The sequence below is a fragment of the Amblyomma americanum genome, chromosome 5 (assembly GCF_052857255.1).
Source record: "Amblyomma americanum isolate KBUSLIRL-KWMA chromosome 5, ASM5285725v1, whole genome shotgun sequence".
NCBI lineage: Eukaryota > Metazoa > Arthropoda > Arachnida > Ixodida > Ixodidae > Amblyomma > Amblyomma americanum.
Window position 1 is genome coordinate 27,323,806 of NC_135501.1, and position 144,179 is coordinate 27,467,984.

The following is a 144,179-nucleotide window of genomic DNA, read 5'->3' on the forward strand; positions in this document are numbered from 1 at the left end:
CGTCTTTCAAGGAGCGCGCGCTGTTGACGGGAACGTGGTGCCAGATGGCGCCACCGCCCTGTGATCCTCCACAAGCTGACGATGCGCACTGCCTGCTTTATGTGAAATGAACGCACCGTTCCATGGGACCGAAACGAACGCTTATAGAGTGCAATGGCTCGATCGGATCGATTCCGCAAAGCCGCTCTCAGATGCATAGAGAGTAGCCATAAGTGCTTCGTGCTAGGTCGTAGGATGTTTACAGAGAGGCGCTAAGTCGTTCAGTGCAAAAGGTAGCCAGTGCCTCTGGTGGCTTGTTTTTCTTTTAGGTGATTTACAGTGCTTTTATCCAGGGCAAGCAAGTTGGTTTTGTTAATTTAATATAAAACACAAAAACGACAAAACGTATCTAGTTTTTAATGCAATTTGCAGTATATTTACTCTTTGTCCAATAATAAAGCTCACCCTCAGTGATGTCATATCCGCTGCTATAAACCACCACTGTATGGTGACACCGTCAGCACCACGAATTTGTTTTTGCGAGTTAATTGAAATATTTAAAAACGCAGTATCTGCGGTACGACCGATGCTAATTGCATCACTATAACTCATTCTATGCAAAAAACAGGTAAAACAATGCACTGAAATTGTGTTTAGAAGCCCCTTTAAAGAAACTATTGAAACAGACCTAAGAAATGAAATTCGCAAGTTGAAGTTAGAACAGCGAAACAGGATATCACAGACCTGAAAGAAAAGCTAAATGCTGAAGTGCTCAAGAATCAAATAATTGAAAAAGAAAATGGGGCGCTGCAAGAAAAGTGCCTGAGGCTGGAAAAGAAAAATAGGGGCCTTGAGGGGCGCATGACACAGGCAGAACAATATTCCAGGAATAGAAACATTGAAATTCGAGGAGTAATTGTGCAAGAAAAGGAAAACGTTCTTGACATTGTCAGACAGATCGGCAGTGCCTTGAAAGAACCCATCTCAGAGGATGACAATGAGATATGCCACAAAGTGCCGACACGAAATGACGCTGAAAAACACATTTTGTGCAATTTAAGTCCAGAGCAAAGCGAGATGCTGTTCTGATGAAGGGAAGGAAGGCAAGACTTCTTAACTCTGACATAAATCTGGACATGTCTGATCCTATTTATGTTACGAATATCTTTGCCCTGACCAATAAATGTTGGCGCAGCTATCAGTAGGAAGCGTAAACAGGGGTGGAAATCGGTTTGGACGCTGAAAGGCAAGAATTTTGCAAGAAAGTCAGATGATGACCTGGTCATCAAAATTGAGCATGAGTCAGATTTGTGCGTTATTCTGTAAAGAAATACTGTATCGTGTGGCTGTACAGTTTCCAGAATGAAGTACCTTGAATTTATTTATCCAGCTGACCTTAAATTAGCCAGTCAATCTGACATATCTGTTTTGCACCTTAATGCACGTTCCATGCGCAACAAGCGTGACGAGATTAATGAAATTTGGAATCCTAATGAGATCTGAAGACATGGTGTAATCATGCATCTGACATCTTTCCAGTTGAAGGCTACCAACAATTCTTTCTAAGTCACCTCGGCAGGCGTGGCGGTGGCTTGGTACTTTATGTTGACACAGAATTTTATTGTGAACAAATGACCAAATTTTATGCAATAACTGCAAATTTTGAAGTGCTCACAATAAAAACCTGTAACGAAATAATCAGTGCAGTGTACCGACCTCCGTGTGGCAATGTGGAATTTTTTTTCACGTTTTTGACAACCTAATAGATTACGTTTCCCAAAATAGTTATTCTTTTACTTGTGGCGGTGATTTTAACATTGATATCATGGGCGGAAAAAACAATTACGACTTCGATGTTAGACTACTCTCAGCCGATTACAAAAATGTCATTATGACTTCAACGCGTGTTACAGCTTCCCTTTCATCAGCACTTGACCTTATCACCAATGTCAATACGGATATCCGGAGTGCAGGCACAATCGCATCCGACATAAGCGATCATTGCCCAGTTTTCATGACCTTTCCGGTCCGAACAAAAGAACATTTCGCCCGTGAGTTCACCTATCAGTCTATGTCTTAAAGTGGTTTGGAATCATTTAAGCACAATGTTACTGCGCATAACTGGAAATTTGCATTCTATCAAACAGTTGCTAACAAAACTTATTCAGCCTTTCTTGAAACTTTCCTTTTAATCTATAATAAACATTTCCCGCTTAAAACTGCAAAGCGATCCCGGAAAAGTAAGAAACCATGGGTGACCTCAGAACATAATAAACGTATCAAAGAAAATAACAGACTTTATCACACCTTTTTACGTTCTCGATGTCAAGATAAGCTAAGGGAATTTAAGAATGTGTGAAACAGACTAAATGCTACGCTTAAACAGGCAAAACATCTATACTACAAAAACTTTTCACTGATACTATAACTAAGAATCCATCTGCCGTCTGGCACATTCAAAATCATATTCTTGGCAGAAGAAGGAAGATTGCTCCTCCCAAAACGATACTTCATAATGGCGTAGAGTTGTGTTGTACAACTTGCAGATCATTTCAACCGGCAATTTGCAAGTATTGCCCAGGCAGCTATTTTAAGCCCACAAATGATAAGCACAGTAAGCCTTTGTCCCCCTCACAGTTTGTTTCTTTAGCCCACGGATACTGAGGAGGTCTACCACACATTTATTAGCATGAAAAATAGTAAATCGCTGGATCCCAATAACATTCAGATGAGGCCAGTTAAACCCATAATAGAATTTATTGCTCCTGTTATAGCCCATATTTTTAATTTAGCTCTCGAATCCAGCATTTTCCCTGATGACATGAAAAAGGCTAGAATTACTGTAGTGCACAAAGGAGGCAATATAAATGTGAATAATTATAGGCCAATATTTATTGTCTCGATTTTTTTAAAAGGACTTGAATGGGTTATATTTCAAAGATTTAATAACTTCCTCGAGAAAAACAACATAATAAATGACTCCCAATATGAATTTAGGAAAGGACGATCGACAGAAATGGCATTACTTCTACTAAAAGAACAGATAGTTCAAAATATATATTCTGGTCTTTTTACTCTTGGTCTGTCCATTGACTTCAGTAAAGCTTTCGACTCCCTCAACCACAATGTCTTGTTAGGTAAGTTATCGCAGTATGGAATACGGTGTGGACCCCTCAATGTAATTATGTCATACCTGAAAGACAGGGTCCACTGCATCCGTATACATTATGTTGAGTCGTCTCTGCTGCCCCTACAAACAGGAGTACCACAAGGTAGGGTATTAAGCCCACTATTGTTTAATTTATATATTAATGATATAGTTCTTATTAATCAGTCAGCTAAATGATTTATATATGCTGATGACAGTTGCGTTCTTTTTAAGGGTGAAGATCCAAATGATTTAGCTCTACAGTGCAACCGAACTCTTGAATCACTATCAGGGTGGTCCCACGCTAACTGCATAGTGATCAATCCCACTAAGACTAAGGTTTTACTATTTAGACCAAGAAATAAAGTTTTCGCACTGCTAAATAAGATCAATTATAAGAATAAAGACGTAACAATTGTAGATGAGCGTAAGGTTTTTGGCGTTACTTATAATTCTCACCTAAACTGGGATCACCATATTAATCACGTCCGCAAGAAGCTGTCTACTGTCGCAGGCACTCTGTCCTGCTGCAGAAAGCTCATACCCTAAAGAGTTAAACTGCAGTTGTACCAAGCGTTATTTGCACCCCACATAAATTATTGCAGTCTTGCCTGGAGCTCAACAAAAAAAAGAAATATTGATAAAATTATTGTGCTCCAGAAGAAAGTCTTGCGCTATGTGGCAAATGTTGGAACGCACACATCTACAAACAACCTATTTCCGAAGTATGAGACCGTTCGTTTTCTGCACAGTTATAAATATCAACTCTTAAACCCGCTTTATTTTTCGTCCGTTGAGTCTGCAAATTTTCTTAAATCTGTTGCAACATTACTACAGCGAACAATAGATGTATCCACTAGAAACCCCCCACACTGGCTAGTTCCCTATTTCCGCACCCAAAACAAGTTTCAGTCATTAAAGCATAATGTTCCATCACTTCTAAACAAATATCCAAAAGAATTTTTTTAATCTAAGAAAGAATGCAAAAATTATTTCTGTAACCTCACCTGAACTCTTATGCGTCACCCTGATTTGATGCATCTTGGCTTGGTTTTAAATTGACTAATTTTCCTTTGACCTTGTGTTTCCATATCATCTCATGATTTTTTTCTTTTTGTCTCACTGTTTCGTGCATGTATATACTTTTGAGACCTGCTTTATTGCCCATATATTTTCAATGTGACATTTGATGAGTGCGCTTTTCTTTCTTTCGTTGATAATCTGCGTCGCCTCCTCTCTTGTAAGTTGGCCCCTGGGCCGTCGTCAAGTTGCTTAGTGCAAATTTTAGTCAAGGGGACCGTTCAGAGTTTTTGTTTGTACCACTCTGAAAAATAAACGAATTGAATTGAACATAGCTGATGTACCTGCGGTTCGCGAGACGCGGATGCTGGGTTTCTTAACGGGGAGGGGCCTTGGGCGCGTAACCGGGAGCAGCTGGTAGAAAAACTAGAGACGAAAACGGCGTATCTCGGTCGACTGTGGTGCCCGATTAGAGCGCAAGCTACAATCATTCGGACCCTGCTGATCGCCGTAATAAGCTTCAGTACCAGCATCCTTGAGATTCCCGCAGGAGTGAAAAGGAGAGCAGAAAAGTTAATTTACCGATTTGTTTGGCAACAAGCACACGACAAGGTCAGGCGCGCGGTCGTCAATCAACCAAGACTGAAGGAAGGACTTGGGACTCCTTAACTATAGATGCCCTATAGCCAGAGCGCTGCATGTGCAGTGGACGCTCCGCGCGGTCGAGTGTGACATGCTGCTAACAAGAACACTGTCATCATTCTTTCTATCAACGCGGTTAAGTGCATTCACGCAGCTGCAGCACACCGCTCGCATTTCACAGCGCCGCGGCTGCCGACATGAACCTCATAAGAGCAGCACTCACGCAGCCCCCACGCGCGATTGCCCTCAACACGATGTTGTTCCTCCTCACCCCTGCGCCTCCCATCCATCTTCATCAGGAGCTGATGAAGGCCGAGAAACCAACGTGGAAGTACCTGGCAACGCGTTTCCTGGACGGGGAATCCTGCCGATTAAACGCCGCACCTTCGTTTCGCGAACCTCCGGACTCGTGGACGCCTGCCCCTACTGTAGAACAGCGGAAACATCGACGCATATTTTCCAGGACTGCGTGACACCAGCAGCGCTTCTCGAGCGTCGCCGCGAACTGTTTGGCCTCCCGGGAATCCCGTTTCAAACCATCCGGTACTTTAACCCGATGCCCGGCGAGGCACGAAAACAGTTCGCGCTGGCGCTCGTGGAGATCAGCTACCAAGTTTGGGTGGCCCGATGCCACGCGGCCTACAGCGGATGCATCCCCAACCTGATGGAAGTCAAGAATAAGATCAGGAAGGAGCTTTGGTTTCACCGCCAGCCAGAAAGAAGGCATCTGCGACGCAAGAAGTTCTGCGAATAATGGTAACGGCCGATGGTTATCTTCGAAGAATGCGGCGCAAGAATAAGCATAAGGTATTAGGAGACCTGCTCGCTTCGGGCTTCGATCTGTCGGTGTGGAATAAGCGCAGCGCAAGTGTACCGTCTCCCCTTGCGATGGCGACGCCCTCGACTGCTAGAGCCCCATGGCACGGAAACCGCCTGCAACCCCAAAACAAAACAGCCCTCACCCATGTGGTGTGGGGGGCCTTGCCTGAGGTTGCGCTTGAGTGAGTGATGATGGTTGGCTGAGATCTGTATTCTCAATGGGGGACGGCACCTATAGCGCTTTCTGCCCTCTCATCTGACACGGCAAGGTACCCAGGTGCTGCGTGCACGAATCTCTCCCGAAATGGCTGGAAAATTGTTTACATTTTCGACCCATTCGAAAAAGTGCCTCCTGTGCGCTGTACGGGTGAAACGTGACTAGTGGCAGGCGGCCAACACTTCCTTCACGCCTATGCAGAGTTTCATTTCTTTGCTACGTGAAATTGTTACTTGAACTGCTTTAAATTAATACTCAACGTTTGTGCAAAAAACGGCGTTAGAGTTTTTGTAGGCATTTCTATTACAAGCATTATGTTGGGTACCATCATTTATGCCAACATATACTGCGGAATCGTGCATTCCAGGATGGAAACTTCATGACGCGGAGTTGCGGTCATGAATCGCATGCTCGACTGGTAGCCCAGTGTAGCTCTCGCTACAAAACAAATAGACTTTATGTATACATAAATGACCGCGCCACCGTAGTGTCCTGTGTGGAACTTATCGCACGCGTGTCACGCCGGCCCTCTTCGATTACCCGTTTCTGGCTGCCTGCGGCCTGCCAGAGCGCGCAGCCAGCCGCCAGTCACTCGATTTTTTTCGCGCTGCTCCGGGCACTTTCGGTGGCTGCCCAGAACGTGTTCGTTGTTCTCTGGCTGGGCGGTTTCAGGACGCCAGCGAGCAGCCAGACTCGCCAGGACGATTTTGGGCTGGCAGCTCTCGGACAACTCTGAGATGAAGGGAGATAGCGGAAAGAGCGCGCGGCCATTTTTATATGAACTTGAACGACCGCGGTTTTCATACGATGTTTTGCTGGATGGAGGCGCTTGTTTTTACTTGGCCACAGTGCATATCGTATGTGTCCCCTGCAATGGCGCCTTTCGCAGTTGTTCTTGCATGATGTTTATCTATTTGTTTTAGGAATGTGTGTCTGATTGCAGTCCGATCGTCTCACCACCTCGCAAGCACAAATGCTTGCTTTATATTACGATCGCATAGTTCTCATTCACAAAACATTTCGGCTGTTAATTTCGTGCGCCCGGCTGATATTGTGATGGCGTTCGAGGCCTTTCACGAGTGCGGCCGCTGATGCTAGCTCCAAGTACGCGCTCAGATGAGCGCATATATACATGTGCTGAACGTTTTGGGGAAGTGCCAGCTGAGCTCGATACAAGAGCGTATGGTCGGGATGGTCTTCATTGCGTTCTGCAGAGTGGAAAGGCGGATATGTTTTGAGAAACGCTTTAGTGATTGATTGATTGATTGATTGATTGATTGATTGATTGATTGATTGATTGATTGATTGATTGATTGATTGATTGATTGATTGATTGATTGATTGATTGAAACATGTCCGTTGTTAAAAGCCCTCACGAGCACACAGGTCGATGCATCTCTGTTGGCATATATGTGGCCAAACAGTTCAATTACGGCAGCCGATCGAGGCTGCTGAGTCTGTCGTTGCCAACTGTCGTACTGCTTGATGCTCGAGCATTCTGCCAAAAACGCTTAAAAAACTTAGAAGAACCGCACGCTTTGCTCATCAAAGGGATACAAATAATTTCGAAGCGCGCATCATCCATGCACACGTGGAATGTGAGGCTCCGACATGCAAGGCCGTATTGTAGCGCCTTTCATCCGAGTGCCAGTCCTTGGCAGTAAGGCGGTAGCAGTAGAGATACGATACGCATCTAAATTTGTACAGTACAACCGCTTGTTCTAGATGAACGTTCAGTCAGCTGATCCCTTTTGTCGAGATTATGCGTGCGTTCCTTGCCGGCAGCAAACTCCGGCGACCGACTGACTGCAGTTCAAACGGAACTTATCCCGATTCATTTCTGATTACAGCCCTAAGGAAATCACGAACGTTAAAATTGCAACGACCACAGCAGAGTCAATCACGATGTAATGTCGATGGTGGTCATACCGCGATCTGGAGAGTTCATTCGCTCGATTAACGTGAGTGCGTCGTCTGGGTTCGTGACATAGAAAACAACACTTGCAGAGAAGACGACTAGCAGGTTTTCAATCGTCGTGTTGTTGCGTCGCTGTTTGCATACGCTGAACTAAAGGTGGGAATGGAGGAAATGGCGTAACGACCCTCAAAATACCCGCCAGTACGGTACGTAAGCATGCATACATTTTTGGTACATAGACAGCGTCGATTTATGCTCTTTTCTAATCACATCTTTGTACGCCACGAGCGGCAACGTGGTGGCGAGGAAGTGTGAACGAGGCAGCATTTCAGTGGCCGCCGAATACCCAAGGGTCACCGAACCGCACCGATGGTGTAGAAGCATCTTCAGAAGAGATGGAAGCGGCGCTGGTCTTAAGACCGTGTTGCTTTTCAGCTGCAGCTCTTTCGTGACTGTCAACACGGGCGCCTAGCTGAAGCGGAATCTGAACGTAAATATTTCCTCTGAGTACACTTCCGCAGAATTTACCGTGTCGCGAAGCGACCTAGCTGTTGGAGGATACAGGTACGTTTCATCGGACTCACATTCACAAGCGCGGTTAGAACATTGCGTGTATTCACCCGCGCAGCGATCTGTCCACGATGCCATTTTGTTTTGACTGCTCAACTGCGCTCACGCCAGGCTCGCGTCCTTGCGCCACGTCTCGCCCTCCGCGCGAGAGTGCGGAGTCATTTTTGGCAGTGATGAGGTGAAGCGCTCCTCTAGGGGCAGAAGCGTCGAAAGGACACATGAAGGCACCCACTGGCTACCTTACTCAGAGGATGAAGCGTGGACGAATTTGCTTAGGGCTCCTCAGTAAGAAAGCTTCCACATTCACAATGGGAAGGGGGAGGGGCCTTACGGCAGTGTAATCTTCCTTTCTGAGGTAAGCAAGTTTTCAGTGTTTAGGGGGTCGGCTAGGCCGGCCGCTCTTAGTACCAAATCTTCGTCACCTGTATTTACGACTTGTAAATAGTTGTACAAAGTCTTTAGTCCCCACAAGAGACTTGGGCTTCCTCTTCATCAAAGCGAACGCAGAAAAGCGCCTGCTACCACTGTGCACCTCTCGTAGATAGTTCAGAAGCGATCACATGATGTGCGCATCTGTTTCAACCTTACAAGATTTAACAATGTGAGACGAGAACGACATGTTTTGTCAGCCGTGGACGAAGTGCTAGAAAGCCTAGGTGATGCAACAGTTTTCTGGCAACGGTCGCCAGCTCTGGTTTCTACCAGATTTAACTTGCATCAGAGAGCCAGGGATATTTCAGCGCAAGTTTCGCAAAATTTTCAACATGGTCCTAACAAGGAGACACATGATAACGGCTGAAGCAGCAGACGTGGGGAACGAAGAGAAGTGGCCTATATGCTTCCCATTCCCTAATGAAGTAAGAAAAGCACTTCAATGTTTAAAATTTGTCGCTAGCTGTAAAATGGGCAGCAGAAAAGTTTGAAAAATACGTGCGAGGTTTGACCTTCACTTTTTAGACGGATCACTAACCTCTGGTGCCACTATTGTGCCCAAGTTCACTACACACTGTTATGAACGGGATGCACTCCAGCCAAAGTATATTAAGGCTCAGATTCCATTGACCGGGATGACCACAGTGGCGGCTACAGCAGCGGCAAGTTCGACGGTGGCAAGTGGCAGACGAATGCGCAAACAAAAAAATGCCTGGTTGAGAAGGAGCCTATGGAATCTTTCTACACTTGGCTCAGTGGGAATGACCTTCCCATTAACTGGTTCCCAGAGAAGGACGCCTGGGGCAGCAACCAAAGACGAACAGACAACGGGGGAATAAAAGGACGGTACATCAAGTAATAAAAGAGTTTTAGTTTCACGTATGTAGAGGCTTCACGTACGTAGAGCTCTTACGGGTGACCAGTGCGCATGCGCAGAACGCAAAGGGTATGCTTGAGTCCCACGTACGTACGTGAGATTCGGATTTTTACGTTGCGGTCTTTGTGTTGTTTGCGTACGTAGCGTTGACAAGTATGGTGACGCCCTGCCCGTCGCTTCACAGCGATAACAGCTTCGTAGCTAATCTCTCGACGCGATATCGTGTTGTAAACTGTTGTATTCGCCTTCGATTTGCCCATTCCTACCCTCACATAAAGTTTCAAGCGACATAGTTTTTGTTTTTCAGACAGAAGGGCGATTTTTCAGCTGTTAATCCTGACGAAGTAGCGTTGGTCATCGTCATAGCAACGGTCTCGCGAGATATCGAACAGAGAGCCCCAAACCAGCCAACATAGCCAAACCTGACAAAACCGCCAAACACAAATCGGCAGCCGAGACGTGGACCAAGATGAATGGGGCAGCTCCGCGCCTTCGTTTTGCTAAAAGCGACGATTTGGATCTGTTGCGCGATGTAAGGGATTGCAACCCCTCCGAGGATAACGTGCGATATGCAGGGCGATGGAATGAAATCGCTCTGCGCCTGTCAGGCAAAAAATAAAGTTTTCACCGCCCGCACTGTGCGCGACCGTACAGACCTGCTGCTTGCACGGTACGCAGACATGGACCGACGAAGCCTCCGCAGGTAAGTTACTTTGCCACTTCGCTTTAGTGCACAGTGCAATATGTCTAGAGGAAATGACAGTAAAAACGTTCCTTTTCATTGGTGTCACTTCTTAGGTCCGGAACCTAGGAGGAATACTCGGAACAGGACCAGCTCCTTGAGGAAATCCTCGCAATTGCTAAAGGGAACGGATATAAAATCAGTGTGTGTAAGAAAGCCCTAGAAAGCTCTGGCGACCGAAGTGCATCTACGGGCACGAAACGCGCAGCGGAGGCGCACACGGCAGAAAGCGTCCTCAGCATTGCCGGCTTGTGCACAGAATATAAGTCTGACATTTTTCCCTCGATGTTTTTGCATAAAACGCGCCTGCATCGGGTTTCCCGGCTTTTATTGGTACGATTCCAGCTCCTGGCGGAACCTCGGCATCCCAGGTGTTCGCCGAAATCGGAAACGGCAACAACGATCAGGACTCCGTCCCGGAGGCACCTCAGCAGTCACTGCTCGCCAGGGACGACGTTCTGGCCGAGCTCGGCGTGGATGACATTTGACCCGCGTCCAGTCCAACGCCTTCGCCTGGAAGCATTGCTCGTCAGGCAATGGAGACCGATGTCTATACGTCGCGGTCAGCTAGGAGCGAGCCGACACGCAAACCCGATAAGTCTCTTTCCCAGGTAGCCAGCTGTAACTTTTCAGCCGCACATATGCAGTGATTGTCTATCTGCACTGTAGAGCATGCTCACTTCAGAAATTTTCTCAAAGGCAAACATGAAGGCATCTTGTGAATTGGTATAGCTTAATATAACAGCACATTATGATGTAATAGTCATTGAGCACCTTGAATGCTATGTATTTTCGGTAATTGAAGGTGGCACATGTGGCCAACCATGACTTTGAACCTTATGCACAGCCATCAATCATCAACATAACTTAGAGCATCTAACTTAAGTTTATATTCACAGCACACATTTTTGATGAAGTATGCTTAAGCACAGAATGTGCCTAATTTCATCCTGCATTGCTGTTACCTTGCTTGAAGCACAAGTGTATGTAAAAAGTGGTTTATTATGCTTGTGCAGCATTGAACTTTATCTCAAGCAATGTGCCCACACTTAGTGCAGTGTGATCTCATTTCTTTTTCGCTGCATGTACGGGAAACTGAACAACAGTGCTTGTTTTTACCCTAGAAATGAATACAGCTGGCAGAAATTCGGCTTAAAGGATATCAAATGTGTGCAGCTACTTTTATGCCCCAATACTGAGCAAGCGGTTTTTTTTCTCACTGCTGCACCCTACAGGGAAAAGGACTCAAGCTGCGAAACAAGAGCAGGCAGATTATGAACTCATAGAAAAAAGAGCGTGACATGATAAATTCATTAAAGAAAGAGACTTCTTGATAGAATCCAGGCGCATTGTACTAGAAGAAGAGCGTCTCGCCTGGGAGGAGAAAACCCTAAAAGAACTGGAACTGAAGGAAAACGAAATGAAGCAAAAAGACCAAGACCAGGCAGAAGAAAGGCGCCTACGGTCAGAAGAGCGCACCGAGGAAAGGCGTGAGAGGACAGAAGAGCGCTGCATGGCTGCAGCCCAACAGACAACTTTTGTTGGCCTGATGGAAAATCTGCTGAACAAGATGGGAACACTTCAAAATATCATGAAAAAGGACAAATAAAAAGGCTGTGGATATTGACAATGCAGAAGCTCATCTGCACATTGTATACGTCTTAAAATTCACTCTTTATTGCAGCAGCTACATATACAGGGGTATGGTTGACACTGGCACCAATTAGAAAAAAAAAACTTGAAAAGAGAATGGACTAGGCGACAGATGTACCCACACAGACTCACATTTAGTATACCCTGGGTGACACAAACACTAGCACACAAAACTAACTAACAAAACAAACACAAAGTCTACCAATACACATGACCTGGGAACACCCAGTCTACTAGTGTCCGGTGTTCGTGCTCATGGTTCAGTGCTGATGAAGCGTTGCATGGGTCCAGTCAGTAGCATCCAGGTAGTCAGCGTCAAGGTGGATATCGAAGTGCTCAGGCTGGTGTCGCTGACGGTGTCGTACAAGCTACCGGTCCTAGTGCCCTTGGGAGCAATGATGGTGATGTTGGCATTCTGGGCACCACCCAGAAGGGTGGCAACTGCGCTGGAGACACCCCTGGCCGTAGTAGGTGGCTGCGTCAGCCGTTGACTCCTCGGAACAGGCTCAGGAACACCAGGAAGTCTACGGTGCGACGCAATAGAACTCGAGACCACCGGAGCAGTAGCTGGCGTTGCTCCCTTCCAGCCGAGGTGTTCCTTACCCGCCGGAACCTCCGCTTCTCTGTTCTTTTTTATGTACGTGGCGTAGAATGTCACCCGAGGTACACAAGCAGGCTAGGAGGATCAACTCCAAAGTACTGCGACACCTGACTGCCATACATGCATGTATGGAAGTTTGTAAGGATAGTGGCAGACTTATACATTTGGGCAACTTGTTGACGCAGAAGATTTTGATTTTCATTGTAGTCCAAAAACGCAAATTCAGCCAGCACCTTTCCGAAGCCCCACTCAATGGACTGGCGAACCCGACTCATGCTGTAATTGAATGCCAGCTATGTGGTTGGCAAGGAGGAGCCACTATAGGGCTTCATTAGAAGCGTTTTCAAGGGATAAGCACGGTCGCCATATATGACAGTCATGCGTCCCTCGTTCCACCAGCCTCTCCAGCTTAGCATACAGGCCGCTGCTTTTGAGTATGCCTGCAATAAAAAAGAGTTCAGTTGAGACACTTAATGAGAAAACTATGCGAGCAGTGTTAATATTTGTGGATCGATAGTGTTGCGTACATTAAATATAAGCCACTTTTCTGCAAGTGCACAATGAGTGTCTAAAATTGTTTGTTAGTTGTTTACTTTTAAAGGTACGTGGAAGACACTTTCATATACACAGAAGTAGAACCGGAGAAAAAGGTCCACCACCAGAGCTTCCTCTATTCGTGCCTTCCTTCGTAAACAATAATTGTATGTGTAGTACATTTATAATGTGATGTAAGCACTGTCTATGCCTCTCCATGACACACTACGTGTCATTGATGAGTCTGAATCATTACACCTATGATGGTTATTATGACATAATAGATCCTTTTACACCTCAGACAAAACAACCCACCTACATCATGACACCTTCCAGGGTGTGGGCCATCCAGTTGGCATACAATGCCATTCGGCCTCATGAAGGACTGATATTTCACACAGTGCTCCCCGCAGGGAGGCATCTGCAGCTGGCAGACGCTCGTGAGTGGCGACACCACGGGTTCCCGAGCATCCGCAGGGACATTCCCGCAGGGGGATGATGGTGAACAGTGCATCACAACGGACCCGAGAAACCACGCCTAGCTGTGTGTGGCATCGCCGTGTCTGGGGAAAAGGGGATCCTGGTGGTTGAGCTGATGCCGAGGGTTTGGACCTTTAAGGCCCGTCGGCGGAGGCAACACACCACTTTGGCCCCAGCTTCTTGTAGACGGCACCCCCGGCCTGACCCGACCGGGGGAAATCGGCAGTCGCCTTTTCCAGTCCTCCCCTCCGTCTTTCGCTTTCCTATGATCTATCTTAGAACTTTCCTGTCTCTTCCTCCCTTCTCGGTTTTTCACTTTTCATAGGCGGCGAGGGTTAACCTTGTGTGGCCAACCACCCTGAGTTGCGTCATATTTGGTTATAGCAGTGGTGTACAGCTGGCGTGGGCAGGGCTTGTTTTCAAGTTCCTATCCTGTCCCCTTGTTGAGCACCATGGTGGGTGGCTGGCACCATCGCCGAGGAACAAAATTTTTTATGGCTTCTTCTCTGATTACTAATTATCGCCCTCTGAAGAGGGGGCGGACCGATGTCACATCCCAGTTTTTCAACAAAAAGAAGACTTTTTCGAAGTACCACATCGTCCACAGTAAAGAAATAGAAAATCCAGCCAGACAAATATCCCCGTTCCTTCTTTGAAGAGTTCTTACAGATTCCTTGGGCCCTCAGTACAAAGTCCCAAAGTATGCTGGTGGTGACCTCCTGCTCGAACTGCTCGACATTACTCAAATATCAAAGCTTGCAAGCATTGAAACTTTTGGGGATATTCCTATCTCTGTCACACCGCACAGATGATTGATCACAGTACGTGGTGTCATCTCAGACAATGACTTTCTGCACCTAACAGAGAAAGAGATGCTCGAAGGAGTTTCTCCGCAAAATGTAACCAACGTTCATTGAATTACAATCCGCAAAGACAACAAAGAAATTCCAACAAAACAAATGGTCCTGACGTTTGCCTCTTGCACCCTACCCGAGTCAATCGAGGTAGGCTATGTAAAACGCACCGTTCGCCCATATATACCCAACCCTAGACGCTGTTTCAAATGCCAGAAGTTCGGTCACGGCTCACAAAGCTGCCGCGGTCACAACACCTGTGCTAAATGTCCCTAAATGACCACCAATCAGACGTCTGCGATGCCCCAGCACGCTGTGCAAACTGCGAAGGCTACCACGCTGCTTATTCAAGGCCTTGTCCTGCCTGGAAGAAAGAAAAGGATATAATTACAATCAAAACAAAAGATAATATCACATTTAAAGAGGCAAGAAGGCGTTAGGCGATGTCACATGACACTTTCTCCATCACTCCTCACACAATCTTCGCCAATGTGGTGCGCGGGCCTGGCGCATCACAGCGGCCTTCGGCATTTGCCCAGCTCACACTAAGTGAGATTGAGGCAGGGCCATCCGCGCCCCTGGCAGATGCAGCGAAAGCTGCTGTGCCACCCCCGCAAACGGGCCCGCCGGCCACCAAGCCGGCATCCCACAAGGCTTCTCGTGTTCGGGAGAAGTCCAGCACCCCCCTGCCCGTGGGTTCCCTGCGGAACTCCAGCGCCTCCACTGAGGCGATGGATACAACTCAGAGCTCGCCTCGGCCGCAAGAGCGGCTGGGCTCCCTTGACCAAAAAAAAAGAAAAAATCATGATAACAGGCCCTCAAAGAAAAGGGACCTGAGATTCAGAATACATCCCCTTAAAAATTTATAATGGCATTTCTTATCCGCTGAAACTGCCGTGGAATTTTAAATATCTATGGTGATGCAACAGATCTCCTACATTCTCTGTTTCCTGTGGCACTATACCTTCAGGAGATCAATTTGGGACCTTTACACAAAAATATTTTTAAAAAGTCTGAAGTCTTTCGCCATGACCATGAGCAGACAAATAGTCTTTCTGGAGGCGTTGCTGTTGTAGTTCAGAGCAGTGTTGCAACGCATGAAATCAAGCTCCAGACGAATTATGAAGCCATTTCAGTCACTGTCATTAGCTTTAAAACAATTATCATGTGCACAGTGTATCTTCAACCACACCTCACAGTAACACTCCACGACCAAGAAGCACTTTTTAATCAGTTACCGGAGCCATATCTGGTAGTTGGAGATTTTAATGCGCACTCCCCATTTTGGGGAAGTGAACAGACAGACACTAGAGGTCGGGTTTTAGAAGATTTTATTCTTTGCAACGTCTGCTTGCTCAATACAGGCAAACCCACATATTGCTCTTCATGCCCAGGTGAGATGAGTTGCATAGACTTATCTTTTAGATCTCCATCCGTTTTTACAGATTTTAAGTGGAATGTTCTTGACAACCTATACGGAAGTGATCACTTTCCAGTGATAATTAACTTTTCATCGCCACCACCAATCATTCCAACTAAACCACGCCGTCGGAAACCACTTAGCGGACTGGCCACTATTTCAAGAAAAGGCCTGTCTGGCGAAAATATTTTCGGATGATCTTACCATTGACGAAATAAATGAAATTTTTACATGTATAATGGCAGCTGCACGTCTAGTTATTCCGCATGCGTCAGGAGTAGTACGCCGAAACCACAAGGTTTTTTTATAACCAAGATTGCAGAGAAGCAAAAAGGAATCAAATCAAAGCCTGGGGAACTTTCCGAATATACCCCACACACGACAACCTCATAAATTTTAACAAGGCGAGAGCAGAAGCATGGTACATACGTCGCAATGCTGAAAAAAACTGTGTGGAAAAATTACGTATCGTCAATAAATAGTTCAGTTATATCAAAACAAATCTGGGAACAAGTCCGTAAACTTAATGGCAGCTTTTCTCTCTTCACAATTCCTTTCCTAACATCTCCGGATAGACAAACAAGCATTAGCGAACAGGCCGACAAAACTAGGGGAACACTTCGCCGCAGTTTCGAGCTCCTCACACTACACACAACGATTCTTAAAATACAAGAACACAACTGAAAAACAACGACTGCCGACCAGTGGCAGTGCAAATGAACATTGCAATAAATTAATTACATTACACGAAATGCGTACAGTACGTTCGGCTGGCAAACAGAGGGTACCAGGCCCAGGTGAAGTCCATTATGAAATGTTTGCACACCTCTCCGAAGATGCTGTAGGACCTCTTATGAAATTCTTCAATAAAATATGGCAGTCTGAAAAATGCGAGAGGCATGGAAAAACTCCGTGGTTGTGCCATTCCTGAAATCTGGAAAACCGCCAACTTCGGTTGGTAGTTACAGGCCAATAGCAATTATGAGTTGTCTCTAAAAGTTTTGAAAGTGTGCTAAACATTAGGTTAAGGTTCATCCTAGAATCACGAAAACTTCTTGATATCAAACAATGTGGATTTAAAAAAGCATGCTGTACAAACGATCATCTCGTCTGTCTTGAAAACACAGTCCGTGAAGCATTCATACACAAACAGCATTGTCTGGCAATTTTTTTGACTTGGAAAAAGCTTACGATACCACCCGGAGGTTTGGTATTCTTCGTGACCTCGCGGATCTAAGTATCCGTGGCAGGACGCTAAACTGTCTAAAAGACTTCATCTCTGACCGTTCCTTTCGTGTACGTCTAGGTTGCACGCTTTCGAAAAAATTCATCGAAGAAAATGGCGTACCGCAGGGCTGTATTCTAATTACCAAACTCTTTATTGTAAAAATGATCTCAATATGGCAAATAATTCCAAAGTCCATTATGTATTCCGTATAAGTTGACGACCTTCAAATTTCATGAACATCATTCAGTTTATCAACATGCGAAAGACAGATACAGCTTGCACTGAACAAACTAGCGACTTGGGCAGACCAAAATGGATTTAAGTTCTCTACACAAAAAACAGTTACCGTACTTTTCTCACTGAAAAGAGGCATGCAGATTGATCCCACCCTGCGCTTGAATGAAACTGTTCTACAAGTAAAACAAGGGCATAAATTTCTAGGCATAACTTTTGACAGAAAGCTAACATTCCTACCCCAAATAAACACCCTAAAAAAGAAAGCTTCCCGATCGCTAAATATACTAAGGATACTTTCACGGAAACATTGGGGTTCCGATAGTTTATGCCTTTTACAGATCTACCGCTCCGTAGTACTGTCCACTTTGGACTATGGATGCATTGTGTATTGGTCTGCAAGCCCATCATACCTCAAAAAACTGGATCCTATACAAAACCTGGGTCTCCGATAATCAACTGGTGCATACAGAACATCCCCAATAAACAGTCTACATGTAGAAACAAACGAACCATCTCGCAAACAGAAGAGCAATGTTTACCTGTGCGAATGTACTAAAAATAAGATGCTTACCAAAACACCTTTGTTACCCCATAGTTACCAAGTGCACATCTAGAAGAATATTCAATAAAACCTCAATCATTCAGACCTTTGTTATTGCGCTTTGAAGATGCATGTCATGAACTGGGCATACTAGATGCTCTACCTATGATTGTCCCAAGACACGATCCATTGCCGCCATGGCACTGCCCTCCCACCGCAGGTGACTTAACGCTTATACAGTTTCGTCAAAAACAAACACCACATAAACACCTAATACAAGAATACTTGGCTTTGTAAGAGAAAAATTCGAGCTACATGGAGTTTTATACAGACGGCTCTAAAACAGCGATGCACGTTGGAAGTGCCTTAGTACAGGGGAAATGGGAAAAGATAGTAAGATTACCAAATTATGTATCAATTTTTACTGCCGAATGCTATGCAGTATGTATGGCTGTGGACAAAGCAATACATGAGAGCATCAAAAACAGTATAATATACACCGATTCCCTGACCCTACTCACAGCGCTGAACTCAAGATATGCAATTGAACCCTTAGTGGGCAGCATCATACACAAAATAGAAAACTTCACAACACAAGGACATACGATAAGGTTCTGCTGGGTCCCGAGCCCCGTCGGCATAGAGGGTAACGAGAGAGCAGACGCAGCAGCAGTACGAGCTCAAAATGGTGAAATAAAAAATGTGGACAAACCTTTTAAAGACTGTATGAAGTTAATACATAACACTTTAAAGAACAAATGGTTGAAAGAGTGGGATAATGAACTCAACAACAAACTACACTTCATAAAGCCCATCTTGAGGGAATGCAAGTCATGCAGACACCAGCAACGTTTGACTGAAGTAATCATTTGTCGTCTTCGCATAGGACACACACACCTGACACACAACTACTTACTTACAAAAGAAGAAAAACCTCTTTGTTAAAGATGCGGAGATGAGCTCGCACTAAACCATATCTTATTCGCGTGTTCTGACCTAGAAGAACTAAGGAAAAAGTATTTTAGTCAGTTTTATAATCAATGTATTCCTTGTCACCCAGCACTACTCTTGTGCGATAATGCAATTGTTGATATTTCTTATGTTTTTAACTTTTTACGAGAAGTTGGTTGTCTTAATGAACAGTAAATGCCTCAGATTTATGCGATACACCTCAGCCACTTCCTCATTCCTGAGAAAAATGCTAAGATGTGTATTTCATTGGTTAGGGGCCTCGACATCCTTCCTCTGCAAAGGATGGCCGCTTAGGTTACCTGACCTTTTTAAAGTTTCTACCATTGGCCATTTCGAAAAATTCTGCCTTTTACCTTCACTAAATGGTGAAAAATAACATTTTAGGTCCTTTACACCACCACTTCATTTTTGTCATATAAAATCCGGCACAAGACAATTTTCTATACCTTGCGTTTGGCACATGATGACCTTAGCCGCCTATGTGCCATAAAACCCAACACAACACATTTAACACAGTGCACCCACTTGTGGCCGAAAAAGTAGTACCGTTGGTTCCTTGTAGGCCGGCATATCGGGCGTGCAGTTTCATCGATGAACGCCCAGCAGTTAGGCAGTGCTGCACCACGACTGTATGCGGCCTGCGGCACGATACAAGAAGACACGCTCCAAGCTCAGCTTTTGGTTGCCCGTAAAATAGGAGCATCATTTCCTTTTAGGTAAGCTCCGTCACATAAAACCTTGTGCTGTAGATGACACATACCCTAACACAAATACGCACATTAATAATAAGTAAAATTCATACTTTACAATGCCAACAAGAAATAATAACATAAAAATAAGTTCACATGACTACATTTATGTGAAGCTTGGTCAGGTAAAACGCTGAAATCAGAAAACAGTTTTCAAGTGTAGGGGAATTGTGCGTGACATAATACTGCTGTGTATGCCTCATGTCTCAAGTTCTAGAATTTTTCTAAGAAATGCAACACCATGCCGTGTGTTGTGTGTGGTTATTTTTTCTCTATATTTTGCCCTGGCACACTTCCACAGCAATTTGCGAGACTTGGGATTTCCGTTGCGAAGTCTTCCATTCCCATGTACCGTCGACAGCTCAGATGCCCCTCATTTAAGCAAAAACTAATTGATGCAGACAAGGTGAGATATCCTGCAGTGTAAAAAAAATTGGGCATTGCGGCTCCGTGCAGAACTGCCGCAAAAAAGATATAACAAAGTTAACTTACTTTTGCAAGCTCTCCAAGGCCAGCAGGAGACAACCAGGCATGATTGTTGCAGTTGTTAAAAAGATGCCTGAATGCATTTGCAATATGAGAAATCACCGGCGAGGCCACACTTGACATCACGGATGAGTGCCTACCGAATATGGCCTCGAGGTCGCACCATCTGTTGGGGTAAACAAGGCGCCGAAGCGTGATGCACAATGCTTCCCGACCAGGCACGGTCACGTTTTGTGCGCTCTTCACAGTCTCCGGCACGAGAAGCGCACGAAACAGTTCATCCAAGTGCACCTTCTCAAACGTAAACTGCTGCCTGAAAACTGTCGGCTCTATACTTCCAATCTAGAGCAGTCCTTGGCGCGACCGGTAGCGAAACAGCACCGACTTTCTGCTGCGCCGTAAGTGGTACGCCACGTCGCCGAGTGAGCCGTACAAAAGCTGTCGTTCCGCCCTTGTCATCAGGAGGTCGTCAATCTCCTTCCAAGACAGCGACGACAGTACATACGGAGTAGCTAATGTACTTCGAGGCATTGCGAAGCTCCGAGTGGTACACGAGCAAAATCGACGCGTGTTGCTCACTAATGCAGCCCGAATGATATTAATAGATTGTCAAAGTGCGCAAAACATCAGGCGAACCGCGTACACGAGAGAAACACGAGGACAGACCGAATGGCTTGGCTTAAAGACTTGTCTTGGATGATTTAGGCTACAACCAGTGTGTGTTTCTTAGGAGATGGCGCTGGGAGTAACGCGCAGCGTGCGTCGCGTACGTGTAACTATAAGGGTTTCAAACGACCTGCGTGCTGGCTACGTATACTTCTCACGGTTGCGTACGTGAACCCTCTACGTACGTGAAACTAAAACTCTCTATTAACCGTGTCCGACATGAGCCGGCGCTACTAGAGTCACTAAATAAAACTTCAGAGTACCCGCACTGTAGCACGGCGGTAAGCAGGGGCGGCCATTTTGATGTTTATCATTGTTGTCAGATTGCCGCTTCTGCGACCTCGACGCTAACTTTGGCCCGAGCATTTCGTAAACAACGCTGCTAGCCATCCCTAGGCTGCAGCGGGGATCGCGCGGCGTGGAACCGCTCAGATGCAAAGGGCACCGCCGTTACCATCAGTTTAGGCTTTCGTCATGGGGAGCCGCTCCTTGCATTATGAACTTCAATATTCCAGGTTATTGTTGATTATTCTGCGCAAATTTTTCTTGACTCTGCACAATCGGCGTTGCGCTGTTCGTACCCTTTATTATATATTGCGATAGGCGATCGCCTCCTCAGTAGAGGCTGTTGCTATAAAACATCATGCGTTGCCTTTTAAACTTTCTTTTATATTGTAGGAGCTAATGTGTCAACACCATGGGAGTATTGCTAATGGCCCATTGTAGGCAGCGGTCGAGTACAATGCTACTATGGGTATCGTCGCGGTTACTCCAAACTTCTCCAGCAGAAATATACGAGTGCTCCGGCTGGGCAACTGATGGTAACTAAGGCAAGGGTAACCCCGCTTGAGGTAATATACCGCTCGGCGCACTGGTGTCGGCTTCAAACAGCGGCTTAATCTGGAAGCGAGTGGGAGCGAGCCGTCTGCACGCGTATTCGCAACTTGTAGCCGGTGTAGCTCGATAGTCAGCACGCTTCAAAGAGTAAAGCAATCACTATAGTTCCGTGAAACTTTCAGGGCTCGTTACAGGCAATGGCATAATCTCGCGGTACACTAACGCAGGCATTCGATTTTCAGCGTCACTTTTCATGCACGCAGCTGCTTGCCGGCTGATTTTCGGAAAGCACACAGCGGCTTGTGCTAGTCATAACTTGAAAAAAAAATATCCTTGCCACCCGGCCGCAATTGCTTTTAAATTGGGAATAATTGCTTATTGAAAACACGGAAAGGAGCAGAGCTCAGAACGCGCTGGACCAGCCACATGCTTTGGATTTTATTTTTCAGTTGAAAGAGAGAGCGAATTTAAAGTGCATGCTTCACTGATAGTGGTTCTGGGCAGTATCCATACACGTATTCCATTCCACATTGATTAAAAAAACCTCAAGAAAATTTTGGGAAACCCTAACATCGGCAGGCTGGAAATAAAGTACGATATACTATTTCATAATAACGATGTAAGCTATGATAGGCTATTTAGTTAGAGTCTAGCTTGGATACTTTTTTTTGGTGTGTAACGCAGTGGACATGTCCAAAAACTCAAGACACTGTTCTCCGCAATTTCATTAAGCAGTTTTCATTTACTGATACTCGGCACTGTAAAAAATAACCACTATCAGGAGTCAAAAACAATTAACGCTGAAAGCAGTGCCACCAAGTCAACATCTGAACAGAATAATAATTTCATTCACGAGATACCACCTTACACGAAATACAAATTCATTCAGTGTTGAAAACAATGTGGACAAAGGACAGCTTGAACAAAGTGCAAGCCTTTTGAGAGCACTGCAGCTGCTACACCACAAATGCTTCATATGCTTCGAGACAACAGGAACTAAAATGGCAGCAGGTGAAACCAAACATTTGCATGAAAAAATAAATCAATTTTAAACTTTTGCATGCCCCGCAGGGGGGCGCCTGCAGCTTTCAGGCGTCGCGACGGTGAGTGGCGACACCGCGGGTTCCCGAGCATCCGCAGGGACATCCCCGCAAGGGGATGATGGTGAACAGTGCATCACCACGGACCCGAGCACCCACGCTTCGCCGTGCGTGCCATCGATGTGTCCGGGGAAAAGGGGATCCTGGTGATTGACCCGATGCCGAGCGTTTGGACATTTAAGGCCCCTCGGCGGAAGCAACACACCACTTTGTCCCCAGCTTCACGTAGACGGCACCTCCGGCCTGACCCGACCGGGGGAAATCGGCAGTCGCCTTTTCCTATCCTCCCCTCTGCCTTTCACATTCCTATCTCTTTCTCACAACTCTCTTATCTCCTACTCACTTAGTTTTTTCACTTTTCATAGGCAGCGAGGGTTAACCTTGTGTGGCCAACCACCCTGAGTTGTGTCGTATTTGGTTATAGCTGAGGTGTACAGCTGGCGTGGGCAGGACTTGCGTTCAAGTTCCTGTCCCGTTTCCTTGTTGGACTCCATGGTGGGTGGCTGGCACCATGACTGAAAAACTTCATTTTTTATGGCTCCCTCCCTTTCCAAACCCGATCGCTCTCTCAAGAGAGGGCGGAACGAAGCAGCAGACTTTTTTTCAAAAAAGAAACCGACATTGACATTCACCAAGTTCTATGTTATCCACAGCGAAAGCAATGAAAAACAAGCACGAATAATTTCGCCGTTCCTCGTGTCTAAATGCCTAACAGATACCCTAGGCCCTGGCTACAAGGTGTCTAAAATGGCCAGCGGAGACTTATTGTTAGAACTCCTTGACAACAACCAGAACTCGAAAATCGCAAACATTACTTCCATCGGAGAAATCCCAGTTTCCATAACAGCGCACCGATCCCTAAACTCAGTCCGTGGTGTCATCTCTGAAAACGACTTCATACACCTAAGCGAGAAAGAATTGCTGGAAGGCCTGTCTGACCAAAATGTCACAGATGTGTACAGAATCAAAATCCGGAAAGACAATAAAGAAATAGAGAAAAAACACTTGGTTCTAACATTCAATACAAGTACATTACCAGAAACCATCGATGTAGGATACTTAAAAGTAAATGTCAGGCACTACATTCCAAAACAACGAAGATGCGTCAACTGTCAAAGGTTTGGCCATGGCTCACAGAGCTGCCGCGGCCGCAAAACGTGCGCAAAATGTGCTTCCAAGGATCACGTTTCTGAGGAATGTGACGCAGCCCTGCGCTGCGCTAACTGCGAAGGAGAACATGCTGCATACTCCAGGGCCTGTCCGTCCTGGAAGAAGTAAAAAGAGATTATCACGATAAAAACCATGGAAAACATTTCATTTAGAGAAGCAAGAAGGCGATTTGCCGTTACCAACTAGTTCTCCTTCACAGCAAAATCCAGCTTTGCTGATGTGGTGCGCAGGGGCGGTGCACAACACAGCACCCCGGTGCCTGCCGACGCCACTTCCATCGAGCCAATGGCAGGGCCATTCACGCCCCAGGCGGGGTCAGCGAAAGCTGCCCTGCCAGTGTAAAAGCAGGGAGCGCGGGTCCATGCGTCGGCATCCCGCAGGACTTCCCCCTACCGGGGGAGGACAGAAACCCACAAACCCGCGGCTTCCCCGCGGTCCTCCAGCGCTTCTCGTGAGGCGATGGATATAACTGCCACTCCGCCTGCTTTGCAGCTGCGGAACAGCTCTCTTGAACGACAAAAAGACAGGCCCCTAATAACGGGCCCACTACCTAAGTAAATCCCCTTTCATTTTCTCTCAAAAACATAAATATGGCCTTTTTAATCCATAGGAATTGTAGAGGACTTATGCGGAATTACAGCGACATAACACATATCTTAGGGTCAATGTTACCCACAGCTTTATGTCTTCAGGAGACCAATCTTGGTCCACAACATGTACAGTACTCACGGATTGAAATAGTACATTCGGAGCGCGTGGCCGTCGCTTCATGGAGCGCCACCCGAAGACGCTCATGGAACCAAGGTGGTGCATTGTGGTATGGCGTGAGAGGGAGAACATCTACAAAGCAGAATTGTTCCTTCCAGTAGCCAATCAGCCGGCCTGTGGTTTACCACATGCCTGCGTGGCACTGCAAGGCTAGCGCTCCGAATGTCCTATTTCAATCCGTGAGTACTGTACATATCCTGACACATTATAAAACTTTAAGACGCGATCGAGAGCAGGCAAATCGGCTATCGAGAGGCGTCCACGATAGTCGTTCAAAGCGGCGTCCCTGCTCAAGAAATTAAACTCAAAACAAAACTTGAGGCGGTTGCAGTCAGTATCGGAAGCTACAAAACACTAACAATCTGTTCCGTATACATTCCTCCACATTTTACGTTAACACTCCATTATCTACAGCAACTGATCAGAGAACTTCCGGAGCCATATCTGTTACTTGGGGATTTTAATGCTCACTCCTCCTTGTGGGGAAGCGAACGTTGTGACGCTAGAGAACAAATAATCGAAGATTTTATCCTGACGAATAATCTATGTCTTTTAAATACGAAAAAGGCGACATACTGTTCCCCAACGTCTGGTAAAATGAGCAGTTTAGACCTGTCTTTTTGTTCACCTTCTGTTTTTAGCGATTTTAAGTGGGACGCTTTAGACAACCCGTTTGGGAGTGATCACCTACCAGTTTTTATAAGCCTATCATCCTCACCTGCAGTCATCCCAACAAAACCACGGCGATGGAAGCTACATTTAGCTGATTGGCCGTTGTTTTGAGAAAAGGCCCGATTAGAAGACATTTACTCAGAAACACTTAGCATAAATGAAAGCAATGAAATTCTCACAAAGTCTATCATCGATGCTGCACGGCTAGCTATTCCCCTGTCCACAGGCGTGGTGCGCCAGAACCACAAGGTATGGTGGACGCGAGAATGTTGGGAAGCCAAAAAACAACAGAATAAGGCGTGTGGTGTATTTCTTAGGTATCCTACTCACGAAAATCTAATAGTTTTCAAAAAGGCAAAAGCTAAGGCCCGATATATACGGCGCAACGCGGAAAAATTGTCTTGGCAAAATTATGTGTCTTCAATAAACAGCTCGGTAAAATAAAAAAAAACTGTGGGAGCAGGTCAGAAAAGTAAATGGAAGCTATTCTCCATTCACCCTTCCTCTGCTGACGGATCCTGGTATTCATACAAGTATTAAAGAACAAACAGGCATTTTGGGGCAACATTTTTTTATAGTTTCTAGTTCTTCCCACTATACACAGTCATTCGTAAAATACAAAAACACAACCGAAAAAGAAAGGCTCCCTACAGCAGGCAGCACAAACGAGCCTTACAATAATTTGATTACACTTCAAGAAATACAGAGAGTACTGTCTATAGGCAAACAAACTGAACCAGGATCCGACGAAATTCATTATGAATTGCTGTCCCATCTATCTGAGCAATCTGTAGAAGTTCTGTTAAAATTTTTTAACAAAATATGGGTAGTAGGGAAAATACCAGCTGCTTAGAAAAAAGCCGTTATTGTTCCATTTCTAAAACCAGGAAAGCCACCAACCTCCCCTAACAGTTACAGGCCTATAACCCTTACAAGCTGTCTTGCCAAACCTTTTGAGTGTTATAAATATTAGATTAATGTTTATTCTAGAGTCCAGAGAGCTTCTTGATGTCCACCAATGTGGTTTTAAAAAAACATGTTCCACAGTCGACCATTTAGTCCGCCTGGAAGACACAATCCGAGAGGCCTTTATACACAGGCAACATTGCCTTTCAGTTTTTTTTCGATATGGAGAAGGCATATAACACGACCTGGAGGTTCGGGATTCTTCGCGACCTTGCAGAGCTGGGTATCCGCGGGAGGATGGTTAAAATTTTTGAGCGACTTTTTATCCAACCGTTCTTTCCAAGTTCGTCTCGGCGCAACCCTCTCAAATAATTTTACACAGGAAAACGGCATTCCTCAGGGATGCATTTTAAGTACTACATTGTTGACAGTAAAAATGATTTCTTTAACCAGTATAATCCCAGTCCATTATGTACTCGGTCTACGTAGATGACCTTCAAATTGCATGCACATGTTCTAGCCTGGCAACTTGTGAGAGACAACTACAACTCACAATAAACAAATTAGCACTTTGGGCAGACAGACATGGATTTAGGTTTTCTCCACAGAAAACTGTTGCGGTTCTGTTCTCGCTGCAGAGAGGACTGCAGATTGATCCCACCCTCCACTTGAACGACACCACACTTCCAGTAAAACAAGAACACAATTTTTTAGGCTTAACTTTTGACAAAAAGCTAACGTTTCTACCACATACAAACACCCTAAAAACGAAAGCCACCCAATCCCTGAATATACTCAAAGTACTCTCACGGAAGCGTTGGGGATCCGATAGGAGGTGCCTATTGCACATCTATCGCTCTCTAGTACGCTCTTCGTTAGACTATGGATCCATAGTGTATGGGTCTGCGAGGCCATCATACCTTAAAAAGCTGGATCCAGTACAAAACCTCGGGCTGCGCCTTTCAACTGGTGCTTACAGAACATCACCCATAAATAGCCTTCACGTAGATGCTAATGAACCGACCCTTACCAACAGGAGAACAATGCTTACCTGTGCATACGTACTGAAAATAAGGTCGCTACCGAAACATCTTTGTTACACCATAGTTACAAAATGCCCGTCCAGAACACTGTTCACCAACAAACCTCAAGCTGTAAAACCATTGCTCCTCCGCTTTGAAGAATTATGCCAAGAAATAAACATACTAGATGCACTTCCTGACGTAGCCCAGAGACCCGATAGGTTGCCACCTTGGTACTTTTTCCTGGTGTATGCGATTTCGCACTGACACACATTCAAAAAAGACATACCCCACTGGAATATATACAGCAAGTGTTTCTTGGAGTAAGTGAAAAATTCAAGAATTGCACAGATTTCTACACAGATGGATCTAAAACAGCACTCTATGTAGGTAGCGCGATAGTTCAATGGAAATGGGAAAAAGTAGTCAGGCTGCCTCAGTGCGCTTCAATCTTTACAGCAGAATGTACGCCATTGCTCTAGCTGTAGAACAAATATTGAAGAAAAACATACAAAACAGTGTTATCTACACTGACTCCTTCAGCGTATTTACAGCAATAAACCCCAGAAATGCAACCGAACCCTTATAGGAAACATAATATATAATGTAATACGAGTTGATTCACAAGGACATACAATAAAGTTTTGCTGGGTTCCCAGTCACGTGGGCATCAGCGGAAATGAGAGGGCTGATGCATGCGCCGCACTTGCCCTTAACGCAAAAATAAAACCAGTAAACATACCGCATAAGGACTGCTTCAAGTTAGTCCAGAATAAATTGAGAGAAAAATGGCAGGCTTCTTGGGACAACGAGGTTAACAACAAGCTGCACTTTGTAAAACCTGTCCTGGGTGAATGGAAGACCTGTAGGCACCAGGAACTGTTTGTTGAAGTAATTTTATGTCGTCTCCGCATTGGACATACACACATTTCACAAAATTTCTTACTAACGAAACAAGACAAACCTCGTTGTGAAAGATATGAAGACGAACTAACAATGAACCATATTTTATTCTCTTGTGCGAAACTCGGAAAACAAAGAAATAAGAACTTTACGAAGTCTTATAATGAATACATTCCGTTACACGCAGCGCTGCTTTTAGGCGAAAATACCATTGTTACCATATCTTCCGTTTTTCGCTTTTTAAAAGAAGCAGGTGTTCTTCAGAAACTGCAAATTTTGATCCACAGGTTTGCTTTATAATATGATGCATTTCAGCCATTTTCTCACTCCATGAGAAGAGGGCTGAGGTGGTTATTTGAATGGTTGGGAGCCTCAGGATCCTTGCCCAGCCAAGGATGGCTACTGAGGTTATCTGACCTAGAGTCACTAAATAAAGATTTAGAGTACCGGCACTCTTTTCTCCTATTGTTCTGTGCCGCCGCCACGATCATTGGTCAGTTTGCATCACGTGATAGTTGTACTGCGACGGTTCATGGGGGCTGCCATTTTGTGGCTTATGCGTTTTCAGTCGGGAAACTGGTAGTCCTAGTGCTGCGACGCTGCGAGTGCTGCCGGTGACCGACTCAGTGACCAGGGATTCCGCGCCTCGCAGCATTTCAGCTGCACAAGAGCATACGAGGATGCCGTTTTGCTGCGTTGTTGGCTGTTTCAACTCGCAGAATGATGGAAAACGCTTACCGTTTGCATCTGAGCGGCTCCATGCCGTACGGCTACGATCCCCGCCGCAGCGCAGGGTGGCTAACAGCGTTGTTTACAAAATGGCCGGGCCAAAGTTAGCGGCGAGGTCGCCGAAGCAGCAATCTGGCAACAATGATAAACAACAAAATGGCCGCCCCTGCTTACCGCCGTGCTGCAGTGACGGTACTTTAAGTCTTTATTTAGTGACTCTAATCTGACCTTCTTGAAAGCGTTTATTTTTAGCCATTTATAAAATTTCTTCTTTCTCTTATTACTACCAGAACGAAAAAGCAATTTAAGTCCTCTACACAACCATGTTTCCTCCCACCTACAGAAAAGTGTTCATATACCTTGAGCCTGGCGCATGATAGCCTTAGCTGCTTATGTGCCATTAAACCCAGCACAACACAAACTTTTGCATGACAAAAGAAAAAATTCATTACCATGCGAACAGGCAACTGCTGCCTTTTTATTCCTCTGGTAACTATAGCAAGGACATCATTGCGATATGACTTGTGTGCATGTAGACAAACACTCACGCACACACACAGTGTGCAGGAGTTTGGGAGCATATCAGTACATACACTGCCAAGGTAACAAACGGAAAAATTTTGTGCGGGCACATGTACACATAAAAAGGCCATGTTACATTTGAAAATACATATGTAAACATATGGCTGAAGTCACATCATGCTGCCGATCTAGGAAACAGGCCTTTCAAGAATATGACTGCAACGAAAAAGAGGGTCATTCAACTAAAATGTAAAATCCATAAAAACTATAAGCCACAACTGCCGCGAGTCATATTGTAGGCCAGGTCAACAGAACAATTCTAGGTGGCGCATAATAAATCCTCCATTTTGTTCACAAAATATTCAGACCAGCATAAAACCTAAGAAGAAAGACTATTCCACTCCGTGACAGTTCCAGAAAAGAACTGCCTTTAAACCCGTTGGCTCATGCAAAAATCGGGGCTAATAAATTCTCGCCTTCATGTCTTTTTCTAGTACAGGCCAATTTGATACCAATTAGGAATATCTGCTTTCAAATTGCTAGAGATGTAACTGTGAAGCAGTACGAGACATCTATCGTTTCTTATTGCTAGAGGCTGCAAGTCACTCTTTTCAACTAATGCGTACCTGAATACACTAGATGAGCTGGTGCACCAACGACGCGATCCTCGCCGCCTAAAGTCAAGACTTACACACGCAAAGTGTGCACTCAGGGCATATGCTTCATACCCGCAAGGGCACCTTGAGTCTCAAGGTGATGGTGCTTGGCACCACCACGGACCCTTAGCCCCCATACCGAAGCTGTCATCCGCACCGTGGCGATAGGTTGTAAGGTGAAGGGTAGTAACCATGAACGGTGGCGGTCGGGGCCATGGTCAAGCCCCGGCCGACGGGTCAAGCCCCGTCTGTTTACCAGACGGGGGGCTCCGGGACCTCCCTGTGAATAAGACAGTGAACCACAGGCGACATTTAGGAACCGTCAGTATATCCATAGGGCATGAGTACCTATTCTTCAAAAAAACCTGATCGGTCCCTGAAAAGGAACCTCACCGATGAAACATTCACCATTACCCGACCTGACGTTGACCACTTTCCTCACTTCTTAGTGATACACTCCCTGACAGATAATGACCCCGTTTCAGCGATGTCTGTTTTTGTTATCGCTCAAACCCTTGAGAAACTAATTGGGAAAAAGTACAAAGCAAAGAAACTCTCATCTGGTGATCTTGTTGAAGTGTCCCAGAAAGACCACTGTGACATCCATCTGAGGCAAAGGCAGTTTGCTCACCTCCTGGTGACCTGACGTTGACCGGAATCTAAACAATGTGCAAGGTGCCATATGAGAACGTGATCTGATCCAAGAAACAGAAGCTGACCTGGAAGGTTTCTGAGATCAAGGTGTCATTGCCCTTCGTCGCATCACCTTAAGGCGGAATGATGAAGAGGTGGTGCCACCCCACATCGTCTTGACTTTTGAACGGTCCCGTCTTCCAGATGCTGTAAATGCAGAGTTCATCCACTCCAAAGTCCGTCCATATATCCCCAACCCGAGAAGATGTTTCAATTGCCAAAAATATGGACACGGATTAAAAACGTGCAGGGGAAAACTCTCATGTGCGAAGTGCGGTGACCATGAGCACCCAAACTTCAACGGCAGTGCCGCTCAAGTAGAGTGTCCAAACTGCCACGGGCCACATGCCGCCTACTCGCGATCATGCCAGAAATTCCAAAACGAGAAAAATTAATTCACCTGAAAGTAACAGAAAACATTACATTCTCGGAAGCGCGGAAGAAGCTCTCGCTTCTGTCTGAAAGATCCGACGCTGATGCAGCACGCCGGGGGGGCCGGGCGGCGTCTCGTCTCAGTGGGCACGCAATTCAGCATTGCTGATGCGCATCCACTACGGCCCCTCACCAAGCAGCCTCCGCCTGCACCAGACTTCCGTATCCCAGAGGTCAACTTTTCGCAAACCTCTGGGAAAACACAGACGAATGAAAGGGAGTCTCCCCATCTTGAAAACTGCACGTCTACTTCCTCGTCTCCACCGGAAGCAATGGACGTGACAGTGGGACCCTCAGCGTCGGAGGCGCTGAGGGAGGCCCCCTTGCAAAGACGGAGTCTTCTAGACCGCCTTAAACTGAAAAGACATCCGCCAGTCAAACAGCCTGATAAAGGTGGCGACATCTAAATAACTCCCACTAATCTTCGCTTCCTCATGAAGAACTGTGGCTTTAGAGGGAATTATCCAATGGAACTGCTGAGGTCTACTTAAGAACCTGGATGACACATATGAAGTACTCGCGGAGTATCAACCAAGCATACTTTGTCTACAAGAAACGCACTTGAGCACAACACGCAGAAACTTTCTAAAGAGATACATACATACATATACATACATACATACATACAAGTTTTATTCTCCACAAAGAAGTAGAAGGAGGCGGAGGGAAAAGCCGTACATTTGTGGCTTGAAAAATCCTCCGCCCCCTTACAGTGCATACAGCAGCAGAGCGGGACAATAGACAGTCACATTTTTTTTTTGTTGCAAAGAGGAAAAAAAAAATAAACAGCACTATATCGCATCACAAAATAAAATAAGCCTAAATAAGAGTTTCAATAGAACACTGGGTTTGGACTCCTGGAAAAACATTTTTTTTTGAAAAGTAAACAATGCAATGTAATTGAACATAAAGATAGACCTGTGCGTTCATTCACAAAAAAGAGTATGAGTAGCAAAATATTTGTACATATTTGGAATAGACATATTGGATACATCAGCGCCTTCTTCTTCTGCAGCATTCAGTAATCGCGGAAGGTTATACCGGAGTGTTTGTTGTCCATAGGCAGTACGACATTTTGGAACTTTCCATCGTTCTAGAGTTCTGGTGCTGTAGATGGGATAATTGGGTTTTAGTTCTGCCATTTCAGTAAAAACTGTACTCTCTCGTTGGACACTTAAACGGTACTGCCTGCATAATTTGTATTCGTAAATATTTCTTACTTTCAATAAATTAAGCGAAGCAAAGATATCTGAAGAAGGCGCCGTGTATTCAATGTTTTCAATTATTCGTACTATTTTTTTCTGTAGCCTTTCAAGCTTTAACAGATTAGTTTTTGTTGATGTTCCCCAGACTAAATGAGAGTAGTTTAGGTGGGAAACAAAGAGAGCGTTATATACAATTAGTTTAACTTTTTTTGGAAGAGTATAGCGGTTGCGATTTAAAATTCCAGTTATGCAGCTCAGTTTGCTGATTAGACTGTTTACATGATCATTCCATTGTAAAGTTGAAGTAAAATATACCCCTAACACCTTGACAGTATCTACCACATCAATGGCTGCGGATCTAAACATTACGGTTCCTTGTAACGAAATTTGTTTACTTTTTGGTCGAAAAATTACCACCTTTATTTTGTTTGCGTTAAGTTTTAATTGATTGCTGGCAATCCACGAGTCCAATTTGCGCAGAAAAATATTTGCTTTAGTAATTCCTTCAGCTTCAGAACGTGATGGCACCAAAGCACTCGTGTCGTCGGCATATATAACGAACTTGGTATCTGAGCAGATGTGTACAATATCGTTAATGTACATATTAAATAGGACAGGGCCAAAAATACTACTCTGTGGGACTCCTGAAATTATTTTTTTTCTGTGAGAAATGAAACCATTTATGTCGACATATTGAAATCTATTTGATAGGTAACTTTGGAGCAGGGCCAAAACATGTCCCCGGATACCATAATGATGCAGTTTTTCAAAAAGGATAGTATGACTAATATAATCGAAAGCTTGGCTAAAATCATCAAAAATACCGACAACAATACATTTCTCTTCAAAATGTTTTAGAATACATTCCTTATGGTCCAACAGCGCCAGCTCTGTAGACCTGTCCCTTCTAAAGCCACATTGCGAAGTAGTTATCATATTATGCTTGTTGCAGAAGCGCGATATTCGATCTAGGATGATTTTCTCGAGACCTTTCGAAAAGGCAGGAAGATACGCAGTATTCCGGGACAGGCAAGGCAGTGTGCACTCATCAGGTGGCGTTGCTATTGTGGTGCAGAATTCAATTGCCTCGCAATGTCTCCCACTGGCGACTGATTTAGATGCAGTGGCAATACGAGCCCTAACATTTGGCAGAGTAATAACCATATGTTCCCTATATCTCCCACCAGATCATCGGCTGTCGACTCATCAACTCGAAAAACTCATTGTTCAGCTTCCCGAGCCAATCTTCTTGGTTGGTGATTTTAACGCTCACCACCCAGTATCGGGAGGTAGCAGATCATATTCTCGAGGAGCGCTAATCGAAAAATTCCTGTTATCTTCTGGCTCATGCATATTCAATAGAAAAGAACCAACATATTTTAATTCAACACACAACTCATACACAGGGATAGACCTTGCTATTGGCTCTCCATTGCTCTTGGCAGCTACTGAGCGGGCTGTTATTGAAAATCTGTATTGAAGTGATCACTTTCTCATTTCTTTAAAATATACAGAAAATATCAACCCGAGGGTAAATAACCCTAGGAAGTTTAAAGAACAGATTGCTGATTGGGAGATGTTCCGGGAACTATCAGCATTGCCTTGTTCATCAATTACAGAATTAGGTATAGATGAATTTCAAACCCTGATCACACTGCATATTGTCACGAGGTGGTGACGGGAACTCCGCCGGGGTCACGTAACACTGACTCGGGTCCGGTCTTGAGGAAGGCACAGAGCAGCTCGTAAGAGAATACTTTAATAGGCTGGCTTACGCCCACTAAGAACAGCTCTGAAAACTCAGCGGCGGCGATAGCAGCGAACGTGCTCGGCGGTCGTCGACTAACAGAATGCCCGCCGCTCTTAGCCGCGCTCGATTTTAAAGGCGGCAAGGAAAGTTCCAGAACATAGTAGGCACACTTGCGCGAGGCTAGGAAAAATCGAGATAACTCTGGTCGCGTCTCGCGTCCCAGAAAATTGATAATGCGGCGTGCCTGCCGCGATAAGATGATCCCCCAAGCGAAGCAGCGCCGGGGGGTGACTGAGCCAAAAGTTCGCCCCGCGAGCGAGAGCAGCAGGTTCCAGACAAAAAACAAGCTTCGCGGCATTACTCCCCCCTTAAAGAAGCATCGACCCGATGCTTAAAAACAGGGATAACGGACATAAAGATACAGAGCATACAAAATAAATACTCATAATGTAAGCACAAAGAGTCATTAGCGCGAATAGTAAGGCTTCAGACGGGCGACGTGGACAACTTCTGAGCGTGTGCGGCGTCTCTGGGATGCTGTAACTCCGTCAGGGACGACTTGATAGTCCAGATTACCCAGTCTGCGAAGAATCCTGTACGGGCCGAAATAGCGGCGCAGAAGTTTTTCACTCAGTCCGCGGCGGCGAATCGGCGTCCAAACCCAAACTCTATCGCCTGGCTTGTATTGCACTGCGCGTCTTCGAAGATTGTAGCGTCGGGCGTCGGTGCGCTGCTGGTCTTGTATCCTCTCACGGGCAAGTCGTCGAGCTTGTTCTGCGCGCTGCAGGTAGGCGGCGACGTCGAGGTTACTTTCGTCGGTAACGTCGGGCAGCATGGCGTCGAGTGTGGTCGTGGCCTCCCTCCCGTGGACGAGACTAAATGGTGTCATTTGGGTGGTCTCTTGCACAGCGGTGTTGTAGGCGAACACCACATAGGGAAGAATGACGTCCCATGTCTTGTGTTCTGCGTCTACGTACATAGAAAGCATATCGGCGATGGTCTTGTTGAGGCGTTCTGTAAGCCCGTTTGTCTGCGGATGGTACGCAGTTGTTCTCCGGTGACTTGTATGGCTGTGCTGCAGAATGGCCTGGGTTAGCTCCGCCGTGAACGCTGTCCCCCTGTCTGTTATCAGTATTTCGGGGGCGCCGTGTCGTAAAAGAATGGATTCGACGAAGAATTTGGCGACTTCTGCTGCTGTGCCGTTCGGGAGGGCCTTTGCTTCGGCGTACCTGGTGAGATAATCGGTCGCCACAATAATCCACTTGTTGCCCGTCGTTGATGTTGGGAAGGGGCCAAGTAGGTCCATACCGACCTCCTGGAAAGGTCTTGATGGCGGTCGAATCGGCTGCAGGAACCCTGCTGGTCTTTTCGGTGGCGTTTTCCGGCGTTGGCATTCACGACAACTCTTAACGTAGTGCGCGACGTCGGAGGATAGACGAGGCCAGTAATATCTCTCTTGGATTCGGCGGAGGGTGCGAGTAAACCCGAGGTGGCCAGCCATTGGTTCGTCATGCGAAGCCTGCAGAATTTCCTCCCGAAGGCTCTTCGGGACGACGAGAAGGTAGGCGGCCTTGTTCGGTGAGAAATTCTTCTTCACGACGATTCCCTGTTGCAGACAGTAGGACGATAGTCCACGCTTGAAGAGGGCAGGAGGTGAAGGAGACTTCCCCTCAAGATACTCGTACAGGCGCTGTAGGTCAGGATCAGATTGCTGCTGTCGTGCGAAGTCGCTGGAACTTAGCAGTCCAAGGAAAGCGTCGTCGTCATCGTCTTTTGGCGGCCTGTCGACAGGGGCTCGTGACAGGCAGTCAGCGTCGGAGTGCTTTCGCCCAGACTTGTACACCACCGTGACGTCGAATTCTTGGAGGCGCAAGCTCCATCGAGCGAGACGGCCAGAGGGGTCCTTCAAGTTAGCCAGCCAGCACAATGCATGGTGGTCGCTCACAACCTTGAACGGGCGTCCATACAAGTAGGGACGGAACTTCGATGTAGCCCAGACGATCGCAAGGCACTCCTTTTCAGTGGTCGAATAGTTCGCTTTTGCTTTCGACAATGAACGACTTGCATATGCTATTACTTTTTCGACTCCTTCGCTTTTCTGGACGAGCACAGCGCCTAGACCAAAGCTGCTTGCGTCGGTATGGATTTCTGTCTCGGCGTTTTCGTCAAAGTGCCCTAGCACCGGTGGAGACTGCAGGGGACGCTGAAGTTCGTTGAAGGCTTCCGCTTGTGCCGAATTCCATGTGAATGGTACGCCTGCCTTGGAGAGCTTGGTCAGAGGTTCCGCGACGCGCGAAAAATTCCTCACAAAGCGTCTGTAATAAGCACACAATCCCAGAAATCTGCGGACCACCTTCTTGTCATGAGGCTGCGGGAAATTGGCAATGGCGGCTGTCTTCTGCGGGTCGGGGCGAACGCCGTCCTTGTTGATGATGTGGCCGAGAAACAATAGTTCGTGGTAGGCAAACCGGCACTTTTCAGGCTTCAGGGTAAGTCCGGATAACTTGATTGCGTCGAGTACTGCCTTCAGCCTCCGGAGGTGTTCCTCGAAGCTCGCTGCGAAGACTACAACGTCGTCTAGATAGACGAGACAGGTTTGCCATTTGAGGCCTGCCAACACTGTGTCCATTACCCTTTGGAAAGTTGCGGGTGCGGAGCAAAGCCCAAATGGCATGACTTTGAACTCGTACAGTCCGTCCGGTGTGATGAAGGCAGTCTTTTCCCGGTCTCTTTCGTCGACTTCAATCTGCCAATATCCACTCTTGAGATCCATCGACGAGAAATACTTGGCGTGGCAGAGCCTGTCCAGAGTGTCGTCGATCCTCGGGAGGGGGTAGACGTCTTTTTTCGTAATCTTGTTCAGTCGCCGATAATCGACGCAGAATCGAAGAGCACCGTCTTTCTTTCTCACTAGAACGACCGGTGCCGCCCATGGGCTCTTCGAAGGTTGGATGACGTCGTCGCGAAGCATTTCCTCTACTTGGTCCCGGATGGCCTGTCGTTCTCGCGGCGACACACGGTAAGGGCTTTGGCGGAGAGGTCTGGTATGTTCGTCGGTTATAATTCGATGTTTGGCTATCGTCGTTTGTCGCACCTTTGATGACGAGGCGAAACATTCGCTGTAACTTTGAAGAAGAAGGGTGATTTTCTCTTGTCGGTCCCGGGGTAATGCTGGGTTGATGGCGAACGTGGGAGCATGGTCTTGCTTTTAGGCTGTCATTTGCAGGTTCGTCGGAGATGATGAAGGTGTCCAGTAAATCAGTTGCTTCGTCCAAGAACGCAATTGTAGTGCCTCTGTTGAGGTGTCGGTATTCTTCGCTGAAGTTCGTGACCAGTACTTCGGCTTTTCCATGCCGCAAATGAGCGATGCCTCTTGCGGCGCCAAGTCGTCTGTCTAGGAGCAACTGCGTGTTTCCCTCGATGATGCCTTCTGCGTCTTCGAAATTTCTTGCACAGACGGGGACGATGACGCTGGACCGGGGTGGGATGGTTAGTTCTTCATCGAGAACACTGAGGGCCTTTGACCGCTCTGGGGTCGTTTTCGGAGGTAAAGCTTCGTCCGTCGAAAGCGTGATGGACTTGGACTTGAGGTCGATGACTGCGCGGTGCTGTGTCAAGAAGTCCATCCCCAGAATGACGTCACGGGAACATTTCTGGAGTACGACGAATACTGTCGGATATGTGTGTCCGTTGACAGTCAGTCTCGCAGTGCACCTTCCTGATGGCGTGATGAGGTGTCCGCCTGCTGTGCGTATCTGCGGGCCATCCCAAGTCGTCGTCACTTTCTTGATCCGGTCGGCGAAGAAACCACTCAGCACGGAATAGTCAGCTCCCGTGTCGATTAGAGCAGTAACGTTTCGGCCGTCGACAGTCACCTCTAGATCGGAAGTCCTTGCTCTTGCGTTGCACGTAACTTTCGGCGTCGGGTCACGGCTTGGTCGGTGATTGCGACTGCGGCTGCAGGGGCTTGTCGATGTCTGTGGCCTGGGGGTCTCTAAGTTGCGTCGTGTCGTCGTCGGTGCGGCGTCGCCGTGAGTTCTCGTCGTTGGAGGGTCTTCGTTTTTTTGCCGGGAAGCAACCTCACCTCCTAAGGTTGCTGTTTTCAGTTTCCCCTACGGGGGCTGGGGGACCTTCCTCGCACAGCCGCTGCGTAGCTGTGGCAGGGCGACGTGAAGCGCGAGGCTCGCGGCGAGGGTGTGCGGGAAAATCGGCTCGACACGTATTCGTCGCGGCGCAGGTAGTCGTCGATTTCTTGTGGATGTTGGCCGAAGCGTGGTCGTGGTGCGTCAACGGCGAATCCGCGAAGACCGATGCGTCGGAACGGGCAGTGACGCAAGACGTGACCGGCTTCACCGCAGTGGAAGCACAGCGGACGGTTGTCACGGGTTCTCCAGGTGTCGCATTTCCTTGGGCCCGAACGTTGTTCGTAGGTCGGGTGGGCGGGGCCCGGAGGGCGGCGGCCCAGCACTGCTGGCTCACGTCGAATAGGGCTTGGGGTGGCACGTCGAGGCGCGGGCTTGCGTACTGCAGCGACGTAACTCATGGCTGGAGCTTGAGGTTCAGTCGTCGCAGAAGGGGAGCCAAGCGCATGCCGCACTTCTTCACGGACGACTTCCGTCAGGCTCGCTACTTGAGGTTGTGAAGATGATGGCAGCAGCCGGCGTAGTTCTTCGCGGGCGATTTCACGGATGATCTCCCGCAAGTCGCTCGTTGTAATCGTCGTGTCCGGAAAGCTGGAGCAGACCTGCGGTGGTCGGTTGTACTGCCTTGTGCGGGCGTCCAGGGTCTTCTCAATCGTTGACGCTTCTTCGGCGAATTCGGCGACAGTCTTGGGCGGATTTCGTACGAGGCCAGCGAAAAGAGACTCCTTTACGCCCCGCATTAGATATCCGGTTTTCTTCTCCTCCGTCATATTCGGGTCAGCTCGGCGGAAAAGACGCTGCATTTCTTCGACGTACATGCTGACAGTTTCATTCCGGTGCTGCATCCGTGAGTCCAGCAGCATCTGCGCCTTTTCCTTCCGGAGAATGTTGGTAAACGCCTTCACGACTTCAGACTTGAGTAATTTCCAGGTCTTCAAGGTAGTCTCGTGGTTTTCGTACCACGTTCTTGCAGGACCGTCAAGGGAAAAGATAACATAGCGGAGCTTCATGTCATCTTCCCACCTGTTAAATGTAGCCACGCGCTCAAAGTTGTCTATCCAATCTTCCGGGTCGTCGCCAGGGTAGCCGTGGAAGGTTGGAGGCACCCGTGGCTGGTGGAGCATGACAGGGGTGGACGTCGCTGGCTCGGTCATGGTGGGCGCTGGAGCTTGTTGTCGTTGTCGAGTAGGATCCGGTAGTAATCCGTGCTGAGCTTTCAGGCCTTGAAGACGGCGGCTGTGTCGTACCTCGGGATCTTCTTGGCTCTCGTTCTCTACGGTGGATCTTCCAGGTTGGGTTGGGTGCATGTACCCCGCACCTCCACCAGATGTCACGAGGTGGTGACGGGAACTCCGCCGGGGTCACGTAACACTGACTGGGGTCCGGTCTTGAGGAAGGCACAGAGCAGCTCGTAAGAGAATACTTTAATAGGCTGGCTTACGCCCACTAAGAACAGCTCTGAAAACTCAGCGGCGGCGATAGCAGCGAACGTGCTCGGCGGTCGTCGACTAACAGAATGCCCGCCGCTCTTAGCCGTGCTCGATTTTAAAGGCGGCAAGGAAAGTTCCAGAACATAGTAGGCACACTTGCGCGAGGCTAGGAAAAATCGAGATAACTCTGGTCGCGTCTCACGTCCCAGAAAATTGATAATGCGGCGTGCCTGCCGCGATAAGATGATCCCCCAAGCGAAGCAGCGCCGGGGGGTGACTGAGCCAAAAGTTCGCCACGCGAGCGAGAACAGCAGGTTCCAGACAAAAAACAAGCTTCGCGGCAATATAATAGACGCTGCACAGAAATCCAACCCACAGGCACCCCGCAGGGGGGCATCTGCAGCTTGCAGGCGTCGGTGAGTGGCGACACCGCGGGTTCCCGAGCATCCGCAGGGACATTCCCACAAGGAATGATGGTGAACAGTGGATCACCACGAACCCGAGCCCCCGCGTCTAGCCGTGCGTGGCATTGCCGTGTCCGGGGAAAAGGGGATCCTGATGGTTGAGCCGATGCTGAGCGTTTGGACCTTTAAGGCCCCTCGGCGGAGGCAACACACGACTTTGGCCCCAGCTTCCTGTAGATGGCACCTCCGGCCTGACCCGACCGGAGGAAATCGCCAGTCGCCTTTTCCTATCCTCCCCTCTATCTTTCACTTTCCTACCCCTTTCTCACAACTCTCCTGTCTCCTACTGACTTCTAGTTTCTTACTTTTTTTCTGGCGGCGAGGGTTAACCTTGTGTGGCCAACTACTCTGAGTTGCGTCATATTGGGTTATAGTTGGGGTGTACAGCTGGCGAGGGTAGGACTTCTTTGCAAGTTCCTGTCCCGTCCCCAAGTTGGGCTCCATGGTGGGTGGCTGGCACGGTAGCCGAAAAACACACTTATCTTATGGTAAACCATCTCTCAGCAACTGTTCGCCCTCACAAGAGAGGGTGGACCGAGGTAACTCAAATTTCATGACAAAACAGAAACAAAGTTTTCCTAAGTTTCATGTGATTCATAGTGAGAAAAGTGACAAATCTTCTAGAATAATCTCCCCATTCATTGTAGAAAAATGTTTGACGGGTGCCTTGGGCTTTGGCTACAAGGTTACAAAAATGGCCAGTGGAGATCTCTTACTGGAACTCCGAGATAGCATCCAACACTCAAAACTTTCCAACATTGTGTCCATGGGTGACATCCCTGTATCCATATCTGCCCACCGATCCCTCAGTACAAAAAAGACGAACTGCGCAACAAGAACACGGACGAAAGGAAGGCAGACACACACTAACGCAGAATGAAATGTTCACAACATGCATTCTTTCTGCTGCACATGTATCAATTCCTAAATCCACAGGAGTGGTGTGCGAAAACCGCAAAATTTGGTGCACACGAGAATGCAAGGAGGCAAAAAAAATACAGAATAAAGCCTGGGGAGTCTTTCGCAGATACCCAACTCATGAGAACCTTATTTTTTTTCAAAAAGGCGAGAGCACATGCGAGGCGCATCCGGCGCAAGGCCGAAAAAACATCATGGCAAACTTATGTCTCTTCTATAAACAGTACAGCCACATCAAAAAAAAAATGTGGAAGCAAGTTCAAAAATTAAATGGCCGCTACTCACCCTTCACAATTCCTAATCTCCCAACACCCGGCACGCAAACGATTTTAGAGGAACAGGCAGACATACTGGGGGAGCACTTCGCTGTAGTTTCCGGTTCAGCACACTATACGCAGTCATTTTTTAAATACAGAAATATAGCCAAAAAACTGAGGCTCCCAACAAGTGGAGGTACTAATGAAAAATATAATACTCTTATTACACTCCAAGAAATCAACAATGTACTGTCTGCCGGTAAGAAAACTGCTCCAGGACCCGACCAAATACACTATAAAATGCTTGCCCATCTTTCCAAGCCTGCTGTAGAGGCACTTTTAAGGTTCATTAACAAAGTATGGGTATCAGGGAAAATACCCGACGCCTGGAAAAAAGCTATTATTGTACCGTTCCTTAAACCTGAAAAACCCCAAGCCTCCCTTAGTAGTTACAGACCCATAGCCCTGACTAGTTGCCTCTCAAAATATTTTGAAAGTGTCCTTAATATAAGATTAACGTTTATTCTTGAATCCTGTGAACTTCTTGATGCCCATCAGTGGGGTTTTAAAAAGGGATGCTGCACAACAGATAACATAGTTCGTATTGAAAATACTGTTCGAGAAGCTTTCATTCATAAGCAACACTGTCTCGCTGTATTTTTCCATTTAGAAAGGGCATACGAGACGGCCTGGCTGTTCGGGATTTTTCAAGACCTTGCCGAGCATGGCATCCGAGGAAAAATGTTGAACTGCCTTTAAGACTTCTTATCTAATCGTTCATTTCATGTCCGCCTGGGTAAAACCGGTTCGAGAAATTTCATTCAGGAAAACGGAGTACCTCAGGGCTGCATTTTAAGCACAACTCTCTTCGTTGTGAAAATGAACTCTATTACGAAAATAATCTCAACGTCCATTATGTACTCGGTCTATGTAGACGACCTTCAAATAGCTTGCACATCCTCCAATGTATCGACATGTGAAAGACAAACTCAATTGACAATAAATAAACTAGCAACATGGGCGGATAAAAATGGTTTCCGGTTTTCCCCACAAAAATCACTGGCAATTCTATTCTCATTAAAACGAGGATTACAGGCAGATCCGACCCTACATCTGAACGACACCGAGTTGCCCGTAAAAAATGAGCACAAATTTTTCGGTATTACATTTGACAAAAAACTCACTTTCCTGCCTCATATTAATGCATTAAAAAAGAAATTCCCGATCACTGAATATACTCAATGTCGTTTCACATAAACACGGGTTCTGACAGGGCAAGCCTCCTAAAAATCTACCGCTCTGTGGTACGATCCTGCTTAGACTATGGCAGTATAGTATGTGGTTCAGCGAGACCATTGTATTTGAAACGACTCAACCCCGTGCACAATTCAGGTTTACGCCTTTCAACTGGTGCTTACAGGACGTCACCTATAAGCAGTCTTTATGTTGAAACCAACGAGCCGTCTCTTACAGACAGAAGAGCCATGCTCACATGCTCGTACATTCTAAAAATTCGTTCACTGCACAAACATATTTGTTACCCCATCGCTACAGAGTGCCCATCCAGAGTACTCTTTAACAACAAAACGCAAGCTACCCGTCCACTGCTCTTACGATTCGAAGACATATGTCAGAACCTTGGCGTACTAGACATATTGCCAAGCATTTCTCGAAGACGAGGTTCACTTCCGCCATGGTACAACTTTCCGGAAACCTGTGATCTCACTCTGACAGACTTCAGTAAAAAACAAATTCTGCAAGAACATATCATACAAGAATTCCTCACGCTTGAACAAAAATACAGTAATTACGCAGCCTTTTATACCGACAATTCCAAAACAGACGCTTACGTTGGAAGTGCAGCGGTACACGGGAATTGGTACAAAATAGTAAGACTTCCACAGTGTGCTTCAATCTTCACTGCGGAATGTTACGCTATCTGTGTAGCCGTAGAAAAAATAGTAAATGAGAACCTCATCAACAGTATTATTTACTCAGACTCGCTAAGTGTGCTTACAGCCCTTCATTCCAGAAATGCAATAACTCCGCTACTTGGGGACCTTATACACAACATTACAACAGCCATAGCAAAAGGACAAAAGACAAAACATTACACTCTGTTGGGGTACCAAGTCATGTCGGCATAAAGGGCAATGAAATAGCAGATTTGTGTGCTGCTCAAGCTTGTGGCAAGCTAATAAAGAATGCAAATGTGCCCTATAAAGATTGCATCAAAGTACTACAATGTAAGGCAAGCAAAATTTGGCAGTCCTCCTGGGACAGCGAATTAAACAACAAGCTACACTTAATAAAACCAGTGCTAGGTGAATGGAAGTCATGTGTGCATCAGAAACGTTTCAACGAAGTCATTATCTGTCGCCTCCATATAGGCCACACATACATTACTCACAACTTCCTGCTAACAAAAGAAGACAAACCAGTTTGTACATGTGGAGACGAACTTAGTCAGTCACATTTTATTTCATGTTCTAAACTAGAAAAGTTACGGAACAAGTGCTTCTCTCCGTTTTATATCCAACGCATCCCTTTTCATCCATCACTGATTTTAGGTTAAAATGCAATTGCGGACATGTCCTGCGTTTTTAGATTTTTAACAGAAGCTGGTGTTCTAAAGATATGTAAAACATGACCCAGTACTTTGCCTGATGCACCTCAGCCACTTTTGCATTCTAGAGAAAAGGGCTGAGGTTTTTATCTTGATTGGTTGGGGGCCTCTAGTCCTTGCCCAGCCAAGGACGACTGATGAGGGTACCCAGCCTCCTTTGAAACCTTTAATATCTTGTTTTGCTCTCAATACTGTGCAGAAGGGTATTACCTTTTAGGCATTCTACACCGCCATATTTTTTGTACCTTTGTAAAATTATACAGAAAACGATTTCTTATACCTTGAGCTTGGCGCATGATAGCCTTAGTCGCTTATGCGCCATTAAACTCAATTCAACTCTTCCCACAGGCATCAGGTAAACCAGAAAACAAACGAAGACCGTGGTGGAATGCACAATGCAAGAAAGCTCGTCAGACCAAAATAATACGTGGCCAAAATTCCTCCGTTATCCTACAATTCACAACTTGATAGACTTTAAGCGAGCTAAAGCAAATGGCAGGCGTACTCGCCGTATATCTAAACGCGAAATTTGGCAATCGTTTCTCTCATGTGTAAATTCCTACACAGACACACATAAAGTGTGCAGTAGACTAAAAGCTCTTAAAGGGCATATTTCACATCTAATTCCTCTTGTTAGCACTGCTGGTGATACATTGGAGCACCAAGCAGATACACTAGGCAAACACTTCGAATACACTTTTAGCTCAGCACATTATACAGATTCCTTCTTGAGGTACAAACTAGCCGAGGAGCGCAAGCCTGTTCACAATAATAAAAGGCCATCAGTAGGAGGATACAATAGCCCATTTATTTTACAAGAGTTGAAAGTTGCTTTAGGTACTTGTGGGAACTCAACAGCAGCAGCCCATGACAGTGTTACATATGGAATGCTCAAGCACTTGCATGAAGAAACTTTTGAAACTATCCTGTGCTTGTTTAATAAGATATGGGCTGCTGGACGTCTTCCAAAAGCCTGGAAAGAAGCGATCATTATCCCGCTACTAAAGCAAGGCAAAGAAGCCACACTTGCGGCCAGTTATCGGCGAATTGCCCTAACCAGCTTCTTATGTAAGCTCTTTGAAAAAATGGTAAATCGTTGCCTTGTGCATTTTCTTGAAATCAACGGTCTTGACCAGCACCAAGCTGAATTTAGAGCTAACCGGTCAACCACTGACCAGCTCGTTGCCTTCGAATCTTACGTAAGGGACGCCTTCGTGCATAAACAGCACTGTTTATCTGTTTTCTTCGGTTTGGAGAAAGCTTACGATACGATACCACATGGCACTATGGTATCATCCGTGACCTGTTCGTCTTTGGTATCTCGGAAATATGCTGTCCGCCATTCAAAGTTATCTTTCTGAACGAACATTCAAGGTCCATGTAGGGAACCCGTTATCCAAGCAGTTTATACAAGAGAACGGTGTCGCTCAAGGCGGCGTTCTTAGCTGCACTCTTTTTATACTGAAATTTATTTCATTAAAGGGCGTACTCTTTTTATACTGAAATTTAATTCATTAAAGGGCGTTTTGCCTAGATCTATTTCCTACTGCGTTTATGTCGACGAAGTACAAATAAGTTACAAGTCATGTAATTTGGCCATATGTGAGCGGAAAATTCAACTAGGGATAACCAAAGTAGCATAATGGGCAGACCAAAACGGGTATAAACTCAATCCATCAAAGACAGTAAGCGTACTCTTCACAAAAAAGCATAGTATTGACCTAAACCCGACATTACACTTAACGGGCAGAGTATTGCTGTCCAAAAAGAGCACAAATTTCTTGGCGTCATAGTCGACAAAAAGCTTACAATCATCAAACACATTAAGCACCTTAGACTTAAATGCATAAAATCAACGAACCTTTTAAAAATCCTGTCCCACCAGTCTTGGGGTAAAGATCGAGACTGCCTGCTGAGTCTTCTAAATAGTGTAGTTCTATCACGTATAGACTGCGGCTCAGTAGTGTACGAGTCAGCATGAAAAATCCCCTTAAAAATGCTCGACGTTGTGTACCACCTTGGTCGTCGATTGGCTACTGGTGCTTTCCGCACAAGCCCAATTGCAAGTTTGTACGTTGAGGCGGACCGATGGTCACTTCAACGACGACGGAAATACACAAGTATAACGTGTGCCACGAAGGTATTATCTCATGCTCACCATCCATGCAATGCGTTTGTTGCGAAACCCATCCAGTAAACTGCTCTTTTCAAACCGACCGTCTGAAACCCCACCTTTACCCATTAGAGTCGCCACACTTGTATAAGACATGGACATACCAGTCTCCAACATTCTGTTAACTTCATCTAAGGACATAATTGCTCCCTGGCAAATGTATCGAATTGAATGCGACATCTTTTCATGAGGTTGGTAAGAATGGGCCACAAATTGGCATAAAGCAGCATTTCCTGTCCCTACAAGCAAAATATCAGTGCACAGAGTTCTACGCTGATGCCTCAAAGACATCCTCTGTTTCATGTGCAGTGCACAGTTGTAAATTTCCTGAAATAAAAACAATGAATAGACACAAGCATATTTACTGCGGAATGCCATGGTATTCTGCTTGCTGTTTGATTCATCCTGGAAAAGAAAGTCCCAAGCTCTGTTATATACTCAGATTCCTTAAGTGTGATTATGACCCTGTCTTCTGGGAAACTGTAAAAACCCTGTAATGAATTCCCTCTTGAAATGCTTTGTCTGCACACACACTAAGCCTTAAAATTACAGTATGCTGGGTACCAGGTCACTGTGGAATAGACGGAAATGAATAGGCTGATAGGCTTGTAGCATCAGGTGCCGAACTGAGTAGGATTGATATAAAACAACTTGCATACCAGGACCTCAGGCTATATATTACTACTGCGCTTCGCAAAGAGTGACACCAGGATTGGGATCAACAAACAGACAACAAACTGCACACAATAAAATGACGGATTTGGAGGTATGCCCCAGAAAACAAAATAGATCAAAGAAGTCGCTCTCTACAGACTGAGGATAGGACATACATACATCACACACTCGCATCTTTTACAGGATACTCCGGCACCACTATGCGCGAGATGTGGAGTCCACATCTCAGTTGTCCACACATTAATCATATGCTCCAGACTGGATATGGAAAGACGACAGCACTTTCATGAACTTTACACATTTAACATACCATTGCACCCTTCATTAATTTTAGGTGATCATCGCATGTTCTCATTGGATAGAGTTTTTAAATTTTTAACTGATGTAGGTTTTTTAAGAGAGATTTCATATGCAAAGTAACCTCAGCACCTCCTCATTGCTGAGGAGCGTGAAGAGCTCACCCATAGCTGCCAGACGCTTCCCTCCTCTTGCTCAAGCTAGGACTGTGGTTGAGGCTACCTGGCTTTGGCGTTCATGTATAGCCTCTTAGAGCAATTTTAGGCATTATACATCATTTGAAGCCATTCCACGCCCCGCAGGGGGGCGTCTGCAGCTTGCAGGCATTGGTGAGTGGCCACACCACGGGTTCCCGAGCATCCGCAGGGACATCCCCGCAGGGGGATGATGGTGAACGGTGCATCACCACGGACCCGAGCACCCGCGCCTCGCCATGCGTGGCATCGCCGTGTCCGGGGAAAAGGGGATCCTGGTGGTTAAGCTGATGCCGAGCGTTTGGACCTTTAAGACCCCTCGGCGGAGGCAACACACCACTTTGGCCCCAGCTTCCTGTAGACGACACCTCCGGCCTCACCCGACCGGGGGAAATCGGCAGTCGCCTTTTCCTGTCCTCCTCTCCATCTATTTCTTTCCTATCTTCTGACTACTGTCCTGTCTCCTCCTCGTTTTCCATTTTTTTCTTCCTTCATGTGCGGCTAGGGTTAACCCTTTGTGGAGTAGCTACACTCAGTTGCCCCATATTTGGTTATAGTCGCGGTGTACAGCTGGCGAGGGCAGGACTTGTTTACAAGTTCCTGTTCCGTCCCCTCGTTGGGCTTCATGGTGGGTGGCTGCCACCGCGGCCGAATAGATAAGTATTTTATGGCTACATCTTTTCTCGCAACCGATCGCCCTCTCAAACGAGGGCGCACCGAAGTCACTACACATTTTTTCAGAAAGTTTGCAAACAACTTTCCGAGGTTCCACGTGGTCCACAGTGAGCACGCGGACATAACTGCACGACTAGTGTCACCGTTTACCGCTACAAGAACCCTTACTGAAAGCATTGGACAAAACTACAAAATCAAAAAACTTGCAAATGGTGATCTCCTGTTGGAAGTTCTTTATAACCACCAGTATGAGAAGTTGTCAGGAATAACAGGCTTTGGTGACATACCAGTGACAATCAGCCAGCATCGATCATTGAACACTGTTCGCGGAGTAATTCGAGATGATGACTTGAAATTCCTAACAGAACTGCTTGAAGGACTTAAAGAACAAAACGCAACAAATGTCTACAGAATCAAAATAAGGCGCGACAACATCGAAACACCAACAAAGCACATTGTTCTCACATTTGCCTCTAGCATACTACCCGATTCGTCGAAGTAGGCTACACAAAGCTCCAACTCAGACCATACACACCAAATCCACGTTGATGCTTCAAATGCCAGAGGTACGGCCATGGTTCGCATAGCTGCCGGGGCAAACAGACCTGCGCAAAATGTGCTTCCCATGACCATCCCGCTGAAAACTATGATGTTGAACCCCACCTTTGCATAAACTCTGAGGGCAGCCATCTGGCTTACTCACGGTCTTGCCCAGCCTGGAAAAAAGAAAAAAAATTATTACACTTAAGGTCAAAGAAAATATATCATTCAGAGAAGCACGCAAAAGACTTTCATTGCAAAATCCAAGCTACTCCGCTATGGTGCAGCAGAGCACAGCATCACAGCGGCCTTCGGCACCGGCACAGCTCACACACAATGAGCCTGAAGCAGGGCCTTGCGTGCTCCTAGTGGCCACAGTTAGTTCTGCACCACCATCCACAAAACAGGCCGCGCGGACCTCCAGGTCAAGCGGCCCCAAGGCCCCTCCCCATACGGAGAGGCCCAAAACGAAGACATCCGTGCACTCAGCACATTCCTCCAGCGTATCGGAAGATACGATGGACACCAACTCCTCCCTCGCCTCCGCTGTGGCGGCGGCAAAGCTCTATCGAGTGAAAAAAAAGGAATAAGAGCCCAATAACTGGTCAAAAAGACCCACCAACTTTGGGGTTTAAACTTCTCAACTAGTCTTAACAATGGCATTTCTAGTTCACTGGAATTGTCGTGAACTTTTAAAGAACTACATTGACATCACAGATAATTTAAAATCATTCTCCCCAGTAGCAATGTGTCTCCAGGAGACTAACCTAGGACCACAGAAAAAAAACATTCTTAAAAAGTATCGTCTTTCGCTGTGATCGACAGAACTCAAGCAGGCTCTCTGGAGGTCCTGCTATTGTCCAGGGTGGTGTTGCTATGTGAAAAATTGACCTAAAATCCTCATATGAGGCAGTTGCTTTGACCGTCCTCGATTTTAAAACCATAACCATATGCTCCATATACATTGAACCTCACCTAACCGTCACACTTCACTGTTTAGAAACGCTTTTAATGCAACTACCGGAGCCGTATCTTTTAGTTGGAGATTTTATTGCTCACTCCTCCTTTTGGAGAAGTGAACATACGGATGCCAGAGGCAGAATTCTGGAATATTTTATCCTCTGCAACAATGTATGCCTGATGAACACGGGAAAACACACTTACTGTTCTCCAAGCAGTGGGAAAATGAGCTGCCTAGATTTATCTTTTTGCTCCCCTTGTGTTTTTAACGATTTTAAATGGGATGTCATTGACAGCCCATATAGCAGCGATCATCTCCCTGTTTTAATCAGTTTATTATCCCCACCGGAAATCATCCCAACAAGACCGCGTCGTTAGAAGCTTCACGTCGCCGACTGGTCACTTTTTAAAACAAGCGCCACACTAGAAAAAGAATTTTGTGAAGACCTCAACATAGACGAAATTAATGAAAAGTTTACTACATGCATAATATCGGCCGCTACACTAGCCATACCACAAACAACAGGACTCGTAGACAAAAAAATAAAGTATGTTGGACACAAGAATGCAGATTGGCAAAAAAACAATATAAAGCTTGGGGCTCTCTGCGTTGGTATCCCACAACGGAGCACTTGATTGCCTTTAAGAGGGCCAAAGCCATAGCGCGATTCGTCCGAAGAAATGCCGAGAAATCCTCGTGGCAGAAATATGTGTCCTCAATAAACAGCTCAATAACCTAAAAAAAAATGTGGGAAAAGGTTCGTAGATTCAGTAGTGACCATACCCATTTCACACTTCCTCTATGGACTACACCCGGGACATAAACACCATTAGAAGAACAGGCCAACATACTGGGTGAGCATTTTGCTGAAGTTTGCAGTTCGTCCAATTACACAAGCACGTTCCAGAAGTACAAAGCAATAGTATAAAAACAAAAATTTTCATTTGCAGCAGGTATGCACGAGAACTACAATCAAACCATCACACTCCAGGAATTGAATAGGGTAGGCATTGTTGAAATTCTTTAACAAAATATGGACAACTGGGAATATACCTGAGGAGTGGAAGAAAGAAATAATAGTACTTTTCTGAAACCCGGAAAACCACCAACTAGTTCTAACAATTACAGACCGATAGCCCTCACCAGCTGCATTGCTAAATCTTTCGAAAGCATAATATACATTATACTGACCTTCACACTTGAATCTCTTCGACTCTTAGATGTACATCACTGTGGATTTGAGAAATCATGCTCGACCACTGACCACCTTGTCTGCCTAGAAAACACCATCCGGGAGCCGTTCATCCACAAACAGCACTGTATCGGGGTCTTCTTCGAATTTGAGAAGGCCTATGATACCACGTGGAAGTTCGGCATCCCACATGACCTAGCAGAATTAGGTATCCGCGGCAGGATGCTGAATTGCTTGAACGACTTCTTGACTAACCGCACATTCATAGTCTGTCTAGGAGCAACTCTGTCAATGCTATTCCCCCAAGAGAATGGCGTACCCCAGGGATGCATTTTAAGTACAACGCTCTTCATAGTAAAAATGAATTCTTTGGCTGAAGTAATACACAAGTCCGTAATGTATTCAGTTTATCTAGATGACCTACAGATAGCATACACTTCTTCCAGCATACTGTCCTGCGAGAGACAAATACAAATCACACTGAATAAACTGGCTGCTTGGCCAGAGGAAAATGGATTCAAGTTCTCTCCTCAGAAAACAGTAGCTGTTCTGTTCTCATTACGACGAGGCCTACAGCTCGATCCCAACCAGTGCTTTAATCAAACCACACTGAAAATCAAACAAGAACATAAATTTTTAAGCGTCACTTTTGACAAGAAACATACATTTCTACCACACATTAACAACCTTAAAAAGAAAGCATCCCAAGCCCTCAATGTATTAAAGGAACTCTCGCGAAAACGTTGGGGGTCCGATAAAGCATGCCTATTGCAAATATAGCGCTCTTTCGTGTGCTCCAAGCTGGACTACGGGTGCGTGGTATTTGGTTCGGCAAGAGCATCCTACTTGAATCGACTGGACCCTGTTCATAATCTTGGTTTGCGCCTATCAACTGGAGCATATAGAATATCCCCGGTCTTTCTGTTGAAGCTAATGGGCCCACACTAGAGGATAGAAGAATCACACTTACATGCACGTACATCCTAAAACCCCGTTCTCTTCCTAAACATCTCTGCTATCCCGTTGATACCAAGTGCCCATCTAGAAGATTATTCAATAATAAACCACATTTTATCAGGCCACTAATATTGCGCTTGGAAGATAAATGTGAAGAGTTAGCAGTGCTGGACACCCTACCCAATATTGCACAATGACGAATATCTGCCACCATGGAACAGCCTCCCTTCGGTGTGTGACTTCACACTGACACAAGTAAACAAAGAGGAAATGCCACACGAGCACATACTGCAAGAGTTCTTTGCACTACAAGATAAATATGACACCTACACTAAATTTTACACTGATGGCTCAAAAACATAAAGCATGTCGGACGTGCAGTAATTCAAGGGAAAAATGATACGATTGCCACAGTATGCATTGTTATTTACTGCGGAGTGTTATGCCATCCTCGTAGCCGTAGAACAAATATTAAAACAAAACATAAAAATAACATAATTTACACCGATTCACTGAGTATGCTCAAAGCGCTGCACTCTACAAATGCTGCTGCACCCATAATAGGAAAAATCATACATAACATAGTTAAAATCACAAAGCAAAAACATAACATTATATTCTGCTGGGTCCCTAGCCATGCTGGAATTTTAGGTAATGAGAGAGCAGATGCTTGCACAGCACAAGCTCGAATTGGTCATATAAAACAAGTTAACATACCACAGAGGGATTTTTCTAAACTGCTGCATAGTAAACGCAGGAATAAGTTGCAGGATGCATGGGACGAACAAACAACAAACTACATTCTAAAAAACCCGTTTTGGGAGAGTGCAGATCATGTACACATCAGGAGCGTTTTACAGAAGTTATTTTGTGTCGACTACGCATTGGACACACACACCTTACGCACAACTTCTTACTGACAAAAAAGACAAACCTCTCTGCGAAATGTGTGGCGATGAACTGACGGTAAACCACATTTTAATTGTATGCACAAAACTGAAACAACTGAGGAAAAATTATTTCACAACATTCTACAACGAATACATCCCACTACACCCCATGTTACTTTTGGGAGATCAAGCTCTGGTTGATTTTTCAAGCATTTTTAAGTTTCTCAGAGAAGCCAAAGTTTTAAACAAACTTCAGATATAAAAAGCGTAACCTTTAACAAAAGCTCTAACCGTGTGTTTTGCGCATCATAGCCTCACTTACTTTTGCGCCATTAAAATCAATATAACTAACTAAGCCATTCCACCAGATTATTAGGCACCCTCTTCAGACTATAATCATGCACATACTCACTATTCTTAGGCCCTATACACCTGGTTTTAATGCTATCATCTGTACACATTTTAGCCAGAGTCGACCAACAACCTCGTGTTAGGCGCTCTTTGGCCTTACTTGCCCTTGCGCCATAAAAACCTACCATCATCATCAGCATGTGCTTCATCGCACTCCATTTCACAGCCAACCCCACCGGTGCTTCCTCCCATCCCTGGTGTTTTGAGCAGATAAACGACAGCAAGCCAACTGATCTACATCGGCCATCATCGAGCCGCGCGGCATCGTCGTTTCGCGAACGAATTACAGAGCAAGACGCCAATCTACCGCATGGCTTCATTGTTATGTACGTTGAAGCAAGCATCCAGGCCTGCGAAACAACAGCGGCAGTTTACTGTCTTTGCAAGCCTGCTCTGAACAAAACGTCAAGGTTTGGCCTCACAGAACCTCCTTTTGTGCGGAGATGCTTGCGGTTCAAGAGACACTTTGCTCTGTGGCCGCCGTTCCCATGCTACCCATGGCCCGCATTGTCATTCGCACCGACGCCCTTCACGTCACACGCCGACAACAACGAGTCAGTCGCACCCCAGAAATCTGCCAAGACATTCATATTCTAGCGGCACGCATCCCGCAGCAAATCCGCATTGAATGGATCCCGCGTGACCTTCTGAGCGCACAAAGCCGCGCAGATTCTGCGACCCGCCTTACGGCCCTAACCTCGTCTTTGCCTCGAGTCCTCACTCTGGATGACACCACCCTCATTTTAACAAGAAAGGAACACCTCCGGTGCAGCACACGTGCTCTAATCCCTCCATGTGCGATAACCACCCGTGGTCTTACCCGTGCAAAGGAGGTTGCGCTTCGGAGGATACGGGTCGGGGTTTCCTAACTCCAGCTGTGACACGCAAGCAGCCGCATTTCAATTATTTATATCCCCGCCCCGGGTGTCCAGTCTGCAAGATCAGAGACTGTGAAGCGGATATCTACCACTTGTTTTCGGGCTGTCCGGAGCTGAAGCCTACGAAAATTCGGCATCTGGCGGCAGTGGGTCTCTCACCGGACAATCCGGATTCCTATATTGCCTGGACACAGGGTCCATATTATCGTTCACTTCTTGATTTCATCAGATCAGCCAACCTTTTTCGTTTATTTAAGCATCTCACTCATCTCTCACTTCATAGTTTTTATACCCGGAGGCAATAAACTTCGCTTCAAGAAAAAAAAATTAATGCACTTGGAGAATCTGTCCAATATTTTTTGCTGTGTGCACTCCACTTGTGCGATGTCCTGTTTATTATGCGCATCCCATACTGCTGCCGCCTATTACAGCGGAAGCCTTGAATTGCTCATTGTCAAGGTCATCTGCTGTTAGCAGGAATTGTCACAGCTTTGCTGCCTCCTGATTGGTCTCGTCTATGTCGTGACGTCACTGCTTGAGGTGGCCTCCCGATTGGCCACTGTGTGGCCTGACCTCACTGTCGCGAGGAGTGCGTAGCGACCGTCTGCTTGGGTGTGGTGTGGCGGCGGCGGTGGCGGCAGTTTACTTTGCGGTATCGTGTGGGAACGATGCCTCGTCTCGCCAAACCTGTGTCTCCCAACAGGCGATTTGCGGCAGCCGCTTAACACAAGCAGCACTGAAGAGAGGCTGAGCGTGTACGGTCGCATGGGTCAGGGTGGGGAGGCGCGTCCGAGTTGTGTGCCTCCAGGGTGTTTCCAACGCAGCTTATTGCCACCGGCAATGATGTCAGGCTTCCGCCGTTTCACACTTTAGTCTCGACGAAGTGTCTTCCGTAATTTTTTGCCACGATCTCACACAAGTCAGGTACGCAGTGAATATGATGCTGATGGGAGAGTTTCCAAGTTTTTTAATCAACCATAATTTTCTTCATGCTGATGAGCTGAATTAAGTCATCGATATGAAAGAACCGAGTAACTTTGTTAGTGAGGGTTACTCCGAAATAATTATAACTCTCTACCTACAAAATAGGACAGTTGCGAATAGTATAACTATCAAGCCTGGGCTCTTTCTTTGTGATTTGCGCTTGTGTCTTTTTGATTTGCCTAATGTCCGTACTCCAGCGCTCACACCAGTCCGCAATTGCTGCCACGGATTTTTGTAGTCACAGAATGTCATGGTCGCTTACTTCTTTGAAAACACAATCGTCGGCAAACATCCCCACAAACATGGTCTTTTTAATAACATCGACTATGCCACCTTGCGTGACTAGGTAAACTTGTGCTTGAATCACTTAGCGATTGCTTGTATCCAGGTGCTTCAATCATGTATGTGAGTTCCGTATGACTTGTGCAAGTCGCATGCTGCACCGCGAAGTCACGTCATGGCGTTCAGCATCGTGAGACGTTCCATCCAGTTCGCGAGGGAGGCGACGCGTTCAGCCTCTCTTTCATGGTACCTTTAAAGTTGCGAATTGCAAATGCCGTGTCTCCAGACGAATGCATTTGAAGTGGATGTGTGTTCCGTACCAGTTCTTGGGTTAGTTGGCATTGCAGTTCTGCAATCACACCGAGGATGCAAGTTGCAGGATAGGGACGTATCCCTCTGTCCTTGTCTCTACATACGTGTAGTCGTGGCCTACGTGGACAGCTATTGCCGTAGCCGCCGCTTGTTGTCTTGCCGGACTCTTCAAGCCGTAGTCGTGGGACATGTTGTGTTCCATCTGTTTGATGATCTCGTCCGTGGTCTTTGCTCGCGTTCAATGCCTGCAGTAACGTGTGCAGCTGCACCCTGATTCCCTTTGTTTTTTTCGGAGGTCATCAACCGGGCTTCGTTCCACGTGCCTGGATGGCTGTGCCATGTTTAAAGATGTGAGGCCGGCAAAATGAAGCCTAGAACATTGTTTATCTGCCGAGGCTACGTGTACTTCTTCATCGCTCTCTTCTGCATGTGTGCTGCTCCAGGGCACCAGCTCACGCTCACATTCTGATGGCAGTTTAGGTAGAACTGCCGTTGTTGTTCGTACTGCCTCCACCATCAGTGCAATTGCCTTTGTGTCCAGTGAAGTTGGGAATGAGAAGAATCTATTGGCTTGGAAGTCACCAACTGGTCTGGCCAGTATCGCCGTGATGGCGTCAAAGCGCTCAGTGGTCTCAACGCCTTTGACACCTGCTCGCATTTGTGGATCAATACGGACAAACCGCATGAATATCCACTCAATGTATGAAGTCTTATCATGTATTGCCCCTTTTTCGTCCCTGACCCTCCACTTTAACATGTTCAGTCCTAGTGGATCGGCCCAACTCCAAGGGGTTATGTCACTGGGCATCTTCGCTGTTGATTGGCTCACCATTTGGTCGAGACATGGTGGCTCACCCGCGTTCGTGTCCATGACTTGGGGCAGACTTTGTGCCCAATACGCCTGACAAAGTTGTAGAGGTATGAATTGATTTTCGTCTATCTTCAACCCAGGTTGTGATTTTTCCATGAGGGTGTTTTGGCAGTTTTACCAGGTGACAGCTAGCCACCGAACCAGTTGGGCAAGGGTTCTGGTACCCATTCTACCCTCCCACTAATGAAACTCACCAATGTTTTGTAATGAAAACGAAATAAAAATCCCATCCAGGCCAATAGGTAAAAGAATGAGGTCCTCTTCATGACATTCGAGTACACTGCACCCTCGGTGACTCTGGCGGCTATTCCGCCCCACCACCGCCTGCGCACCTCCTATCGGCCACCTTCAGCTGATTACAGCCGCTCATTGAAGCTGAGCTCATTAATGCCCAATACAGTGGAGATTAAAAGTTACGCTTCTCTTTTGCCTCTTCCGCTTACACCTGCCGAGCTCCATTTGCAGCCTGCGTATATCACTCAGGCCAGGTTCTTTCACATCAGCAGAACAGCCTGGGAAGCAGGGTAAGAAGAAAGAACTAGTTTCTGTTGAGGCCACAAGGAGGAAAGTGCCAAGTTCAAGGTGAGCTTATCAATACAAATTATCCCGACTGCATCAATAAAAAAAATTAATCAGAATTACAGAACTGCTGACGCGGTAGAGAAACGCTAGCCGACGTGCGGAAGTGATTACGCACAGACAAACGGAACTCCTGGTCTGTTGAAGGGGGGTCCTCGTGCCTGACCCTGTGTCGCTGGGGCCTGCGGTCCTGTTGTTCAACAAGGAGACAGAAGATACAGTGATAGTTAAACACGCGCACAGAAGCACACGCATGCACACTGGCAGCGTAACCGGAAGTGACAACGGAACCGGTTTGCAACAGCCCACAGAGAAGGCATTTCGACGTCTCCCTTGCTCGGCGTGCATGGGATGAGAGGACAAAACAGCATCGTTCTTAATCGCCAGTATCTTCGGCACCCCGCGAGGGGGCGCCTGCAGCCTGCAGGCGTCGCGACGGTGTATCGCGAAACCGCGGGTTCCCGAGCATCCGCAATGACATCCCCGCAAGGGGATGATGGTGAACAGTGCATCACCACGGACACGACCACCCACGTTTCGACGTGCGTGGCATCGCCGGGTCCGGGGAAAAGGGGATCCTCGTGGTTGAGCCGATGCCGAGCGTTTGGACCTTTAAGGCCCCTCGGCGGAGGCATCATACCACTTTGGCCCCAGCTTCCTGTAGACGGTACCTTCGGCCTGACCCGACTGGGAGAAATCGGCAGTGGCCTTTTCCTACTTTCCACTTCATCTTTCCCTTTCCTACCCCTTTCTCACAACTCTCCTGTCTCCTACTCACTTCTTGGTTTTTTCCTTTTTCCTGGTGGCAAGGGTTAACCTTGTGTGGCTGACAAACCTTTGTTACGCCATATTTGGTTATAGTGATAGTGTACAGCTGGCGTGGACAGGGCTTTTTAAAGGCACCTGTCCCGTCCCCATGTAGGGCTTCATGGTGGGTGGCTGCCACCATTGCCGAACAAAGAACACATTCCATGTCTTCTCATTTTTTTCAACCCGATCTCCCTCGAAAAAGAGGGCGCACCGAGACATATAAATTGTTCAAAAAAAAAACGCTACAAGCTTCCCTCGATTCCACGTTGTTCACAGCGAACACGAGGAACAGACTGCTAGACAAGTGTCACCATTCATTGTTACCAGGACTTTAACAAATGACATAGGAGAAGGGTACAAGATCAAAAAACTAGCAAACGGAGACCTTTTACAAGTTTTATACAACCACCAACAAGAGAAATTGTCAGAAGTGAAGTCATTTGGAGGTATACCGGTCACAATCAGCACACGCCGATCTTTGAATACTGTTCGGGGAGTTATCTCAGATGATGACCTCAAATATGTAACTGATGAAGAACTTCTGGAAGGTTTGAAGGAGCAAAACGTGACAAACGTGCACAGGATAAAAATGAGACGAAATAATAAAGAAATCCCCACAAAGCACCTTGTCCTGACATTTGCATCTAGTATCCTCCCCAACTCCGTAGAAATAGGCTACATAAAGCTCCAACTAAGACACTACATACCAATCCCACGACGCTGCTTCAATGCCAACGTTACGGCCACAGCTCTCAGAGTTGCCGGGGCAACTCACATGTGCTAAATGCTCTTCCCATGAACACGATTCTGAAAACTGTGCAGTTGAACCGCACCTATGTATAAATTGTGAGGGCAGCCATCCTGCATACTCATGCGCATGTCCAGTTTGGAAACAAGAAAAGGAGATTGTCACAATCAGTCAAAGAAAACATAACATTTAGTGAAGCTCGCAAGAGGATAGCTTCGATACACAAACCTACTTTCTCCGATATGGTGCAAAGTATCACCGCACCACAGCTGCTTTCGGCTCCCACTCAGGTCACGCGCAATGAGCCTGTAGCGGGGCCACCCGTGTCCAAGGTGGCAGCAGCTAGCGCTGCGCCACTACCCACAAAACAGGACGCGCGGGCCTCCAGGTCCGCGGGCCCCAAGGTCCCTCCCCACACGGAGAGGCCGAACATGAAAACAAACGTGCAGCTCGCACGTTCGTCCAGCGTGTCGGAGTATGCGATGGACACAAGTCAAAGTAGTCCTATGGCGTCGACGTCGGAAGGGCGGCGGGGCTCCATAGACCGAAAAAAAAGAAAAGCCCCGAATAAGGGCGCCTGAAAACCCAACCTAGTTCCTTTCAGTACCCACATACTACAAGATGGCTTTTATACACTGGAACTGTAGGGGACTCTTACATAACCTAAGCGACATAAAATACATATTAGCCACATACTCACCTGTAGCCTTGTGTTTACAGGAGACAAATTTAGGCTCTAAACACAAAAACATTCTAAAACACTATAAGGTCTTCCGCCGTGACCGAGAGCAGGCGAGCCGGCTTTCGGGTGGCGTATCCATCATTGTTAACAGTGGAATCGCAGCCCGGGAACACAAGCTTAAAACCAAATTAGAAGCTGTGGCGGCCATCCTGCACAAATTTAAAACACTCACAGTGTGCTGCGTTTATATAGATCCACATCTTAAAATAACACTCCAAGACTTACAAGACCTTTTAGTGCAACTACCAGAACAGTTTTTGATGGTCGGAGATTTTAACGCCCACTCCAGTTTTTGGGGCAGTAACAAAACCGACAATAGAGGCCGACTGATTGAGGATTTTATACTCTCCAATAACCTTTGCCTCCTGAACACTGGCAAACAAACCTATTGTTCCCCTAGCTCAGGAAAATTAAGTTGCATAGATTTGTCTTTTAGTTCGTCCTCGATTTTTACAGATTTTAATTGGGATGTCTTAGATAACCCATATAAAAGTGATCATCTACCCATACAAATTAGCTTAGCACATTCACCCGAAGTAATCCCAACTAAACCACAACGATGGAAACTGCACTAAGCTGACTGGGTATTGTTCCGTGAAAAAGCCAGCCTAGATAGAATAGTTTCTGACGACGTGAGTGTACACGAACTAAACGAATTTCTCACAAACTGTATTATTGCCGCTGCACGCCAAGCTATTCCTCAATACTCTGGAATAGTAAAACAAAATCACAAATACTGGTACACAAAAGAATGTAAAGAAGCAAAAAAAGAAACAAACCAAAGCCTGGGGCATTTTTCGCAGCTACCCTACACAAAAAAATTTTATAAAAATTTAAAAAGGCGAGAGCAAAAGCTCGTTATATCCGTCGTAGTGCCGAAAAATCTTGGAAAAATTACGTGTTGTCGACAAACAACTCAACCACATCAAAACAAATGTGGGAGGTCAAAAAGCTGAAAAGGCAACTACTCTCCGTTCACAGTCCCCCTTCTTACCGCTCCCGGTGTACAGACTAGTCTAGAACAACAGGCAGATATTTTAGGCGAATATTTTTCCGAAGTTTCCAGCTCATCCCACTACAGCGATTCATTTTTAAAATGCAAAAAGACAGCAGAGAAACAAGGACTGCCGACAAGTTGCGCTACAAAAGAACCGTACAATAGTTTAATTACAATACAAAAAATCCAAACAGTACTTTCTGCCGGTAAATATACTGCCCCCGGCCCAGACCAAATATATTACCAAATGCTAGCCCATCTTTCTGAACCTGCCGTATAGGCACTTCTAAAGTTTTTTAACAAAGTGCGGGTATCAGGAAAAATACCCAAAGCTTGGAAAGAAGCTATTATTGTGCCGTTTCTTAAACCCGGGAAGCCACCAACCTCTCCGAACAGTTATAGACCCGTAGCCCTTACCAGTTGCCTCGCCAAGTCCTTTGAAAGTGTCCTAAACATAAGATTAACTTTTGTCCTACAATCCCGTGAACTTCTCGACAGCCATCAATGTGGTTTTAAAAAAGGATGCTGCACCGCAGATCACCTAGTCCGCCTTGAAAATACTGTCAGAGGTGTGTTTATTCACAGACAACACTGTCTTAGAGTCTTTTTTGACTTAGAAAAGGCATACGACACAACCTGGAGGTTTGGGATTCTGCAATACCTTGCTGAGCTTGGCGTCCGCGGCAGGATGTTAAATTGCATAAAAGACTTTTTATCCAATCGCTCATTCCATGTGCGCCTAGGCTCGACCCTTTCAAAGAATTTTATTCAGAAAAATGGGGTACCCCAAGGATGTATTTTAAGTACAACTCTCTTTGTCGTAAAAATGAATTCTATTAGGAAAATAATCCCAAGGTCCACTGTGTATTCTGCCGATGTTGACGATCTTCAGATAGCATGTACATCCTCAACCATGTCCAGTTGCGAAAGACAAATACAGCTAACAATAAATAAACTGGCAACATGGGCAGACAGGAATGGCTTCCAGTTCTCTCCACAGAAAACAGTGGCCTTACTTTTTTCACCGAAACGGGGTCTACAGACAGATCTCACATTACACCTAAACGAAACCCAGTTACCTTTAAAAACTGAACACAAATTCCTAGGCATAACATTTGACCGAAAACTAACTTTTCTACCTCACATAAATGCGTTGAAAAAGAAAGATTCTCGATCGCTGAATATACTCAAAGTGCTTTCACACAAACACTGGGGTTCTGACAGGGCAAGCCTTCTACACATCTATCGCTCTGTGGTACGGTCCTGCTTAGACTATGGTTGCCTAGTGTATGGTTCTGCACGGCCATCCTACTTGAAACGACTAGATCCAGTGCATAATCTGGGGTTGCGTCTTTCCACTGGCGCTTACAGGACGTCGCCCATAAACAGTCTTTATGTCGAAACAAACGAACCATCACTTACAGATAGAAGAAGCATGCTTACGTGCTCATACGTCCTAAACATCCATTCCCTTCCAAAAGACATCTGTTATGAAATAGTTACAAAGTGTCCATCCAGAAAAATCTTTAACAACAAGCCGCAAACCACCAGGCCACTGCTCTTACGCTTTGAAGAGATCTGCCAGAATCTCGGCGTACTGAACACATTACGCAGCACTGCGCAAAGACGAGGTCTACTGCCTCCATGGTACGATTTTTATACATTGTGCGATTTCACTCTCACACAGTTCCGCAAAGAGCAAACTCCACAAAACCAAATAGTACAAGAATTTCTGGCACTTGAGGAAAAATACAATGGTTTCACAGCCTTTTATACTGACAGTTCGAAAACGGATACTTATGTAGTAAGTGCAGTGGTGCGAGGGAATTCGGAGACAACAATACGACTTCCATAGTGCGCATCCATCTTCACTGCTGAATGTTACGCAGTATATGTGACCGTACAAAAAATACTCGGCGAGAACCTCAAAAACGCTATTTTTACACAGACTCTTTAAGTATACTTACAGCCTTCCACTCAAGAAACGCAATCACTCCTATACTTGGTGACATTATACACAACATAGTAACAGCCACAGCTAGAAGACAAAACATTAAACTCTGCTGGGTCCCGAGTTATGTTGGCATAAAAAGCAATGAGCGAGCAGATTTCTGTGCTGCTCAAGCTCGTGGCAAGGAAATAAAAAAAGTAAATATACTCTTGAATGACTGCATGAAATTAGTACAAAGGAAGTTAAGGAAAAAATGGCAATCGGCTTGGAACAGCAAATTGAATAATAAACTACACTTAGTAAAGCCGATTTTAGGTGAATTTAAGTCATGTGTGCACCAAGAACGTTTTAAAGAAGTGATTTTATGCCGTCTCAGAATAGGCCACACACACCTTATGCACAACTTCCTGCTAATAAAACAAGATAAACCTGTTTGCGAAGAATGCGGAGATGAACTTACGGTTAACCACATTTTATTCTCATGTATGAAACTAGAAAAACTAAGAAAAAAGTACTTCGCTCAATTTTATCATGAATGCATTCCTTTCCACCCTATATTGCTTTTCGCTGATAATGCCATTGTTAGCATACCTTTCATTTTTAGCTTTTTAAAAGCAGCAGGCGTACTTGAAATGCTGTAATTTTTTAACCACTGGATCGCTTTTATACATGATACACCTCAGCCACTTTCTCATTCTTGAGAAGTAGGCTGAGGCTGTTTATTTGGTTGTCTGGGAGCCTCAGGATCCTTGCTTGACAAGGAAAGCCGCTAAGGCTGCCTGACCTTCTTTAAGGCTTTTACCATTAGCCATTTCCAAATATCTTCCCTTCTTTTATTACTAGGCAGTACAATCTTTTTAGGTCATCTGCACCATCGCCTCTTTTTCATACTCTAAAACATTCTGTAGAAAAGCGATTCTATACCTTGTGCTTGGCGCATGATGGCCTTAGCTGCCTATGTGCCATAAAACCCAACACAACACAGTATCTTCGGCATTAATGAGCTGAGGGTGGCCGAAAGTCGGGGTGCAGGCGGGATGGGCCACCGGGAGTTACTCGGTGTCCGTCGCCGAAGTTCCACTGCACAAATTTGTGACCACTCGACCACCCCGAGCACGTAGTGCGTGTCTTGCGATTCACGCTAAATTTGTCAAAAATAATCAGGGCAACTGTTTCCCAGAAAAAGCGTGTTTTTGTTCGTGCAGACACTCTGCACCTGCCCCGCCACGGTGGCCCCGTGGTTCGGCAGTCGACTGCTGCGTTTGAGGACGCGTTTTCTATCCCGACCTTGGCGGCGGCGTTTTGATGGAGGCGAAAAACACAAACGTCCACGTGCTGTGCTGTGTCAGTAAACGGTAAAGGACCTCAGGTGGTCGAAATTACTACGGAGCTCTCGTCTTTGGTGTCCCTCATAGCCCAAGCCGCTTTGCGACGTTAAATCTCGTAGATTATATATTTAGCCGTCGATGTTTTCCGTTCAAACAAAAATAAGAAATGCGATAAAACTACCCTGAATTTAGCTCTCAGAATTCCGATCTACCTGATAAAGGTCAGTGTCCTTGACATCCACGCCACAGATAGCTTCCTGCTGAGTACCAGTTACATTCACTTGGAGGAGAATATTAACAAAGTGCCCGAGCGAGGTGCGTAGTGCTTCGGTGTAGTACTTTGATTTGAGCAGCGCAATTGGCCGTTTTGAGGTAGTGTTCCGCTTCCTAACGCGCCTGTGAACGATGGAAGGTTCCATGTAGTCGCCAAAAGTCGGCTGCTGTAATTGAGTGCAACTAAAGAAACAAACGAGGGATGTCATTCGAAGGAGGCCCTTCACACAATGGAGTCCGCAGATTTTCATGACACTCTCGTTAATCCAATTACAACGTGGTCAATTCCCTTTAATCTTCCATCCCGTGGAATGTCACTTTAGCAGGTCCAAGGGGGTTAACCCCGACGTTGGATGATGAGAACATGTGGATGCTATTGTCTCGAGGGCGTCCTTAGGGGCTCATTTGACTTCTGGTTCTTGAGCTGTGTCCGGCTGTAATGAAGCACTGTTCACGGTTATCACTCTATTATGGCAGCTCCTTGGTTGAGCAGGGCGGTCCAAACCACCTCGGGACACTCGATACCAAATATAAAGGTCGCAGAAACAGTATCATGCTCTGCTACCCCAAAGGTTAAGAGGGCTCACCAGCTACGAAGCAACTCAGATTTGGACTTTTTCTGTCGATAGATGGCAGCACTTGAGTACCACAAAAAGGAGGGAACTTCTATTACCCCTCCAGGTGTGTAAATTCTTCCACGGCACGATAGTATATTTGTTTTTCCGCGAACAAAAAGTAGGGCCTAGAACTTTGTGCATACCCTGCCAAAGCAGGGAGAAGGAAGCACAAAAGAATAACCCGTTTCATGGAGTAGTGGTCACAGAATGGACCTTTTTCCAGTAACCGACTACTCAGCTGCCACAAGGAAAAGTACGTTTTCCGGTTTGAGTCCCCCTTAGCTCCCTCGCATCTTTTCTGGGAAAAAACATTTACATTGATAGGGTGGGGTATACAGCCTGTAGTTAGAAGCAGTGTTTGTTTAGCCTGTAGCCAGAACAGATGAGTGTGAGTCATCTTTTGACACACCTTGGGAACACCTCTTCCGCACTTTGGACGGCTGTTCCGTATTCCGCGTATTGCTCCATCGCCACAAGCAATACAAGCCTGGTGACCTTGTACGAGTGTGGACGCCGATTCGACGACGCGGCCTCTGTGAAAAGCTGTTTGCGCTCTCTTTGCTTACGCTACCAGTGTTTATTTTGCATTGTCTTTGCTGCTCTTGACCTTACTTTTTGTTTAAGCGTCTGGCCGATGCTTCTTTGACAAAAGGAATGCCGCGAACTGTTGTACTACTTGTTTATCCGAGTTCAAAACCGTTGGCGCACGGGAATATCAATTTGTTATGTGAGATGCGCTCAGTGTTATCTGGAAGGATCGCAACCAGGCGCAACTATTTCGATATAATTCTGGGTTGTTGTTTTTAGCGCCTAATTTTGAAGGTTCCTCTTCGATGACAACCGAGCACGTTTGTTGCTATCGGCGTCACCGAATTCTTCGGTTTATTTATGGGCGATAGTCACTTCAGTAACTAAATAACTGCTGAAATACTTCGTTTCATGTCTCCTTCACTGCTTATAATTTCACACGGAACAAATCAGATTTTGGTAAAAGGGTGAGATGTGTGGTTTGCAAAAGCACTGAGATCGTCCTGTTGCTATTCGTGGTGACATTGAACGCGAATTTCGTCATTGCACAAGCGACCACCAACTGTTCTGGACAAAGTTGCTAGTAGTGGTTTATTGTTAAAAATAATAAAAATTGCAATTTAATAGAAGGCCACTGCAGCTCCGCCAACCGCGTGTGCTCTTTCTGAACACAATAATGGCAGCGCACCTGAATTGTCATGAAGTCAGGGATTTGAAAGCGAAAATTTCACACCTACTATGGTTTGCGAAAAAGTCTACCTTTTATATATATATATATATATATATATATATATATATATATATATATATATATATATATATATATATATATATATATATATATATATATATATATATATATATATATATATAACGCCCCTTCCTAGCGTTTTTCTGATTGAAATGTGTGACTTTTGGAAGCGTAGTGCAGGAGGTGTGACTAGGTGTGGCGCATACATAAGCGTATCTATTTGGGAGAATAAAGACGGTTGGGGAACGCTTGACACGTGCGAAACCGGTTCAGGAGCAAAACTGGATGATTTTGCCAGCCAGGCCATGAATGTTTGACATCACGTTATTTACACCAAAAAGATCTTTATTCCAGAGTAGGGGGCTCGGAAATCCGCGAGCTCTTTTCTGCAGACAAGTTGCAACCACGCTTACTCTCGTACAGTGGACAGCATCTGCACTGATAACGCGAACATTCTGGCAGAGATTAGCCTGGTCGCGAGGAGAATAGGGGAAAGAGCGACACTCGACCAAAGATTCGTTAGAGAGCCGATGTTATGCCGATCTGACCCATTTTGGTTTCGTTAGCTTGGAGCCAAAGCCGAGCATTGGCTTTGAACGGTTCTTATGACGTCGTAGTTGCAGTGCAGCAGGGGCTGAGCAGGAAAAGGACGGAGACGGTACTTTCTCCCCTTGATGTGGGCTTTTGGACTGCCTTAGATAGTTGTCCGCGAGTATAGCAGGAAATCGCAGGTGATTGGCAAGTGCCTCAGTGAAAGGAGGTTAATCGCTACGTCATGAAAATCAGTCTACGGCATTAGCCCTGTTTACATGAACCCGATAGCGTCGGGTTGAGCATGGTCAATCCAACTCAACCATTGCGTGTTTACATGAACTCGATTTTAGCGATTTGAGATCGGTTCAGCTGTAGCGACACCAAGCGTCGAGCAAGCAGTAGCAGCTTCCAAGATTGAGGCACGCCATCGCTGTATCGGAGGTGCGACTGCACACGTGGGAAGCAAGTTCGCATTTTTCCCCTTCCCCCTCAATAACCCTGCTTTTCGACCGAACCGCGTTTACAAGCACATCGGTTCAGGGTCGAGTTGAGTCACCTACCCCTTGCGGCGGAATTGACTGGACCCGACCCGTCGACTCCCGGCTCGGCGTGCGTACCAGTACCAGTTTTCAAACAACCAGGCGTGTGGGTTCATGTAAGCGCCGGCCGCTATCGGCTCGAGGCCCTCCTATGAAGAATATTTGCAGCTTCATTCTTGACTTGCATCGACACCTGGTTCACTGCGCCCTTGCACTGGACAGGGAACAATGCTGTTCTCCCTCACTGTCCTGAATAGGGAGCCCCCATCCTGTGCTTTGTCACTAATACCCCTGTCACACGGACACTGTAAAGGTACTTTGAACTAATGCTCCATTACTCTAAGGACGAACGCGCGCTGCCACACGGACGCGCCAAAGGACACCTAGCTGAAAGGAGCTTCGAAACAAGGCAGCTCGAGTTCGTCCTTTGAGGCTTCAAGGGAGTACTCTCTCTCCCAGCGAGTTAACAGCGTAAATAAATTGAGAAAAGAAACGTTCAATTTTCATTTTATAAATTCACTTCATAAGATTAGTGGTGTTTTAAAATATAAGATCATTTGTTTTGTGGCAGTCTCACCACGCCATACTCTCGTTCCAGATATACGAGCCATTTGGGCTCAGTGTGGCCAGCACTGGGATGTTATGCTCTGTACTTGAAAAATCATGTCATTATTGCAGTTAAAATTGCATTGCTTTAACTAGAGTCACTAAATAAACACTTAGAGTACCGGCACTCTTTTCTCCTATTGTTCTGTGCCGCCGCCACGATCATTGGTCAGTTTGCATCACGTGATAATTGTTTACACTGCGACGGTTCATGGGGGCTGCCATTTTGTGGCTTATGCGTTTTCAGTCGGGCAACTGTGGTAGTCCTAGTGCTGCGATTGCTGCCGGTGACCGACTCAGTGACCAGGGATTCCGCGCCTCGCAGCATTTCACCTGCACAAGAGCATACGAGGATGCCGTTTTGCTGCGCTGTTGGCTGTTTCAACTCGCAGAATGATGGAAAACGCTTCATGCGCTTTCCGCTTTCCATGCCGTACGGCTACAATCCCCGCCGCAGCGCAGGGTGGCTAACAGCGTTGTTTACAAAATGGCCGGGCCAAAGTTAGCCGCGAGGTCGCCGAAGCGGCAATCTGGCAACAATGATAAACATCAAAATGGCCGCCCCTGCTTACCGCCGTGCTGCAGTGACGGTACTCGAAGTCTTTATTTAGTGACTCTAGGTTTAACATAATACGGTTATAAAACTAATTTACTAAAAAAATGTGACATTTATGTATTTATATGTGCAGTGAGGTTTGCAATTTAAATAACGCTTTTCGCCGATGAGGGCGCTAAAAAGTTCTTGCGAAGGTCGTTCCGCGACCGTGTAGCACGGACGAACTTCCTTGAAGTAGTGCTCCTTTGGGAGCGTAAAGGAGCATTAGTTCAAAGTGTCTTTAGAGTGCCCGTGTGACAGGGGTATAACAATGCCTTATTCTGTGGCTGCCGCGAAGGGAGGGGTGTAGGGAACCTGTGGTTGTGGCCTTGCATTCCACTTCCTTTCGGCACCAAGAGCTCGAGCAAAAAAGAAACGCAGAAATCCTTTCCGAATACAGCCCAAGCAAGAAAAAAGGGAAGAACGAGCTCAGCTCCGTCCAAGCTCTGAGTAAAAACCTACGTGCACGAAAACATACAACCAAGAGGCTGGTGGTAGAGTGTAGTAGCGACAAAATATTCTGACGCCAGACGGAGCCACGTCGCGCTAGTTAAATTTGGCGAGAATTTCAAATCCCCGCAGAAAATACATACAATACTTTCAGAGCCTGTAAAACGCAAATACTACGCTCGATATCAATGATAATTGTGGCTTGACAATCAAGAAAGAAAAAGGGAGGAAATGTTTCGGACGAAATTCTGATATTTGACTTAGTTTTTTCACAAGATGACATGAAAGACCGACATAACTAAACGTTCAATTGTTCTGGATATTTACCTGTGATTTGTAAAAAAATCAAACCTTAAAATTAATATCTGTCTGCAACATTTCCTCCATTCGTTAAAGAAGAAAAGGCTGCCACAGACCTCATGAAAATCGAGCCATTTTTAGACACGCTACAGCTTCTGAAAGTTCCAATGCATTTCCTATGGATATTGTCACTGGAGAACCCTCTTAAGCGACAGTTCCGTCACTCACGCCAACAGGAAGATCATATGGTGCCCCGCTCTTTCGTTCAATCCAATGCGATGTGGTGCACCAATCGGGAGATGACATACTGCCACGCGCCTGGCCTCCCCCATCTCCGCACTGAGCCTCGAGCACTCTGGCTGGGCCAGGTATTCGGGGTTAAAATTGGCCGCTCTGAGGTCTCCCTAATACGTCCGCGGCATGCCCCATTCTGCTTCGTGGCAATACGGCAACCAACATTTTAGAAACCAAGTTCAACTTTCGTTTATGCATAACTGCTCCATAATTAAACTTCTGACACATTTTTATCGGAGAAAGGCATTGCCTTGTGAAAGCTCAATCAGCAAGTGTTTTGCTGCTAATTAAGGACCAGTTTACGCTAATTACTGGCAAATCGAATGCGCTGGCAGACATAAAAGCCGAGATAAAGTCTAAGTTAGTTATGTCCACAACGGAACGCCTCGTAATATAACTCACGCACACAAAAACAACGGCAGTTTATTCGCAGGAAATGATATTCCCCGAAAAAAAAGTTTTGGCGCCTGAAATAAAAGCTAAAAAAGTCGGCAGAATTCTGAAAACATAAAGAGAAAGTACAACGCATATATATATATATATATATATATATATATATATATATATATATATATATATATATATATATATATATAGATTTAAGAGAAGTGGGCACTTCTACAAAGACACTTTTATTTATCAACGTTTCGACCGCGGTGCGGTCTTCTTCAGGACTTCTTCAAGACCGCACCGCGGTCGAAACGTTGATAAATAAAAGTGTCTTTGTAGAAGTGCCCACTTCTCTTAAATCTTTATTCTGCGGAGCCAACGCAACCTACGTTCGTAATATATATATATATATATATATATATATATATATATATATATATATATATATATATATATATATATATGGGTTGTTTCGGTCGAACCATCACTGCTTTAATGGCAAGAGAGTTAGCAGTGCTCCATAAGAAATGGCTTGAGAACACACGATTTTGATCGCTAATCCCGTTAGCAGGATATCGCCCTGTGAAAAGCAATGTGGCGTCATCCGCATACATTATGAATTTAACTATATTATCAATGCTAACTAAATCGTTTATACAAAGACAGAAGAGTAAGGGCTCCAGTATGCTTCCCTGCGGTGCGCCTGCTGTTGAATTGCTGAAATGTGAAACATCATTATCAACACACTCTTGCTGTTCGCGGTTTTGAAGTTAAGATTGCAATAATTTATAAAATACCCCTCGCAAACCATTGTGAGTCAGTTTCTTTAGGTTCCGCTGCCAGTTCCCCCGTGCTAGGGAGAGGTGCACGCAAAAGCTCACTAGCATAAGCGGCTACGCTCAGGGACCCTCATTGTAGGGGTCTATAACATGGAGCTCCACCCCTCAGGCCGGGTTGTTTCACATCAGCAGCCCCGCTGTCAGAAACAAGCCACGAAGAAATAAGGAAAGTTTGTAGCGTGGGCCACAAGGAGTAAATTGCGAACTGCAAGGTGAGCTTATAAACTAAAGTTAATCAGACCGTATCTGCTATAGAATGGCGATTACACAGCTGCTAACGATGAAAACAAACGTTTGGCGGCATGCGATAGGGATTACTCACCGGAATGCGGAAACCTTGCGAGATGCTGGCTCAGGGTCGCGTACGCCTGTGCAGGCGGAGCCTGCAGTCCTGTTGTTCAGCAAGAAGGCAGAACATACAACGCAGAGTTAAAAAAACGCACAAATACACGCTACTACATGCAGACATGCACAAAATCACAAATGTCACAGACACCGGTAGTATACGCACGCATGAATCTACCTCATGAAACGGTTGTCTCAAATCGTTAAGACGCTGTACGTTACGGAAACAATTCGAACATCTCAGGTACGCTCATTTACCTCTGAAAATATGAAATTAAGGTTCCGGTTAAAGGTTTCCAACTAATTTCCGAGGTAGCGTATATGATTACCCGGGAATTTCATCTCTGTTTCATGGGTACGTAACAGCTTCACTGCATACCGCTCACCGTTAGGAAGCAGCAGGAACACGAAATGCTTGCCGTTCCGGACTAATTCTAATCATTTTCACTAGCACTCACATACAAAGGTGAGATCGCCGTGCTGTAAAAGCCTCCAGCGCGCACAGAAGGCGCCATGACCCTGCTTGCATGGCAACGCTAACTGGGCTCTACTGCAAGGACGTACAGTGGTTAAAACCATGAGAGATACGTCGGAATGGTTTGTGCGGGCAGATTGCGCTACAAGGCGGACATTATGTATGTGATAGACTGAGTGATTTGATGATTCACTAAATATACCTAATCAACTTTTCGTTCGTTTATTTTAAGGACAATGTTAGATTGGTTTGATTTGAATATTATTTATTGGTGTTTAACGTCCCAAAGCGACTCAGGCATGAGGGACGCCGTAGTGAAAGGCTCCGGAAATTTCGACCGCCTGGGGTTCTTTAACATGCACTTATATCGCACAGTACACGGGCCTCAATGTTTGATTTGAAAATTGAAAACAGTCAACGTGGAAGGCGAGCCCAGTTTAAAGTTCCTTAATCGCCAATGGGGTTCTGGTTATGGAAGTTTAAAAGTAAATATTTGACAGCTTTATGAGTTGGCTTCCGTGCATTGTATATTTACAAAAGTGCATCGCTTTCCTTTCTTATGTAGGATTACTAGATGCCGTTTGCGTATGTAACGATATAAAAGAAGTTACCATGATATAGGGGGCGAAACCACAGCAGTGACACCTTTTTATGAGTATGAAATGCGGGAGAGAGCCAACTATACGAGCCCTCAAAGGTGTGTTTGACATTAGATATGTTGGATCACATTGCCGGTTAAGACTGGTGAGCAGGTTTCTCGAAACTTCGAAGTTAAAAGTTTTGAAACAGCCCTCATAATACGGTCGCCTGGACACCAACAGGTACGGAGCATCTAACTCGCCGACGATGGTGCGTTCCAGTGGGCGAACGGGAGCAGTCAACAGCAGTACTAAAAGTGCTCTAGCGAGTGCGGACGCTTTCCAGAAGGCGAACGGGAGCGGGACCACTTTCATTCAGTGGTAGAACGGGAGCAGTTCTGCTGCGGCGAGCGAAGTCCAGGGCAGTCCAGGCTGCTCTCTCATGAACATCGGAGTGCGAGGAAGTCACGTGGCATTGAAACGTCAGATTCCTGCCGTCCGCAGTGCGCGTGAGTGCGGTTTCGGCCATTGTGGAGAGCGAGTTCACAACCTTTAGAGAAGCCACGCTCTAAGAACTGAAGTAGTGCTGGAAACGGCTTTCGATGAAGTTGTTAAGATCGGAGAATTTGCACCTGGGAGGAACTACTAGAACGCCAGCTTGAAGGCGGATGATATGTGTTGAATTTGGCCACTGGACGGCGTGATGTTATTCATCGGAAACGCTTGGGATAATTGAAAGACAGCTGGGACTTCGACAGAGTTCTCGGACAACAGGCGGGGAAGTTCGATGCCTGTTTGTGTCTGTCCATCGGTGTGCCTTCCTTTCCCACGAAGGCATCGACCTGGTCTCCGTGGCGTCATCGACGCAACTGTGTTGGAGCGCTGTCGTCCCCGTTCTATTGACCGGGCTGCGACAGAGCATCAGCATCGCCACCTGCCCTGAGCGGTGCCTCCAGTATCTGCATAATTTTTTGGACATCATTCTCCGAAGCTTGTTCCCCAGTCAGGGATCTGAGGAATACGAAGGGTATTTACGGAGTGCTGGTTTTTTAACCACACACTCCTATCTCGACTGTGAATATATAAAAATAAACCTACTTTACAGTTCCCTTCTCAAAAGAGTCCGATACCGTCCTTCGGAGCCGGTACCTGCAGTGCTGAACGAGTCATTAAACTTAAGGGGCTCCCTCCATCCCCAACAGAGTATACGCCAGTTTACATTCCATTTCTTTTTCCAGAATCGCCGAACTCCTGCAAAGCGCACATTTACTGCAGGAGGGATGATACTCCTATTACGACACATCTGGAAGAACAAAGAGACCGCTAGCCGAGCGAGGAGTCGAACCGTGCAACTCCGTACTGCAAGCCGGGTCCGCTACCTGTTTATTACAGCTGGGAGGGGCGTCAGTGTTTTTGAACACATACTATATGTTATGTTTTGAGCCCCGCGAAGGCTAACTGCGTACATTTCTCGACCTACTGTTGTTAAACTCCACAGGTTTATGCCGCGTTTTAGTTGGCACAGCTCAGTGAACAATGATACAGCCCAGGCAACAGATGTACGCAACTGAAAATCTTCGCTCAAACGCAGTTTCATAGCGCACAATATGCAGAATATTCGCCCTTCCTGAACGAAATAACTGGCGTCAGGCGTTCATCATAGCGGAACCTGGTTCTGGTCCGGTAATCAGCGCATGTGAAACGGGTACAAGCGCGCTACGCACCGAAGCGCCGACAGACTGGGGAGGAAAAAGTTCAGAGCGCACAAGTGACACGACATGGTGTTGACAACGCAAGCATGACAACAAGTTGACATGCTTGCGACCTGTTCGGGTTGCTGCTTCCCTGAGCGCAAAACCGCTTCGTCACCCGTAATGGCACTTACCGGGAATGTTTATCGCTGGGGAAAACTAGGTCATGTAATGATGCATTAAGGTACTATTATACAGTATCAACTTATCTGTTAAGAACATTGCCACAGAAGGATCCTGAGATTCGGCCTAGCTTTTGCGTGCAACCGAGCTGCGGGCACAGTTGCCTGTTCCACGAGGGCCCTTGAGGCTGCGCCCGCGTCGCCTCTTCTTGATGGCGCAGGTGCCAGTGTTCGGAATATTGTGGTGATCCGGAGATGGGTTGTCGAATGGCTGCTGAGTTCTTGCTGACGTGGATGCAGCGCGACCTCTTACAGACTTCCCACGTGTGCCCCGTGAATAAGGGTTGTTAGCTCGTCGCCGTTGTTGTTTTGTGGCACCAACAAACTGCTGCACAGGCTCGGGGCAACTTGGTAAATCAAAGGAGCACATCACCGCTGGTCCCTGCAATGTTTGCGCATAATTCGATATACAGCGACTGAGATTGTTTCTGGAGGCACGTGCGTGTCACCGAAAGTTTTCTGTGATTTGATTTGGTCTGATCTTTATTCAAAATCAGATGATGTTGGATGCACAGGCAAAAAGCCAGAAAGGCTTGACTAGGCCAGTGCATCCATTCTTTTGCAGCAGGGGTGACAAATACGTTACACAATATGATTACATACATCGATAAAAATACAGAGAGAAGGCAATGGAAGATTACACAGCATATATAAGCCACTCGTAGACACCATGTTTGCATTATCAGAAAAAAGCAAAACATGAAATGGTTCCTGCCGTATTAGCAAAAAAAAAAGATACAGAAAAAGCATGACTATTTAATAAAGTAAGTACATGTGGAAAACACATACCTTATCTAAGTAAAGATATCGTGCAACTTTTTCATGGACAATCTCGAACAACTATGTCATTTTGTAGTAGTTTATTTACGGTAGTTTTCAAGGTGAACTTTAGCATCTGTTTCCCATAATTGGTACGGCATTTGGCAACTTTCCAGAATTCAGGATGACGTGTGGGGTATGAAGCTATGTTTCTATTTAATTCGGCTAATTCAGCCAGGGTTCGGATATGGTTTATGACATTTGACCTGTAACATTTTCATAACCTAAAGCCATACATGGAGTCCACACGAGTAACATTTAGTTTTTTGAATAAGTCAGCTGTAGGGTATTGGTATGACACTTATAATTCTAATAGCACGTTTTTGCAAGACTACTAATTTATGCACGTTTTCTGCAGTTGTAGTGGCTCTCACTAGGATACCATAGTTCATCAAAGGTAGACAAAGTGATTTAAAAAAAGGGTATTAACGGATGTGGGAAAGTTTCTGTGATAAGCACAACCTTTTATCTCCACAGCAATTCGGGTTCTGTCGAGGTATGTCCACTGAATTAGCTTTGTTGACGCAGAAGGAATTAATACTTAGAGGGTTTGAAAATAACAAAATGACCCTAGGTATTCTGATCGATTTCTCGAAAGCATTTGACAGAATTGACCACAAAATTTTATCTACAAAGTTAGAGCATTATGGATTTCGAGGAGTTTCTGGTAACCTTCTCAAGTCATATTTAAACCACCGTAAACAATGCGTCGTGATTAACAAAGCTCACTCTTCCCTATTAAATGTCACTTCAGGTGTGCCGCAAGGCAGTATACTCGGACCGGTTTTATTTAATATTTACATAAATGATATAGTAAACACCAGCACACTTGCATCTTACATCATTTATGCAGACGACGCAAGCATTTTTTTCCAGTCAGCCAGTATTGAAGAACTCACTGATTTCGCAAATGTTACACTTGAAAAATTCTCTCAATGGACTCAAATAAATAGTTTACAAATTAACGTTGCTAAAACAAGAGCCATATTATTTACTCCTGTACAAAAGGTTATCAGTCGGGATATCGACATAAAACTCGGTTCCGAACAAATAAAAGTCGTTAAAGAAATAAAAACATTGGTTGTGACGTTCAATCAACATCTAAACTGGAATGCCCACGTGGAACGCGTGGCGGGAAACCTGGCAAGAGCTTGTGGCGTACTGTGTAAGTTTAGAACGATGCTTCCGACTAAAATTAAGTTAATCCGTTATAATTCAATTTTCGCTCCCCATATTAACTACTGCAGTCTTGTATAGACGGACACAACTCAATCCAACCTTACCAAATTGATGCTATTACAAAAGAAAGCAATTCGTCATGTAGCAAATGCCTCATATGACGCCCATACAAGAGAACTTTTTGCTTCGTTTAATGTACTCCCCATACACCACATACATAAGCTTAACCTCATAATGAAGTACAAACATAGTGTTCAAACTAACAACGAAACTTTTCTCAACTTATGTAATTTACATCGACCTTTAGAAGTGCCCTACATATTCAGAAACAGAGAACACTGGTCTATACCTTCTTCCCGCACTAATCAGGGTCGGCACATGCTGCAGTACCACATGCCTACATATTTGAATTTCCTACAAAATAAAAATATAGATATACATAACCTTAGCAAATACAAGTGGCAGAAATACCTTATTCTTGAAGACATATGAGTTTAATTATGTTTCTCCGACACAAACTGCTTTTGTATTGCGGATGTATTGTATCTTTTTATCATCGTCTATTTTCCTGCTTCTATTATGTGAACGTGTGTACACCCGATTATATTTGACCCTTTGGAGCTGTTGACGCGATTTTTTTGTTCTCCTGCTAGATATGTTTCTTTCATTTTCTGTGCGTTGAATTGTAATCTTCATATGTATAAATAGTCTGCGACGAGTTAACACAGATACATGTTCATTTCTCACATCAAAACTATTTCAGATATAGCACCTGTCTTACTGCACATTCCATTGCATACTTTTTTTTTTCGCTGGTTCTAAGTCCTGCATGTATATATATATATATATATATATATATATATATATATATATATATATATATATATATATATATATATATATGTGTGTGTGTGTATATATATATATGTAATAACGTGACAGTCTGTTGGCCTTGTCAATTAGGGGTGGGAGCCTCGTCAAGCTACTGAGTTTGTGGCTTTTTGCTCCTACCCTAGCATTTTTTTTCTGTTCTTCAGGACAAAAAATGCTGGATAAAGTTGATTGATTGATTGATTGATTGATTGATTGATTGATTGGTTGGTTGGTTGATTGATTGATTGATTGATTGATTGATTGATTGATTGATTGATTGATTGATTGATTGATTGATAAGGTCGATGGTGCTATATAATTTACCGGTTCAATGTGACATGACATGTTCTAATTGAAGTAAACTCCTAAAGTTTTATAACAGGGTACAACTTCCAGTACATTTTAGTTGAGCAGGAGGGGAGGCAGTTCGATATTCGTGTTTCTTGTGTGAAATATAACTGCTTTTGACTTATTGGTATTTAACTTTAAATAGTTGTTACATGCCCAGTTGTTTATTTGCGAAAGGGTGCCATTCGCACGAGCACTTATGTCTGGGCCTTTGCTTCCCGAAAAGAACATTCCTATATCGTCTGCATATAATATGTATTTGTCACGTTCACCTATGCACACAATATCGTTAATATATATGACATAAAAAGTAGCGGACCAAGAATACTACCTTAGAGAACGCCTGTAGTCACTGTTTTAACATGTGAGAAGTGTCAATTTATATCAACAAATTGTGTGCGGTGCTGTAGATCCGATGTTAATAATGACAAATCCTTACCACGAATCACGTAGGTGTTAAATTTTTTAGCAATATTTGATGATTAATGAGATAAAAAGCTTTGCAAAGTCAAGAAAAATACCTAGTACTATATATGTTTTCAAAGTTATCCAATATAAATTCTTTTAGATGGAGAAGGGCAAATTCTGTTGATCTGTTTTTTTCGATAACCATACTGCGAATGGCTTATGATACTTTAACGGTCGGTGAAGGATGTGGGTCGCTCAAGAATCAGTTTCTCAAAACCCTTTGAAAATATTGGCAAAATTGAAATGGGATGATAACTTGATAAGTCGTTTCGGTCACCTTCTTTAAGTGACTACTGTCACTTTGGCGGATTTCATGCTCAGAGGGAAAGTTCTCTCTGAGATACATATGTTAAAAATGTAAGCCAAGCATGAGGAAATTACATCTAGGACATATTTAACAGGCTTGATCTGAATTCTAGATGCATCGGAAGATTTGCTATTTTTTGAGGACATAAATGCAGCTATTACTCCATATGAGAGATTGGGTTCAAGAAAACAGTGCGATTTACGGCGTCCATATCACAGCTTAGACCATTGTTGATAGTCGGTGTGGAGCTGATAGTGAGAAAATAATTATTAAAGGTGTTAGCTGAATCTTTTTCTTTTAGTTCGATGGCATTTCTTAGGAGGCCGGTAACTGGTTGAGGAGCACTGTCAAACACAAATTTAAACTTTTCCAGATAGACTCCGACCGCCCTTCAGTTGAACTGAATAGATTGACATAGTAATTGTTTTTAGCCACTCTGAGCTCTTTGGTGACGTAGTTTCTGTAACTCTTGAATGCGCTCAGTGCGTCTGGACTTCTGGTTTGTAGAAAGCGTTTGAAAAGTGTATATCAATTTTGTATGAGCTTTAAGAGTTCACGGTCTGCCCACGGCTTCCGCGCTTTACGCGGGGAGGCAAAGTTTCTTTCTGGGAAGCAAGAAATATTGTAACGAAGACAGGACCGGCACAGATCACAGTCTCAGCGAAGTCCAGCGCACAGCAGGGAACTTACAAGATGGCTGTCCGAACCACACACACACTTCGTCTTTGTCCACCGGCACACGCACACTTCGTCTTTGTCCACCGGCACACGCACACTTCGTCTTCATCGTCGGCGCGCTCCCATGAGCACGCGCCATTACCCCCCTCCATCAAGGCGGCGGCCCGACGCCGGAAACGAACACGGACAGCAAAGGTAATGTTCGGTATAGACGGCGGACGGCAAAGAATACAGAGAGCTGTTAAGCTGGTAAAGCGGCGGGTTGCAGCCTGTCATGGTAGGGCTTCATGCGCACCACGTGGACAGTCTCGGTCGGATGGCGCCGACGTGGTGAGGAGGTCGTGTCCCGCGGAAAAACTTCGTATGTGACATCACTTATACGACGAACCACCTCGTACGGACCGAAGTAGCGTCGGAGGAGCTTTTCGGAGAGTCCGCGGCGGCGCACAGGTGTCCATACCCATACAGAGTCGCCGGGCTCGTACCGAACGCATCGGTGTCGGAGGTTGTAGCGACCAGCGTCGAGTTGTTGATGTCGAATCCGGCACCTTGCGAGTTGGCGGGCTTCTTCAGCCCGCTGGACGAATGCGTCAACGGCAGCGTAGGGGCCGATGTCTCCGTCGTTGTGAGCAGCGGGTAGCATAGCATCCAGCGTGGTAGTGACACACCGTCCGTAGACCAGCTGGAAAGGTGTAAGACGGGTAGTCTCTTGTTCTGCCGTATTGTAGGCGAAGGTTGCATAAAGAAGAACTTCGTCCCACGTACGATGCTCAATGTCGACATACATAGCAAGCATATCTGCAAGCGTCCGGTTGAGGCGTTCAGTCAAGCCGTTTGTTTGGGGATGATAGGCTGTTGTCTTCCGGTGACTGGTGTGGGTGAGTTCGAAGAGAGATTGCATTAATGCCGCCGTAAAGGCGGTTCCACGGTCCGTGATGACGACTGATGGCGCACCGTGACGCAAGACGATTGATGTCATAAAAAACTGAGCCACTTCTGCAGCACTAGCGTGGGGGAGCGCCTGTGTCTCGGCGTACCGCGTTAAGTAGTCCGTCACCACAACAATCCATTTGTTCCCAGAGGAAGACAATGGGAATGGGCCCAGCAAGTCCATGCCAACTTGTTGGAAAGGTGTTGTAGGCGGTGGGATGGGCTGGAGAAGCCCTGCGGGTTTAACTGGTGGTGTCTTTCGTCGCTGGCAGTCACGGCAGGTCCTCACATATTGCTGGACTGATGAGAGCAACTTTGGCCAGTAATACTGCGCACGAATGCGGGCATGCGTCCGCGTAACACCCAAATGGCCAGCCGATGGCAGGTCGTGGCAGGCGTGCAAGATTTCTGGACGGAGTTCGGATGGCACAACCAGAAGAAAGGTTTCCGTGTTATGGGCGAAGTTCCTCTTGTAAAGGACGCCATCTCGGAGACTGTAGGAACCCAAACCTCGAACGAAAAGCCGCGGAACAGCGACGTTAAGGCCCTCCAGATGCTCGATGAGCGGACGCCACTCTGAGTCAGCCCGTTGACGCCGGGCCATATCGGACGACGTGACGAGAGCAAAAAACGGGAAGTCGTCCTCCGTTTCGGCCGGAGCAACGTCGGCAGGTGCCCGTGACAAGCAATCGGCGTCATTGGGCTTACGGCCGGACTTGTACACTACCGTGATGTCGTATTCCTGGAGGCGATGGCTCCATCTCGCAAGCCGTCCCGAAGGGCCTTTGAGATTGGCTAGCCAGCATAACGAATGATGGTCACTGACAGCTCGAAACGGGCGACCATAGAGATATGGTCAGAACTTGCTAATCGCCCACACTACCGCAAGGCATTCCTTCTCTGTGGTAGAGTAGTTTGCCTCTGCTTTCGAGAGGGAGCGGCTGGCGTACGCTATGACTTTCTCGTTGCCATCCTGCCACTGAACGAGAATAGCGCCGAGACCAACATTGCTGGCGTCAGTATGAATTTCAGTGGCAGCTCGTTCATCAAAATGGGCGAGTATTGGGACAGTTTGTAGGCGGCTGCGTAGCTCGTTGAAGGCAGATTCCTGATCATCATGCCACACAAAAGATACATTGTCTCTAGTAAGCATTGTAAGGGGCTCGGCAATTGTGGAAAAGTTTTCAACGAAACGTCTGTAATAGGCACAGAGGCCCAGAAACCTACGAACGGACTTTTTGTCGGTTGGGCGCGGGAACTGTGCCACAGCGGCAGTCTCTTCTCCGGGTCAGGACGGACTCCGTCAGCGCTTATCACGTGACCAAGAAAACTGAGCTCTTCGAAACCAAAGTGACACTTTTGTGGCTTTATCGTCAACTGTGCCGAACGGAGCGCCTGTAACACCATTCGCAGCCGGTTGAGGTGTTCCTCGAAGCTAGGAGCAAAAATGACAACATCATCAAGGTACACTAGGCATGTCTGCCATTTCAGCCCAGAAACAACGGTGTCCATCATGCGTTGGAAGGTTGCTGGCGCAGAACAGAGTCCAAAGGGTAGCACTTTGAATTCATAAAGGCCGTCAGGTGTCACGAACGCTGTCTTCTCTCTGTCCCTTTCGTCCACTTCGATCTGCCAGTAGCCATTCTTAAGGTCGAGTGAAGAAAAATATTTAGCGTCACGCAGTCGATCCAAGGCGTCGTCGATACGTGGAAGGAGGTAAACGTCACGTTTCGTGACATGATTCAACTTCCGATAATCGACGCAGAATCGCAAGGTGTTATCTTTTTTCTTCACCAATACCACAGGCAAAGCCCAGGGGCTCGTGGACGGCTGGACTACGTCGTCTGCAAGCATTTCTTGCACTTGGGATCGTATAGCCTCCCGTTCCACCGGCGACACTCTGTACGGGTGTTGGATTATGGGGCTAGTCTCCTCGTTGACGATGATGCGGTGTTTGGCTACCGGGGTGCGCCCTACCTTTGATGTGGCGAAGCACTCTGCGAAATCGTGAAGGAGCTCTAACAAGCGCTGCTTCTGACCCACCGACAAGCCGACATTAATGTCCACGGTAGACAGAACGGTTGCTGCATCGCGTCCGTCCGGCGACGGTAGCTCCAGAGCACATATTTCAGCGGGCTCAACGAAGTCGGTAACGTATGCGACGGCCGTTCCTTTCGCAATAGGCTGAAACTCTGTTCCGAAGTTGGTGATCAAGAGTGTCGCAGAGCGATCCCGTAAGCGAACAAGCCCTCTTGCAGCGCAGATTCCTTTCTTGAGTAGAAGGCTGACGTTGCTCTCTGCCATAACGTCTCGATCACCGGGCGAGTCACTTTGCACGGGGACCATCATGCTGCACCGCGGAGGCACCGTCACGTCATCAGCAGCAATACGCAGGGCGGGTATCCCGGAGTCGTCTGGGTCGGCTATTTCAATTGCTTGCGTCGGCGAAAACGTCACGCGCGGCTCTTGTAAATTGATAACGGCGCCGTTAGCTTGTAAAAAGTCCAGGCCGAGAATGACATCGCGCGAACAGTGAGGTAGGACAACAAAGTCACAAACGTAAATAAATCCGTCGATTGTAACTCTCCCCATACACCGGCCAACAGGGGTAATTAGGTGCCCACCAGCTGTGCGAATCTGAGGCCCAGTCCACGAAGTTAAAACTTTCCTCAGTTCTTTTGCTAGCTCGTTGCTCATAACCGAACAATCCGCTCCCGTATCAACCAATGCCGTAACCGCTAAATCGTCGATATCGACCGGTAAGTTCGAAGCTGCACATACTTTGTGATCGTCACGTGTCCTCGTTTGATAGCCGTCGTCTGGTCGGGAACGCGATGGAGGATGTTCGGCTGTTCGCTCGTCAGCGGCCTTACCTCCGCAGGCCGCTGGGTCTAGTTTCCCCGGCGAGGACTCGGTGAGCGGCTGAAACGGCTTGTCGAAGGACGGGGACTCGGCGAACGATAGCGGGTAGAGGTTGGTGGGCGGTAGTCAGGGCGAGGAAAATCAGTGTGAGTGTGATCCCGGCGCGTTGACAGGTGCTCCTCAATTTCGCGGGACCGTTCGCCATTGGGCGGACAGGGGACTCGCGGATGAAATCCGCGAATTCCAGCTCGACGATAAGGGCACCACCGCAAGATATGGCCAGCCTCACCGCAGTGGTAGCAAAGGGGCCGCTGGTCAGGTGCCCGCCACACGTCCGTCTTCCGCAGCCTGGTTTCGGGCAACACAGAGACAGGCGGGGGCAGCGGCTGGAAAGCAGATGCAGATGGGCTGGTGCTCCAAGGGGCGAGGTCGCAGTTCTGTCGGGGTACCGACGCGTACGTCTGGCGCGGGGGCGTCGGTGTAAGGGCAGCAGGGGCAACAGGTTCAGGAACCACCAGCTGCACTTCTTCTCGGATAATTTGTGCTAACGATGGACACTGCGGCTGCGACTGGGCAGAGAGGCGCATTTTGTGCAGCTCTTCTTTGACAATAGATCGAACCAGCTCCCGAAGGGTGTCAGCGGAGTCGCTGGAGACTGGCGCAAAGTCGGCAGTTGATACGGTGTTCACGGCGCGATTGTAATAGCGGGCGCGTTGTTGCAGGGTCTTTTCGACGGTAGTGGCCTCCGATAGAAACTCCGAAGTGGTGTTAGGTGGGTTTCGCACAAGCCCAGCAAACAGTTCTTCTTTTATCCCGCGTATCAGGTGGCGCACTTTCTTGTCCTCGGCCATGTTTGGATCCGCCCTTCTGAACAGTCGTGTCATGTCCTCATAATACATTGCGACGCTCTCATTGGGTCGCTGGTTCCTTGACTGCAGCGCCGCCTCAGCTCGTTCCCGACGGTCGGTGTTGACGTAGGTCGCCAGCAACTGGCTACGGAACCGTTCCCAAGAAGGAAACGTTGTCTCGTGGTTCTCGTACCACGTCCGCGCCGAGTCGTCAAGAGCGAAGTAAACATTGTGCAGCTTCCGCTCCGCATCCCAGCCGTTGTACCTGGCAACGCGCTCGAACTGGTCAAGCCAGTCCTCCGCGTCCTCAAACACTTCGTCATGGAAGGTCGGCGGCGTTCGCGGCTGGAGGACCAGGAAATGAGCAGCTGAGTTCCCGTTGTCAGCCATAGCTGCCGCGTCTCCGTTGCTAGCCATAGGTGCCGCGTCAGTCCTGCGCGTCGCAGCTGGAGCCCTGGTCCTAGGGGATAACGGACCGTACTCTGGTGACTGACCTTGGATTCGGCGGCTCGTACTGCGATGAATCGGAGTCAAATTCGTGTTCATAGAGAGCCTTCGGGGCACGTAGATGTTGGAAAGTACCCAGCACCTCCACCAAAAATGTAACGAAGACAGGACCGGCACAGATCACAGTCTCAGCGAAGTCCAGCGCACAGCAGGGAACTCACAAGATGGCTGTCCGAACCACACACACACTTCGTCTTTGTCCACCGGCACACGCACACTTCGTCTTCATCGTCGGCGCGCTCCCATGAGCACGCGCCAATATATATATTGATGAACTTAGCAAGAAACAAGCCATATGCAGTATTGGGGTCCGACGCACTTAACACATCATTCCAGTTAGCATCAGTTATGTGCTCACGAAATACCGATAGCTTGCGCGAAACATGGCTGTAATCAGCGTATCGTCACGGATAGTCGGCACTATCCCATGCTACCCACGGCCCGCATTGTCATTCGCACCGACGCCCTTCACGTCACACGCCTGCTACGAAGAGTCAGTCGCACCCCAGAAATCTGCCAAGACATCCATCGTCTAGCGGCACGCATCCCGCAACAAATCTGTATTAAGTGGGTCCCGCGTGACCTCCTGAGCGCACAAAGCCGCGCAGATTCTGCGACCCGCCTTTCGACCCCAACCTCATCTTTGCCTCGAGTCCTCACTCTGACCGACACCACCCTCCTTTTAACAAGAAAGGAACACATTCGGCGCCTCACACGTGCTATAACCCCTCCCTGTGCGGTAACCCTCCCCTGTGGTCTTACCCGTGCAAAAGAGGTTGCGCTTCGGAGGATACGGGTTGAAGTTGCCCTAACTCCAGCGGTGACACGCAAGTGGCCGCATTTCAAAGATTTATATCCCCGCCCCGGTTGTCCAGTCTGCAAGATCAGAGACTGTGAGGCGGATATCCACCACCTGTTGTGGGATTGCCCGGCGCTGAAACCGACGAGAATTCGGCACCTGGCGGCAGTGGGTCTCTCACCGGACAATGCGGACTCCTATGCTGCCTGGACACAGGGTCCATATCATCATTCATTTCTTGATTTAATCAGATCAGCCCACCTTTTTTCATTTATTTAAGCATCTTACTCATCTCTCATTTCATATTTTTTTACGCCCTGAGGCAATAAATATCGCATCAAAAAAAAAATAGACACCAAGCGCGTCAAAGTCTCAGCTACGCGCCTCCAAATAACCATTTAGAAGAAACAAAGCATTCATATGAAGTTTCTGTGTACGTATACGACGCTGCATACAAACGTAAATGCTCAAATCGATATGATTTTATCATTGTTTACAGCAGCGGAGACATACACTGCATGCAGCAGTCTTCATGAGGGCTACGTAGCCAGGATCCAACTAAGTTATTTGTCCATACTTAGAAAGGGTCTAAACATCTGGAAACAAACACAAAAACCGTTGTATCATGGCGGCGTTCGTGCGTTGCCAACTCCATAGCTTGTATGGGCCCAATGGGCAGCTTTCCTTCTACAGCCACTGTACCAACTCTATGCGTGCGCCAAACTAAAGGTGTCTATTTAGTGCATTGCGAAAACAAAATGGAGAATTTATGAAGAGGACCGACAGCTTACCTGTTGAGGTCTTCTGGGTTCGCCCTGCTGTGGGCACTCTGCAGTTAACCCCCGTTCACATGGAAATAACTAAATATCCTGCCAGTCGGTGGATTCTGGCATGGATGCCCGCCGCTGCGGAAGCTGCGCGTTTTGTGCAACTCCCGTGAAGAAAGAAAATGCTCCTCCTGTGTCATTTGTCCCTGGCTCTGAGGCTGGCGGGATGCAGGTGTTTCCTTCGGCTTCCGGGCCGTAGCGACGGCACCCTGTAGATAAGCAGCAAATAAGTTCTGGTGCAGTTGAAACCAGGTTCGAATCAGTAGGAACAATGCATTTTGCAACTGTAGCTTTTCGTTGCTTATGCGCTACCTAAAGAACATTCTTTGTAGCTGAGAAAACCCTACACTTGATCTGCTTTGGAGCTTCTTTGAGGTAACAGCAATGCAACATAAATTACGAGAACCATTTTACAACTTTCCAAATACCAAAGTTAACTTTAAGCTCTAAAAAAGTTCGGCTTGACCAGAGATCTTGTGTTGGTAGGCCGCGACAGAGATTCATAGTACACGTTTATTATGAAGAGATGTGCTCGGGTCTATTTTGAAGGGATCGAACACTGACCAAAACATGTCATGAGATTATCGAGGAACTGAAAAGATCCTGCCTGAAACTATAAGAATTGAGCACTGCAATAGCAGTGAAACGAGGAGTTCTAATTTCAATTTGGCATTAAAAATCGCATATAAAGCCATCTAGCGGCGAAACCAGCCACTATCACAGCAGTCCACCACGTGAGCACATCTCTGTAAAATATCGCTTATTTGTTTTAAGTGCAGTGTTTTTTTTTCGTTCTCGCTCCCGCTGTTTCCCCGTGTTGCATGTACTACGCCGTCGGTGTAGCCGAGCGCGAGGGGAGGGGGAAAGAGCGAGAGGAGCGCTAGCTCTCCACGAGACCGGCCGTGGGCGAGCGAACGAAACTACCGCCGCTCGCTAATAGACGGCGCCAGAGCGGTGGTAGGGGGATAGGATAGGGGAGGCCTGTATTGGGCAGCATGCGCACCCACGCGCTGCCTCCTTGTAGTTGCGCCACTCTCCGCTCCGTTTTCGCCGATTTTTTTTTTGTTTTAATTCCGAATTGAACAATTTTAAAACAGCTGAACAGCACACTGAAACCGGAGCTCAGTCCATGGACACGGACCATGCCTCCTTTGACGCAGCGGTGGCGTCACGGTCAATACTAGAAAAACACCCATGCGCGCTTTGAATTACTGCAGTGGCGACTGACAACTGCGAATCATTTCCTAAAATGCCTACGCCCTAACGCAAGCCTCAAAATTTAGTGAATGAAGCGACGAGCGGGTACTAATGGGCGTTGAACGTTTGTGACAACGAAATTTTGCATTGTTACCAGTAAAGTTAATCTAATCTGGTGTCACAGAAACAGTAAATTTTGAAATTCATTTGCGCCGGAATTAGAGTCGCGCCACTCCCAGGTTTAGGGGAAGTAGTCAGGAACGAGCGGAAAGCCTCAATCTATTATAAGGTTAATTAGAATATGGCAACCTCGAAAACAGTCCGCGGCTTCCGTTTAGCCCGGGTACGTTATAACATAATTTCCTGCGTCGCAGTCGTAACGAGAACGGCTGAAGCCGTACTGTTTTCATGTGGTGCTTTCAGTCACATACGGTGTTGCGGAAACGTAACGACCAATTTGTGAAAAAAGGCCGACTTACAGTCCGCAGTGAAAATTTCAGTCACCGACTCGTCGCTGACTACGAAATCCAGCATGGTCTCCTCTCGCTGTGGATTCTGGGCCACCTGGGCTGCTGTGGTCCTAAGTGCTGCAGTTGCAGCGCTATTTGCTACCGGTGCTGTGACAGCCAGGTCCGGCACCGGTCCCGCAGGTGGGTTTTCACTGGCTAAGTCGCGTTCCAGGGAAAGTACTGTAAATAAACAGCAGTTTTGCTTATGAGGAAACCAGGTTAGATCCAGTTAAAACAATTTATCTCAGGCCAAAAAACCCTCGACTTCATCTGCCATGAAGATTTCCAAGGCAGCAGCACTACATCACAAATCACAAAAAGCCCATGATTTTGCTTTGTCGAGTTCTCGGCACGTCTGGCGACGGTACTAGACGCAGGTTAAGCTCTCATCGAGATTAAGCTGATTTGATCGGTTCGCGCCGCAGATGGAAGTAGAGAAAGATGTGCAATGCACAGTGGGAGAGGATGTTGCAGTTTAACACCAGGCGTGATAGGTGGCGGCGATAGCATAGTTCCCTCGTTCAGTGGCCAGTGAAGCTGACCTTGCCGCGCCGCCGCGGATTTGTATCCCAGTTGCGGCAATATTTATTTTAATTCTGCATGGGCAGTTATTATACTAGGTTCCGCGATGGTCACCTTAGAGGTCGAACTTCACACAAAGCAGGTGAGCCGGTTAGACCTCGTGATGCACTACTTTAGCAGTAAAACGCTTCAGAAGCATCTAAGTTTCAGGGTTCATTTTAAACATTGAACATGTTGACTCTCCGTGTACTAGGAAAGCAGTAACAAACAGCTTTGTGTGTCCGGAGAGAAGGTGGAGGGCACCTGCAGCGCTTCAGAATAAAAATGTGATATCAAGAGACACCAGTGAACAATAATGCGCTAAGGCGTTTTCTAACGAACGTAGCACTGAACATCAATGTGCAACCTTCCATGTTTTTCGCCTTTTTGCGCAGTCACCAGATAAGTGGGCTTTGCCGCAACATAAGCGTATGATGTGAAGAACGGACAAGTGACATCTCTCATAAGCTTTTGCGTTGATAACGTAGCGCTATCGACTGCTTGGTTGGCTTTGCTGCATGACAGAAATGTAGTGTGAAGTAGAGGACTCCACGGGCCACATTCTGAGGCCCGAGCACGACCCGAGACACAAAGCCGGGCTTATCCCTGTGCCATCAAACCCGGGCCCGTCGCGCCAGGCTCGATGCGCGCCCCGGTCCGGCCTGGGGCCGTACCCGCAGCAGCTTAAGTGGCAAATTGTTCACTGAGTGTAAATTGTAGACAGTTTTAGCGTTGCATGACAGCCGTCCGGTAAATACGGCAATGCGTCGACGTTGCTACCGTTGCGAGGTTTGTCCAGCCACGTTTTGCCGTACGGCAGCAGTTACCTTAGTTGCCGTGTACGGTGCTAAACTTCTCTATTCTCATGCTCTGCAAGTAAACAAGTGGCCGGCAAAGGCGTTCGTACCTCAAGTAGCACCGAAAAAAGTTGGCTTAGTGGTGGTAGCGGTTTTTTTATTAAAATAATAGTAAAAAGAAAGGAAAAGATTTTTGCTAGCCCCCGGATCTGCCATCGATACTGAAGCACGTGAGCTGGGGCAGCGTAAATAAAGGATAGCAGGCAGAATGGAGAAATGAAATGAAAGAGGTGAGGGGACAGGAAGAGAGGATAGGGGGAGAAGTAATATGTACAAACTATTTACACAATAAGGAATGTGTCCAGGTAGTGCGCATGATTAGTTCATTTTAGAGGAATTAAAACACATGCGCAAGGCACTGTGTTGGCTACAACTGGAGTGGGGCGTTCAGTTATTAATCGTTCAAGGTAGAACACGCGGAGCGTTCGTTCACTGCGTGTAACTACCTGACGGAGAACAGACGGGACGTCAAGCCCGTATGTTCGAGGAATGCACAGAGGCTCACAAAAGTTCGCTCACGAGTGCGCGCACTGCCCTGCGGCCACAATAGCGGCTTGATGGAGTCTGGTAGTATGCCCTGCGCCCTATTGGCCGCGAGCATATCGCGATGAGCATCGGCGAACGCGGCACAGTGAAGTTGCAGGTGTTCTAGTGTTTCCACTGCACCGCGTCCGTCACACACATCACTCGTCGCGATTTCGTGACGCACCCGTCGTTCCCCGGGCCACACGCAGCCAATGTGTGCGCGGAGGATCGTTGCACGTTGTTACCGTGTAAGTGCGCGACAGCCGGTGATACTGTCGATACGCTCACCTCCAGCGATGCGTGGGTCGGGGTGCTGCTTTCGGAGATGGTCGTGGATGGCCGCACGCACGTCCTCCAGCTCAAGGGGCAGATCGCTGGCAGGTAGTTGGTGTGCAGCGGTCGCGAGGTGGTGAAGTTCTTCGTTGCCGGCGATGCCGCAGTGACCGGGCACCCACTGTGCACGCACGGCACATCCTCTATGCGCAAGGCACTCGATGCGCGAGCGAATTTCCCGCACTAGTGGGGTACCGCGGCCGTTAGATTGTAGGCGGCTGAGGGCTGCGCGGGAGTCGCACAGCAGAGCACTCCTGGGCGGCGGAGGGCCGAGGGTGAGCAGCAGGTCCAGCCCGAGCCGGATCCGCATCAACTGAGCCAACTCTAAAGCTTTTTCTTCAGCCACATTTGCCGAAAGGTAGCAGTTACCTTAGTTGCAGTGTACGGTGCTAAACCTGTCTATTCTCATACTCTGTAAGTTAACAAGTGACCGACAAAGGCGTTCGTACCTCAAGTAACACCGAAAAAAAGTTGGCTTGGCAAATGCAAAAAGAGAACATAAGGCGGGTTTCCCGCTTGGTTTGATTTTGTCTGTGAACAGCCCTGAACGTCCGAAAGTCAGATCAAAAAAAGGTTGCATAAGTGCGCAATAAACATCGTGTTACGTCTGTATTATTAATCAGTCATTTTTAGCTGCCCGCGATGGCTAAATATTAGAGCATGCTCAAAGTTAAGCCGTAGCAACTATATCTTCTTTTTTTATTGAACACGATTTCCTGGGTTGAAAAATGACCTCATTGGGCGCACATCTATGCGCCTGTATTATTGGGTAGTGCGTATTTGTAGACCCGATGCCTCGTAAACCAATGTGCTCTTCTCTAAGGCATTTCTTGTAGTGTAGAGGTGGTTTTGGAAGGCGAAGGCAAAGAGTCAAAGATTATCTTGGAACAGATGACACTTGCCCGTCGACAGTCGAACAAAGGCCCTTCTCCAGCGCTTCTTATGGGATATCAATCGCCCAATCGTGAGCGGCAACACGAAAATAAGCAGATGGGGAGCGCCTTCTGACAGATCTGACGGATTGTGCTGCTGATAGGTGAAACAGACAAGTCAGAGGTGGCGGTTACTCTTGGCAGGTGAACGTACTCGTGCAATGAGACGTGTGTTAGCAGTTAGAAAGCTCCAATGAGAACTCCGCTTAGTGCAGCCCACTGCCGGATTTTGCAGATTTATATTTTTAACTTTTGTATCGTTCAAATGCGGCGAGGCGGGCGCGTTGCAAATTATTTGGGCATAGCGCAATGAGTGACACTGATTAAAGTCGATCTAGAAATGACTTTCTCTCATTCCTCGTCAGCAAAAACAAATGCAATAGCAGTGGTTCATTTATAAACCGCTGGACAAAGTGGGTACACATAGGGAAATTCGTTTTAAGCTCGCATACACACAAAATTGTCTTAACACATTTCCTATAAAACATTGGCGCATTTTTTATTGCTGTGTTAATTTCAAACTGACCCTTCTATATGTGCTTATTTACCACGATTACATTAAATGTGTGTGATTGTAATAAATAATTAATGCGATGGCTGTGTATTACCCATTTCTCCTTCAAACAAGTGCAATTTCTTGTCAATACCATTTCTGAAGTGCAAGCTACAAGCGGCAAAAGCAAAATCGCCAGGACAAGCTGTGTGACTATCGTTTGAGACATCATGGGATGAAGAAAAATTACTGAATATTCACCTATGATCGATGGTCGCGCAGAGTGCCGTACAGAGGGCTCTAGATTAATTTAGACTTTCTGAGAACCCTTAATATACAGGGATACGTCCGTACACTGCAGCATTTGCACGTCACCTTGCATGTCACCTCGCATGCAAGGAGTGTAGGTTTTATAGGCGAGGGGAAGCTAGCAGACGCTCAAAACGCTCGCGCTTTGGCGCGTAGTGGAGTGTCAAGATATCGTGGGTGGCTGTTGTGTTGGTTGGCGCCGAAGTTACATTTAATCGGGCCAACCTGCCCACCACTGCACTCTCGGTAATGTTGAATTCCAATGGCAGATCGAGAGCGCTCCGCCGGATCACAAATGGAGCGCGTAGTTTAGGCGGAGATCACTCCCTCCCATTTTGCCAATGAAATGCATGCGCTCCCGCGGGGGCACTTCAGCGCAAGAATAGCTCCAAGTACAGGCAACATGGCGGCGCCCTTCGAAGCGCGGCCTCTCGGTTCACCAGCGATTCGTCCTTGCCGCCACTCTGTCTTTCGCTTAGTAAAACACGTTGCGGGGCTAGTTGGTTATGCATATTCTTTCGTTAAAATTTAAGCAGCGCGAGCTTAAATTTTAACGAAAGAATCTGTCTTTCGCGTTCACGGCAAACAAAAGGCGCACGAAGCTTTCGCTTTGTGTGATTATGCCCGCACCACAAAATTCTAGTGATGAAACGCGCGAAATTTTCAGATTGCTCCCTTATTTACAGAGCTGCTAGGCTTAGAGAGTACGCGTCGTCTGACGTCAGAAAGCGCAGGAGGTTCAAACAAGTCAACGATTTTGGTCTAAAAAGCGGCCACAAAGAATTGACCGCCATGGAATTGACATCCTGTTAAGAAAATTATTTGTTTTAACTTGTGTTTTAACTATGTGTTTTAACTTGTGGATACGGTGTATCCAAGCAGGACCGCTCACTTCGGACTGGATTCATCGTTGTTACTGCCTTTTTTGGTGCGTTCACTGGCAATAAAAGGCGCACCCATTTCTCGCTTGGTCTCACCTCGCCAATAAGAAGACATATGAGTGTATCCAGACGACGGACCACGGACGTGTTTTGACCCGCGGACTAGCGGTCACGTGGGGTTTCGCTTCCGGTCTGCGAGGTCCGCTCATGGTCCGCGGGCCGGATCGCGCGAGAAATGCGAGAGCATTTTTTCTGGCGGCTGTCCACGGACTTTTTAGCCTACTCGCACACATCGAGTCTGGCAACGACACCACACTGGTCTTTGCCGGCTCGGTGCTCCTGGCAGTCGAGGCGGCACCAGCGAAAGTAGTTTTGTTTGCACTGTTAACATGTCAACGTGGTCGGACGACGCTACGTTTTACTTTTTAGCCTTAGTACAGCTTGATGGCTCGTTCATAATTGGACATTCGGCGGCGAGAGCGAGCGAAATTAGTAGCAACGTCAGCGCTTGCGACGTGCACAGATATGGTTAGAAAAGAAAAATTGACGCTGCCTACGAGCCATAAGCGTATGCACTATCTTGTACGCTAATCGCAGGTATTTTTCGGGACGTTACAGCACTTCTCACATTTCCCACTTTTCGCTCAGCGTATGCAAACCCAGACGGAAGGATACGCTCAGCCTTGTGGCGCCATCTAGTTGTTAGGCCGGGTAACTATTTCTGTCAACAAACGTACGCTCCTTAAGCCTAGAAGGGGCACATTCGTCACTGTAAAAAAAAAATAAAACAAATATTTCACTCATATGTCTCCTTATTGGCGAGGTGAGACCAAGCGAGAAATGGGTGCGCCTTTTATTGCCAGTAAACGCAACAAAAAAGGCAGTAACAACAATGAATCCAGTCCGAAGCGAGCGGTCCTGCTTGGAAGCGCGCCGCCATGTTTGCCGCCGTGGGATTGCAACTTTTTCCTACCGCGGCAGAAATCTGTCCCGTACCGATCGAGCTTTCCGCTGGTTATTTAGGCGGATCTCTGCCGCGGATTCCGCTTGTTCTCGCCGCCGAATGTCGAAGCGTGAGACGAGCGTTGCTGCAGGCTGATCACGAGGCTTGGCCCGCCTTGTCGTCTGCTCTTCTGGTCCGTCGTGTGGACGCTGTCGCCGGCCAGATCCGGCCGGGCCTCGCGCGGTCCACCCCACGTGACCGGTCCGCAGGCCAGTCCGTGGCCCGCCGTCTGGATACACCTGTAGCGACAACAGGAAGTTCGCGTATGCGACAGAAAGGATGCCGCCGGTCATGGAAGCGGACGGGGGAAAGTAAAACGCCGCGCGGGGTTCCGGTCAAATCTGTCGATTTCGGCGGAGCAAATATCGCTGCTCCACGGAGCGATCCGGGATCGACGTCTGATCCCGATCTGCCATTGGAACAGACAACTCGCACTCCCATTTTGCCATTGGAATACGATTGCTCCCAACAGAGCAGAAAAACTTGATCCGGATCTGCCATTGGAATTCAACATAAGTTCGGAGGGGGAGGAGCGACAAACTTCTCCACCCCGCGTGCGAAAGATTGTGGTTCGACTACTGACCGGCGATAGGGGCCACGCCTGATTAGTCGTTGACCGGAGGCATGAGGCGTAGGCAAGTTACGTAGCGAATTAATTTAATTAGGCAAACAACAACCAAATATTGCAATATGCCCGACAAGGTAGCGCCGTACACTGACGTGACGCAAATAACACAAGCACCAATTGAACACGTTAACACAACAATTAACACAAAGAAAGAAACATGAGGGCGATTGCTATACAAAAATGTTACGAGACGGAAATACAGTACAAAGGATTACAACGAGAAACACGGAAAACAAAAATACAAAGATAAAAGGGTTGAAGTGAGTGGTGAGAAGCGATGGCTTAGCTGCGGAGTCGCAACGTCCGGTCGCAGGGAGCATCGGGCTGCGGTTGCTCGTCGCGGGGCTGATGGGGGCTTTCAGATACGGGCGAAATTGGGCCTCGCGTCTTCGGGACCACCGTCGCCGCGCTCTACGCGTCGAATCTCCGCCCAGGCTCCTTGCCGACCACTTCCCTGGCTGACCTCACTCACGACCGCATGCACCGAAATCTCCAGACAAACTGCCAGCGCGCGGCGTTCCCGTCGCCCCCTTCGCATGGAAAAGAATGAAAAAAACAACAACACAGGAAAAAAAAGACTCTTCAGGAGCCACGCACAGAGGAATGCAGCTCCCAAAAAGAAAAAAAAGAACACATGAAGGAATGTCGAAAGAATTCGGCACAATGCCTTAATGCCACCAGGAGTCATTGGGGGCCGCGAACAGTGCCGAGGCATTCAATCCGCTTCTGCTCTTGTGCAAGCGCTTGCCACCTGTATGGCAACAATGCTAGGAGGGGGGGGGGGGGGGGGGAGTACTTTTGAGTGACCCTTCCAGCGCTACGGTGAGAATGCCGTTCCCCAGCGGGGAGGGGGAAAAAGTCGTCGACGCCCCTCCGCGACATGTTTCTGGGAAACAAAGGTCAAAGCTGGACAGGGCAGGCATGAACAATGTGACATGAAGCTTGCGCCCAAAACATTTGTTTGTTGCATTTCCTGCCTTCGATTCGGCCACAGTGAAATCATGGCATATGAAATTAAAAGTTATATTTACGCAAACAACTGCCTCGACCCACGTTGCACTGCTTTATCGGAACCTTTTGTACCGCGATCGCTTAGATTGCGGTGCGCACGGTATAAGTGGCGTGCCCGAGCTCGCTCGCACCGCAGTCGAGAACATCCTCGGAGTGTTTCTTTTCGACCGACGTCTTTAGCCGAAATTTATTCAAAATTTAACTCCGCCTAGAGGAAGTCGAGCGTCATATGACTGGACGAGCTTCCTCGATTTTATATGAACGGACGTCGGTGTAATGCTACCATAATAAATTCTTCTCTCAAAGGCGCGTTTCTCGTGCAGTCGGCTTTACGTAGGCCTCTACGCATCTCAATTTTAATTTTTATTTTAGTGCAACAAAGGTTAGCGATTATTTCGGAGTCAATATATACTTAGGACACCTCGCAGGCCAACCATAAAAGGACTCAACAGACGGTAGTTCCTTAATGTTTGTTTGTAAACAGCTGAATACAGTGCCCTAGTTGAGCACCGTAACACGGCTATGGCCAGAAGTTGTATGCAGGATTAATTGTCTCGGTTGATTAACAGCATTTAAAGGAGGCTTTTAAACGCTCCTTCGTGCGCAGCTACTGTGCTGCATGACTCACTAGAATGTTGTTTGTTTAGACGATTGTCATCTTCGTTCAGCACGTACAATAATGGCCTATAAGAGGGCATTGTCTTCCCTCGTGTAACTGCCGCGTATAACGTGGCGCAGCCTGGATTGACGCAGTTAATTAATCACCTTCGGTCGAAGCAGCGCGAAAATCGAGCGCTGAAAAAGCAAAACTCCAAATTACTCAGTGCTGTCGGAAGCAAACACGTTGTTCGTTCAGAAGTTGCTTGACACGAACATTGAGAACTCAAGCAGAAATCGCCTGCAACAATATTTAACGGAGCTCCTCACTCTTAGGTTTCCCCAGCGTAATATACGTCATAAGCGGAAAATCGATGAAGACGCGGCGCTACGTTGAAAAGGGGAATGCATCTCCATGCTCCTCCTGCTGGCTGGCTCCGCCTCTCGAGTGGACCGAAGCAATGTAAAGCCCGGAACGAAAAATGGTCCTGGATCTGAAAGGATTCGAATAAATGCCGGGGTAACCTGAAAGAGCTTCCAGCCATGAGGCAAGGAGTCGCTCGAGAGCCCCGCGGTGGTCCTCCGGTTGTTGTAAACCGGACACCGCTTCCGACGCGCTTCCTTGCTCGCGCATGCGCAGACGGGCTCCATAGTACGCCAGTGCCCCTGGTATGCGTCCACCGAATTAGCGCTCTACGCGGGAAAACGGAACACTATTCCATTGTGCCGCACAAGCACAGGGAAAAGGTTTTTTCTGGCCACAACACCTCAGCTGGGGAACGACAAAGACGACTGAAGTAACGGAACGTAGCCGGTGGGTAGTGGCAGAACAAAGAACGTTTATTGCCGGGTGTTGCTGGCTTATAAAGACCGGAAAGGTCACATGACACATGACTGGCATGATACGCGGCACGTGTGACACAGTCTTGGCTCAAGCTATACATCAGCCTGCGTGCTTGATAACTTATCACGCGTACTTGATAATACTACATCCTTTCCCCCTAAGCTGGAGTAAGTGAGACGATCCGGTGGCTTCCGTGGGCGTGTCGAGCGACGTGGTGGTTGGTCTTCAGCTTGAGAGCGGACTTCCCGTGTCTCCGTACCTTGATGATCTTCTGCCTCCTCAGAGCTACTTTGAGCTTCGTCAGGGGTCCGGACTGGGCTCGGCTTGCTAGGGGACGACCCCACGTCGAGCCGAGGCCTGAGTTGGTCCACCTGGCGGCGCTGCGATCCCTCCGGTGTTTCTAGAAAAACCATGCGCGCTCCCGTCGTGGACACCACAGTCGCAGGCATCCATTTCCGAGCAGACCGAAACTGGCGCGACCATACAGGCTTTCCTGGTTGATAACGTGTTGGTGATTTTGTCACTGCTGGCACAGGTTCACCGGAATCATTTTCTGTGACCTTGATGTCCGTGAGTGAAGCCGTCAGCCTGGTTCTGGGACTGAAACCAAACAGCAGTTCCGCTGGCGATTTCCCTCGCTCCAAAGGTGTCGTTCTATAACGGAATAAAAACTTGATTAGTCGTTCTTGCAATGTCCCTGCTGAATTCTTTCGAAGCCCTTCTTTTACAGTCCGCACGGCCCGCTCCACCAACCCATTTGACTGAGGATGGTATGGGGCTGTTCGGACGTGTTTCACATGGCTTTCCTGCAAGAAACTAGACATGGTGGCACTTGTGAACTGTGGTTCGTTATCAGATACCAAGCAGTATGGTAGGCCAAACCGTGCGAAAATACCCTCAAGTACTTGAATGGTGGTCTCTGCTGTAGCGGTCTTTAAAAGTATGGCCTCCATCCACTTTGTCTCGGCGTCAACCAAAACGAAAATTTGGTAGCCATCGATGGGGCCTGCAAAATTCACATGCAACCTGTACCATGGTTTGTTGCTCGCTGGCCATGGAGACGGAACCTCAGCAGCTGGCATGGGCCAGCATTGAACACATTGAGGGCAACTTTGAACTAACAATTCGATGTCCCTATCTAGTCCAGGATACCAAAATAGCGCTCGAGCTGTGCGCTTCATGGCTGTGATACCGGGGTGACTGTTGTGCAGTTCCTTTAGCATGCATCGCTGCGCCGCCTCCGGCAACACTACTCGATGGCCCCAGTATACTAGGTCGTGGCTGGCGGCGAGCTCGTTACGGCGAGAAAAGTACGGCATCAGGTGTTGCTGTGCTGCCGATAAGTGCCGTGGCCAGCCGCGTGAGATCCACCCGCTGATCCGCTGAAGCTTATCGTCCGAGCGGCTTAGGTCCGCTAGTTGCCGAGCGGAAGGGGCCATGGAATTTAGGCCCTGTGTATAAAGCACGTATTCCATTGATTCTTGCCCTTCTCGTTCACCCAAGCCCGGCAAGGGTAGGGTGTCCTGGGCGGTACTCTAGATCATAATGGTAAGCCGACAGCAACAGGGCCCAGCGCTGGATTCTTCCCGCGGCCATGTGCGGAATTGGCCGTTCCCGGTGAAAAAGCCCGGTCAGTGGCTTGTGATCCGTCACGAGAGTGAAATGATTTGCCAACAAGTAATCTCGAAACTTGGTAACGCCGAACACCAAGGCCAACGCTTCTTTTTCCAGTTGCGAATAATTCCGCTCCGCCGGCGTCAGAGCTCTCGAACGGAACGATATGGGGTGGTCCTTGTTCCCGATTCGGTGTGACAGCACCGCGCCGACCCCCACTGGTGAAGCGTCGCATTCAAGCCGCAACGGCTTTTCGGGGTCGTAGTGGACGAGAAGTTCCGCTTCCCCCATAGCGCGCTTGGCTGCCTGAAATGATTTTTCGTGCTCGGCTGCCCATTGCCACCGTGCTCCTTTCGCCAACAGCCTATAGAGTGGAGCCAACGTGGTTGCAAGATTCGGCAGAAACTTTGCGTAATATGTGATCAAACCCAAAAAGGATTTTAGCTGGCTCACCGTCTCTGGTCTTGGTGCGGCGGTGATGGCTTCCATATTCTGAGGGGGGTGCAAGCCAGTTGCGTCGATCTTGTGGCCCAAGAACGTAACTTGCTTCTCGCGGAACCTGCATTTGTCAAGGTTCAACTTGAGTCCGTTGTCGCGCAGTCGCTCGAAGACTTGCCGGAGAGTTGAATCGTCGTTCTCCTTTTCAGCAATAATGATGTCGTCCAAGTACACCTTGACGCGAGGAAGACCTTGCAGAACGGATTCAAGGCGGCGCTGGAACAAAGTTCGAGCAGATGCGATGCCGAAAGCGAGGCGGTTGTATGCAAACAACCCTTTGTGTGTGTTCAACACGGCCATTTTTCGTGCTTCGTCGTCCAGTGGAAGTTGATTATACGCGTGTCGTAAATCCAAAGTAGTGAACACCTCTCCGCCATACAGAGATGCGAAGATGTCCTCAATTTTTGGCAACGGATACTGTTCCAGGTGTGTCGCCAGATTCACGGTTAACTTGAAGTCTCCACACAGCCTAATATCACCGTTTCGCTTCACTACGGGCACGACGGGCGTAGCCCACTCGGAAACTCTCACTGGTGAAAGCACTCCTTCGTGTACATGGCGGTCGATTTCTGCAGACACCTTTTCCCGAAGCGCGTATGGCACCGGTCGAGCCTTGAGGAAGCGTGGTAGAGCGGCATCTTTTTTGTGTAGTTTCACGGGTGGTCCCTTACAGCAACCCAAACTCTGCTCGAAAACTTCTGGAAATTCCGTCAAAAGTTTCGCCGTCGTGGCGTCACTGTGTACTACCTGCAAGGTTTGGAGGCCAAGCTAGAGGGGAGCGGACTAGGTTTCAACCTATCTTTTTTCAAGCAAGGGGAATTGATTAAACAGACATTACCGGGACTAATATATGCGGACGATATAGTGATAATGGCTGACAACAAGGAAGACCTGCAGAAGTTGTTAGACATATGCAGTACAGAGGGAGATAGATTAGGCTTCAAGTATAGTAAGGAAAAATCTGCAGTCATGACATTTAATGAAGAGGGCGGCGAGCATAGAATACAGGAGTTCGTGCTAAAGGTAGTGAATGAGTACAAGTATCTTGGGGTGTGGATAAATAACAGTGTTGAGTATCTGACAGAGCATGAAAAATATGTAATGAATAAAGCTAGTAGGAATGCAGCTGTCATGAAAAATAGGGCACTGTGGAATTACAATAGGTATGAGGTGGTAAGAGGGATCTGGAAAGGGGTGATGGTCCCTAGCCTGACCTTCGGGAATGCGGTCCTGTGGATGAGGCCAGATGTTCAAGCAAGGCTGGAAATTAGGCAACGGGGAGTAGGGAGGTTAGCTTTGGGAGCACATGGCAATACACCAAATCAGGGGGTACAGGGTGATATGGGATGGGCGTCTTTCGAGAGCAGAGAGGCTAGCAGTAAGATAGCATTTGAGGAACGATTGAGAAGGATTGAGGAAAAGCGGTGGGCTAGGAAAGTTTTCAGATACCTGTATATAAAGAATGTTGACACGAAATGGAGAAAGCGAACTAGAAAATTGACAAGCAAATATCTGGACAGCAGTAAGGGGGCAAATCAGCAATTATCGGTTAAGAAAAAGGTTAAAGGAACAGAGAGAGCTTTGTGGAAAACAGGGATGCTGACGAAATCGGCACTAGAAACATACCGGACCTTTAAACAGGAAATTGTCAAAGAAAATATCTATGATAATTGTAGGGGAAGTTCTTTGTTGTTTGAGGCCAGGACTGGAGTTTTGCGGACTAAGAAGTATAGTCAGGTACCAGGAGATAGACACTTTGTGCATTGCGTGCGGAGAGGAGGAGGAAACGGCTGAACACTTGATACTTTTCTGTAAAGGGCTTCACCCTACAGTGGAAGGCAGCGGGGCTGACTTACCCTAGGCATTGGGGTTTAGGGATAGTGAAGGGAAAGTGGATTTTAAGAGGTTAGAAGTAACCAAGCGAAGGTTATCTGATTGGTGGCTAAAAGCAAGACAGGAGTAAAATTTCACAAGACATGGCTAGGTGGCTTGAGCCACCGCCCGATGTAAAGGGTTCAGCCGTATCCATCCATCCATCCATCCATCCATCCATCCATCCATCCATCCATCCATCCATCCATCCATCCATCCATCCATCCATCCATCCATCCATCCATCCATCCATCCATCCATCCATCCATCCATCCATCCATCCATCCATCCATCCATGTTCTGCGACGCGCATTCTTCCAGTAGTGCCAGGCCAGCCTTACGGAAGGCCTGTATGGTGTTCTGGCCGCACAAAAGAGGCCCGTTGCAATCCACTACAACCAGCGAGCTGTCCACTTGCGTGTTACTGCATTCGACTTTCATGGCTACTCGGCCAAGAACCGGCAGCGGCCCCAGGAAGCACGTCAGGCGCAGTGAAGTCTTCTCCAGTGGCGGCCACCATTCGCGGTTATTATCGAATACCCTTCTTGGAATGACGCTGATAGTGGACCCTGTATCTACCAGCATGCGCAGGTTTCGGCCTTCCCAGATGAAATCCCTTTCAAATGGCCGTGCGGACAAGTTCCTACTGTTGTTGTGAGCCTCCAAAGCGTAGAGAATATCCTCGCTACTTCCGTCACTGCCGTCTAGCTCCTTCACCGCAAAGGTGCCTGAGCGGTTAGTGCGACCACTGGAGCACATCCTTGCCAGGTGACCCTTCATGCCGCACTTGTGACACGTCGCTTTCTTGTGTCTGCACACTTCCGAACCATGGTTCGAGCCACACCTTCCGCACTGCGTGGACTCTGTCATGGATCCATGCCCGCGTCCGGACTTCTGCGGATTCCTCCTGTGCTTCTGTGCGAAGTTGGCAGCACCGTTGTCGTTGAAGCTCCTCTCTTGCATTGCCCGGACATTCGTTTCTGCGGCTTCCGCTGCTTGAGAAAACGCTTCTACCTCCGCCAGGCTTAACTTCTGCTGCGACAACATGTGTCGTCGAGCTTGTTCATCACGGATTCCGCAGACAATCCTATCCCGCAGCATGCGGTCCAAAAACTTTTCGAAACTGCAGTCCTTTGCGAGACGTCTCAAGTCGGTGATGTAGTCCCGTACCTTTTCGCCTTCCGCTTGGTTCCGCATAAAGAATGCGTAGCTTGCTGCAATCTCATTGGCTTTTGGGTCGAAGTGGTTGTCCAGGTGCTGTATGACGACTTCGTAGCTCAAGCTGTTCACCGATTCCGACTGGCACTGGCCTTGAAGCACGCAAACCACGTTGTCGCTCAGGGCCGACACCAGAAGCGCACGATTTTTTCCCGGATCTGTGATGCCGTGGCCCTCAAAAAAAGCCTCCAAACGAACACGGTAACTGCTCCAGCTACCTGTCGTATCGTCGAACTCGGGTGGCCTGGCTGTCATCGTGCAGCTATCCCATCCTCGTCGCCACTGAAGTAACGGAACGTAGCCGGTGGGTAGTGGCAGAACAAAGAACGTTTATTGCCGGGTGTTGCTGGCTTATAAAGACCGGAAAGGTCACATGACACATGACTGGCATGATACGCGGCACGTGTGACAGTCTTGGCTCAAGCTATACATCAGCCTGCGTGCTTGATAACTTATCACGCGTACTTGATAATACTACAACGACAACGCGGGAAAGGCGCACAATGCTGGATGTCTGCGTGAAAAGAATTCCTTCACTCACAAGCACGTACGCTCGTCGCCCACACATTAACAAAAAGCAAGAAAAAATGGACAACTATTTACTGCAGCGAGTGCTAGCGGAGCACCGCAGTGTTGCAGCCGAAAGGTCGGGGCCGCGAAGCCGCATAGTGGCAAACCTGTCAAGGAGTGCAGCTGTTGAATTCACTATCGTTCACTGACGCGTGTAAAAACACGCGTGCAAAAACTCCAAAATACTATTTTTCAAAATTGTGGAAAGGCTTAAGTGAACCTCCCGGGATATGATGTAGTGGGACCCTATTATGCGAATAGCCGCAAAAAAGTTCACCTGGTGCTTCTTGAGTTTCCAAACTTTCATACATCTCATTAGTGAGAATAAACTTAATTGTCGTCATATCCCAGCAACCAATTGATTAAACACACACTCACACGCGCACACACATGCACACACACACTTTACTGAGCGCACAAAACATGTGCAAAGCCTGAAGCCTCTGATACACCACCCTGCATAGTTCCAAGCTATTCTGCCGTCCACCAAAAACCCGCTAGCACAGAAAAAGCCTCACGGCACTTCCCACACAAGCGGCAGGTCCGTCCGCGGAAGAGGGCTGTTGACTCTCGAACCCAGAGCCGTCGCCCTCTCCGCGGTCGACGTCACGTCGCATCAAGTTGCTTTTCGTGCCATAATTGCCACTGTTGCCAGAATGGGCAATTTGTAGCCCGATTTCGTGGCTACTTTTTAGACAGTTTGCCATTTTGGCTATTTTTTAGCTATACGCTCCCTGAATATACGAATGCTAAAAGAATGAAATGTTTCAATATTGCGCTACGTTTGGTTAGCTGCTGAAGCAGCTTTTTTTTTCTTGATTGCTCTTCTTCCATCCACACAAGGCAACTTGAAAAATTGCAGGGACTCTGGCTTCCTGCTCTGCCTACAAAAGGTGCTTGTGGGAGCAGGAGGTTTGCTCACCGCTGCATTCGTTTCCAGGAATGAGAGGTGGCACTTCCCTTAATTTTCGCGAACCCTCAGATAATCGAAATAATTCCGTGGCGCTCCACTGTGGCGATTTTTTTCTTTCTTCTGGTGGTAAAAATTATTTTTCAGCACTCTACTACGACACCTCTTTCTCTCTCTTGTTTCACTCTCACCTTCCTCTTTTCCCTTAAAGCTTGGTTCGGGCGGCCACCGAGATGCGTGAAAGATTTGCTGCGCCATTTTCTTACCTCAACAACAATTTTCAGTTTGCAATAATAATAATAATAATAATTGGTTTTTTGGGGGAAAGGAAATGGCGCAGTATCTGTCTCATATATCGTTGGACACCTGAACCGCGCCGTATGGGAAGGAATAAGGGAGGGAGTGAAAGAAGAAAGGAAGAAATAGGTGCCGTAGTGGAGGGCTCCGGATTAATTTCGACCACCTGGGGATCTTTAACGTGCACTGACATCGCACAGCACACGGGCGCCTTAGCGTTTTTCCTCCATAAAAACGCAGCCGCCGCGGTCGGGTTCGAACCCGGGAACCCCGGCTCAGTAGTCGAGCGCCCTAACCACTGAGCCACCGCGGCGGTTATTCAGTTTGCAACTGGGGGCACTTTTCATTACCTTTCGAAATCGCAGTTATGGAAAGGGGACGGTGGCTTTTTTCCCCAGTACCTTCTTTGCCTCCCTTCTCTAAGCAATGCTCTTTAATCGCTCGTTGGTGGTGGTTGTCAGAAGTATGTGCTTGCCAGTGTGAAAGGCCGCTGTAGAGATGGTTCCCAGGCTGCATGGTTGCTGTAATCAAAACTAGACGAACTGGAAATGGGACATCATGTGACACACGGAGTTTATTGCTTCTGCGACGATTATTTTGCAAATTGGTCGGGTGGGATTTTTTTCGCAGGAATTCGATGAGAGCAGTGCTGGCGTCATATAGCCGGAACTGAAATGCGTTTCTCACACTTTGCACTTGACCTGTTTAATAAATATACTAAAGAAATCTGGAGAACCTTTCCCTCCGGTCTTTATGCTTGATGCGGGTGCATGTGGTGACCACCCGTGCATTGAGGAAACGTCCTTCGTGCAAGAGCACCTGCAGCGAACTCATCTATTTTTACACCTAACATAGCCGGCAAAAATGGCGGATGGGAAGCCTTGGCGGACTCACCTCGTATTTTGGAATGCTTCTTAATGTGTTCCGAACACTAGGGCAGCAGAAGGGTCTCCTTGATTCGAATAAAAAACTACTACTAAACCGCAGCTTGACGGCAAGCAAGATCGATCGCGATTGAAATTGGGCGTGTTGTAGCGCCAAATCTTCGGCGCGTTCTATTCTAATCGAAAGCCACAATGGCGACACCAGCAAGAAACAGTTTACTAGTGCTCATTCAAACCAAGCGAGTTCCCAAAAATACGAGTGAACTCTCGCGACAGATGCGACGTACAGCGTGCGTACATGCGCCTGGGAGATGCACGCAAAAGACAAATTAAAAGAAATTGTGCCTAACGCAAAATAATCAAGAACCTTACCGGCTTTCATTAACGCTTGGCTCCACAAGTCACAGGATGTATCGGGTCTGCCGTCAAAAACAGCTGCGCCAGTTGCGCCCTGGGGAGCAACGGCGCAGTGCCGAGGTTCACTTGACTTGGCCAGCCTTTGTTCACCGGCGCTCCGGGTGGAGCGGGCATTGCCGCCGGTCTGCTGTTGTCTCCGGCAGAAATGTCTGCGAATAAGTTCTTCGGGTCTGTAAAAGCGCATGTAACGAGATTTCAGCATGTAGCTGTAAGGTTACATGGCACTGTTCGCGACGCCCCGTGTGCGCACCTGCCTAACGCTTTGCTTCTATTTCCCAGTTGTGGCCTGCACCTGACAACGTCCATCGCCTGGGCAAGCCTAGACGCCCAGCCGATCAAGTTTGCCTCCGAACAGCGAAAGTGTCCACTGCGCCTGCCGCTGTGACACGCCCCGAACGCCGCCGTCCCTGACGCTACAAAAGCAACTGCTTCATCGCCTCCTGCTACATTTGGCAGTAGCGACGACCCGTGTGCACACCTGTGCAACGCTTTGCTTCTATTTCCCAGGTTAGTGAAAGTACAGTTTTTTTCCCTTCCTGTTTTCTGTACTTCGTCGCTAATGCCTGGTGGATAACTTAGTGTTTTTGCCTCAAATAGTGTTGTGGAGCTTGGTTTTTGCACAGCTGTTTGTTCTTGTCCCTTTGCATCGTTTTGACTTTACGTTAACACTTGTTGAGATGAAGGACGAGATGAAAGCTGAATTTGCCAAGATGAAATAGGAAATGAAACAGGAACTCAAGGTTTTCCGTGAGTCGATGGAAAGGGACCTGCGTAGTGAAATCCGGGACCTAAAGAATGAACAAAAGAATATAACCCAAAGCCTTGAATTCGCGCATGCAACAACAGAAGAGCTAAAGAAACTGGATGACGAGGTTGCTAAAAACCGCCAGATGGAAACTCAAAACGAGGCATTTCGAACGAGGCTCATGTCGACGGTGACCAAATTGAAATACCTAGAAAGCCGGCTAACCCGCTCCGAACAATACTCATGGAAGAACAACCTTGAGATACAGGTTTTGGTTAAAACTGAACACGAATCAGTCCCTGATGTTCTGGCAAAGATCGGACATCTTATAAAAGAGCAAATTACTGAGGCTGACATCGAAGTCTGCCATCGTGTGCCGACCTGAAATCCCGATAAAAGTAACATCATCGTCCAGTTCCGGGCACGCACTAAGAGCGATAACGTCCTCGCGAAAGCGAAAAAGCCTCGTTTTACGAACAGCAACATCGGTCTTAACACTTCACAGCCCGTCTATATAAACGAGCACCTATGTCCAGCACTTTAAAAACTTCTAGCCATGGCTGTTAAGAAGTACAAAAACAGTTGGAAGTCCATTTGGACAAGCAATGGAAAGATCTACGCAAGGCAGGCCGATGGCATGCCGGCAGTACAAATCCTCAGTGAAGCTCACATTGATAAAATCTTTTCAGACTAGGCTAGGGTTGTGTCTTCATCTTCTAACAGTGACTGAAGTATGTACAGACTTAGCTGCTTGCACAAAAGGTAACAAAGGATATACACAAAATGTCAGTGCAGCTCAATTGCCTCAAAAGCCTAAAACCTGATGACACATTGTCTTTTCTTCACTTAAATGCCCGTTCGCTCAAATTTAAGCATGATGATATCGAACTCCTGCTGAATTCTGTAGATATTAAGTTTGATGCTATTATGGTATCCGAAACCTGGTATACTCAAGCTTCCTGTTCGTTTATTCATCCGGCTTATAATAGCTTTACACTTTGCCGTCCGCATAAAAGGGGTGGTGGTTTGCTGCTCGTTTTTAAACATTGTTTTAACGTGCATATCGTCGAAGAATATTCTGAGTGAAATGAAAATTACGAGGTATTGACTGTTCGTGATGCTTGCAGATTTTTCACCGTGGTTTATCGTCCGCCACAGGCAAACGTCGCAATTTTTTTGCGTTTTCTTGAACATCTTGACTTCATATCTTTAAATAAGTACTGATTATTTCTTGGTGGCGCTGTAAACATTGATATGCTTGTCAATTCAACCTGTCGAACTGGGCTGTTGTCTGTTTTTGATGCATATGGCTTTATTAACCTCATAAATGAGCCCTCACGTATATCATCCTCGCAAACCCTAAATGATGTATTTGTTACAAATGTTGATAAACCTGCGATCTCTGGAACTCTTGTATGTGATATTAGTGATCATTTTCCTATTCTAGTATTTATTCAGGATAAATATGCCCCCAAGACAGACAGCTCACCTCCCTTGCTTTTTCAAAACATCACCAACACTACTTTGAACAGTTTTCGCACTGATATTCAAGCCCACGACTGGACTCATGTTCTTGAAAAAACTGATGTTGATTCCATGTATGACGCTTTCATGTCAGATGTTGCAATCGTGTACAAAAAACATTTCCCGTACATGTCACGCGTAAATAAAACTCACGGAAGCCATGGATTACAAGCTGTCTTCTAGCTCAAATTAAAATAAGAAATAGGCCAAACTGGAACTTCGTACAATCAAAGGATATGTCAGAGCTTCAAGCGTTTAAATCATTGAGGAATTGATTAAATACCAAACTTACGCATGCCAGGCATCAGTATTTCATGGCACATTTCAATGATGCAATTAAAAATACTGATTTGCTGAGGTTGCGTTTAAACAGTCTTCTACGATGCAAAAGACAAACTGTACTTACAAGCATGAGGGTGGGTAGTAGAGACGTGACTGGCAGGGCGCTCTCTGATATGCTGAATGACCACTTTATTGGTGTGAGTGCCTGAAGCAGACTGCCGGCAATAAGTTCGGTCCTACTTGCCGGGCGAATTTCGGTCAGTAATAGCATGGTATTTCTCCCCACAACTGCGACAGAAATTACATCTGCATTTCAGGCAATGAAAAATTCTAAATCACTGGATGTCAATGACATGCAGATTTCTTCAGTTAAGTATGTCCTTGATCTGATTGCGCCTGTCTTATGCCAACTATATAACCTGGTTCTAGAATGCAGCTGTTTTGCCAGGAACATGCAGGTTGCAAAAGTGGTGGCCCTATACAAAGGAGGTGATCAAAATAACATAAATAACTATCGTCCCATCTCCGTACTGCCTATATTTCCAAAAGGTTTGGAAAAGATAATGCACACGCGTCTTTACAGTTTCCTAAACAAATTCTGTCTGATCTCGCCGTATCAGTATGGCTACGTGAAAGGAAAACCCACGGAATCAGTACTATTAGCTTAAAAGAAACTCCTCATCGACGCCTTTGAACGTAAAGAACGTGTACTAGGTCTGTACATTGATTTTTCAAAAGCGTTTGACTGTGTCCATCATGAAACATGATTGTCTAAGCTGGAGGACTACGGAGTGCGCGGCAGTGCAATTCTTTCTTCATATCTTCAGAGCAGGTGCCAATATGTAAATCACAATAATCATAATTCTAACATAAAAAGAATCCCTTCCGGCGTACCGCAAGGAAGTATCCTTGGGCCTTTGTTATTTGTTGTTTATATTAATGATATTTTTTCCCTGCATGACGCCATATCATGGGTTGGTTACGCGGATGATACTGCTAGGTTTTTCAGAGGGGCAAGTATTGATGACCTAACTTACTCTGCAAACCATGCACTGTCATTTGTTAGCGACTGGTCGCAAAGAAATCATTTACGGTTGAACGCTAAAAAGACGCAGGCTATTCTTTTCCGCTCTACGAACATAAATGTTAACCCCGTAGGTAAGATACCTTTAGATGGTGCGAAAGTAAGTATTTTTAACGAAATTAAGAGCCTTTTCGTAAACTTTTCTTGAATAAGCATGTTGAAGTACTCTGCAATACACTTTACAAGGTTTGCGGTATACTAAACAGACACCGCCACTTCCTACCAACCGCAGCAAAACGCGTAATTTATAACGCACTATTTCTGTCTACATAAACTACTGCCATCTAATCGGGTCAACTACATCTAAGCAAAACATAGGGAAACTTCAAATCTGTCAGAAACGTGCCTTGCGTGCAATTGCTAATATTCCATGTCATGCGCATACTTCTGATTTCTTTCATCGCTTTAAACTTCTTCCCATAGAATCCATATATCTTTTTCGTCTCGCGTCTACATATCGCTCGTCCGTTTTGGCGTGTAATCGCAGCTTCCTGGACTTAATAAATCTTCGACCCCACATTTCCTTCTACAATACTCGTCGAAATGACTCATGGATTGTGCCTTTCCGTCGTACAGATTATGGTCGCCAGTTCATTTCTTATCACGCAGCTGTTCTTTTAAATAACCTTGCGGCCATCGATGTCTGCCCGGATAAGATGTCCAAACGAGCAGTTTATGCACATTTTCTTGCAGGTAACGCCTGATAAATTTTGTAGGCTTGTGTTTGTACTTTTTGGTGTTCTTGATGTTTGTTACTCGTTGCTTGATGTTTGTTACTTGTTGCTTATTTCATTGTATCCTGGGTTTTTGACTGCCATGAAGTGCTCTGTACTGCAGCAGATTCTTTGTCTGAATCGTGTTGAAAGGTTCTTTTATAGGCATTCTGTTTGAGTTCATGTGAATTTAACGAAATCTGTATCAAACTTTTTGAAACTACATGTGTTTTGTTTTCAAACTGCTGCCGAAATGTACATGAGGGGGCCGGGCTTGGTCAAGCCGCAGTCATGCGGCTTTTCCCCCACCCCCTCTTTCTCCTTGAGAGAGAAAATAAAGATTTGATTTGATTGCCGCCGGTCCGCTATTGTCTCCGGCAGGGATGTCTCCGAATAAGTTATCCGGGTCTGTAAAAGCATAATTAAACAGATTTCAGAATGTATCTGTAAGGTTACATGGCACTGTTCGCACTTGTACGCTGAGCCTATGCTTGAGCGCGTAAGCTAGCCGCTGCTAGTCTGCACAGCGACGTACTTGTCAGTCAGCTTCCGCGCTACCAACCAACAAATGCTTCTCGGGTAAATTGATTCGCAAGAGTCTGAAAAGCACACCCGCTTGACTGAATTCTTCACCTTTTAATAGTACCGGCTGAACCAGTGCGTGATCGTATAGTCTGAATTTCGAAGGGTGTTCTGTATACACCGCGCAGGATTTCATTTTAGTTCCAATATTTTCCTGCGCAAACGGCCAACATACACAATAAAGCGCCTGATATAAAAAAAGTTCCTTCCGTAATTTCCATCCCTCACAACTGCAGTTAAGAACAAATCGATGCTGCAAAATATCCCCAAGACCTTCGGCTCCTTTTAGCAGCGGGTAGCCCATTAGGCTGTTGCGGATATCATCATCATCATCATCATCATCATCATTTATTGAACCCTTAAAGATCCCGTCTGGGACATTACATAAGGGGGGGGGGGAGACAGTGATGTGAAACGGTCACACAAAGGCATGTAAGCATAAAAAAGCATAACAAGAATAACAAGAATAACAAGTTTGACGTGAAATTAGCGTCAGGTGATTCAAATAGAACAGAATATACATGGCAAAGCAGTAGTATATAAATTACACATTAAAAAGTACGGAAATTAAATAAGTGGGAAAACACTTGTGGGGGGGGGGGGGGGGTGTCACAATAACACAAGCAGTTCAAATTGCACGCAGAGCATCGCGAGGGAAGTAGCTATAGTTGGATCAAGTGGTCTGTTATTAGCTGCCTAAATCTGGTGGGATTAGTTTCGATGACAACGGTTTCAGGAAGATAGTTCCATTCCTCTATGGCGATGGGAAGGAAAGATTTGTTGAAAGCGTTGGATGAACCATGCAACCGCTGAATGCTGAGGGAGTTGAATAATCGGCGAGATGAGCGTAAGGGAGTGGATAACAAAGTCTGGCGTAGTGCGGGGAAGTTAAAGTATAGTTTGTGGAAAAGACAAAGAATTGATACTTTTCTGCGGAATGCTAATGGTTCAAGGCCGAGAGACGATTTTAGGTTGGTAACGCTGTGTCGAGACGAATACTGCGACGTTATGAAGCGCGCTGCCCGATTCTGGATAGCTTCGAGCAGTTGTATTAAGTAGACCTGGTGAGGGTTCCATATTGCTGAGGCATATTCCATTTTAGCGCGAATGAATGTTTCGTATGCTTGTTGTCTGATTGGTGCAGGGGACATTGATAGTGATCTTCGGATAAAGCCAAGAGCTCTGGAAGTGCTTGCGCAAAGTTTGATAATGTGATCTGACCATGTTAATTTGTTCGTTATTTCGACGCCAAGGTACCTGTAAGAATTCGTTACTGACAGCGCCACAGAGTTCAGGGAGTACTGGAAATTAGTAATGGAACGTTTGCGTGATATGTGCATGCATTTACATTTCGAAATATTAAGCTGCATGAGCCAGTCGGAGCACCATTTCTGTATTTTATTTAGGTCGTCCTGTAATAATTCCTGGTCAGTGTTATCAGATATGCGGCGATAAATGACGCAATCATCCGCAAAAAGACGGACAGATGACGAGATTCCAGATGGCAGGTCGTTGATGAAGATTAGGAAGAGCAGCGGAGCAAGGACGGAACCCTGGGGTACACCGGAGATAACTACGGTAGTTGCAGATACGTGATTAGCGATGACGGTGAACTGCGAGCGATTAGTCAAGAAGCAGCGAATCCAGGAAAAGACTAGAGGGTCGAGTGACAGGCATGCGAGTTTACAGATGAGACGTTGGTGAGGAACGCGATCAAATGCTTTAGAGAAATCTAGGAAAATGGCGTCTGTTTGAAATAAAGAATCTAGACTTAGATGAAGATCAGTTGTGAATTCGAAGAGTTGTGTTTCACATGAGAAGCCTGCCCTGAAACCATGCTGTTTGGGAAAGAAAAAAGAGTTTTTATCGAGGTGATCTGCAATATTGGAGTACAGTATATGCTCAAAGAGTTTACACGAGATGCATGTTAATGAAATAGGACGATAATTCGAGGGGTCAGAGCGGTCACCGGTCTTAAAAACGGGCACAACTTTGCTTGTTTTCCAATCGTCCGGAATTTGGCCGGTCTTTAGGGATTGGTCGAAAATGAGCTGTAGGATTTGGCTAGACAATTCTTTGGTTCCTTTGAGGATTTTGGCAGGTATGTTGTCGGGTCCTGGGGAAGTAGACGGCTTGAGATTTTCGATGAGCTTAGAAATTCCCTCAGATGTGATGGTAACAGGTGGCATTGAATCAAAATTAAGTTGCGGTAAAGTAGTCCTGTTGTCCGGTGGTTCGTGGGTGAAGACTGAGGTGAAGTAGGAATTCATAGTATCAGAGCGTCTTGAAAGCGGAACGTGTGTGCCATCTTGTCTTCTCAAAGAAATGTTGTATGAGCTGTTTTTGTTGGGCGTTATCAGATTCCAGAATTTCTTTGGGTTAGAGCGCATTATGTCTAGGAGGATCATGATTGTAGAATTTTCTTTTAGACGACCGTAATAACTGGGTGTATTTGCGAAGACTGGCGAAGTATTTGTTCCATTTGACAGATGATGTAGAATTTTTGGCATTACGGAAGAGGCGTTTTTTCTTCCGCGATAATTTGCGCAAGGCATTCGAAAACCAAGGCTTAGTGGCGTCGCCGCGGATGCATATGAGTGGTACGTAAGCGTCAATGAGCGACAAAAGTTTGTGCTTAAAAAGGCACCAGTTTTCATTAACGGATCTCGTAGACATGGATAGGAGGAAGGCAGCGAAAAATTGATCGAGGTCGGAGTTCACACTCGCTAAGTCGGCATTACGATAATCGCGGATGTATTTGACGGATGGTTGGTGGGCGGAAATTTCAATGGTTAGGTCGAAAAACAAGAGACTGTGATCACTGAGTCCACTAGATAGCGAAAGTGATTGCATTAATTCTGGACTGGAGACAAGAATGAGGTCAAGGATGTTTGAGCCCCGTGTTGGCTCATGAACTGCTTGGAAGAGGTTGAATGTAAGGACGAGTTCAAGGAAGTCTTTAGATTGGCGAGACGATGCTGTTAAAGCTTCCCAGTCGATATCCGGGTAGTTGAAATCGCCACAGAGTATAAAATTGGCGTGGGGAAGTCGAGAATGCAGGTCTTGAAGCACACAGTGAAGGTCCGTAATGAAAGATTGATCTGTGTCAGGTGCTCGATAGCATGCAATTACTAGGTTGGTACGAGACGGAAGACAGATTTTAAGACATATTATTTCGCTGCGGCAATTAATCTCGACTAGAGCGGATGGAATGTTAGATTTGACAAGAGCAAGAATGCCCCCTCCCCTGCGACCTATTCTATCTCGCCTGTAGAAATGAAAGGACCGGTTGTCTTGCAGCAGTTCTGCGTCTTGGATATCAGGTGTTAGCCAAGATTCGGTAAATACCGCAATGTCAGTGTTATGATCTTCAAGGACGGTTTCAACTATTTCTTTTTTTGGCAGGTAACTGCGTATGTTGGTCATCAGGACAGAAGCTTTCTGATAAGTTGTGGTAGGACGCAAGCGTTTGGATGGTTGAACCTGCTGTAAAAACGGGACACATGGCGCCTTGGCTAATCGCTATGGTTTAAGTTCTACAATGGAATCCGTTTCAGCGTTGAAAGTGAACTGCCTTTTGCCGATAAGTAACTTGTCGAAGCGGATCTTAAATGAGGCGTTGCTTTGTTGGCCGTAAGAAAAAAGTTTTTTCCTCGCTTGTCGAACTTTTGCGGAGTAGTCCTCACGAACTGAGAATGAGGTATCTTTAAGTTTATGCCCTGCAACAAGAATTCTTGATTTATCTTTAAAGTGTGCCAGTTTAACAATTATTGGGCGGTTTTTGTCTGTTTGGAAACGGCCCAGTCGGTGCGCGCGTTCGATGTCTTGGCTATCAATAGTAATGTCTAGGTGTTCGGAGCAGAAAGAAATAATATGTGCTTCAGACTGTGCCCAACTTTCGCTGGGCTCATCCTGAAGACCGAGAAACAATAAGTTCGAGCGGCGCAAGCGGTTTTCATCGTCGTCGCACTTGTTTGTTAATGCTTTTACGTTTGAAGTAAGTCTGGCCAAGTCGGTGTTATTTACAGATGCAGCAACATTTTCCGGATTAGATTCGACTGTTTTTTCCAGTGTTTCGACCCGCGCTGAAAGACGGCGGACCGAGTCTTCAATGTTTGTTTGAGCAGAACGGATCAAGGCAAGCTCTGCAATTACAGTGCTCTGAGAGGATTCAATGCGTGATATGGCTTCGGAAATTGATTCTAGAGACGGCGGAGCTTTGCTTTCGGTCGGGCCTGGGTTCAATTCGACGTCCCCAGATAACATGAGCAGAAGACAAGTCAGGTGGACGTTGAGGCAGAAGGGGCAAGCAATATGCAGCAACCTTTTGCAACAGTCAATGGCGTCAAAGGGGCACGACACCGCTAGCAAGAACGGGTCACTAGAGCGGCAGGAAGCGGCACAGGGTGGATAACTAACCTGCAGTAGGTGAAGAAAGGGCGATTGCATGACGAGTTCCGATGCGGTGGCGTGCCCCAAATGGCCCCAGCAATACAGCGGCTTATGTAGGTGGCGGGTTCCGGTGTTCGTGCCCGGTTGCCAGATGACGGGCTGGTCCACCGCTGCAAGCAGCGGATGCAGGTCAGGGTGGTCGTTGTCGAAGAAGTCGTTGTCGGCAGGCAGCCAGGAGGACTCGGTAGCGTCATGCGTCGCGAAAAAGCCTGAGCTTTCGGCGCTGATACTTGAAGTGGCGGGAAGCCATATCAGGATAGCCTGCAGTAGGTGAAGAAAGGGCGATTGCATGACGAGTTCCGATGCGGTGGCGTGCCCCAAATGGCCCCAGCAATACAGCGGCTTATGTAGGTGGCGGGTTCCGGTGTTCGTGCCCGGTTGCCAGATGACGGGCTGGTCCACCGCTGCAAGCAGCGGATGCAGGTCAGGGTGGTCGTTGTCGAAGAAGTCGTTGTCGGCAGGCAGCCAGGAGGACTCGGTAGCGTCATGCGTCGCGAAAAAGCCTGAGCTTTCGGCGCTGATACTTGAAGTGGCGGGAAGCCATATCAGGATAGCCTGCAGTAGGTGAAGAAAGGGCGATTGCATGACGAGTTCCGATGCGGTGGCGTGCCCCCTCTCGACAAGTAAACTGACGACACTCTCTCTAACAAGTGGCAAAAAAATATTATGCCGCCACCGTCTCGAAGACGCTTAAGTAACCTGGATTAGATGCTTGGAAACGCAATCTATCGTCCATGCGATATATTACCACGCGATTAAGCTACTTTTCCATACTTCACGGCGAGCGGGCGATTACCGCCTTGTGAGCTGCCAAGTGCTGATTTTAAGGCCGCCATGTTAAGCCTAACCATAACTAAATATTACCGCAATTAGGCGATATTCGTGTCTAACATGCTACATAATGACATTACAGGTTAATTTTAAGCAATCAAATTTAAGCCTACCTTTAACTACTTATTCACTTCATTAGTTAATATTGGTGTCTAACGTATTTTACTCATCCAGACGATTCCAAATATTTAATTATAGGCGTTTAAACATAGTCACGCGATTAGTTATGACGTCACCAATCAATCTCCTATAGGGTTGCTATGCCGATTTTCTATGGGGGCCGCATCTTGAATTCCTCAGAATTAGAAAATTTCACACCGAAGGGAGATGGTAGAAGACCCCAAGAAATTGAGAAACGTGATGAATATAGGAGCTAACGCTCATTAAATGAAAGCCGGAAAAGTGTAAAGAAATACCAGAGTTGTCTGAAAAATTTATTAATACAGCAAAAAATTCTCGCGGAAAGATAACCTCTTTGCTTTTGGTGAGCTGATCATGTGGCGTAAGCTACAAACCGGATTCCCAAACCCGCAGCTTGCAAGCGGCAACTTCATTTTCAGTCTCGGGTGAAAATGTCGCGAGGGCATAGCGCACATGATCAATATGATATGGACGTGTCCTTTCTTTCGAGAACCTGACAGAATAAATGAGTCCCAGCTGGGGGCACTGTTTCTCGAACAGTAAGAAAAAGGACGACATGAAGACGTCCGTCGTGCCCTAGCCACTGCTGAGATCCCGGTCGATGTCCAAGGGGAGGTCGTGGTTGGGACCGAGATGTGCCTCTTATCCCAGAAATCTTTTTGACGGGTGCTAATAAATGTTGTATCTCTCTCGCGCGCGGATGCATGCTCGTGAAGGGACGTCCTTTAATACCACAGGCATATAGGAACTTTCATAAGAGGCCATTTAAAAGAAGCCGTATAGTAACTAGGCGCCTAAATTGCTACACTCCTTTGCGCATGTATCTACACACCTCCGTTAAGTTCACTACAGACTGTAAATTTAAGGCATAGCGGCGTCTACGGATTTCAAGCGCTGCACACATGGACACGTGCAGCAAATCATTTTTTCACTTCTTATTAAGTAACTGTGCGGTCAAGTGATTGCCGCTGAAAACTGTGTCCCTCAAGGGCGTTTCATAACATACGTCAGTCAAGATCACTGCTCGCAGGTGATGCTTTATAAAATTGATCATTTAGGTAGAAATGCATACCAAAAACTGTCCCAACCTTGGCCATAGGATTTTAATTGCGAAAATTTATTATGCTGCAAATTTAAAGCAATGTGGAAAAACATCTCATCTGGCGGCTATAAATTTGCACGATGAGTAACTCGTTGAGATTTAAATTAACTGCACTGTGCACTCCATCTGAGCTTAGAGTGAAGATGGAATGTATGTGTGATATCTCGGTTTTGACCGCACAGTTTGAACACTGCGAGAAAACGAAAATGCGACTGCCATATTCTTGTCTGCTTATGCTGTGTGCTTTATGGGCGCTCATGGGTGTTATATTAGCCCGATGCAGTGATGGTGAGAAAAACGCCACTCAGAACGCAATATTACGCTAAAATCGCTGCGCCACCAAACCAAGCACAGAACGAATGGTTTCCGTAGGTGTCATCTCTATAAAGGTTCCGGCGTCGGCAGCGTGGCGGCGACACCGTACCTGAAGTTTGGAGTTCGTTCCATCGTCGTGTGCACCTCGCGCTATATTCTGATGCAACTCAGGAATGAAGCGACAGATTTTCTCAAAAAAGGCCCTCCAGTCAGTGGCGTCGACGGAAATATTCGACGCAGTCGGTGATGTCGCAGGGCGATTTCCGGTCAGTGCTTTCACATTCAGCGCATAACCAGGGAATCCGGTCAGAGCGACACGCAGAGTTGCATGCTGTTCGCATAGGCAACCCATAATCCAGCGCGACAGTAGCGCATCAGGGAATGTGTTTTAGATCGAAATAAATATTTGTTTTGCTGGGGTTGGAATAAAGATATGCTTTCGCCGCGGCATCTCCTCGTACGTAACCGCACGTCGCACGCCGTCTCGGCGTTCCGCAGGTTAGAGCGAGCACACCGACGCTGCAATTTAATCCGCCTTTTTCGCAAGGCTGCTCTGCGCACGCGTTGGGCCAACTCGTCCACTTTCGCTTCTGAACCGGTTTTGCTTGGGACAAGCGCTACCCCGCCGCTTTTCGTCTCCCGATTTGCCGCTGCTGTGCACGACTCAGCCCGAGAGATGCGGCAGAGGCCTTTGTACTGCACTGGGCGTAGTCAGGCCGATGATGATGATGATGGTTGCCCACCAGGTACACAGCACGTGCATAATTTTTTTCTCCAGTTTTCGCCCACTCCCCGGATGGCGCCACACAGAATGGCAAGCTATTACACTAGAATACGACACCCTCGCACCCAGGCCGGCTCGCGCGCACTCTCACACCAAGGCATCTGGCGCCGGTCTGCCGAAACGCTTCTACGAAGTGTCTTTGAGCTATGCTCAACAAGAGAGCTTTGTAATCTGTCAGAGGACTCAAGCATGTCCATGTCATCCTCGTGGAAGTACAGGAAATCATTTGGACGCCAATTCGTTGTCTACGGATGCATTAATACCACGATGATAAGCAGCAGCTGGGTTTACAGCTAACAAGTAATTTAACTACTAATGATTAATGGCTATTTTTCTGCCAACAACTAATGAACGATGACGTAATCATAAGCTGCTAATGAGTTGTAAATTAATTGATATCTGATTATTGAATAATCACTAACTATTAATAATAGTTGGTTAGTCATTTAAAATGACTTTTTAGTAAATATTAGTAATAGTCACGGCTAGTTAATTAGTTAGTTGGTGGATGTAACGGACGCCGGACAGATCCATGACCGCGAGTACGAGCCACTAAAGACTTCCGCCTTATAATACGAGTGAACTCAGATTACAGATGCCGTGTACAGTGTATGTGCATGCACTTAGCAGATGCCCGCAAAAAACAAACTAAAATAAAATGGGCTAGACGCAAAATAAACTGGAAACTTACGTGCACTAATTGACGCTCGGTCCAACAAGTCACAAGATGGATCGGGTAAGGCGTCCGAGACAGCGGCGCCGGTGTATCGCTGGGCGAAGAATGGCGCAGTGCCGAGGTTCACTTTTCTTCACCGGCCGTTGTTCACTGGCGCTCCTGGTGGAGCGGCCATTGCCGCCGGTCCGCTGTTGTCTACTGCGCGAGTTTGTACGACTCTGCAATCCAGGCCTGTGAAAGCAAAACGTGTTGCCAGATTTCAGCATCTAGATGTGATTATACATGATACTGTTTGCATTTCTATGCTGAGCACTTTGACGTCCTGTATCGCTTTGCGTGCGTAAACCAGTAAACTAGCCGACGTTAGTTTGCACAGTGACGTCTGCTTGACGCACTGTGCACGCCTGCTTGGCAGAATTTTTTACCTTTCAAGAGTACCGTTTGAACCAGTGCATGCTCCTATTCTGGGTTTCGAAGGGCTTTTGCGTAAACACCTCGAAAGATTTAATTTCAGTTGTTTTATTTTTCAGCGCAAACTACCAACATACAGGACGCACCGCCTGATATAATAAAAGGTTACTTACATAATTCGCGAGAAAACGAGAAAACAGGAAGTGGACCTGGAAGAACCCCAATGGTGAGATTAAAAATGAAATCGACTTCATACTATGCGCTAAACCTGGCATCATTCAGGATGTGGCCGTCCTCGGAAAGGTGCGTTGTAGCGACCACAGAATGGTAAGGTCTAGAATTAGCTTAGACTTGAAGAGGGAACGGAAGAAGCTAGTGAAGAAGAAGACCATTAACGAGTTAGCCGTAAGAGGGAAAGCACAGGAGTTTAGGATAGCGCTGCAAAACAGATATTCGGATTTAACTGAGGAAGATGATCTTAATGTTCCTTCAATGCACGATAATCTGACATCAATAATTACGGAGTGCGCAGTAGAAGTAGGCTGTAAGATAGTTCGAAAGGATACCGGGAAGCTATCTCAGGTAACGAAATATCTGATTAAGAAGCGCCAAAACATGAGGGCATCTAACCCTACCGATAGAATAGAACTAACGGAGCTATCAAAGTTAATAAATAAGCATCAAGGTAGCTCACATAAGGAAGTTTAATATGGAGAGAATCGAGCATGCTATAAAGAATGGAGCTCCAATACACTGTAGCGCAGCAAAAGACGAGGACACAAGAGACGAGAGACGAACACCACGAGCGCTAACTTCCAACAAATTTTATTCTCCTGAAGCATCACATTTATACACCAGAAAACAGTAATCACACGTGCGAACAGTATCGATTTCTTAGAAAAACGAGCTCTTTATCTGAGAGGAGAATGGAAGTTGTGCTAACACACGAGCGTCCTGACCTATTTATCTTTTCGGCTTCAATGATTTCGCCCGTTAACCTTTCTCTACTTTTTCCTATCACAAGACTTTTATCAAAGAAAGGCTTACAGGATTTTGACTTGCATGCGAGAATGTGGTCAACTAGCGATCCGCCTTGTCCGTTTCTGACGTTGCGAGCGTGTTCCATTAGGCGCTCGTTCAGACATCTCCCCGTCTGGCCGATATAGTGTTTCCCGCATGACAAGGGAATTTGATATACAACACCTTCATCGCACGTGACGTAGGGCTTCTGGTGCCTAGTTGCGCATCCGCGCGCTTTGTTGGTGTTGGTTTTTCCCAGTTTGCACAACGTTGCAAGTTTTTTCGGCGCCGAGAACACGACGGTCGCATTCGCTCGTTGACCAATTCTTTTTAAATTGTGGGAAATTTTTTGTAGATACGGTAATACAACAAGGTTTTTTCGTTCATGAGGAACTGGGTTTGGATTACATTGATTGTCTGGTTTCATTCTCTTAACAAGTTTTTCCGCAACAGAAACTTGAACATGGGAGGGGTACCCGGCATTAGTAAGCCTATTGGACTGCTCTTGAAAACTATCGGTCATCATGTGCGGACAAGATTTCTGGAGAGCATATCGAAAACATAAATTGACAATACCTCTTTTTATCAGTTTTGAATGAGCGGAGTGATATGGCAGCATCGGCTTGTTGCTTCGCGGCTGGTAGGCCCAGCATATGTGATGAGCGTTAAAGGTGAAGTTAATATCTAAAAATCTGGAGGAGTTATCGATGGGCAATTCGCTTGTTAAAACAAGCGGTTTAAAATGTTCTGTCATGGTGGTTAAAATGCTATGAGCCTTTGACTCAAGTGAGCCTTGGTCACACTTAACAAGAATAAAAAAGTCATCAACAAATCTAAAGACCTTGATTACGTCCAAGCTGTCAAGGTGGCTGGAAACAGCCTTGTCAAGTTTTGCTAAAAACAGATTACTCAGAATTGGCGCTATGCACGACGCGATGCATTTCTAAGAAATCGATACTGTTCGCACGTGTGATTACTGTTTTCTGGTGTATAAATGTGAGGCTTCAGGAGAATAAAATTTGTTGGAAGTTAGCGCTCGTGGTGTTCGTCTGTCGTCTCTTGTGTCCTCGTCTTTTGCTGCGCTACAGTGTATTGGAACTATGTACCAACAAGCCCAAAAAGCCACGCTAAAGAATGGAGGTAGCCTAAAAACAGTGAAGAGGAAACTAGGCATAGGTAAAAACCAGATGTATGCATTAAGAGACAAGCAGGGCAATGTCATTAGCAATATGGATAAGATAGTTAACGTAGCCGAAGAGTTCTACACAGACCTGTACAGTAGCCAATGTAATCAGAGCGTTAATGAGAAAGACAGCAGTGCACAGCAATGCGTCATCCCGCCAGTAACGAAAGATGAAGTAAAGAAAGCCTTAGAAGCAATGAAAAGGGGAAAAGCAGCTGGGGAGGATCAGGTAACAGCAGATCTGTTGAAGGATGGAGGGGACATCGTGCTAGAAAAACTAGCCACTCTGTATACGCAATGCCTTATGACATCGACTGTACCAGAAGCTTGGAAGAATGCAAACATTATCTTAATTCATCAGAACGGAGACGCCAAGGACTTGAAAAATTACAGGCCGATCAGCTTACTATCCGTTGCCTACAAAGTATTTACTAAGGTAATCGCTAATAGAGTCAGGGCAACGTTAGACTTTAATCAACCAAATGATCAGGCAGGCTTTCGTAAAGAATATTCCACAATAGATCATATTCACACTATCAATCATGTGATAGAGAAATGCGCAGAATATAACCAACCTCTATATATAGCTTTCATTGATTACGAGAGAGCATTCGACTCAGTGGAAACCTCAGCAGTCATACAGGCATTGCGTAATCCGGGGGTAGAAGAGCCTTATGTCAAAATACTGGAAGATATATATAGCAACTGCACAGCTACTATAGTCCTCCATAAAGTCAGCAATAAAATTCCAATAAGAAAGGGCGTCAGGCAAGTAGACACGATCTCGCCAATGCTGTTCACCGCATGTTTACAGGAGGTATTTCGAGGCCAGAATTAGGAACAGTTGGGAGTAAGAATAAATGGAGAATACCTAAATATTCTGCGATTTGCTGATGACATTGCCTTGCTGAGTCACTCAGGAGGTGAACTGCAAATCATGATCAATGAGTTAGACAGGCGGAGCAGATCGATGGGTCTAAAAAAACATGCAGAAAACCAAGGTAATGTTCAACAGCCTAGCAAGGGAACAACAGTTCACAATTGGCAGCGAGAGCCTAGAAATTGTGACGGAATACGTCTACTTAGAGCAGGTAGTGACAGCTGATCCGGATCATGAGAGGGAGATAACTAGAAGGATAAGAATGGGGTGGAGCGCATGTGGCAAACTCTCGCAGATAATTAGTGGCAGTTTACCAATTTCCCTCAAGAGGAAAGTGTACAACAGCATAATCTTACCGGTACTCACCTACGGGGGAGAAACGTGGAGGCTAACGAAAAGAGTTCAGCTTAAGTTAAGGGAAACGCAGCGAGCCATGGAAAGAAAACTTATAGGTGTAACGTTAAGAGATCGGAAGCGGGCAGAGTGGGTGAGGGAAAATACACGGGTTAGTGACATTCTAGTAGAAATCAAGAGAAAGAAATGGGCTTGGGCAGGGCATGTAATGCGAAGGCAAGATAACCGCTGGTCCTTAAGGGTAACGGAGTGGATTCCAAGAGAAAGTAAGCGGAGCAGGGGGCGGCAGAAGGTTAGGTGGGCGGATGAGATTAAGAAGTTTGCAGGCAAAGGGTGGATGCAGCTGGCAAAGGATAGGGTAAATTGGAGAGAGATGGGAGAGGCCTTTGCCCTGCAGTGGGGTTAGTAAGGCTGATGATGATGATGATGATGATGATGACATAATTCGCAGCTCTGACAACATCAGTTAGGAACAAATCTGTGGTGCAAAATATCCTCAAGACCTTCAGGTCCTTCTGGCATCGGTTAGCTTAGGAGGCTCTTGCGGATATCTCGACAAGTAAACTGCTGACACTATCTCTGAGAAGTGACCTTGAGACAAATTTTGGTGCACATGACGCTTGCACGTAACAATTTCTCCCTCTGTGGTGGGCCCTCGTTTCTGGCCTGGAGAGGGGTGCGTCCACACACAATGCGTAAGCTACGAAATGTGGAAATCTTGGACGCGTACTTGCACAGGAAATGAGCTTAGCAGGAATAATTTTTTTTTTACTTGGAAGCCTCTTACCTGGGACTATAATGGGTTCGAACACTCCGACTACCAGAATATTTCTCTCTCGCATGTGGGGCTGCGAACTCCTTCTTGTATTCCCTCTTCACGGCGTGTTTGGGGAAAAAGCCGTCCGCTGGATTTCACCATCGCAGGCCCAAGGCAATGTGACGACGTCATCACTACTTGGAGGGGCATTTGTTGCTTCGTTCTCCGACCACACGAGCCAATTCTCTGTCCTCAAACCCGGTTTCTTTTATTCCACTGCGCTACGTGGGTGAAATATGCAGGCCAATTGTGTCACGAGCAGCGTTTACATGAATGCGACAGAAGCCGACTCAAGGCTACTTTTGAGGAAAAGTGCAAAAACGTCGAGGTGCACTCATGCCTTTCCTTCTTGAAACCTGCTCTTCCCCTCAGAAATTGAACTGGAGTCGACGTCCATCGCAATCATGTAACTGGAGCTACTGTACTGCACCTGTATGCTGTAATCGGTACCGCCAAAGCTGAGAATAGATTTCCCCTTACTTCCCACCTTCCCTGGTGGAAGATGATGCATTATGAAACATCGTTCTGGCGCACGAAAAACACGGACGAAGGAAGAACAGACACACAATCGCCGGACATCAACTGAAGTTTATTCACAAAAACCAGTCCTATATGTACACATGTGACCACCATGTAACTGATAACAAAAGCACAAAATCGGGAAAACCAAAAGGCAATCAACCAGAGCCACAGGTTCCATATCGCACACGTGCCTTCATGCAAATCGCCCACAATTTCTGTGCCTAGCTGACACGATCAACACCGTTAGCCTTCAGATAATCTAGTTCCTTTCTTCTAAGCACAATAGAGGGAGTACTGACGCAGTGACCTTTATCATTGGCAATACAGAGGGCTTCAAAAATTTCCCGGCTTTTCTGAGTCCTGAACTTTCTTAACACACTTGTTTCTTCCAAAAACGCCTTGCATGCTGGCTTATACGAACAACGGCGAATGTGGTCAGCTAAATGACCTCCGCCACTAATCGAAGTTACTGTCCTGCGATGCTCTAGCAAGCGTTCGTTGATACAGCGCCCGGTTTGTCCAATGTAGCGTTTGCCACAGGCGAGAGGGATGTTATACACCACGCCAACCTTGCAGTCGACGAGGGCTTTGGTGTGCCTAATTTCGCAGGCAGACCTCTTTTTGGGTTCGTTTACTAGGCGGCACAGGCGTCCCAGCTTCTCCGGAGCTGAAAACACTACACGGACGCCGCACTTGTCCCCGACCTTCTTGAGGCGGTGCGAGACCTTGTGCCAGTAAGGCACAACGACAGGTCGCGGTTGCGGGCGTGTGTTATCCACCTGCCTTTGCCGTCCGCCAGATTTTACTTCGCTAATCTGGCTTTCGACCACTGAGGCCACGATTTCTCTCTGGAAACCTGCCTTCTCCAGACGCCTTAGTTGGGCATGGACACTCTCCCGGACTCGATGCTCACACGACTTGGCTAGAGCAGAGCGGATGCAGTTTTTTGCAATAGCTCTCTTCACGAGCTTAGAATGAGCCGATTTATAGTTAATAATTTGTTTTCTCGACCGTGGCTTGTACTGCCAGCACACGCGCGTTTCCTCAAAAATAAAGCACACATCTAGATACTGGATGTGCCCTTCCTGCGGCAGTTCGTGCGTGAACTTCATGCCAAAGGCGTTGCAAACAAAAATGTCAATAATGTTGTCCACTACAATACCCCTATCCCGAGCCTCAGTCGCGTTCATTACTACAAGGTAGTCGTCTACGTATCTAAAAACTTTCAGCACGCTGGCGTTGTAAAGGGACGCCTGAATGCGCTTGTCAAGGGTGGATAAAAATATATCGCTTAAAAGCGGTGCTAGGCAAGAGCCTATGCACACTCCTTCTTTTTGGATGAGGCAACGATCATTGAAGGTGACAATGGTGGATGAAAGATAAAATCTTAAAAGCTCTAGAAAATTGTCGGTAGATAACCCTGTCATATTCTGAAAAGCCACAGGCCCGGCGTCTTCAATGAAAGTTCTGACCGCGCAAAACAGCTCGGGATGAGGTATTGAGTAGAATAAATCTTCAACATCAATTGAAAAGGCAAATCTTTTTGGGCATGAAGCTTCTACGCCAGAAAAATATGCAATGACTTGAGTGGAATTTTTTACCAGAAAAGGGTCGTCTAAAGAAATGGCACTAAGGTGCTTCTGCAGGAACCTTGACAAGGAGCCCTGCCAGGATAAGGATCCCTTTTCCGTAACGATAGCGCGGAAAGGCGCAGATTCTTTGTGGGTTTTTACCGTGAAGAAAACACTAAGGGAGTTTACATCAGAAGCGGAGATACTCTTTCTTAATCTTTCCAAGTTCATTTCTTCACATAAAGCGATGGCCTTTTTCTTCACCTTGGCTAAAGACACCTTCCTATCAGCAAAGTTTTTTGTCAAGGCCTCGTTTGCCTTCTGACGGTACGTAGAATTTGGCATCACCACGAAGCCTCCCTCTTTGTCCGACACTAGCAGGGCAAGATCGTTGCTCTTCAGAAAGTTGACAGTTGATCTAACTGGTATTTTGGGGGCAAAAGGTGCACCACTATACCTCAAACACTCTACACCTTCAGCAATGCAGCGGTCCTGTTCATCTGAGCTTGCTGCCGCCGCCACGTTCCTGACCATGGACAGTAAATGTACAGGTTCTTCTTTTGGTTCAATACAAAACTTAGGACCACGAGATAGTGCAGCTTCAACCCTTTCGGGCAAATTACACTCACCAATACAGGTTACTTGGTTCGTTGCCAGTTGCTGGTGCACTGGCGCTTTCTTTAACGCACATAGGTTTGCAAGACACATAGTTGCAAGACACATGTCTGCAAAATAATCTAAGGGCAGCAATCAGGAGCCGAGGTTACTAACCACTGTAAAAAAAATGGAAGCCGTTTCAAGGCGAAGTCCTTATATGGCCCATTTGGAACTTATCCCGGCTTCGTTGTCTGCGCCTACGAAAAGCCGTCCAAGAAAATCCTCAATGACGTCATCAGGAAATCAAAAACTTATCCGAATGCCATTCCAACTTTTTGATGTCATTGCCATCAAGAAATGACTACGTACGCTGGCTGTTGCCCGAATATTTTTCTATAAGTCAATCAACTCTGCACCGGTCGCCTCACATCTGGCCATGTAATCCACCGAAGTTCCGATTATTTTACGACGGAATGGCTTCATTGCTGCGTCCAAAACTTTTTCTCTCAGTCAGGAACTTTCAGAACTCAGAAAGATGAATGCAAAAGCTTCGAAATGCCGACTGGACCAATTTGCGAAAGCGCATACAAGCATGGCGCTTGTTGCCAGCCTAGACACCACATGGCGCCCCCGGTCCCAAGATAGTGGCGTCCTTGATACAGCGTTCTATATTATCTCATTCTAGTAGCACAACCTGATCAATCCTCAAGAAGAAAGGCTGTGCGATCGTAGGCTGCCCGCCAGGGATTCTAATGAGCGTGAGTGACGCGCAAGATCGCATGACTTGGAAGCGCGAGGAGCGCAGCAAAGCATTCTTTGCTTTGGCTCCGAGCTGGGATGGTGTCAGAAGTTGGGATCCTGTTGAGCGAGGCCTAACCGACTAACTGGGCGTCGTAGCAACGGCGCTGGAAGCTTTCGCACGGGCCAAGCACACGACGAAGCAACGGAAGGGTCCACGCCGCACCGTTGGAAGCCGCAAGCGTCTCCAGTTTTCCTAACGACGAGGACTGAGCTACGGTTCGGGACTTTTGGAAAGTGACGTAAAAAAGAAACTGAGAAGGTGATGGGCTTTCATTCACGGTGTTGAGCTGTTTCATCCCTGAGGGAAGCATTTTCCAGAATTTTCTGCAGGAGAGGAAAGAAGCGGGCAACCGGTTTGCAAATACCATCTTGAGTGTGGCCTGCGTTGTATTCCGTCTGAGGCGGTATTAGACAGTGTTAGCTGTGCGTACGCAACGGCTTAGCGTACGCAAGGAGTTGGCGGGTACGGTAGTGCGCATGCGCAGAATGAAAGCGCAAGACCTGCGTCTTGCGCACGCACGCTACCCAGCGGACTTTGCATTGCGGCGCTTGCGTGGCTTCTGTGGTTAACGTTGACAAGATGGCGGCGCCCTGCTCGCCCGCTTCGGAATAAATACATGTCGCCGTTGGATACTCCTACGGAGTAGCTCGCACAAATGGTAGCGGTTCGCTTTTATTTCGCCTACTCTTGCCCACACCTAGCGGTAAAAGCGATAACTAGCCCCTGGTTTTCAGATAATTTGGCGATTTTCAAGCTCCTAGGCCTAACTGAATGCAGTGTGTTTTCCTCGTAGCAACGACACCTGGCGAAGCAGTTTTCTAGCTTTTAGTCAGTTCTTACATTTTCTTCGGTTTGCATAGTTTTTATTCTTGGAACAAACAAAAAAGGCTCGCAATGCACTCCTTCAAGTTACCCGTGATCACGGAAAAAATTTTCTTCACCCAAGCTTTGGTGTGATTTGACGTCCTACTGCGCATGCGAAGGGAAAAAGGGCCCGCATTCGAACCGGTTTTGCTCACTCCAAGCGCTGCCCCGCCGCCTTCCTTCTACAGATTAGTCGTTGCTGAACGCGTATCAGCCTTTATGCTCCCCAGAGATACGGCAGAGGTAGAGTGTACTAGAATGTTTTGAGTGGAAGGAGCAGAGACCGGTTCTATTGTTAGCCGCGGCCCCGCTTGTGTAGAAAGTTGCGGCGGGACTGTCGTCGCCCGCACTTGAGGAGCCTTGCTTGCTGGGAACGGTCGTCGTGCTTGCTTCTGGAAGTTCTTGCTATCGAGAAATCTCTGCTGGCCTGCTCGTCGCCTGTGATGCCTGCCAAGCGACGGCTTAATCACTGCTACGCGCCAGGGTGCAAGACGGCATATGCTTGAACTGGCCCACCCAAGCCCGCAGCAATTCTTAATAACCTCAAGTTCCTCAATTATTACAATCTGGCAAAGAGCGTGGCTGGGTCAAATGTTCCTGAGGTTGTGGTTAGCTCGCTTCTATCATGAACCGGCGGCATGTTCTCACAAGCAGCAGAAACTTCTTGATATGCTGATCCACATGGGAAATCTTGATGAAGCAGAAAAAGCTCTTAACGACAGAGAAGATATGACAGAAAATTCTTATAACAATCAGAGGAGTGACTCAAGGCTTACTTACTATATTGCGGGGTGTGTTGAAAGAAGGTGTATCTTGAAAACAAAATGTCGTGTGTGCATGGATCAGCTTCTTTTACCAGATCCCGGTGGCAAAAATTTGAATGCTGCCACAATTACAAAAGCATGCGATTTTGGTGGCTTGCTCAACCCCGCACTGAGCCTCTTCAAGTTCATGAGTCAGCTTGAGGACGTTTTCACCGGTTGTTTTAGCTACGGAGAACTGCATCATGACAGAACCATGATTGTGCTTGCTCTTCTAAACACGACGGGCATGAACCGTATTGAATGCGATCAGCACTTCAAGGAGCTCGCCTCAAATGTTACTGGGTTTTATATTGTGACCAGAATACATTTTTTTTGTCAAAGGTCTCAACATGTCTTGTGACTTCATCCGAAGGAAAGCACCGCAGCATTTAAAGTTTAACCGTGTGTAGCAAATTGAGATGGAAGATTTTATTGAGGACTGAGTGGGGCACAGTATATGTAAATAAAATTAGTTGTGTCATGCATATTCGTGTATTTTTTTCTAAGCGGGGGGGGGGGGGAGGTGCGGCTACTGTTGCCTTAAGACTGGGTCGCCGTGCACAAAGTGTGCCGGAACTATTTTTTCGGCGCTTCTTTCAAGTTCGTGGAAAGTTGGATTTAGATATGAACTGCACTTTTACTAGGTACAGCCCTTGTCAATAGCTCAGAGCTCACGGGGTTTGCTTCTAGGGCGTATAGTGGGGCTCCTGTAGCACATTTGGGCGTTCAGCCAATTGGAGGTAACGGGACAAAAAATCTTGCCTTCCGGAGACATAGAACGCTGGAAATGCATTACGATCGAGCTATGCAGTGTGGCTCGGAAGTGAACTCCGTCGGCTCTAAATTTTTTACAAAGGCTCCACTTGCACTGATGCTGTGAGTAATTCCACTAGCTCGCCCTTCTAAAGAACTACGTGCTTTAAAAGACGACAACGAAAGTGTTTCATGTGACCGCGGCACGCTCCTCGCCCAACCCTGGATCATTCCCCGTCGTGGGTGTGTGCCATATCATTAACGCAACAACATCGCAGTCACTGCATTCCGCTAGGCCCTTACGGAATTCCGTGTCGGAGCGTCGTGCAAACTAAACAAGATCGTGGACGTACACGGGGGAGGAAGCTCCTGCGTAAATTTCCAGGCATTTCACTTACTGCTATGCATTGCTTTGGAGTTTTTTTATGGGGTGCGTGAGGTCATAAAGCATTTGCATAATTAATTTTGCTAAAGAGGAACGATGCATTAATTTGAACATCACGCGGGCATTACGCAGCGACTTCCGTGTGCGGCAGCAAACGGCAGGCTGACAGCGAAGACGCATTCAAGTGCGGTTGACTGCAGCGCCACCGCCAACTTCCACGCTCACCGGCCCTCTCCGCGGCGGCTGGTCGCGCCACTATAGTACATTCTAGCAGAGGCCTTTTTCCTGCAGTGGGCGTACTCAGGCCGATGATGTTGGTTGCGCACTGAGTGCGCGCCACGTCGATAATTTTATACCAGTTTTCACCCTCTCCCCGGATGGCGCCACCGAGAATGGCGGATTTATTGACTAGAATACGACACTCTCACACCCAGGTATGAGGCGCCACCTTCCACCGAGCTTCCAAAACGCTATGAAGTGCCTTTGACCCATGCACAACAAGAGAGATTTGCATTCTGTCACAGTGCTCAAGCACGTCTATGCCATCCTCCTAGAATTACACCACATCGTTGCATCCGCATGCATTAACAGCCGAGGGAAAAGATGCTGGGTTTTGGAGGAGCATGGGGAACCTGCCCTGTCTTATGCTTGATGCCAGGGCATGTGAGGACCACCCGTGCATTGAGGAGACGCCGTTCGTGGAAGAACACGCGCAGTGAATTCATCTATTTTCTACCTGGCATAGCCGGCAAAAATGGCGGACGGGAGGCCTTGGCGGTTTCACCTCGTATTTAGGAATGCTTCTTAAAGTGTTCCGAACACTAGAGCAACAGAGGCGTCTCCTTGATTCGAATAACAAATTACTCAACCTCAGCTTGACGGCAAGCAGGATAGATCGCGATTGAAATTGGGCATGTCGTAACGCCAAATCAACGGCGAGTTCAATCCTAATCGAAAGCCCCTATCGCGACACCAGTAACAAACAGTTTACTAGTGCTCATTCAAACCAATCGAGTTCCAAAAATACGAGTGAGCTCTCATTACAGATGCGACGTACAGCGTGCGTGCAGGCATGCACCTGGCAGATGCACGCAAAAACAAACTAAAAGAAATTGTGCCTAACGCAAAATGATCAAGAACCTTACCTGCATTCTTTAACGCTTGGTTCCACAAGTCACAGGATGTATCGGGTCTGCCGTCAAAAACAGCTGCGCCGGTTGCACCCTGGGCGAACAACGGCGCCGTGCCGAGGTTCACTTGACTTGGCCGGCCTTTGTTTACCAGCGCTCCGGGTGGAGCGGTCTTTGCCGCCGGTCCGCTGTTGTCTCTGGAAGGAATGTCTCCGAATAAGTAATCCGGGCCTGGAAAAGCACATGTAACCAGAATTCAGCATGTAGCTGTAAGTTTACATGACTCTGTTCGCACTTGTACGCTGAGCCTATACTTCAGTGCGTAAGCTAGCCGCTACTAGTCTGCACAGCGACGTACTCTCAGCGTCCACTTTTTAGAATCGAATAGAATAAAACTTTATTTACATCACTATACATGATGCACGAGGCCTGCAGAAAAAGCTGCCAGTAGCCAGCTTGACAGGGCCGCAGGCACCCTGCATTGGCAGTACTCAGTGGAGATAAATAGCACCTATGTCATAACAAAAGAAATCGCGGGAACAGTGCATGAAAGAATACGAGGTGCATACATGATAACTGAAAAGTGGCATTACATACAACTGCAATTCTCATGCAAAGAAACAAAACAAAAGAAGCAAAAGAAATGTGTACTACAATTTGAAAAACTCGCGCCATGTCTTGAACGTAATTTTTTCAATTTGTATATTTTCAGCTTCTAAACTGTTCAGTATCCTTGGAAGTTCGTTCTGCAACAAATTTGACGGCCGTATGTTGTTCTGCTTGTTTTAACCTTCCAGGCTCGAAATGGCGTGTATTGGGAGTCTCTAGATTTCTTTGTAGTTTAGCTATTTCCTGAATAAAACAGTTATTATATTTACCATCTTGTTTGAAGAGTTTGCAAAGCCAGTATTCGTAATAGTTTGTTGCTGGAATAACGTTGTACTTTGTGAATAACGCAAGCGTATGAGAGTGCACTGGAACATCTTCTACAGCTCTTAAAAACTTTTTTTTTGCAAAATGAGCAACCTTTCAATGTTGGATTTAGTAGTTGATGCCCATACCAAATGAAAATAGTTCAGTCTAGAGGAGAAACGGCTATTGTAAATTAACATTAAAATGTGGCGACGGAATACATGACGATTTCGAGAACTAAACCGATAATTTGTGACAACGCTTTTGCAATAACATCGACGTGCACATCCCATGACATTGTCTTGAAAAATGACGCCCAAAGTCTTACAGCTAGGCACAATCTCTGACAGTTGAGCGTAAAATTTGATTTTGTGTATTGATGTTTTTGTTTCTACTATGAAACAAAACCGCTTTTCTTTTATCAGCGTTTATTGTCAGGCTATTTTTTTGTGTCCATTCATCAAGCTTCATTAGCGCTACACTGGCTGCAGCTATTATCTGATTGCTTGATTCTCTTATAAAAAATATACTTGTGTCATCTGCATAGTTTATAAATACAGCGGATGGGGCTATGTTGTACACATCGTTCACATGCAAGTTAAAAAGAAAGGGGCGCATAATACTCCCTTGTGGTACGCCGTAGAAAACGCGAAGTGGGTCGGACAAAGAATCATCTATGGCTATTGTTTGGGTACGGTGTTTTAGGTAAGAATCGATAAGGGCACTGGCTTTTCCACGAAAGCCGTAATGTTCCAGCTTCCTTATCAGCACTGCATGATTGATAGTGTCGAAAGCTTTAGAGAAGTCGACATACAAGCCCAAAACTAGCTTTCCTTTTTCTAGCCTGCTTAAAATGTGTTCCTTTTGGGTCACAAGTGCAAGTTCTGTGCTCAATCCTTTGCGAAAACCGAACTGGGAGTTGGCTAGCAGCTTACGTTTTTCTTCAAAAGTTGTCATTCGTTTTAAAGTGGCCTTTTCTAAAGCTTCGGAAAAGATGGGAAGTATTGATATGCGACGGCAATTTCCCACATCACTCTTGTCACCCTTTTTATACAGTACACTTACTCGAGCAACCTGCATTCTATGTGGAAATATGGCCTGCTCAAAATATAGATTAAATATATGCACTAGACATGGAGCAAGAAGGTGGGCAACGAATTTTATTGCTTTTATTTGAAAACCCCCAACGTCTTTGGCACCACTACTTCTTAGGTTTAAAATTATATTTGTAGTCTCTGTTTCATTAACTGGAGTCAGAAACATCGAACTTGAATTGCGCGGAAAATTCGGAAGCTCATTAAATGTCGCGGTTGTGTTGACGTTTGTAAACTATTTATTGAAAGCATCTGCAAGAGGTTTTCCGGTGAGCTGTGTCATTTACTTTTATTTTACAGACTTTATCAGGTGCTATTTTGTTGTTTAGCATCGAGCTAAGCCTGCGCCAAGTTATGTCCATCCGACCTGCTGCAGGGCAAAATATGCTGTCTAAATATTCAGGTCTCGCTTTCTTTTTATCTTTATCTAAGCGATTACGATAGGCTTTAAACTCTAGCAGTACTTTTTTATGTTTGCTCTTGATAAACTGGCGGTATAACTTATTTTTTTCTCTAATTCTCGCGGAAAGCTCTGCACTAACCCATGGTTTTCGAATCTTTCTACCCTTTTTTATTGCGACTAGAGGAAAACTCTGCTCATAAATTGGCTTGAATATTTCCAGAAAAATAGCATATGCAGTGTTTACATTTTTGCTGAAAAGGATTGGATCCCACGAAGTCTGCGAAATTTTCTCATAGAACAGTGTTAGTTTTCGCTGTGTTATGTGTTGAACAAAATATATATGCCGTTTTTTTCTGTTGTTTCACTGACCTTTGGCACTTAAGAATATAGGTAAATGATCGCTAAGATCTGAGGCTAGCACACCTGCATTAATCCTGCTTGCATCAATATTGGTAAGAAACACATCTATCAAGGAGAATGAACATGCTGTCACTCTCGTTGGAATATCGATTGTGTTCCTAACACCCTGAGTGTTCACCAAGACAGCAAGGTTAGTTTGCAAAGAAGCGTTCAACATATTGATATTGATGTCACCACCGAATATAACATCAAGGCGGTTCATATTAATGAACGAGAACAATGTGTCTAAATAGTAAAAAAAAAGTGCCATTTTTTCATTTGGTGGCCGATAACAGACGACCAATTCGTCGTTTTGCACGCGAACGGATACACCTTCATAATGTTGGGTAAGGGTAGAAAATTCTTCAAGCAGCTCACATTCAAACATTTTCTTGATCAAAATGCAAACCATTCAACCCGGTCCAACGGAGCGATTTAAGTAGTAAGTATCATACCCAGCAAGTCGGTAAACGTCGTTGTCAGTTGACCATGTCTCGGTTTACATTACAGAATCTAGTGACTCATTCAGGTCCTCGAAAAGTAGTTCCAGACCTAGTCTCTTATTCTTCATTGATCTTACGTTAAGACGAAAGCATTTGAATGATTTAAGAAACGGTTTTCCTATATGTTTCTGAAAGTTGTGCGGCAAAACGTAGGACGCCATTTTCTTAGCTGTACGTTTAGCCTGTTCTAGGCGAGCTTATCTAGGTCGTCAGCGCTAGCAACCAGTACCGCCTTCTGCCCGTCAGCCTTTCGCACCAGGATTCTTCCGTTGCTATGCCACACGTATTTGTACTTCTTTACCTTTGCCCAGTTCTTAACTTCAAACAGTAGCGCACGGGTTCTTTTCGTCAGGTTTTCCAGTATGAAGGCATTGTGGTCCGTTTCTTGCAGTTTCTGTTTTGCCATCACGCATCCCTTTCAGCCTGCCTTGCGAAGCGACAAATGATACCTGGCGTTGCTGCCAACAAATGCTTCTCGGGTAAATTCTTACACAAAACTGAAAAGCACACCTCCTTGACTGAATTTTTTTACCTGTTGAATAGTACCTGGTGAACCAGTGCATGCTCGTAGAGTATGAATTTCGAACGGCTGTTGTGTAAACACGTCGCAAGATTTCATTTTAGTTACTTTATATTTCTGCTCAAATTGCCAACATACCCGATGCACCGCATGAGGTTATTTACATGATTTGCAGCCCTGGAAACTGCATTTTCGAACGGATTGGTGCTGCAAAATATCGTAACGATCTTCAGGTCCTTCTAACGTCATTTACGCCAGGAGGCTCTTGCCTCTTGTCGACAAGTAAACTCATGAAACTGCGGCAAGTGACCCGGAGACAAATTTTGGCGCCCGTGCCACTTGCCACGTGAAAATTTCTCCCCCCAGTGGTGGACCCTCTTTCTGGCCTGGAGAAGGGTGCTTCTACGCGCAATGCGTAAGCTACCAAATGTTGAAATTATGGGCGCTACTTTCAAGGAAAATGAGTTTAGCTAGATTTTTTTTTTGGCATGTGGGGCAATGAAGCCCTTCGTTCTTGTATTCCCTCTTTCTTCCCTTCCTTCACGGAGTGATTGGGGGAAACACCGTCTGCTAGATTTCACCCTTGAAGGTCCAAGGCAATAGTCCGCACGTAATGATTCCTTGGAGGGGCATTTGTCGCTCCGTTCTCCGACCATATGCGCAAGTTTTTTTTTCTCTTCAAAACCGGTTTTCTTTATTCCACTGCCCTATGTGGGTGAAATATGCAGGTCACAGCAAAAGGAACACATTGTCACAGGCCTCGTTTATATGAATGCGACCGAAGTCGACTCCAGCACACTTTTTGTGGGAACGTGCAAAAATGTCGGAAGAGAATCGAGGACGAGTCACGCCATTTCTTCCAAATACGTGCTCAGAATAAGTTTCTCCCGCCTTCCCTGGTGAAAAATGATGCTCTTTGTACTTTCATTCGGAGAAACCATTGCTCTAGTCGGATGCAACTTAAGAACGCATCGGCTTCTCATCGTCAAAGGACCCACTTCAGGCGCGTTTATACTCCGTCGTAGCGCGCGCGCGCGCGGCACGGCGACGTCACGTTGGCCAAAGCAAGAATATCTACACTCCACCGGCGCTTTACCGCCGAAGGGTTCGGCGGCTTCGCCGTTCCCCTTCAACATCGGCGACAATTTGGAGCATGTGTCTATTTCGCGTCTAGCGCGTCAGTCTCCGCCGGCCCGGCCAGACCGGTTCCGCCTCTTGGCGGGACGGTGCTGCTTCACAAACTAGGACAGATGGTGCGTCGAACGTTCTGCGCATCATCTGCCCATGCGCTCCTGCTGGCGCAGTCAAGGTAGATTTAAATCCGCCTTGGCGCAGTCGCTGCACCGCGTCAGAGTGATCGGTGTGTAGGAGTGCCGAATTCGCGCCTGCGTGGCGTCGCCAACCTGACGTGCCTTAACACCGGCGTCGCTCGCCCGCGACCCTAGGACGTCGGAGTAAAAACGCGGCTTTCCAGTCAATGGCGTCGGCCGATTCCCACGACCCAGCTAGTGTCACAAAGCAGGCAGTGGTCAAAGAAAGGCGATAATCTTTTCCCTCTAAAGTAGTTATGTTAGGGGATAGACCCATTTCTCCATTGTGACGCTGCTCCCTTTAGAGTGAAGGCCGCCGCTGTGGCGCACAGGTTATGGCGCTCGAATGCTGACCCGAAAGACTCGGATTCGATCCCGGCCGCGGCGGTCGAATTTCGTTGGAGGCTAAATTTCGGGCGCCCGTGTACTGTGCGATATCAATGCAAGTTAAAGAAGCCCAGGTGGTCGAAATTTCCTTACCCCTTCACTGCGGCGTCCTTCATAGCCCGAGTAGCTTTGGAATGTTAAATCACCATAAACCATAAAACACTATAGAGTGAACGTAAATAAATAGGCACCCATCAAGCGTCGAGATTACAATTCAAATTCAAATAAACACGTCATCAGGCATGAAATGTCGCTTTTTTTTAATAACGTGACTGATTGTGAAGTACAAATCGTTCCTGCGTGCAATGCGCGGCCACCGCCAGTCTTCGAAATGAACCAAACGCAATCCGCGGCAATTAAGAGTCAAGCTTCTTCGGATGCTTCGGATCTCAAGTGAACTGCGTGCGTATAGTTTATCTAGACTACCACAAAGCGCACAAAACATCAGTAAAAACTGATGTGGTGAAAACGAAACTGAACGAAAACGAAACTGTATTCGCGGCACGTCTCGGGCGTCCATGGTGGATGAAGTGAAGAGCAGCCAGCTTTCCCTCTAGTGTACAGTAATACACCTCTCACACGGCCAGTTTCAATAGCCATCGAGTCGAGGGCCTTCAGAATTTTCAATCGCCATCGAACTCGAAGGAGTTGTGTCGCTACTACACGGTAAATCCCAATGGCCATTAAAATGGTTCTCGTGTCTTACGCCAAGCTTGTGTGGCGCCACAATCGCTGCTTTTGATTTTGTAAAAATAACAAATATTTTATAAATGTATACTAAATGCTGAAATACACCCATACGTGCAAGTCGGTTAAAACCCTTTCAATTGCACGTACGCGACAGATAGATGCAGGTACTGCTGTAGCCACTCTAATACAAGGCGAGCCAAAACCAAGCCAGTCCAATTGCGTCGGAGCGCTGCTTCGCCAGGCTTAACCCCTGGAAAATCACCTTGATATCTGAAAAACAAAAGCCATTTGTCTCTTGAAACTTTATGCAAGGGTAAGAATGGGCAAATCGAAGGCGAATGCAATAGTTTAGAACGCGATATTGCTTTGAGGAATTAGCGACGAAGGTGTTACCGCTGTGAAGCGGGCGGGCAGGGCGCCGCCATATTGTCAACGCTAAGTACGCAAGCAACGCAAAGACCGCAACACAAAATAATGCGCTTATTGAGCTGAAAACCAGACTGATACCATTTTAAAATTCTTGTACAGACTGCTTGCAGTAAAGTTTAGGAGAATAATGATTGTTCATGCTTTTGTACCGTGAATGTACCGTGTACGAAAGTGCGCTTGGCGCCGCTCGAAGCAAAGCTAACAACCTTGGGCAGCGCTCGAAGGCCCTCGAAATCTCGATGGAGTTCCGCGCTGCTCCGTTGACTCGATACACTATTGACTCGATGGCCATTGAAACTGCCCGTGTAGCACCGCTCGATCGCCTTTGAGTCAATATATCGGTTTGAGGACCTTTGAAATGCCCGTTTGACAGGGGTATAAGAAGACCTACGGCCAGCTCCATTGCTTGAATAGAGAACTGCCAGCCGCTGGTGACAGACGCATGCTACAGATGGCGGCAGCTGTCTTCTTGTGGAACCAGATCGTGCCTGCATCTACCACCTGCGTTTGTTTTCAACCAGCAGCAGATGAACTTTCGCCACTCCCCAGGGGGCGCCACATCTTGTGAGAGAACCGCGCTGAGCAGAATTTTTCGCCGCGAGAATTTCTCAATGAAATTTCGTCCAATGTAGGTCGGCCATTACGCGACAAAGCTCTCAATCGAGGCCCTGTTTTGTGCTGTGGCTCGAGGATATGCACGATATCGTATGTCACCATGCAAGCATTTTAACGCGATAGCGTTAAGGGCGCCGTGTCGCAGAAAAGCCGGTGTCGTCGTCGGTAGCGTTGGCCGCAAGCTAAAAATCCCAGAGGCATTAGTAAATAAAACCGAATAAAAAGATTGTCAAGTTGGGGAATCGAGCCAGGGCCTTAAGAGTTCGAGACGAGCACCCTAACTACTACGCGATGCCAGCTCAATTGTTTGCAGTGAACAATGGCGCGTCTAGTCAACACGGTGTTGTCTTGTAGGGTGGTATAGAGACATATAATGATTTGGTTTAGGTTTAATGGCGTTTAACGTCCCAAAGCGACTCTGGCTATGAGGGACGCCGTAGTGAAGGTCTCTGGAAATTTCGACCACCTGGGGTTCTTTAACGTGCACTGACATCGCACAGTACACGGGCTTCTAGAGTTTCGCCTCCATCGAAATTCTACCGCCGCAGCCGGGATCGAACCCGTGTCTTTCGGGCCAGCAGCCGAGCGCCGTAGCCACTCAGCCACCGCGGCGGCCGAGACATGTAATGAGGTGGATATTATTAATTCAGGACATGAAACTTACAGTAGTCGCAGTGAAGCGAGTGAAGCGCTACTTTTCCTCTTCGCTTGGCGAGCACGTAGCGCCATCAGGCGGCGCCCCCTAAAACCACTCCCTCCTCCTCGCAATGCATCACTGCCCCAACAGATAGCGCGCGACGGCAGCGCCTCCCGCTCCTCTTTCTCAGGCCCAGTGGGGCCGTGCGGGCACGCAAGAATCACGCGGTGAGCTGCGAATACAGCGCACATCCACTGCGCGTTCACCACGAAGCTTGCGGCTTGCTGCCCGTTCGTTCGGCGCGGAAGCTATGCTGGCGTTCGTGGCCGAGAACGATGTGCCGATGAACTACGACTGCAGCTTTAGTACCGCGCGTTTCTGCAAGGCGCCTGGCAGCGCTTCTGCGTGGTTTGCCGCACCGCGCGTCCGTTTCACCGTACGTAGCATCAGCAGCATCAGGTCCACGCGGCGTCGAAGGCGTCGGGCGCGAGCGAAAAATTGCGGAACTATTAATACACAAAAAAGAATAGCAAGTGGGTCTAGGTAAGGATCTATGAATGTAGAGAATGACTTTCTGCATATATGGTAATTAACCCATTACGCGATCGCCTCATACACACTGTAAACCAGAATCAACCCAAATGTGAGTTCAAGCGGTTGGCGCCACCCTTTATACGCCATATTCGGAAACATTTACTGCGCCAATATGGAGTAAAATGTGCTGAATGACCTTCTTTACTCCCTGCACTAAATAATGGGGTATAAATGAGGATTCTCCTCCTTACAACTTTCATTTTTAAATGGAGTTTCGTGGTCTCTATGCGTCACAAGTCCCAAATGGAGTAAAAAAAAAACACCATTTTGCGCCATCCGACCAGCCACCTAGCGCCTTGTCTCCTTTTGGTCAGCCGTCTGATAATGGCGGTGAGTGACGACCCCCTGGTTACCATCGTCGCTGGACCTATGCTCACTTCTGCGCCTTCACGAGCGCCTGCCGCGGTACAAGATATCGGCTTGTCGACGTATTTCGTTACAGTAAGCTACATAATTAAATTCCTCTTGAGAAGCCTTCAGTGCTCTAACCATACCTGACCTTGTTTTGTTAAAGTCGCCACCCCGTTAGAGCCTCCACTTAAGCCTAATTCTCACACTTTTTTCATTGTGGTTCTGGCGTTGTTTTGCAGCACAATATATTGCGTTGCATGAACATGGAACTGCTCAGTTTCAACACTGAGCTCTTGATTGAGCTGATGAGGCTGCATGTTTCCTTAGTCATATTGAAAAGCCAAGCATTAAATAAATGAATATGAAACCAAACACTGCCATACTAAACTATCTTCATTGGTGTCTTCATTTTCAACTTATTCTGCTCTGATTTTTAGTGAAATACAGCGCGGTGCAGGCCGTGAAAACTGCCCCGCGACTCTTTTTCAGATTTGCACTATTTATTCCAATGTTACATTCCTTTATCTACGAACATAGCCCACCAAACGAGCTCGTACAGCTAAGGCAGACGACACCTGCCGTCTCCGCCAACGCCGCTGCTGGGCTTGCAGACCGCGAAAAGAACGCGTGACGCGGGGTCACAATAGGGCAGCGCTGTTTCCCAAGTTGGATTATCGGCGGCCCCCGCATCCACTGCCCGTTCCAGCCGCTGGCACTGCTGTAAGAATGAGCCTGATTGAGGATAAATAGACATGACGCAATTTTTGGGCTTCATTTTTGCAGGTAGTAAAAAAGTTACTCCGTTGTACTCCTAAGTACCTCTCTTGTATAAGGTGGTATGTAACATACTTCATTTATTTGAGTAAATAAATACGTCATTTGGGTGTGCGCTAGAGGACAAGCTGTTTACTCCCATTTGAGAGTTTTTTATTGTGTTGTAAGAGTGTACCCTCAAGGCGGAGCTTGAGTGTCCCCTCCAATATTTGTGTGCGCGCATCGCACGTGCGGCTGTTCTGGTATGCAACACGTGCGGCTTCTTGCGGTGTGGAGCAGCGAGTGCGGCATGTACCGAAGCGGCTCTAATCGCAGCAAGAAAGGTGGGGGTGGAGGGGTCCGTCGAGAGCAAACGGATTCCGAGGATATTTCTGACTGATCGTACTCATGGAGGCTCGGCGACGCGAGAATTTCTGGCTGAAATGCACGTTCACACACGTAGTACGTGTTCGCCGAGTTCACAGTGAGTGACCGCATTGCAGCACATACTCCGGCGACTCTGCCTGCCTTGATAATCGAAACGATAATCATGCTCTGGGGCCACCAAGAAACAAGCACACAAGGTATCAGTGATGGCCCGCAAGGCGCCTTTCAGCCCCTCTGATTTCTTTTAGAGCAGCACCAGTAGGCAGTGATTTTGACTCAAGTAAATCGAGAACAAGCTCTGAAGATAATACTTTTTAAGCTCCATCACTTTATCCTGGACCAGTTTTACTGCTCGGTCTTTAAAGAGCTTCTGAAACATGTTCCGACGAGAGCACATAGCGCTCAATGCAGTCATTCTATTGTGTCGTCTTGAACATGTCAGCCAAACATTATACTTTTACACGCAACAGGGAGCCCGCAATCACACGCTAAAGGTGGCGTGCCCTTTCCGGGGGTTTTTTGAATGCTCGCACCGCTCCTGCGTGTACCAGTCCAGAGATCGCTATTGTTTAGGTTCTTTCAGACATCAGGCAGTTTCCACGGGCGCGGTCAACAAGCAGTTTCCACGGGCGCGGTCAATATGTGGCATAGCTTCGGCGGGTCAAGAATCTATGCCTTGCGGCTGGCAAACGCCTTCGTAACCAGTCGAATTCTCTATCCGACTCCTTTTCTCCACTTCCGGAAACAAGAGGACGATGCCCTTGAGGTCACCCGTCACAAAATTATAAAACGTGCCCTTGACGTCCCATTTAATTCGCTACTTCAAACAGCCGGCTTATGGCCCTTGGGGCGGTGAATACTTTCCGGGAGCTCCCAGAAGCGCAGCTTACAAACCAGTACACGCGCTTGTCGCAAACAGAGTTGAGTCGCCGCCTTTTTCCTCGACTCCATATCCAACACACCACTCCCATGGAAGACAGGTTTCACATCCCTGAACTGTGGAGACGCGCCCTGCATGTGCGACCTCTTCCAGCCAAAATGTCACACGAAGACCACAATGGTCGGCACCTGGCACGAGCGGAACCCCCATAGCCAGGCATTATGGCAACGAAACAGGCGTATACTTCGTGCACGCCTCTGGACCTCACCACGGGGGATGGTACACGGTCGCGGTAGTTCACAACAGCAAAATAGTTAACGGCATCACCTTCACAGCCCGCAGAGCAGCGCAAGCAGTAAAGGACGCAACTGCTCCCGTGACCTCACATTCCGATTCAAAATACATAATCACCGACTCGCGAGGAGCCTGTCGGAAGCCTATCGAATCTACGAAAATTGCCTACGGGATGCGGACCCCGCACACCGTTACCTTATATGGACCCCTGATCATCAGGGGTTGGCATGAAACGAAGCAGCAGACTCAGCCGCCCGCGCGTTCTCTCACCGGGCGGATTTCTCCTCCCCGCCCGGCCAGGAACCCGATTTTAATCCGGTCTATACCTTCAAAGATATTACAACCTATCAAGACAGATATCGCCTTTACCCTCACCCATGTAAAGGCCTCAAGAAGGCGGATGAGCGGCTCCTTCCAGCACCCTCTAGAGAATTTGAGAAGGCCTGAGTACTCCTCCCGTGACGTCACAAAAAAAGGCCCACAGTCGCAGCCACTTACGGTGGAGTTTGTGAAATCACGGCTGGGATCACCTAGCAGAAATAATCTTCCGTTGATCAATCCACACTTTTTTCTTCTTGTAAACATAGAATAAAGAGCTGGCACTTTAGGAGGCATTTGTTTAGAGGCAATAGCCATTAACCAGCTTTGTAAAGGTTGTTTATAGGTACTAATATCAGCAACTCTGTCGCGTTCTCCTCTTTCTCAGTAAACGTTTATCTTTGTACATTCTTCTAAATAAATTTACCTCTGTTTTAAAACCATTACCTTCCTTACTTCTGTAACTACAACTTTCTGGAGCGCAGCTATAATGAGAAATGAAATACACTAGATTAGCTTCGCAGACGCGTATCTAGTTTTATTGGGGACACTTATAATTTTGCTTTCAAGACAAATATACGCTCTTCCGCCGTCTGCCTAATTACAAATTAGTAAGCAGATGTCTTCGTTTTCGGATTTGAGATTTCGACTGGGGTCGACGCAGCTGTTCTCAATGCTCACAAGTAGCTCCACTGCCAATTTCTTGCTGTTTTGCTGCAGATGAAATGGAGAAATTGGTGCCCATTTTCATTATCGGCGTCTTGACAAAATAAACTGTCATGATAATTTCAGCTTTTACTGCAACTGGATACTTGATGCCTGGAGCTTGTTCTTCAATATGTGCAGTAAATAAGGCGTTCATTTCCTTAGATAATATGCCGGAATGTATCTTGCTGGTTACATAATCTGTCAAGTTTAGAATATTATCCACTTCCTGTTCTTTGCGGAATACTTCGGCAGACTCCTCAAGCGCTTTTTTCAAAGCAGCCGACTCAAGTCGCGTTCGCCTCGAGTGGAGGACATCCCTTGCAGACGGGCATTCTGGAAACTTTGTTGGGATTTTGGCTGTGCGAAAGCGGCGCAGTTGTGGTGCTCTCTGTAAGCTTGTCGATTTGGGGAGTGCGGTGACACAACGAGATTTGCTCGTGGTATAGCCCTAATCCAGGCTTTCTGTTCTTCACCCCGGGGAAACTTCAAAATGTTGTTTTTGGGCCCCGATTTGCCATTAATCCGGCAAATGGGCGCGCAGCACTTGTTGCGTACATCCTGGCTGGAGGGTAATCCACATTCCGCTCCATGTAAGGCACTAGCACATCACCTCGACGGCCACACGACCGCAAGTGCAGCACAAGGTGTAAGCTCTGCATGCACGGTAAGCGTACAGAAAAAAGTGCGTTCGGAAGCATGTCGCGACATGCCACGACTTCGCTTTCCCCAAACCAATCAAAGCAGTGTCACGTGTTTGTGGAACCGATCTCATTGTCGTCGCCGCCGTCCCCCACTCTGACTTCTCCGAAAAGGTGGGGTTAACAATTGTATACCTTGCTGGCCTCATCTGCAACTCCCCTACATCGCTCGTAGCTTCGAAACGTGCTGCACGGAACTTCTAAGTAGGCCTCTTTTGCGTGACGTAGCTCAGAGGGGGGGGGGGGGGGGGGAAGAGCCAGCAGGCCTCAAGGTCTTTTGCTCCTTCCCCCTCCTTCTTGCCAATGCATTGCTGTGCCCAGAAGCACTAAAACATTTTGACCCCTCCTTTAACGACAGCTGCCAACACTGTGAAGCGGTGTCTTCTGACACATATCACATCAATGGTGTGGGCCTTCCCCTCCAACTAAGCTATTCCCCCTTCCCCAACCTAACCAGGGAGGACTGGCAGGCGACCCTGCTCGGCCACCACGACTTGCAGGCCCAACAAGCCGGCGCGCCCAGGAGGCGGTCACCGCCACTGGCGCCCCTAATACCCTCTTTACACGGGCAGCCTTAACCGTGGTTAAGCTTAACTACAGTTAAGGCGTTTAACCACGGTTAGAATTAACTGCAGTTCGCCGCGCTTACACACAGTTTAGCCATCTCGGTTAGTGCGACGAAACAGGTCATGTGATCCTCGTCTCATTGAAGTTAAAACGTCGCCCACTCATGCGTATTATTAAACAGGGCTACGTTGAAAAGAACACATAAGAAGAAAAACGTTGTTTCTTGTGCTAATACCGGCTTGAAAACTTTTTTTCTTTGTGCTTTTGGCTGTCGTTAGCCGAAATCTAAAAATAATTTCTAAACAATGATCACAGTCGACTTCGTAGCCGACTGCGCGTTCTGCTTTGGCTACTTCAGCCTCTTTTCCCCGTGACTGCTCGCTGCGACGCATCACTGCTCACTGCTATCGTTTTTTATTTTCGTGGCTTTTCTTTCACAGTGATCGAGTGCTGTGCTTGTGTAGTAAAGATCCTTCGGACGTCTTGTGTGTCAAGCCTATGTTGGCCCTTAGCAGCGACGCTCAATTTTGGGCTGCATTCGTGGCGCATCAGGCAGCGCTACTACGCCTGCGCGTACAGATGCTGGCGCTGAGCGCTGAAATTGTCATGCTTGAAGAGACGAGGAAGTGACACCGGGGGCGTCCGAAGCTCTTTTTGTTGGCGGCGGCGCACCTGACCGTCCGTGATCTGTCGGCGTACCCACGCCCAGACTCGTGGTACGAGACGACGCTTCCGCACCTTCCGGACAGCGGACTCCGAGAAAACTTTCGGATCAACCGCGGCACATTCCGGTACACGGTGTCTGTTTGTGGAAGCATGAGCCGGCAAGATACCAACATGCGGAAAGCGATTCCGCTGGAGAAACGAGTGGCGATCGGCTTGTACCGCCTCGCAACATCAGCAGAAGAGCGGACTGCTGCCAACTTATTTGGCGTCAGCACTGCGTCACTTAATTTAATATTTCACGAATTTTGCAGCGTGTTTGTGGAGCAGTTGGAAGCACGATTTGTGAACTTCCCAACACCAGCTGAGCTTCACGAGCACATGTGCAAATTCACAGCAGTCACTGCGTTAATTTAACATTTCGTAAATTTTCCGGCGTGGTAGTGGAGTAGTTGGAAGCACGATTTGAGCATTTCCCAACACCAGCTGAGCTTTACGAGCACATGTGTAAATTCACAGCAGTCTGGTTTCCCTCAAGGTGTCGGTGCAGTGGATGGCTGTCATATCGAGGTGTGCCCCCCAAAGCAAGAGGCTGCTGAATAATACAATCATAAGGGGTGGTGCAGTGTCGCTCTACTTGCTGTCGTCGACCACACATACAGGTTCCTATGCACGAATGTTGGGATCCCTGGTAGGAACAATGACCCGGCACTGTTTCAGAAGTCTCGACTGCCAGCTACTCTGGCTAGTGAGCTGTTCCGACAAGAAACATAGCTCATTGAAGGTGTTGGAGCTGGCAGAACTCTTGGTGATCAAGCTTTCCTCTTGCAGACGCACCTGATGAAGCTGTACCCCTTC

The 144,179-nt window shown here is 46.9% G+C and overlaps 2 protein-coding genes across 2 annotated transcripts; both read right to left on the reverse strand.

Annotated features, from left to right (window-relative positions):
- Positions 1-12,270: 12,270 nt before the first annotated feature.
- LOC144133758 (uncharacterized) lies at positions 12,271-98,018 on the reverse strand. The gene is made up of 6 exons (XM_077666876.1): positions 97,675-98,018; positions 96,900-97,028; positions 95,866-96,260; positions 86,603-86,812; positions 20,126-20,192; positions 12,271-12,541 (listed from the first exon to the last, which is right to left on the reverse strand). The coding sequence occupies exons 1-6, from the start codon at positions 98,016-98,018 to the stop codon at positions 12,271-12,273; spliced, it is 1,416 nt and encodes a 471-aa protein (XP_077523002.1).
- Positions 98,019-98,451: 433 nt separating this feature from the next.
- LOC144133759 (uncharacterized) lies at positions 98,452-101,063 on the reverse strand. Its single transcript, XM_077666877.1, has 2 exons — positions 99,932-101,063; positions 98,452-98,465 (listed from the first exon to the last, which is right to left on the reverse strand). Exons 1-2 carry the CDS (start codon positions 101,061-101,063, stop codon positions 98,452-98,454), a joined length of 1,146 nt encoding a protein of 381 aa, XP_077523003.1.
- Between the last annotated feature and the right edge of the window lie 43,116 nt (positions 101,064-144,179).

Bases quoted from the DNA above. Each gene is read 5' to 3' on its own strand.
- LOC144133758 (XM_077666876.1), bottom strand. From the start codon at position 98,018: ATGGCCGTGTTGAACACACACAAAGGGTTGTTTGCATACAACCGCCTC. The intron at 96,261-96,899 runs GCTCGCCGCCAG...ATTCCGTTATAG, and splicing joins TACTTTTCTCGCCGTAACGA to AACGACACCTTTGGAGCGAG. The intron at 20,193-86,602 runs GTAAGTCGGCCT...AAATGCATTCAG, and splicing joins TGAAATTTTCACTGCGGACT to GCATCTTTTTAACAACTGCA.
- LOC144133759 (XM_077666877.1), bottom strand. From the start codon at position 101,063: ATGACAGCCAGGCCACCCGAGTTCGACGATACGACAGGTAGCTGGAGC.